Genomic DNA, 112,077 nt, shown 5'->3' on the forward strand with positions numbered 1-112,077 from the left:
AAGATGTCAAGAGGTCATAGGATCGCTCCATCTTGAGTCCAGACCCAGTCATGCCCTTAAGGGTTGCAGAGAAGGGGAATTCTGTCAGTTGTAGATTCCACTGTCCCTGCAGCATTGCTGGGTAAAAAGCAGGAGGAGGGAAGAGGCTGAATTTCACATATTGATTTGTATTAGACACCCAATTATTTGCCTTGGATAGAAATACATGCAATATTTGCAGTAAAATCTTTCCTGGTCCCAAACACCTCGCCTCAAGAAGGGGAACTACAATGCTAGCTTATTTACCTAAGTTTTCAACTTAAAGGGCAGCATATGCCACCATCTCTGTCTATAAACCCTGCCTGGCCAGGAGTTTATTTGAAAAAAGATAAATCACTGGAAGGACAGATTGTGAAGTTGAGGCTCCAATACTTTGGCCACCTCATGAGAAGAGAAGACTCCCTGGAAAAGACCCTGATGTTGAGAAAGATGGAGGGCACAAGGAGAAGGGGACGACAGAGGACGAGATGGTTGGACAGTTTGGACAGTGTTCTTGAAGCTACAAACATGAGCCTGACCAAACTGCGGGAGGCAGTAGAAGACAGGAGTGCCTGGCATGCTCTGGTCCATGGGGTCACGAAGAGTCAGACACGACTAAACAACAACAACAAATGGAATCTGCTTCTTGGTAAGTTCAGCTGTGTGCTTGGTTTACTGCACCATACAGATCCCTGTATGGTTCTGCCAGTATTCAGAAATTTCATTCAATCAAATGTCTCCCTTTAGTGACTGGAACCCTGAGGGGTTATTTCTCTCATGAGACTGTACCGATTGAATCTTATAATCAGGATAAGACCTCAGAACAGGCAGGCAAGAAATCATATCTGATTATAAGAATGTGCTATTTTCTCATGACATTTCTGTCCATACACACACCCCGCTGGTGGCTAGCTGACGGTTGAAATAAAAATAGACCAATACAGGAAAAATGACAGAAGTTCAGATTCTGTTTTTTAACGTTCACAATCAAGACATTTTCAGAAATGGCCTGCCCTTTTGGAGACATGTTCCCCAAAGAGCCTTGTTTTACTCGCCTAAATAGCAATTGCTGCTGATGCAGCAAAAACAAACTGCCTGCCCTGGAACCTAAGAGCACACTTAGGTCCTATAGATTTCACTGGGTTCATATGGCTGCAGGCCTTTACAAACTTACCTGGAAGTAAGCCCTACTGATATAACAGGATATACTTCTGAGTAAACATGCATGGATTTCAGTTTGTGTGCATGTGTGTCCTTTGAAAACATTTACTGGTTATTAAATAAGGTTTCTTTCCCTGGTGATATGGGCAAAAAGTAATGGGATTGAATATCTTTGAACTCTGGTCACAAAGGCAGAATCCACAAAAGAAACTTGGAATAGCAAGTGGAAGGATGGCTTGAGTTCTTTCACATTTTACCGTGACACATTTTATAGGGACTCAGCTGTTTCTGCAATTCCTGAATTATTGGGATCCTGGATCTCTTTTGTAGCGAAAGTGCACCTATTTATTTAGGTTTCTGATGAATGATTCTCAGGTCGAGCTACAGAGAGATTCTCAGAAACACTGGGTAGAAATCTAAGAAATCACGATTCCTTGTATAGCAGCTTCAGTTCAGAAAACAAACACTGGGAAACAGAATGAGGCAGGGAGCGAGAGGGCAAAGAAAACCCAGCAAAAGGCCTCCCCACTCCCATCCTCGCTCTTAAATGTTTGTACCATTTGGAATTGAGATTCATTCAAGATAAAGAGAGCAGAAGCAACTCAAAAGAAAACAGGTTTCCTTTTCAGTTCAAAGCCAGAGAACTCTGCATAAAAGTGGATCAAAGGGCTTTCCTGCTGTTAACATCATACTCATCATGTTGTCCTAGGAGTCGCCTGGTGATGGGGGTGGGGGGGGGGAGAAACAAAGAATGGAATTCTGCACATTCATCATGACACGTCATCTAAGAAGCAAAGGAGGTGTTGACTCTGCAGCGAGATCCTGGCCCTGGCTTGCTGCCTCCATGTTGCTTCCCTCTAAAGCAGCAGCAAGCGTACTTGGGGCAGTTAATTGCTTGATCCTCATCCAGAGAGTAGAATTATGCCATTTGCTGTGTGATGGATGGGGGCTGGGCCAGGCACCAGGTCTTTTTGGGGTGTTGTGGGTGGGGGACTGCTGAAAGTTGCGGAATCCTGGAAAGCAGTCATGCAGCAGTTTTGTAATGCAGGGCAGCTTTGGTTGTATCGATACCGGCCTTCATCATTCTGAGCGTGGCCTCCATGGGATCTGTGTGGTCCTCTCCCTTCTCAGTGCTTTGATCTCCCCAGTGATGCAATGAATGAGTTAAACCAGGTTTAAAATATGCTCTGCCTCCTGTTCTTTCCTCGAGCTGGGGGGAAATGAGAAATGTTAAAAAGGACTGAGAACGATGGGTCAAAGCCTGGAAGATTACACAGCAAAGGGTATTTCAAAGAGGAGTTTTCCTCCACAGAACAGGGTGGCAACATACGGGGAACAGAGGCACGCAAGGACAAAGCCTCTGCATAGGGATCTCTGGCACAATATTGGGGTTCGGTCACTGAACCAGCCTCCCAAGCCCAGTTTTATCTCCAATTGTCCATTGACTCACATTTTGAGGGATAATTATCCCTTTGCACAGAAGGTGATGTAAGTGCAATTTCCAAACCATACACCTGAATTATCAGTTCAAACACACAGTCTACCTTCGCTAGGAATCTTTTGTCCCCTGAGCTTTTGCCCATAGGGTATGATCTAGCATAATGGACCGTCTGTGACACTTCAGCAATCAAGAGCTTCATTGTTCACAGGGCCACATCATCACAGGGATGTGATGATTCCTAAAGGTTGCTTTGTTCATTACATTTCTCCAGTTTTAGAGGAGGATTCATGCTCAAGATACTGAGCATCGCTCTAAGTGGCTAAGGTGGAACTCAGAATGCAATTTCTTCTCTGCCACAGATTTCCCACATGGCTTGGAACTGTATTTCCACAAGACTTCAATCCCTGGCATATCCAGGTAGAACTGGGAGAAAATCCTGTCTGAAAACCTGGAGAGCTGCTGCCAGTCAGTGTAGGCAATGTTGAGCTATTCATTCATTTATTTCTTAAAATTTATGCATCGCTTGATTGTAAAAAACAACAACCCTCAAAGCAGTTTACAAACAGGGGGGGGGGGAAGAAATCAAGAAAAAATTGCAGTCATTCTTTAAAACATACAACAGTTAAAATATACTAAAATAGATTAAAAGTCACTCCAGTATTTCTAAGCATCTGGGAAGGCTTGTCTAAACAAGAATATATTTAGCAGGCACTGAAAAGAATACAGTGAAGGTGCCTGCTTCATATCAATAGGCAGGGGGTTTCAAAGTGTTTTTGCTGCTACTAAACCAGGCATAGGCAAACTCAGCCCTCCAGATGTTTTGGGACTACATCTCCCATTATCCCTAGCTAACAGGACCAGTGGTCAGGGATGAAGGGAACTGCAGTCTCAAAACATCTGGAGGGCGAGTTTGCCTATGCCTGCACTATATGATTAAGTTCTTACAAATGCGGAACGAGTATTATGTGGCACCTGCAATAGTGCCAATTCTGCAAACTGAAGCAGTCAAGCTAGATGGATCAATGCTCTGATTTAGTATAAGGCAGCTTACTCTCTTTAGGGGTACATTATTCCAGGGGGAAGGGCAGATAAAGGTGCCCTTATAAATCCCGAGGAACTTAAGAGCACAAGACCCTTTCTGTTCCTTTTCTAGCTCCACAATATCCTTTTAGAACCAGAAATGTTCACAGTATTTGATTAACATTTTTTTCTAACAATCTCTAGCATGGGAAAAGGATGGGGGGGGGGCTGACAGCTTCTATGCCAAGTAGGCAAAATCTGAAGTCACGATCCCATAAATCATATCAATGCGAAAAAAATATACATTTGCACAATGTATCCTAATACCCAAATTTGAAACTTCTGGCTTTCCTCTTTGATTTGTGCAATTCTTTTGTTCTGACAGAACCCTCAAGTGTGGGCATCATGCTGAATTGCACGTGAGGAAGGGTGCCGTGTGAAGATGGATATTTGGATAAGACGGAGTGCGTGAGAGAGAAAGCTGCTCAGTCCCTTCTTCCTCAGTCTCTAAAGGTTTATAATGATTTAAATTATCACAGCAGTCACAACAAGTGCCAGAGAGTGGCTCTGGACATTGTAAGGTTTATTGAAGTTTATCGCTCTGAAGCATTTAGGCCATGCTGTGCTGCACGCTAGCTAATACTTCAAATGGTGCTCACTGGCTTCATGCCTTGTTGTGAGGATAAAATAAGAGGGGGAGGGCAGGAACCATGTACACCAGCACCTTCAGCCTCTTGCAGGAAAGGTGGGATGTAGTAGTAGTAGTAATTAATAATAATAATAATAATAATAATAATAATAATAATAATAATGGTTAAAATATGTATTTCAAACAGTCTTAAAAAAGGACAGCCAGCCAATAGAGCCCAGGAACCTGGATAATGCTTATAGATCAACTTTGTCACTATAACTAAGGCTACATTCAGAACAAACGGACTTGGAAATTGGGCAAGTGCACACAGCAAGATACAGGGACAGGAACAGCAAGGGACAGGAACATTAAAAGCTTCCCATTCAAGGTGTACATATGAGTGGGATTGTCTATTGTAAAGAAGCACTGTCAGATCTTTTGTCCAGGGAATGTCATAAGAACAAGTGGGAAGGAAGTTTGGCCTACTGGGATCCTACTATTAGCAGGGCAAAAGATTTGATGGACACTACCCTCCCCCTTTCCATTTTGCTAACTACACCAGGGAACTTACAAGATGGACTTTGGGTTGCAATGGCTATACCTAGGTGGCAGCAAAATCAGGCTTCAATAATGATTTAGCACACATAGAGAAGTGTGCTATGAGATCAAGTTGCAACATGGCTGCTTTGCACTTGGGAGACTTACGACTGAAAGGCCCTGAAACTCGCTCATCTTCCACCCCACAATACAATAAGACCAAAAAAGTATCAGGTACCTACCAGAATGCTGGAAGCTTGAGCCTCGATAGCCAGGGTCCTTTTGAAGTTGTATTTCTTTCAGAGAAAAGATGGAGGCAGCTGGAGGAAAAGGGTGGGTGAGGAGACAAGGACAGAGGGGATGAGAATTACCGTACCTCACAATTACAATTTCTGCAGAGAACTGAGACAGAAGCATAGAGACAGGAAGAGGTGCCCCTAGTTGAAGATGAAGGGCAGAGAATATGGACTGTATTGCTCACAGTTCACTTGCCATTCTGATCCTATGCAGATTTACTTAGAAGCAAGGACCACTAAGTTTAATAGGAATTGCTCTCAGGTAAGTGTGTATAGGAGAGCAGCCACCAGCCCCATTTTTATACTACAGAAAACAAGGATTGCAGGAGAGTTATGAAATGTCTGTCTGGTATACCAGTGTGTGTGGGTGGCAGAGAGGGAATAAAGGTCTCAGCATAAGCCTTAGGTTTCCAGTAAAGTCCTTGATGCTGTATGACTCTCTTAGAATTGCTTCTAATCTTTCCAAGTAGTGTTGTCTGTGCAAAGAGACTACTGTACTAAGTTTTACCAAAAATGTCAGTGGTGGTTCATCCCGGCAGCAGTTCATTTTCTGGGAACTATCTCTCTCCTTGCACTCAAACTCCCCATCCCCTTTCTTTTAAGCCAGCAATAAGGAAAACAGGCTGTGCTCCTTGAACTACCGTATTTTTCACTCTATAGGACGCACCCGACCATAGGACACACCTTGTTTTAGAGAACAAGAAAAAAAATTCTCTCCCTCTCTGCACAGCGCCCCTTCAGTGAAGCGGCAGGAGAAACGGAGCCCCTTTCATTTATCCTCCCACTTCGCTGAAGGGGCGCTGCGCAGCTTTCCCTCTCTGCGCAGCGCCCCTCCAGCGAAGCAAAGCCAGGAGAGCGAGAGGGGTCAGTGCGCCCCGATCCCTCTCACTCTCCAGGCTTCAGCAAAAGCAACGCGAAGCTATGGAGCCTGCATTCGCTCCATAAGATGCACACACATTTCCCCTTAATTTTTGGAGGGGGAAAAGTGCATCTTATAGGGCCAAAAATATGGTAGATTTAGTGAGTCACCTGCACAGTCAAAGCAGGGGAGAAGAATATAGCTGCTCCATGCAGCAGTGGTCACACACTTACTCTCAGGAAGGAGGTGCACTTGTTCACCGAGTGCCGTAAAGTAAGGGTGCCGCAGGGCAGATTCTGCAGAAATGCGTCTTTTGGCTTCATACTAGCAAGAGAGAGAGGCAGAAAGGTTTACACATAAATGTCCATATGCATGCAAGTATGGGCAGTTATCTCATGTGCCCAGGTGCTTATTTGAGTGTGTGAGTATGTATGCAGGCATGCCTGATTCCTGAACCCTCCTACATTCCTGTGCAGCTCAGTATGGGTGCTATGTGGCTCAAGGAGGTCAACTGATTCAGCAAAATACTCAACTCTCCTGTGTAGCTGTGCCGTGCATGTTTTCTTTTTGCTGCTCAGGCTGCAGGCAGCCACATTCTATCTTTCTGGATAATATGTGGCATTTCTTGTTATCTGGCAGTTAGACTTTCCTGCCTGTACACAGAGACAGCATAGTGAAGCAAGTGGGAAGCACTGGGTGATCTTGGACAAGTCCATCTCTTTCAGCCTACCCTGCTTTGCAAGGCTGTTCTGATCCTATACAACATTCCTTTAAAGCACAGCCATATGCATGCAGACTCAGAAGCAAGATCTATTGCGTCCGGTGGGGCTTATTCCCAGGTAAGCGTGCAGAAGATTACAATCGTAAGCTCCTTGAAGGATAAATATGATCTTCATTGTAGGGTTTGCATTATCATTGTGTGTAGCTATAATGCACCTGGAAAGAATGACTGAACTTTAATGGTCTCAATGATTATGGAAAGAATAGGTGATGACGCAGGCTTCCCCTTTGAAATATGCACATACAGAAAAGCAAGGCCAGTAATCGAAGTTGAGCAGGGGAGGAGAAAGCTTCCTTGGCTTTCAAGGCCAAACCTGAGTGAAATATTCCCTGCCACTTCATATCCCACTGACCAAGATAAATGCAATTGTACCTGAGGAACTCTACGTTTTGTACTTTAGTTTTGGCTCAGCTAGGATAGGTCAAGCAGCTGCTGCAGAGCAAAACAATGTCTCTCCTAGGAGAGCTTGAACAGGAGCAAGAGAATCTTGGCAGGAGAGGGAGGGCCAAGCCACCAGAACAATCAACAATGCTCTGGACTTAGAATCATAGAATCATAGAGTTGGAAGAGACCACAAGGGCCATCGAGTCCAACCCCCTGCCAAGCATTGATTGACTTCCATTGATTTCGATTACGGAAGCTTGAAAAGATCAAAGTTCAGGTCAAGAACAGAGGAACCATTGTCTCAGTTCCCCATTATGACCAGACATCTTGCATTTCCTTGAGCAAATCCTTTTCTGAGGACTGGCTTACATACTAATTTCCACTTTGGTCATTTCTGTGTCTGTGAAGTGGCAGTAAGTCATACCTAACAGCTAACAGGTATTGACATAGTTTTGATCTGTGAGTGACTGACCCTAGGGTGGCTAGGGCAGGGTGGCCTCAGTAGGCTTCCCCCATAACTAACTTGTGGGTGGACAGCAAAGTTAGATATCTGATGGATCCAGCAATCATAACACTGGGGAGCCTCTGAAACTGATCCAGTGACGCCAGCCAGTTTGGGGTAATTTAAATGGTCTGATAGGTTTGATCAGGGTCTTCTGTTTTTTAACTCGATGAGGTCTGGGCTGCCCAACTATTCCCAGGTCTCTGTGCTATGAATTTTCCTGGCAATGGCTGTAGTATTTCCTTGGCCTTTGCTTACCAATTGGGTTTGTTTCTCACCTGGAGGGGGAGGAGAATTTAGTTCTGTCAGCATTTTAAAGCTAATCAGCCTCATTTTAAGCTAAGGACAATACACGGATCAAAATATGATTAGACATAAGTGTCCATGTACAGGCAAGTACCAGCATTTACATCATGGGCCCAGGTGCTCATTTTGAGTGTGTGAGTATGATTCTGCACCTGCTCAAATCTTGGAGTCTGATTCCCTGCCCAAAAAATGCACCGCAAAATGCACACCAATTTAGGATATAATACATTTAGAAATGTGTACATTGAGAGAAAACACATTGTATTTTGTGATAAAACAAGTAACTGTATATGGATTTTCATTTGGGTTTTAAATGCAAAATGAGACACAATAATAGCATCAAAGAATTATAGAGCTGGAAGGGGCAATGACGGCCATCTAGTCTAAGCCCCTGCAGTGCAGGAATCATTTTGCCCAATGCAGGGCTCAAACCCATGACCATGAGATTAAGAGTCTCATGGTATAAAAGTAGTATAGAATTGGAAGGGACCCAAGGGTCATCTAGTCCAACCTCCTGCAATGCAGGAATCTCAGCTAAAGCATCCATGACAGATGGCTATATAAACAAACAAATAAGTAAATACATTTCACTCACAAATCATCAAAAATATTATTATTTACACTGGCAAAGAGATGCACACTTTGATGTGAAACTTCATTCACTTATCTATGACACTCCAAGCCATTGTCTGTATGAGGTAAGAAAGGGGACATAATCTGTATCTTAAAGCTTTTAAAAAAACCATCCCCATGTAACCTTTTATACCCTTGAAAAGAAGCAGGCACAAAGATGCCGTTGTCAGAAATATCAAGACTCGTAGAAGAAGATGGACTCTTCAAACAATTCCCTCGGTAGAATATTTGCAGCTGTCATTGGGAGGTTCTGCCCTGTGCACCTAGATACTCCCCGTTAAGCCATTAAGTGGGAGAACCACTAAAATTGGTACTTAGCCGTCACCACCATCCTGGACAATAAGCAGCTGCAGCAGCAAAGTATATGTTGGATGAAGCATGGAATCTTTGGTATCTGGCTCAGCAACTGAAGCCACCTACCAGGAGGAGACTCATCAAAAGGTCGATTCCTTCTGTGTCCAGTCTGCAAGAGAAGAAAGGAGCTTGGGAGGCAATTGGCTATTGTCAAGGGCAGTACACTTGGGACACCTGTACAACATATGAAGAAAAGCTGTGGAACGTCTAGAAAATACTAGTCCACAACTGGCAATTTAGGTTCTTTCCTGGGGAAGAGGCAACTCAACAAGTTGGACATGGATGCCGCTTGCAGAATGCTGATGCCACCTAGTGGCAGCCCCAGAAAGACCAAAACAAAGGAGGATGCAGGCAAAGAATTCATGGACCTCCCCACTTCCCTAAAATAAAGGAGATGGGGATGGTGTATACTGAGAAAAAGAAGAACTGTTGATCATATGTTGATCGCAATGCAGATTATTGATATACTATTCCACACAATTAACAGAGATTCTTCAGTCACCCTTGCTTGTTTTGTGTGCATGCTTATCCAGTGAAAAACAAGAACTGGTGCTTTCCTTCCCCTAGTATTTTCCAGCAGCAGAAGCCCATTAAGAAGTCTGCCCTGCCTTTTAAGGCCATTGTCCTACCTTGGTGCATGGTTTATCAATGGCTGGGCTCGATACTGTGTGAAATTATATGCCTTGAATTCCTCATTGGATGTGATGCCCGGCCAAGATTCTTCTGTAGGGGTTCCTGCAGGAAATAGGCTTAGTTGCACATTTACTGTATCCACATGGAACGTTGCACAAGATGGAATCCAATATATGGCATTTAGAATCATGAAAAACTCAACCTTAGCTGAACACAGAGGGAGGGAAATCCATCCACCCACAGTCACAAAGCCCTTTTCACGGCAGAGGAACGCTGAGAAACACACTTGCTGTTAAAAGACTCAGAAACCAAATGGAGTGTTGGGCTGTTAGAACACAGAAGGATGCCTGATGCTGAGTCACCGAACTTATTTAGCCTACTGTTGTGTAATCTGACTGGGCTTCTCTAGCCCTGCTGTCTCAGACCCTTTTAAACTGAAAATGATGGGTAAGAAACTTGAGACTTTGGGCATTTATACCCCACCTTTCCTAGGAGCTAAAGGTGTTTCACATACTTCTCTCCCTCCACATTTTATCACCAGGACAACCTTGTGAGGTGATTTGACCAAGGTCATCCAGTGAGCTTCATGGCTGAGTGGAAATGTGAACCCTAGTCTCCCTGGATGTGCTCTTAAACGAAATCAGAACAAAACAAAATAAAACATTGGATGCATATTTAAATTATGAAAACATCATTGACAGAGATTTGTTTTTGGGGCTGTGCATTCTTTAACCAGCCAAATAACCCTGCTAGTTCACATGTAGCTGTTAAAGGCTACAGGTTTTTTTGTACTCTTCTATTCATTCCACCCTCCTCCCCAGTCCACATCAAGAAATAGAGAATTACAAAGGACTCACCCAATGTCCTGAATATTAAATGCAGCTCTTCTTTCACGGTCGATCCTGGGAACATGGGGCGTCCTGTGACCATTTCATAGTGTATGCAACCCACACCCCTACCACAGACCAAAAAGAGATACAAGAACATGAAGCAATCGGGTCCTTCAGAACATCCTATTCTCTGCCAAGTCTTCCTCTCATTGCTTCAGTCTCTGCAGAAAAAGCAGGAGGACCACCAAGATGTTTTGTAGAAGACAATATGAGAGGCAGGAACTGTTTCTTTCCTCCCATCACCTTTCCCACTAAATTAATCAGTAGAGAAAAGAAGGACTTCAGGAACATGAAGGAACAAGCCACGAGAAACTGTCTGTAACTGGGATGAAGAACCTATAGCTCTCTAAATGACACTGGAGACCAACTCCCACCAGACCCAGCCAGCATGGCCAATGGTCAGGAATGATGAGTGCTGGCATCCAGCCAAACATCTGTAAAGTACCAGGTCCCACATTCCTCCTGAATAGCGTTAAACACTGAAAAGGCTCTGGAAGCAATATGGAGAAGGCAAACCAGGAGAAAAAAGTCACAATGGAGAGAATTATTGTACCCACCCTTTCCCAAACAGAGACCCCTTGGCTCACCACATGTCAATGGGAGTGGAGTATTCTGTGGATCCTAGTAGGACATCAGGAGGCCGATACCACAATGTGACCACTTCATTGGAATATGTTTTTGTTGGGACAGATTTGGCTCTGGCTAGACCTAAGGGTGGAAGGGAAGTCAGTGAGATGTAATCCTGTGGTTTGCGACTACCAGTTTCATCCTAACAGTATGTGTGAGGGACAGTGAGTCCCCAGAAAAGGCGTGGGCTTTAGCAGGTACCACACTATCTACCATGATTCCAACAGTGGCCCTAGAGAGTGGCTGGGAGTATTTTATTAAAGAATCAAGAGAAAAATACAATGGGCTGAGCTCGGAAAAATCAATTTCGTGATTGCTTCGCTGACCAGGCATTGCATAATTGTATAAGAGCAATAATGGAAATTGTTCCTTGGATTTGGAAAGTAAACCCAGCAGCCCAACAGGATTCATGGAGCATCACAAATTGCAATGCTTTGCTAATGTTGGTCATATATTCCACAAGCGCTGTTGAGAGCTGCACAGAGGTGCAAAGCATGAAGGATCAGAATATTTGGAAAACAAGTTGCCAGTAGCACAATCCTAGACAAGTCTAATAAAAAGTGGGTCTCACTGAGGTGACTATGTATAGGATTGCAGCCTAAAGATGCGTGTGTGTGTGTGTGTGTGTGTGTGTGTGTGTGTGTGTGTGGAGTTTCATATGGTTTCTAAGCCATAATGTATAAAGCACCACAGGAACAAATAATTGAAAGTCTGTGTTTGGCAAACATCTTCACTCCGTTTAAAACTTGTTGCATGTAAATTAGAAGTGGGGTGGGGGCAGTAGTGGTAGAAGTCCCCCAATATAATTTCCCCACCATCTGAAAATGTAGGAGCACCTAAGCCAGGGATAGGGAACTTGGTGTCCTCCAGAGGTTGCCGAATCACAGCTCCCTTCCTCCCAAGACCATTGGCCATGCTGGCTAGGGCAGATGGAAGCTGCAGTCCAAAAACATCTGGCAGGCCACAGGTTGGTCCTTCTCCTCCCTGACATAGTACCCTCCTATTCAAAACAGAGCTGAAATTTGTGCTGGCATTTCCCCAGCTTACTTCCTAACTTACCAAAATCTGCAAGTTTCAGTTCCCCTTTCCCATTAATGAGCAGATTCTGTGGTTTGAGATCTCTGTGTAGGATCTTAAGCTGGTGGCAGTAGGACAAACCACGCAGCAGCTGGAACATGAAGATCTTGGAACCACAGTGAAAGAAGAGCGGAGAGAAAGCAGTTAGAGATACTTTAATGGTAGACTCTGCTCTGTGGAGAATTAAGTCATGAGATACCATTCCTGAAAGAGATGGAAAATCCTCTAACTTGGCAGTGGGGGAACCTGCATAATTTGGTCCACCAGACCTCCAGTCTCAGAGCCGGCTCACCCATGAGGCTAGGTAAGGCAGCCACCTCAGGCAGCATCCCTCTTGGGGTGTCCCCCTTGTTCTGCCCCAGCCTCTAGGGGCCAAGAGGGACTAGTGGCAAAGCTCTGTGGAATGCCTCCCCTCCTGCTGAGTGAGTGAGAGGGGAAGTGTTCTGCCACTCAGCTTTGCCACCTGGTTGGGGGGCTTTGCACCAGCTTCTGCTTAAGGGAGGAGGGGATATGGAAAGGACCTGGCAGTGGAGATTCAATATGGAGCATGCACCCCCCCCCATCATGGGGGTGACAGCAGGGTGTTTCACTGGAGGTGCCGAAACACCTTGGGCTGTCCGAGTCTGGTCTGGCCCACAAGGCCATTCTGGGCAAGTCACACACACCTGCCACTCACCTGCCATCAGGTGTGGGACAGGTAAATCTGTGACTACAGAGGAACAAGCAGAAAAACATCCTCAACTGTGTACCCTCAATTGTTCCTTTCCTGCGCCTGACATAGGTCACCATGTGACTAAAGGGTGGGCAACCCTGCCTACTTGCCAATGGGGTCCATGAGGGGTTGGCACTTCAAGGGGATTCCCACCCCTGCTCTGACTTGAGAGCCTACCAATCATTTTGCAGAAGAGGAAGCCCTGCACCCATCCACGCTGTTCACTCACCTTCACATTGTGCATGCTCATCAGATTCCCACAGTTATCCAGGTACTGCTTCAGGTCACTGTCCTGCAAAGACAAGCATGTCCTGAGAGGCCCCAGTTGCCTTGCAGACCAAGGCCCCCGAAGTGACCAAACATGTATTTGGCAACAAAAATATGCAAGTCAAATAGTGTTTCCCAGCAGTTCCGAAGCAGGGTGGACGCTTGCAGTGAACTGTCTCCTCTGGCTCATACACAGATCAAAACTACACAACCTTTCCAGATGTATCTGTTTTATTATATGAATGCATACTTGTAGATTGCTACAGCAAGAGATTCGAAGTCACTATCCTAATCAACATAGCTAGGTCAGATTCAGTCCAAGTATTTTGTCCCTTAACTGGCACATATGTTGTGGAGAATTTCCAGGTTTCCTGAACTCAAACCACATGTTGTTCTGAGAAAACACACACACTTTTCTATTGCTATTTAAGGAAAATCCTCTTCACACCTAGCTAGGGGCAAGCCCCACCAAACCCAATGGGACCTGCATGGTGTTCCACCTGGAATATTGGTAAGCAATTGTGGTCGGAGAACATTTTTTTAAACCAGTGTGTTACATGGAGACCACATTTTCTGCAAGATGCTGCTGTTGGGGGGGGGGGGGAACCTTCAGACTTACCACTGACCCTGAACACAAGAGGCTGCCTTTTACCTTTGGTCAATCTATCTCAGTACTGTCTGCACTGACTGGCAGCAGCTCCCCAGGGTTTCAAGTTAAGGGGATACCTAGCCCTACCTGGAGATGCCAGAGATAGAACCTGTGGTCTTCTGCATGTGAACCAGATGCTCTACCACTGAACTACAGCCCTTCCCTTACTGCCCAAACAACACTTGCGCTGCAGACAAGCCTGGACCAGCCAGCCTCTCCGTAAGACAGAAGGTCCTGACTCACCAGAAACTCAAAGACAAGAGTTAGGGAGCATTTTGTGTGAATGATATCATGGAGGGTCACAATGTTCGCATGCTTGAGGTTCTTCAGCAAGGAAACTGCAAGGCAGAGAGACTTCAGTCACAAGGGTGTGCGGGTGGGATATACGCCATGCACTAAAATCTCAGGCCTGGGGACTGAAGGCAGACTACTAGGCCTCTCTCTGTGGCCCTCAAGACTCCCCCCAGGCCACAACTCCCCACACCAGCCCTGTTTCTCACCCTCAGTGAGTGTGTCTGCCTGCCTGGAATGTGCCCTTGAACTCCGATAATGTTTCTTGCTTGCCTGGATGGAGGGTGGGGGTCTGTGAGTGTGGGCAGAAAGTACCCTATTGTGCAAGGTAAAATTTACATTTGTTACCTCACTCACTCTGGCATCTGGCTTAGGCACCCCCCCCCCCAGCATGTGGCCCCCACTGTCAGTATTTCCATTGCTACTATTGCAGGTTCGCATGATCGGATGTTTCGATTCCTTATCATGTTTGTGTATAAGCAAGGCAAGTGTGTGTGGAAACAGCATTGCCTGATGTTTCTCCGTATGTTTACATTTTGGAAAATGAACCCTGCTCCTCACCTTCCCGTATAGCTGTGCAGGGGGCCCCTTCCTCGTGCTCTAATCGGATCTCCTTCAGGGCAACCAAGTTCTTGGTGAGCTTGCTGCGCCCTTTAAAGACAGTGGCATAGGTGCCCTGAGAGGAAGAAGCCAAGAAAAGTAAGCAGCTCACTAACAAACCCCACAGCAAACCCCACTCATTACTCCCTACATAAAACAGCATTATTCTGGTTCTGTTGAACTAGATTAGATCTCTGTAGCACCCCTGCTTAATTTGGATTAAAAATGACTCCTTTGCAGTCTTCTTCCAAACAACATCTTCTGATGGGCTTCATCTGATTTAAAACTTTGTCTCTTTTGGGTTGACAAACTAGATTTATTTCTTGTCATGCTTCTTTGAGAAGCATTTGCTGGTGAATATGTGCTTAATATTCTGCATCAAATGATCTGAAATTAGTTTTAAAAAAGAAGAAGTTTATTTCAGCACGGAGGAAGCATTCAATTTGGGAAGCACATCCTAGTCCGTACTATAGGACACTGAACAGAACCAAATTGTTTCCTTATGCTGATGATCCCTTGCAAAACTTTTTAAAAATTCTATTCACAACTCAAGGAGCAAGTTTAAATGCAGGCAAGGAACCTGGTATCTCTCCTGATATTATTGGACTCCAACTCCCATCAGCCTCAGCAAGCAAGGTCAAGGTTCAGGGATGAGTCAAGGCCCAGGAACATCTGGAGAGCAACAGGTCCCCTAGCTCCATTTTAAATCTATAAAGCCCTTAACATATCAAGACTGGCTCCCAAAGTGGATGACAACAGTTAAAAATCTATCACAAAGACACAACATGAGAGTAGAATGATGACAGAACTTATTCTTACCTCCCCTAGCTTCTCCAGTTTAACATAGGTTTCCATCTTTCCAAACCCAATGTCTGACTGTCATGAAAAAGGAAGAAGTGTCAATACAAAAGATCACATTCTCTTCCTTAGGAAACTTACTGATGATCACATTCGGCAAAGCAGTTCTTGCCTGCAATACATTTGGTGGAAAGGAAGGGGACAAAAAAATCAAGGCAGGTCCTTGAACACACAGTTAAACACCTTGTATGAGCTACTTTTTGCAAAAGTGAAATCATTGGCCAGTCACTGGGAACAGTCCTCCTCAGTTGTTACTCCTGGACACGCAAGGACAAAAGTGTGGTGAGGGATGGGGGCAGGGAATGCACCATGGCCTTGTCCTCAACATTTCCAGGTGTCTTCCCCTACACTTCCAACCCTTGGTTGATTAGTGCAAATGTCTGAAGGAGGCTTGTATGTTTGTTTGCCTGAACAGGTTTACAAGCCTCCTTGTGACTAGGAATCCTGATAACCCGAACATGAGGAGACACCTAAACACATTCAGGCAAAATATGCTCACAACCTCCCTTCAGCAGAGTGGTTGGAGTGGAGTGGGCACATTGGAGACGTTGCAGGCAGGGTCAGCCTCCATCCCCTCTACACCCTTTTGGCCAGGGCTGAAGAGGGCTGAGTGCCTGAAGAAACCGAAGGATTCTTGCTTCTCTCCCCATAGTGCTGGTACATAATATATTCAGTGAAATCGCTTTCTTCACTTGGGGTGTGTTGCAGCAAGGAAAACTTCCAATTGCTTTTATTACTCACACTTCTCCATCAGTCTGCCAGATTGTTCTGTTCAGAGAGCTGTTTAAGCTGCCTAATTGGGTCTTCCCTTCCCATTATACAAGATTCCCTTGTGTAATGCCTTTCGATCCTGGCTCAGCATTGACCTGGGGTCAGGAGAACCAGGTCAATATCCCCAACCTCTTCCACCAACACCTCATATGGCCCCGAATAAGCAGTCAAATGTTGTTCACATCCCATGTACTCTATTCTTGCTGAATATCAATAGGGCTAATAATGCCTCCTGTTAAACGTTGCATATTTGGCCTGTATTTTACTGTGTGAACATGGCGTTTGAATGTACATACCATTTGTAAACATGATGGAGTAACAGGATTAAACCTTCTGTGGTGATAAGAGGCTTTTCAAAGCAAGTATTAATGCTACTTAGGTCATGTATTGCCTTTTAAGCATGATATTATTCAGCACTAGGTGGTGGTAAAGAGGCAGCCACCTTTGCAGAAAAGGACCCATGGGATTCAATAAATATTTCATTTTCAGCTCAATAGGGAAAACTTGTGAATGGGCTGCATCTGAAGCAATTTAGGATCATGAATTAACCAGCAGTTCTCGCTCAGTATTTCAGGGGTTTTCTTCAAGCTCAGCGCCTAAATACTGGGGGCAGGGAACGTGAACAAGATTCTAGCCATGGGATTTAGATAGATCGATCACACTGCAACTTAAAACACACAGCAGCTGTGAGTGTGGAAAGCAGAGAAAGAAAGCAATTCAGGGGAGCTGCTTTTGCTAAAGAAACAGGGTGGCAAGCACGTTTTTAAAGTGTGTGCTTAAAGCGACACATAGCTTGTCCCTTTTCCTGGAATCAGCTACCAGTATTTCAACACAATGCACTTCTGACATACTTCTCTGGCACTCCTAAACACCTCCAAGTAATGCTTAGGACTGGGTTGCAATGCATTTTAGTTACCTTGGAGATGTTACACGATCCCCACACAAAAAGCGCCCCTCTCCCTGCTTTTCTGCCTCCAGCTCAACAAGCTTCTTGGCCTGATCAGTTTCTGGTTTAAAATGAATCTTACAACTATGATTCCTGCTGGATCTAAAGGGTCAACCACACACAAACTCTGAAAACAGGTTGCAACAGCCATAACCCAGGCAGGACTGGCCAGAGGTGGAGTGAGGTGGAGGGGGGTGGAAATGTTCTCCATATTTTATGCAGGAATACTTCTATTTGCATGTGAAAATGATAAGGCTGCAGACAAAGCAAAGGAGGCTTTAACATGATCCAATGTTTCACAAAAGTAACAGCCCCACATTTGTGAGTTTCAAAGCAGCACACATTGTTAATTTATGAGGTTATTGATATTTATGGGACACTTGCTTCAGCTGCATATATTTTATTCAAGAGACAAACAACACTGCACAGGTAAATGGGAAACCCTGAGATAGAAGGTTTCGTTCTTCTTTCCGCCTTAGAGTTCTGAGTTCCAACCCCACCTCTTCTTGGGGGAAAATAAAGAGCTACTTGCTGGCCTTAGTTGCCCAGATAAACTGGAATAACTGAACAGCACACATTTCCAATGCAGTTTCAGTACTGAAGTAGGTGTTTGCCCTGGTTTAGGCCCATCACACTTGAGCTTTTTCATATGTGCAAGTGCACGTGGGCAAAGTTCTGCTGCGTTGCATGAACTTGCATGTTCTGAACCCCTGTCAAAGAGTGGGAGGGACTCACAAGAGAAGCCCGTCGAGACATCCTGCTAAGAGGCTTTGAAATCTCTGGACTTTCCATCTCTAATTTCTGGAGGAACTCTGGGGGAAGGCGAATATCCATGGGCAGAGAGAGGCGCTTGCTGACGTCCTGTGGAGAAGAGCAGCACAGAATTAGTTCCCAGGGCCTCCAAGCCATCCAAAAGACTTCTGGTGGTCACAGCCCTAATGCTGTATGTCCCACAACAACCCTTTCATCTTCTGATCATTCGGATGCATATAACAGTTGTAGCGCTAGCATTTGAAGGGTGGGAGAAATACAATTAAAGGCAACTACATTGCCCTGTTTATCTGTTTCACTTCTTCAAACCATTATCTAGCCTCAAACTGATACTGAAGATGATGCACGAGAGCAAGGCTTTAATTTTGAGCAAGTGGTTTGTGTGTTCTCTTAAAAATGCATGAATTCAAGCATTTCTGCCATGTGGTGTGACTTAATCTCTAAATACAGTGGTACCTCGGGTTACATACGCTTCAGGTTACATACGCTTCAGGTTACAGACTCCGCTAACCCAGAAATAATACCTCGGGTTAAGAACTTTGCTTCAGGATGAGAACAGAAATCGTGCTCCGGCGGCATGGCGGCAGCAGGAGCTCCCATTAGCTAAAGTGGTGCTTCAGGTTAAGAACAGTTTCAGGTTAAGAACAGACCTCCAGAACGAATTAAGTACTTAACCCGAGGTACCACTGTACTGGGTCTCAACTTTGTCTGGAGCTAATGCTCATGTCCTCTCACAAAGAAGCGATTCCCCCATCTATGGGTGTAGGAGAAATAATTGTTGCTTCTCAGTAGGCAGACCATGGCATTTTGCATATGCTTTAAAGACACACTTTTGTGTACAAATCAAATTCAAATTCTGATGCTGGGGGGGGGGCGGAATTGTAGCTTGCAAATTCAAGAAGTCACTAGCCTCTACTGGCACAGACATGTTCCCCGGGAAAGTAACTCCAAGTTCCCCAAGGTCGCATAATGTACTTTGCCAACGCTGACCACTTTACGGGAACATCCTTGAACAGGCACTCATGCAGCCATTTCAAAGCTATTTCAAAGTTTCGTAAGAAGAATCCCTACACTGAGTAAAGCACACACATCTTGAAGACTAACTGAATACACTAATCTGGGGAAGAACACAATGATGTGGGAAGGGGCCATCAACTTTGTTCCAGTGTTGATGTTGTTGTTGTTGTTGTTAGATATTAGATTTGTATATTGCCTGAATCTTTTGGGAGCTGAAAAGTGGAGTATAAGTATATTAAAATAAATAAAATAAATTTCAATTGCAACACTAGTTCTTTTCTGATATGAACAGACCACTCATTCTCAAAGGCAGATTCTTGGTTTACTCTGATTCTCAAACAGTCAGCATCCTGTTGCATTTAAAAGGGGACCATAAACATCATATCTATTAGACCTAGAGGCAAAATTTCTCCAAAGTTTTCTAAGAATACACCTGATGACATTTCAGAAAGCATTTCAAGAATTCTTTTTCTTTTTCTCAGCCTCCTAGAAAAAGAAGGCAATTTTGCATAATTACACCCCCCCCCCATATTATTATTTTTTTGTGGCAGCTGCCATCTCAGCTCCACAATGTCCTGGAACACTGGTATTGTGGGGGGTGTAGAATGATGGCCAGGCTGCCACTATGACAACAAAAGAGGAAAGAGTCTATGCAACTTGTCATTGCTAATGGTGAGTGCCATGACTGGGAAACTGCTGGAGAATTTCTTTTCCTTCTGGAGAAATTGTGTGAAATAGCACCCCACCCACTCAGTTTCTGTGCCCACAAATAGGGTGGAGAATTTCAAGAGGCCATTTGTACACAGGTCTAATTTCTAACATTCCATACAGATTCCCTGTGGCACTCTGCAACTGCGTATCACCTCCATTGAAAACCGACGCTGGTTGCCATTTCGGTAACGCACAGCGGTTGGGGACGGGCCTTCCAAAGGCGAAGTGGAGCTGGGCTGCGTCTGGATGTCCCTGTTCAGATGACTCAGATGCAGGCGCCCTTGTGCCATATCTGATGAGACAACAGAAGAGCAGATAGCAATTGACCAGATGATTCCACAGACTGTCAACACTTTGGACAGTTTGGAGTCACTGCTGAGAGGAATGAAGGCAAACAAAGTGACCTTTTTGCTCTAATCTTTTTAATCCGTTCTATCCTGAGCACTTAGGACACTTAACTATACATTTGACTTAACACCGTACATTATTTAAGGAATTTACAGCTGGAAAAAACTTACACTGGAAGATGTATTTAACTAGTTAAGCACTACCTTGCATCTGGATACTGCAGCTCACAGAGACTTGGTCATTTGCAGGACCTTCTCACACTTTTATTAGTTCCCAAATGGCACCCGTAAGAAAGGACTACCCCAAACTTGCCAGAAGTCTCCACCTGCTGCTTCCGTTTCGATGAGCACACACATGAAGCTACAACCAATTGCCATTTCCTATCATATGTTGTTTCAGCAAACAGACACCCATATTCTATACTCATCAGAGGTGACTGCACACGTGGTCTCCCAAAGCAAAAAATAATGCCCATAAAAGAAACCATAGGAGTGAAGTGGCCCTGAGACATAACCGAAAGAGGGACTCAAAAGGCTTTGAGTGGCAGAGAAGCCTGAAATATTTTATTAAAAATTCCCCATGTTTGTAGCTTGTTAACGCAGCTCTTACCAATTTTATTTTATAATTTTTTGTGTATGGCATACTAGTAAATTAAGCTGCTATTCCGAAAGCACAGATCTGTTTCTGGTCGCTGCGCTACATGGAGTTCCCCCTACCCAACCCAAGACTAGAAGAGGCCAGGATAGAATCCCCACAGCCCAGCATTCTGTTTCATGCTGGAATGTTGGCAACTATTATGAAGTAAACATCACGCCTCACGTTTTGAGTGCTAAGTGCCAAAGTGTTCAATTCTCCCAATTTTTTTACTGATTAGTGCATCTTAGGCAATACACACACCCCCTTTCATTTTTCTGCATGACCTAGAAATGCCATAATCATTCAGGGGTACACTTTGAAGGAGTGGCACAACAATGTCCCAGTTTCAGAACCGCTCCATCCCCCATAAGTGATGTGTGTGTGTTCTATCCAGGTGCTAACCTAAGGACCCAGGCTCATTGAAAGTATCCTAAAATTTCCACTAATCCTCCCATGTAGAGCACACTAGCCAGTAGCAATGATGGTGTGAAGGCCCAAATGTATTTTAATGTGCCGCACCAAACAGGAAGGATTGTCACAAGCCTTCTCCCCAGAAGATGATGGTCACAATCTGCTGTGCATGAGGGAACTGGTCTAGATAATGCTTGTGTTTTTTCCAGGTTTCATCCCCCCCCAGCTGTTGAGAATGACATTTGTCATATCAAAGGTCCCTAACTCTAGTTGGCAGCCACGGCAAAATATGGCAGCTGTGGTGAAAAGATCCCTTTGGGGAGTATGCAGTGTGGTGTAGTGGTTGGAGTGTTGGACTAGGACCCACCCATGCACTAGTCACCATCTCTCAGCCTAACATACATACATCAGTGAAGGCGGTGAATGTCCTGTGTGAGTGTCTGGAGGCGGTTGGAGGATGGACGGTGGCTAATGGATTGAGGCTGAATCCTGACAAGACAGAAGTACTGTTTTGGGGGCACAGGGGGCGAGTGGGTGTGGTGGACACCCTATTCCCGAATGGTGTAACTGTGCCCCTGAAGGACCAGGTGCGCAGCCTGGGAGTCATTTTGGACTCACAGCTGTCCATGGAGGCGCAGGTCAATTCTGTGTCCAGGGCAGCTGTCTACCAGCTCCACCTGGTATGCTGGCTGAGACCCTACCTGCCTGTGGACTCTCTTGCCAAAGTGGTGCATGCTTTGGTTATCTCCTACTTGGACTATTGCAATGCGCTCTACATGGGGCTGCCTTTGAAGATGACTCGGAAAATACAACTAATCCAGAATGCAGCAGCTAGACTGGTGACTGGGAGTGGCCGAGACCATATAACACCAGTCATGAAAGACCTACATTGGCTCCCAGTCCATTTCCAAGCACCATTCAAAGTGTTGGTGCTGACCTTTAATTCCCTAAACAGCTATGGCCCAATATACCTGAAGGAGCGTCTCCATCCCCATTGTTTAGCCCAGACTCTGAGGTCCAGCATCAAGAGCCTTCTGGTGGTTTCCTCATTGCAAGAAGTGAGATTCTCGGTTGTGGTGCCCACCCTGTGGAATGCCCTCCCATCAGATGTCAAGGAAATAGACAACTATCTGACTTTTAGAAGACACCTGAAGGCAGCCCTGTTTCAGGAATTTTTTAATGTCTGATGTTTCACAATTTTTTATATATGCTGTAAGCCACCCAGAGTGCCTGGGGAAACCCAGCCAAATGGATGGGGTATAATCATCATCATCATCATCATCATCATCATCATCATCTTAGTGAGGACAAAATAGGGAGTGGGAGAACCACATACACCACTTCAGCCTCTTGGCATAAAGGCATAAAGGTGGGGAAAATTATATATATATATATGCCTACTCTTAAGCTTTCAACTGGTTCTGCTGCTTTGAGAAACGACCCTTTAAGACTACAATCCTGTAACCTGTAAGCCCCATTTAACTCAATAGGACTTATTTCTGAGTAGGCATGCATAGGATGCCTTTAAATGACCTCTTCTGTTGAGAGCACAGCTCTAAGTGTTATTGAGTCACAAATGGAGAATGAAATATGAACAAAGAAGGTTCAGAAGTCCTCTGTGGAAAGCTACTTCTCTCTGGCTTGTGGTTCTATGCTCCGCACTTAAGCTTGATAGGGCTTGTGATGAATGACGGGTTGCTTGGGGGCTCCGGAGCTCAAAGGCCCAGGACAGCGGTTCACAAGTTCAGTGCAGGTCACCCAGGAACCCATGAAATAAAACCCTGTGAATTTGCAGAGGCATTATTTCTAGGATAGGCATGCAAATAAATGAACTGTTTGCTAATTATCATATTTCTGGACAGAGATGTAGCATTTAATGAGAACTCAGCCCTGCTTCCTGCCCATTTCCTTTGCCCTTCCATATGGCAGAAACTGGGCTCTTTTGACAAAGGATACAAAAGATGGATGCAGAAGCACCATGCATGAAACACAATCAAACAAGACTGAATTTGGCAGTGTGAACTGATTACATAAGCCCTTTGCAGAGGTAGGCAACGTTGTCCATGCTGAAAAAATGGTCATGGGAAAAATGGAAAAAGAAATTACCTACATAATTTTAACCTAAGTCAGATTTGAAGCACAGTTAGGAGCCAGCATGTCAGAAAGATGCAAATCATCCTCTTGTTTCTGATCTGGCAAGTGACACTGCTAAATGGCTCCTTCCAATTTCTGCTCTTTAGTTCTCCCTCGCTGTAAGCTGCATATGGAGCTGCATGTGGACTTTTGCATATGCATCCTGCTATATTCCATCCTCACTAGTGGGCATAAGAAAGCTTAGCCTTTTCCCTGACAGCTGAAGTTCTGTTGAGCAGGAAAGTACCTAATCATGCACCTAAGCCATCTCTTAAGACTTCTTTAGCTGTGATTCCTGCATGGCAGGGGATCAGAATAGATGATCCTTGTGGTCCTTTCCAACTCTACACTTCTATGATAAAGCACACCATTTTAGCTTTTTAAAAATATTTTTTAAATCATTTTATAAAATTCATGTTAAAACCCTTCTTGTTTAAAAGCTACTGTACAAATAATGCTTTTATATATAGATGAAAAAACATTCTAGTGCAAATTTAAATCCTGACCATTATTATAAAAGCAAACAAACAAATATGCTGCAGAAATGCTGCCAACAGGGAAAAAGGTGTGTTGAAGTGGCATGGTGATACGATTCAATTGCCTGAAACATGACTGCACACATCAAAGCCATGCTTCTCAAAAAGAGACAGAAGAGAAGCAGGAACCTGTTGAGATTGTGCTGCTTCTTCTGAAAAAACAACAACAAATTTTGTAAACTCTCAAAAGAAGCAGGAGAGGCAGGAGAGTATTTATTTATTTAAGGGATTTCTTACTCACTTTTCACCACAAGGTCCTGAGGCATGTTACAAGCATTATAATTATACCATATTAAAAGCCAATGAAACACTTGAAAACAAACCCAGGAGTGCACATCAGGCAATTATGGTGGTTTCATAAAAGACTTAACCATAAAGGGCTAGGATAAAGCGGTGTGTCTACAGCAAAGGATGGAAACTATATAATGAAGTTACTTAATAGACATATACTTTGGTGGTAGGGGTAGACTGTGAATTTGCTAGCTTCTGGGGCATATGCCAAGGCTGCTTTGAGAAACATTACAGTCAATACTAACTGCTGTTTCACTACCAAGCATTTCAAAGTATGACGTTACCATGAAAATTAATTTAGGCCTCCCGTGTGCTCACTGCTCTGAAAAATGTGCGCTTGCAAAAGGCTGCCCTGGTCATTTTGCCACAAAGCAGTGGGGAGTAGGGCAATGAGAACACTTCTCACCATTCCTGCAATGATAACATAATCAGAAGGACAGATGAAATGGATAGGGATGGGATCACTGCCAGGAACAGAAAAGCAGAATTGATCACTAGTCCAAACTGGAAATCTCTTATGTACCCAAACCCCCTTCCAGCTGCATCTGCTCTGTGTGCTTTATTCATCACAGGAAATGCAGTCTATGAGCATGAAAAGGCCAAATATCAGCAGGTGGACTTCTAAGCAAACTAAAATACAATGTTGAGCTGCCCAAGGCATGTTCCCTCGCACTCTTCCCCACTTACTGCTGGGTTACAGCTGACAGTCTCACCAGCTGAGAACTACCCTACATGGCAAACATTGATTTCACTGCGTTCATTTCAGCCTACTTGGACAGTTGTACGATTTGCTCACTAACCAATGAACTTGTACATGCTGCATGGATCAAAACAGCTGCCTGTATTGAACAATTGCAGGGATGAAAAACTGCAGATGGAACTTCTTCAAAGCGTCAATATTTCCTGGCCATCATTGATAAGTGAACCCTTGCCCGAATAATGGTTCGGTGTGGCCCAAAATGCTTCCCCAAAATGGTCTCCCATATGGACCTTATAGATTTGCAAATGGGGAGAAAATTTGGGAGAGCCATTTCATTTCTGCCCTAGTGCAAATCTATTATAGGGATGTTTAATGACATACAGGCATTCTGATGAATAAAGAAATAAACTCAGAATTAACACATCAAATAGGAGGAAAGGCTTGCAAAACATGAGGTGTGTGTCATGCCAACTTCACACAATATTTTGTAGAAGACTACCCTGTAAAACTACTTCGCTAAAAATATGAGTGCATTACAATACACAGTGGAACAAGATCTGACTCCAGATTGCACAGTAGAGCTTGTACCAAGCTGGGGGTTGGACTGCATGATCTTCAACATCTCTTCCAACTCTATTATTCCAAACTATAGAGTTGGAAGGTACCATGAGGGTCATCTAGTCCAACCCCCTACAATGCAGGAATATTTTGCCCAACATGGGGCTCGAACCCACAACCCTGAGATTAAGAGTCTCATGCTTTGCCAAGCTCCCAATAAGTCCACGCGTGGAAGATTCACTAGCTAGTACGCTGGCAGCTATTGATCAAAATGGCAAATCCAATTTAAATGATTATTAGGCAGGAGAAAATGTAATGAAAAGAAGAAGCAAATATAATAACACCACAATAATAAAAAAGCTGTCATACAGCCATGTTTTGAATGCTGTGCAGAATTCAGGTTGTCCCATGGAGTAGGTGAAAAAGAGAAAGGGGCTAGAGTATTTTCCCTATGAAGAAAAGCCAATGATCCCACTCAGTCAGCAGGGAAGTGAAAGACAGTGCCAAGCAGGAAGAGTTCCATAGCAGGAATCCTACTGGGCTGCAGCCCTGTAACTGCCTTGGCCAAGGTATTTACTAGAGATGTAGGCAGACTCTGGGTGAACACTGCAGAGACCTGTTTGATTCTGTTCCACTTTTTTTTATGAGGATTACAGCAGGATTCGACAGTCAGAGCATAATGAGGGTGCATACAATATCAAAGCAAATTAAAAGAGAAACTGCAGACACTGCCGCTGCCTTTGACAAGTCTCGATCCTTTTATAAATATATTTAAACATTGCCTCTGCCAAAAACAAGCTTTGATCTCCTGGGGAAAGAGGCCAGAATCTCTCTTTGCTCTACTTGAATTGCAAACTTTTAATTACTTTGCTAAGCGTTAACATTTCTGCTCAGTCCTAAGGGCCAATCTCCACAAAAATCTGTTTTATATGGACTATTATTTCCGTTAATCTTTTATTTCTTACACCCCAATCAGACACCCAATGAAAAACCAGACATCCCCCTCAATCTGTTTCTGTCTATAGCATTTGCTAGTCTGTCTGTATGCACAAAATTTATTGCATTTACCTTTACAGCTCTTCTGTGGAGTGGGAGGAAGAGAAAGAGAAAACAATTACTGTATCCATTGTATAGGCTGAGAGCCTAGATAATCTTCCTGACTTGCTCCACATTCGCTCTGAGATTTTGTAGAGAAGAGGAATAGAATGAACTGTAATCCAGTGCTAGTCCAATTGCAACTCTGCTGTTGTTCTTAGAAGGACCTCAGTGGTCTCCAATAGCTGTGAATCTGAGGTAGGGAAATGCAATCCCTAGTTTTTCCAAATGGGACTGGCACAACAGGAGGTCAGTATAGGTGGAGGAGCATAAGGTGCCTCTTGGGCTGCTGGGGACTTTGAAAAATATCACCCCCAGCTTTGTACCTTCAGACTATGCCAAGCCCAAAGGTGGCACTGCCTGGAACTCCTTGTGCCCAGTTAGGTAATTGTTTGCTTTTCTGATCGTCGACCTAGGTTTTCCTGTGCGAGATTTATTGTTCCCTCTGCCCAGGTGAGGGGTGTGTGTGTGAAAGAGAGAGGGGGCGGGGGAGAGGGAGAGGGAGAGAGGGAGAGGGGGGGGGAGTCAAGGGCCATTGTCCTTGGTCCTTGACAGCAGGGAACTCATATGATTGAAACTATTAGGTTGTTTTATGGATTTCTATGCTGCCCTTCAATAAGTTTCCAAAACAGCTGACAAAGGCTCAAAATTACAATAAAAGCTTTTTTAAAAAGAAAATAAAATAAAAATCAAAGTAACAGAAATATGGTGCTGGTACCTGGAAGTGAAATCATTTGGCACTAAGCTTCTTGCATAGAGTCCAAAGCTACTACCTTGTAATGCTGTATATAGTCCAAATTTAGCCAAACCCCACTCTTCTCTTGTTGTTGGCAAATACAATAAGCCCGCAACTTAGGCACATTTAACTTGTACACATTCAGCTTTACGTGTGTGGAAAAATATATATGAAAAGTGATAGGATTCTGTGGGAAATGATGTTGGCAATCCCACTTGCCATTGAACTCAATGGGTTTTGACTATATACAATTTTGGCTTTAGGTGTGATGCCCAGAACACAACATTACAGGCTTACTGTAGACTAAACCATAAACTTGAGCAGGATGTTTTAGCCAGGAAACAGGAGACAATCCATGTTCTTAAATAATAGGCACTGCATTTTAATACAAAATTTTAAAAATCAATATATTAATAGTGCAATCATATCTACTCAAATGTAAGCCCCACTAAGTTAAATGGACTTACTCTCAGGTAACTGTGCATAGATATGCAGCTTAAGAAATCTGTAAAACATGCAAGATTAGCCCCTCAACAGTTAGATTCCACTAGAATCAAACAAGAACAATTCAAAAGCATATATTCTATTCACTGAGGAGTGTGACTGGTTTTATAGTATTTAATTGACCAGTTCTGAACAAAACTAGAGTTTGTCTTCTCTCTATTGTGCAAATATAGCTCATAAATTTTAACAATGTCAAAAGTAGCTAATGACACACCAGTTTTTAAACTGGAAATTACAGGCTGGTTAGCTTAATGTCTGTTCTGCTTAAATGGGTGGCATCGTTAAAGATCAAATAGGCAAGCATATAGAAGAAGCAGAGCCAGAATGAAGAGTTTGGATTTGATATCCCGTTTTATCACTACCCTAAGGAGTCTCAAAGCAGCTAACAATCTCCTTTCCCTTCCTCCCCCACAACAAACACTCTGTGAGGTGAGTGGGGCTGAGAGACTTCAGAGAAGTGTGACTGGCCCAAGGTCACCCAGCAGCTGCATGTGGAGGAGCGGGGAATCGAACCCGGTTCACCAGATTACGAGTCCACCACTCTTAACCACTACACCACACTGGCTCTCAATGACTTCTGCAAGGCAAGTCCTGTCTCTTATATCTGTATGAGTTAAACAGAAGTGGTCTGGTAGCCATAGCATACTTAGACTTTCAAAAAGCTTTCAACTAGGCACCTTACCAAAGACTCTTGAGTAAGCTTAGTAGTCATGGAATAAGAGGAGAGATCCAGACGTGGATCAGGAACTGGAGAAATAGCAGAAAGCAGAGAGTAGGAATAAATGGACAGTTCTCTGATGGAGATAGATAGAAAGTGGAGTCCCTCAAGGGTTGAGACCAGTGCTGAAGTAAGATTCAGTTACCAGTCTAGGGAGATTTTGGGCACAGAATGGGGAATGCACCACCTTGTCCTTTGCCCCAGGCAATAAAATGGCTTGGGCCACCTCATGAAGAACAGGATGCTAGACAAAATGGGCCACTGGCTTTATCCAGAAGTCTCTTCTTATGTTCTTGGCTGCTGGTCAGTTTCTGGTCACAATTCAAAGTGCTGGTTATGACTTGTTAGGACACACGCAGACCAGGGCAGCTGAAGAACTACTGTTTTCCACATAAGTCCACCCTGGCTTTAAGATCTTCTGGAGCCCATCTGAGGCCCATCTGGAAGGGTTAAGAGAGGTCCTTTTCAGTATCCCCCCCCCCCCGGGAATCCCCTCCCCAGGAAAGCTGGTCTTGCCCCTTCATTGATTAACCTTCTGCTGTCAGGCAAAGACCTTTTTTAAGAGGAGGCTTTTGGCCTATAATATGAGTACTCAGCCTTATGGGGATTTTAACTGGGCATAACCATCTGCCACTCTGTTTTTATTGTACTTGGAATGATTTTATCTGCTTTTTTTTAATACATATTATTTTGTCTTGTATATCTTTCTATCTTTGTAGGGTGCCTTACACACTAATGTGGAAACAAATAAACAAATAAAACAAAACAAAACCCAGTCTAATAAATAAACACATCAAGATCCAATCCATAACTGTCTGTAAACAACTGCTCTGATAACACAACTGAAGATCAAAGTTTTCCATTCCTTTTCCTTTCTTCGCATATTGTGCTATTGTTTCCTTTGGTTTATGTTTCTCATTCTTTCCTATAAAAATTGGAGAGAAAGCTCCTGCTATTTCTTTATGTGGTTATCTTCCAGCTGTGTGGGCAGCACTTGAAACAATAAGCTAATCTGAGATAATAAAACCATATTTACAGAAGAAAACCATATTGAAAATGGCAGATGCAACTGTAGCTATTGTCCTGTTAGGGATTTGACATCAAAACACATTCCTTCTATTTGTACATAGTTCTTCTTTTCTACCATTCAAATGTGTCTCAAAGTACCTTACTTTGCCTGTTGTTTAAATGATAGGCTAGCCCTGTTTTTACCAGCCTGGTGCCCTCCAGATGTTTTGGACTACAACTCCCATCAGCTCCAACCAGGGCAATGTTGGCTCTCATCAGCTGCAGGCAGCATGGAAGTTGTAGTCCAAGTGATCTGGAGGACACCAGATGTCTCTTCTGCAGATTAATTCCAATTGTTTGCGTTTCACTGTCTTTATTTTTAACTAGCTAATTTTCCATTTTCAGCTACCTCTAGCTCCATTAATTTCACAGACCGCATCAGTTAAGGTCACCACAATGCCATCTATGTATAGACTTAGTTTGTATTCATTGTTTTTCACTTTTATACCCTGAATCATCCGGAGCTCTCTTACTGCTAATGGTTCCAGGCACAAGACAAATAAGAGGGCCTATAAATTGTTGTTTTATTGTACTGTCATTTTGAAAACCCATTTGCATACAGAGGGAAAAGTCTGGGTCCCTGTTAATGCTATGGGTGAGACAGAGGATCTTCCTCATTACTAATTGCCTTATGAGGAAGTTAGAAAACCCGTGCTTCCTCTCTTAGTAAATGACAGTAAAATCTCTATAATTTACCTGCTAGAAGGTAGAGTAATTTTTTTTTACTCTGGCAGTGGCTTTCCTTCCAGTTGCAAAAATCTGAATAAACTCATGCAAAGCAATGGAATGGAAAACTCACTTCCTCTGCTTGATGGTTCTAAATTATTTTGCCTCTCAACATTCTGTTTTGTACAACTTATGTTTCTAGAAGATGTAAAGGTAAAGGGACCCCAGACCATTAAGTCCAGTCACGGACGACTCTGGTGTTGCGGCACTCATCTTGCTTTCCTGGCCGAGGGAGCTGGCGTTTGTCCGCAGAGTTTTTCCAGGTCATGTGGCCAGCATGACTAAGCCGCTTCTGCCGAACCAGAGCAGTGCACAGAAATGCCGTTTACCTTCCTGCCGGAAGGTATTTATCTACTTGCACTTTTTGATGTGCTTTCAAACTGCTAGGTTGGCAGGAGCAGGGACCGAGCAACGGGAGCTCACCCCCTTCGCAGGGATTCGAACCGCCGACCTTCCGATTGGCAAGCCCTAGGCTCTGCTACCTGTATAGTGGATTAATGCCAATATTATTTTTGTGTGGACAGTGCCATTTTGCCTATATAAGGATCCACACCCACCTCTGTACCTCAGAAACAGAGAGATTTATTTATTTATTCATGTAAACTAAATGAAATGGAACCATAATCACCACCAAGCATGCACTACTCCCAATTTTATGGACACCTATTGTCTCTGGGAACTTCAGCAGCCTGCAATGGGCTTTGGCACCTGCTCCCCATCACCTCCCATTCAGTGCTGCTCACCCCTGTTATTTTTTTACCTTCATTCTTTCTGTTGTTGAGCTGGTTAAACTGCTCAGTGAACTCTGCCAGTGACTCCTCAATCGTTTCTGTCCGGGGAACCGAAAGGGAAAAACGCCGCTTGAAAGTTTTCATCTTGTTCATTGTACCTTCTGTAGCAAGGTGACAACAGGATCTGGATTGGGAAGGAAGGGAAAACAGTCCATTGAGCAACTCAGCCAGATTAGAGAGCAGTGTACCTGGGCACAGCAATCCAAACCAAGAGGAGGAAATCCAAACCCCATTGAAATGACAGATATTTCCAAAAAAAATCCAGTGTTCCATTCAGGAGCAGTTCATCCAACTTTGGGTTAGAGCTTATTTGTCATCTAATGAGATGGATCTATATTTAGCAGGCCTGGAACGGACTTTTAGGGTCCAATGTAACACAACAGCAGCAGTTCCATGTGCTTAAATGCAGAGTTTTGATTATACAGAAAAGTGTATGTGCTTTCAATTTCTGGTATTGGACCCTGGCTGGTAGTGCCAGCTCCAGATTTAAGTGGGCATCGGTGGGGCTTGGGAAATATGCTCTCAGAGCACCCACCTCCACACCACTGCTCATTGACTTTGATTTATGTCTGCTCAAAAGGAGAGGGCAGAGCAAGGATAAACTATTGAACCTTCTTCTGGTTCTTCCTATGGCTTGCAGGCTGGTAGATGACAGGTAAACAGGGAGCAGCAGCAATAAGGAGGATGAGGAGCATGGCCAGAGTTGGTTAGCAATAGACCTCATGATAAGTAAGGTTTGGGCCTTGGCATGTGCCTGATAATGATAGCCCAATACTGACCCTGCACAGGTCAATTCTGTCCAGGGCATCCGTCTACCAGCTCTATCTGATATGCCGGCTAAGACCCTACCTGCCCGCAGACTGTCTCGCCAGAGTGGTGCATGCTCTGGTTATCTCCCGATAGGGATACTGTCATACCTTGGATCCCGAATGCCCTGGAACTTGGAACTATCTGACTTTTAGAAGACATCTGAAGGCAGCCCAGGGAAGTTTTGAATGTTTGATGTTTCGTTGTATTTTTAATATTCTGTTGGGAGCCGCCCAGAGTGGCTAGGGAAACCCAGCCAGATGGGTGGGATATAAATAATAAATTATTATAATATTATTTTATTATTACTGATGACTGGAAGAAAAGTATCTGGAGAGAGGAGCTACATTCAGACATTTTGCCCAAGGTTACCTAAATCCCATATGGCAAAGCAAAAACTGAACAATCATAGGTTATTCATTCCCAAAGCTCAGAACAATATTCCCACCTTTTTCCTACGATGGGCCATTGACCCATAGGACAAGTCAATCTGGGCCATAGCCAATGGTGGGCAGAGTCAGCACAGATGGTGGGTGGAGCCACAGTCAAAAGTGGGTGGGGTTTGCAGCATTGCAAGATTGTATAGTTCTCTCCATCCTTCTAATTACCCTATCAGTGTGAGCCAAGGGAAATTGGGTAAAGAATTGCAGTTTCCCCATCCCAGGGGTGGAGGGTAAATTCTCGAATTCTTTAAAGCCCTAAATGGCTTGGGATCAGGTTACTTAAAAACGAATGTGTCCTACATGTACTTCAGAGCCTTGCTCCAGGTGGTCCCACTGAATGAGACCAGGGCAGGAGGAGGACCTTTTTGGTTGTGGCACCTGAGTAGTGGTACACCTCTCCAGGGAGGCTTACATGAGACCATCTGTGTGGTCTTCTCATTCACTCAAAAAACTTGCAGTCTGGGCCTCTCAGTTCTTAAACCTGTGTTTTAACTTTTTGGGTTGTGGAAACTTTTGTTTTTGTTTTATTTATGCAAGGCTTTGGTTTTATGTCTCATTTTGCATTTAAATGAAAACAAGTCTTGTTTATTGGAAGCTGCCTAGATGGGTAGCATACAAATGCCATGAAAACAACTACTGTACTACATAATGATTTAGAATCGCACAAAATGCCACCACACGAAGTGGCTGCTTCCTAATCTGAAAGAAGCAATTGCAAATGCAATTTGGATACATCTATGTCCCCAACATCAGCCCCCAAATACACACTTCAAGCACACTGAGGTTGACCACCCATAATGAAACTCAGTTGTCACTTTGCCTCTAGTTTATGGCTGCTTCAGGAAGCCTCAGATTCAAGATCACTTGGGGCCAATTTTGTGGTTTTGTGAAAGCATCCTTGAAAGCGAGAGAGACATTATCTTCAAATTATAAACACAATCTATTAAAAGCAAGAATGAGCTCATCACTCAGCTTCCTCTCAGGCTGCCTGCATTCAAGTCAGGCCACCTTTCCTTGGCCTTTACCTGAGAAATGATTCATTCTAAAAACATTAGCAGATGGTTGCTGCCTGCAGCTGCCTCAAACCAGCTTTGCTTTCCCCTTGGGGTTCCCCACCCCACAACAAAACTAATAAGCACGATAGATTATCAGCTGTTTGGAGCAGCTAGATGGTAAGACTAGGATTCTTCTCAGAGAATCATCTCAGTTTAAGACTTAGATTTCAATGTAAAATATGTGTCATTGGTTGGGCTGTACATCTGGGGCCCAGGGAATAAGAGTGCCTTAGCTGGGGCAGACTCAGGTCTCCTTTATTTCAGCTCACATACAGTTAGGAATTTGCAGCCTCTCAGAGGAGAGAGATTGTCAAAACACAGCAACAGAAATTGTACATCTTGTGCTCCCATTAATTAACTTTGCTTCCGCAGGGACATCTCAATTGTTAATTAGCACATATGCACCCAGGGCACGAAGGCCAGTCTGGCTGCAGTTTCTATCATTGCTGCTCTTCCAGACATGTTCTTGCTATGCTAACCTGGTGCCCTCCAAATGTTTTGGACTTCAGCTCCCATCAGCCCCAGCCAATCTGGCTGATGGGAGATGTAGTTTATTTTCTATGAAAGTGTGGCTTGTAAGTATTTAAATAAATAAAATAAAATAAAATAAATAAGTGTGTGAGAGAGAAAGTGACCCTGGACTTAATGCTGAGCAGTGCCCAGGGCAAGAAATACCGTATTTTTCGCACCATAGGGCGCACCGGACGATAGGGCGCACCTAGTTTTGGGAGGCGGAAAACAAGAAAAAAATATTCTGAACCCCAGAAGCCAGAACAGCAAGAGGGATCTGGCTTCTGGGATACCATGTGGCTGTTCTGGCTTCTGGGGTAACCGCACCAAGCCTCTTCAGGGCAGCGGGATAAAGGCTCCCCCTGCCCAAAGAGGCTGCGCAGGGCTAAAGCAGAAGCCAGGACAGACGCGTCACTGAAGGGGCACTGCGCCTTCTCTCTCTCTGCCCAGCGTCCCTCCTTCACAGGTGAGGTGCTGCGCAGAGAGGGAGAAGGGGCATCGCCCTTCAGCGAACCTGGATAAGGAACAGAAGGAGACCCTTTTGTTCCTCCTCCGGCTTCGCTGGACAAGCACGTTGCTCAAAGGGCGCTGCGCCTTCTCTCTCTCTCTGCGCATCGCCTCTCCTTCACAGGAGAGGTGCTGTGCAGAGAGGGAGAAGGGCCAGCGCCCTTCAGCGAACCTGGAGAAGGAACAGAAGGAGACCCTTCTGTTCTTCCTCCGGCTTCGCTGGACAGGCGTGTTGTTGAAGGGGCGCTGCGCCTTCTCTCTCTCTCTGCACAGCGCCTCTCCGCAGGCTGCCGCTTCAAGCCTCGCACGCCTGGCGGGACCTCCCGCCGGGCGCGCAAGGCTTGCGGACACTCGCTGGGGCTGCAGGCTGCTGCCCGCAAGCCTTGTGAGCCCGCGGGAACTCCTGCCGGGCTTGCAAGGCTTGCGGATAGCTTCCTGAAGCCTGGAGAGTGAGAGGGGTCGGTGCGCACCGATGCCTCTCGCTCTCCAGGCTTCAGCGAAAGCCTGCATTCACACCATAGGACGCACACACATTTCCCCTTCATTTTTGGAGGGGAAAAAGTGCGTCCTATGGAGCGAAAAATACGGTAAGTGTTGGCAAAGCAAGGGCTTTGTGAATACAGGGCTATCAAATAAGGTATACAGTATATGTAAAAGGAAAATTTCCAGTTTCCATCCATATGCATTCAATTTCAAATGACGAAACTTCTAAAAAATAAAATATACAAATGAGTTAAAGGGAAAGCCAAGTAGGTCAAAGATGGATAAGATGGGGGATACTGGGCTTGCCAGTAGTACATGTGAAAAGGACCTGGGGATCTTAGTAGACCACAAGCTTCACATGAATCAACAGTATGCTGCAGCAGCAAAACAAAACAAAACAAAACAAAACAAAACAAAACAAAACAAAACGCTAATGCTAGTCTAGGCTGTATCAACAGAAGTCCAGATCAAGGGAAGTAATAGTCCCACTCTATTCTGCTTTCAGACCACACCTGGAATACTGTGTCCAGTTCTGGGAACTACGATTTAAGATGGATATTGACAAGCTGGAACATGTACAGAATAGGGTAACCAAGATGATGGGTCTGGAAACCAAGCCTTATGAGGAACGGTTGAAGAATCTGGGTGTGCTTAGCCTGTAAATGAGGAGACTGAGAGGAGATATGATAGCTATCTTCAAATATCTCAAGTGCTGTCACATGGAAGATGGAGCAAGCTTGTTTTCTCCTGCTCTGGAGCATAGGACCCATACCAATGGCTTCAAGTTAAAAGAAAGGAGATTACGATAACATGGGGAAGAACTTTCTGCCAGTAAGAGTTTACTGACAGTGGAATGGACTCCCTTGGAAGGACTCTCCTTCCTTCCTTGGAGGTTTTTAAGCAGAGGTTGGATGGCCATCTGTCATAGGTGCTTTAGTTGGGAATCCTCAATTACAGGGTGTTGGACTAGATCAGTGTTTCCCAACCTTGTGCCTCCAGCTGTTTTTGAACTACAACTCCCATCATCCCTGACTAGCAAGACCAGTGGCAAGGGATGATGGGAATTGTAGTCCAAAAACAGCTGGAGGCACAAGGTTGGGAAACACTGGACTAGATGACCCTCGAAATCCCTTCCAACTCCACGATTCTATGTCTCTAAATGTCTTCAGGGTATCTGGAGGTTATTTAAAGCTGTAGCAATAGAAGCTGAGCTAGAATACACACCATACTTTAGAAAAGATAGCTGAGCAGCTTGCCAGCAAGAGCAGAACCAAGGAAGCTATAAAAAACAAGAAGGCTTCCTTAAAGATGTGGAAGTGTCACTCAAATAGGAACAAATCCTGGCAAAACAAATGCAATTTAACAATAGAGCAAGAAAATAACAAGAAGAACAATATGTGAGGAACCCATCGCTAAGATTACAGGGGCAAAACAGCAAACATTTCTATAAATACACCCAAAGCAGGAAGCCAGCCATGGATTTACCCAATGAAGCCGGTTGGCAGTACATTCAGGACATGCAAAAGGAAGCACTTCTTCACACAGATCATAACAGATTTATGGAATTCGCTGCTGTGAAATGTGGCAAAGGCACTAGCTTAGCTAGCTTTGGAAAGAATTCAAACAAATTCATGGAGAATGTCTATTCGCATATACTAGATACTAAGGTTTCGCAGCAACCGGCTACAGTTCAATGTCAGTTGCTGAAGGGGGAATTTATTTACCATATTTCTAACCAGCTTTTCGCTGCAATGTCCCAGGAAACCAGTGTATACAATTATAAACGCTATGGTTCAAGAGAGCTATTGTCTCCCCACCCTACTTAAAGGCTTTCTAGCCACTTTGGGAAACGGAATCCTGGACTTTGGGCATAATGTGTGAAACTTGCATAAGATTACTCTGATAGGCTTTCCAAGCAAAATAAAGAAATAGAACACTGTGGTGTGCTAAGGATCAGCCCTCCTTGGGTGAAGCAATAACTGATCTTCTTTCCTTCTTTAGCATTTATTAGAGGCTCCTTCTACTTTTGCTTCATACTGCATTGTTAGATTTTAAATTTCAAAGTGCCTGCACACAGATTTGGAGCATGTGGTTCGTTAACAGTTCCTGCTTGTTTCCAAGACAGTATTAATGCTAAAACCATTTTAGCCCCAAGGGCTAGCCCTATCAATCCAACTGCTAAAACACACACACCTGTGGTATGCATGCAACGCTGTTTATTTCCAATGTGATTACCTTCCCTCACTTTGCTGGTTCTTGCAGCTGCTCAGCACTGTAGATGCAACTAGACAGAACCTACCCTTAGGGAGCTGTTGACAGAACTGTATGAAGATTCACTTCATTTGGCTTTTTCTTAAAAGTACATTTCACTTGTTTCCTTCTCTGTCTCCTGGATAAATTAGATCCAATTTTATTCCTGCGGTGATCTCTTTGCTTCAGTTTCATCCTTATACTGCCGCCATTTCCAGATTAATTATTCTTTAATACTCCCTTCTTGCAACCTGTGATGGAAATGGTTCTGTCATAGCCCTTGTAGCATGTGAAAACAACAATTTTTTTTAAAAAAAGCAATAACGATAATACCAGAATAAAGAACTACACCTAGACTAAAACATAAAAGTTGAGAATAGACATAATCCAGGACCAGTGCTGCTTACATGCTTGAGGGGAGGTTTGGGGGTGGAGGAAGAAACATGACTCGAGTCCTTTAGGCTGGGGAGATGAGCTTGAAAGTGTGTGGGCAATGGGTGCTCATATGCTGCAAGACCAAGTTCAAGGTTTTTGTACTGACATGCAAAGTCTGTAACAACTTGGGTCTAGGACACCTAAGGGACTATCAGATTCCTTACATCCCTGCCTGAACCCTGAGGTTTGTTGGGGAATCACTGTTCGTGGTCCTCCATGGCTTGGACATAGGGTTCATATCTTCCAGCAGCCATGTGCTCAGTACTGTGGGCCCAATTCTGTCAAACTCGCTCCACAGCTGAAACCAATAAAATCTATCTTCATTGCATCTTTTAAACCTTACTTTATAGTGCACCGAGACCATTGTGTTACAAGGTATATAAATTGTTGTTGTAAATAAAATAAATAATAAAGGAAAGAGAAGAAGCCAGAGGTTTCTGGGGCCCCCAAGGTCCTGCACAGCCCTCCTTCCCATTGGAAATGGTACTCCCGCTTTCACCCTCTGAACGTGTGGGTGGGCTGGATCATCACAGACTGGGTGTGTCAATGGTAGCCAGTGGAAGGCCCCAGAACAGGACATTCCAGAGACAGGGTGAGGATGAGCCAGAGCCATTGGATCCCAAGCCAGTTTCACTGCTCTCATATTATGGTGTGGACCAATCCCTGTAGCAGCTCCAGGCTGGCACAGAGATCTTACTGCCCCCTGCCACATTCCGGTCCTCCTTGTGAATGGGGCCCCACCTCTCTGTAAAGTCATTGCTGTTGGGAAGAGGAGGTTTGGACTGCAGCCTAAACTAGCAGAAAAATCAATGCTCTCCAGTGGCAGATTTAGCAAATAGCTAGCTAGCTAAACATGCACATATATTGAGGCATAGCAGTCAGGCAGATTGGAGCTGGCCCTTCAGTTCTTGTCCTAAGGCTATTTGAAGGACTCTCCCAATGCTAGCCACGTGCCACTATCAACATCCCAGTCTTAGAATAGCCCAGCCAATTCCCAAATCCATTTTCAACCATAATCCACAAGCCCTTTGCTACCTTTAGTCTTTGCTTTGATATCTAGCATGTCCTTCTGCCATAGATATGATTTACTACCCTCTCTGCTGTTCTCTGCCTTTCTCCCAAGGTAAACTTGCACACAGTTCAGTAAATCCTCAGCAGTTTTTGCACTGAGCTAAAGTCCGCACAGCACTTTCCCAGGCTATGCAGATGTGCACACATGCACACAAAACATGGCTCCTTCAACCCCAGCTTACCACTTTTATTTTTCTTATTTCAATATCTTCCTTCCTCATATCATGCATATTCAATTCAGTCATTCTACCTTGCAATTTTGCCTTGTAACTCACCAGCTTTTGCAGTCTTAAGCAACCATGTAGATCCCAAAAAGCCTTGTTAGCCGCTGTGTGGTTTATGGAAGCGCTGGGAGGAGTTTGTGGTGGGAAAATACCATTTCCAATCCATAAATGCTTTTATTCTAATGACTTGACAGCCCTCTGATGAACCAGAACAGCCTGTCTCTGAGCTGCAGTGGAGGCTGAGCCCTATACCAAACACACTTTCCCTCTGCCAACTAGGACAACATAGTTAATATAGCAGGCACTGTTTAAAAGAGGTTGAAACAAAACCTTGCAAAAGATGGGGGGGGGAATGCATTTACGGATGACTCCTCATCAGTGGACAGTTGCTTTCCTCAGTCTTAACATGCACACAGACAACAGATTCCCATTAAACACAGAACTTTCTTCCAAAGACTATTCCCATCCTGCAAGACAGGATGAGCTTTGAAATACTAGCCAGAACTTCCAGTGAACCAAGCAGAGAGGACAGTTCTTATTACTCAAGTATGCTGTGCAAGGCAGAACTAAGGGCTGGGCCAAGGTGCAATTTGTTCCCTGGCCAGTCCCACGATGGGATACATGCACAAATGATGATGGCATTCCAGTCTGATGTGGTCAAATGCAGTATCCAGAGCTAATGCATTGCCTCACCATGGCAAAAGAACACATGGGTTTATATACATGTATCCCAAAAGCTTAAAAGATTATCTATCAATGACACAAACATACAGCCTAATTTACTGATGTTCTGGGGACATTACATGGCCAGCCCTTTACTTTCTGTGCACTGAGTTCAGAACATTTGCTTTGGGCTTCACAGTTTACACTGTGCAACCCTTGCTCAGTCAGGATGAGACCAGAGTGGGACAGTTGCCTTTGCTGCGCCTGTGAATGTGAGTGCCATGTCCAAGGGGCAAGTTTAGGATCAGATATTAGGGTTGCTTAGAAAATACTTTTTTCCTCCCCCCTTCACCTGCCTCTGTCAAGACAATCATGTCACAAAATGAGGATAAGGTGAGGAGGAACAGAAGATTTGAAGGAAGGATATAACAGAAAACACAATGGCATTTCAAAAACGTGATATCTATACTGTGCTATTACTTTTTAGCACACCTCCATCTCCACACATGGGCAAATTATTAGAAGGGAATGACAAAGGTCCTAGTAATTCAAGCTGCTAAATTATAGAACTGGGAACTAAGAGGCTGCTTGGAAAATTACGTTCTAAAATGTATCATTCTTGTAGCTGCTGATTGGAGAAAGCATCCCTCACATACCAGCAAGGAAGCAGAATGAAAGGAAAGGGTTCTTTTGCAATCTGAATGGAGCATCACAAATAGCATCAAGCCACTGTGGCAACCAGTTGCTGGCTTGCTTACGTAGTTAGAAATTGTATGCATATAATGCACCTGGAGGACCAAAATGAGCTTCTTGACACCACTGCTATCATGGATGCTATTAAGTGAAAGCAAATTTCTACTTGTTTTTTTTTATGGTGTTCTTGTTAAGCCATCTGAAATGTAATGAATAGTGCTAGCTTTTAACAATCCCAGGTTTAAATAAATGTAAACTGTGTTAAAGGTGGAAGAGATTTTCCTCTTTGGTTTCTTTTAAAGCCAGAAGCCCAGGATCGGCTCCTACAATGCACACACCCCTAAACTCACAAAGGAAATTTTGCCTTTCACAACTACTAACAGGCAATAGGTCCTTTCTTCAAGTAATTGATGCCTCATTGCCAGTTAAACTACTTATTATGCAACTTTAACAGAATAAAGCACTTTTTCATACAACTGCCACAAGGTGCAGTGGTTACTAATCCAGATGGCTTAAAAAATGGGTTGGACAAATTCATGGAGCAAAGGTCATTCAATTGCCATTAGCCGCATAGCTAAATGGAACCTCTAGTTTCAGAGGCATCTGAAACAGGCTGTGTACACACCTCTGTTTACTCTGCATCCAGTGTGCTCCCACTGCTGAATTGGAAAGTTTCGTGCACATGAAGCTAGCTAAAATCCATATCTAACTTGCCATTTCTTAGAAAATGCAGAGTTTGAGCAGGGCTGGCCCAACACATTTTGGCACCTGAGGCGAACCACAAAATGGCACCTCATTCCACCAGGGAAGAATAGGTAAGTGAAGATCTACCTCAGGAAGAAGGGGAGAAATAAAGATCTACCTTGGAAACAAGGGTGGGAGGAGACCAGCAGAACCTGCTGTTTGCCTAAAGGCCACTCTTAGAGAGGGCATAGCAGGGGCTGCCAAGAAGGTGGCAGATCAGGTCTCCAAGGAGAGTGCTGCAACCATTCATCTTGCCTGATGGTTCTGGTCTTGATGCATTCCCACCCACTGTTCCCTGTCCAACAGGTTTAATCCAAACTGAGAAAAAGAATGACCTAGTTTAGTTTTAAGCTGGTAATATATATTGTAGCCTCAGATGGCGGGGCATGCATAAGTCAAGCCACATGGAAGGGTATTGCCTTCATACCTGGGCTGTGGGCTTCCCAAAGGCATCTGGTTACTATGAGCATGCTCATACGTTTTGGATGAATCCTGAATACCAAACTGGGCTGCTTCTGAGGCATTAATTTGCAAACTTGATTGCTTTCATTGTGAAGTAGGATTGTTCATATTTCACAAATAACGGACTGAAGCTGTCTATGATAGGAATGGAGTTTTAACTATTATTACTGATCCACACCAGTTTCCTCCTGTTCAGTCTTACAATACCCAGGATCATCAATTTTTTTAGAGACAGAAATTTAATCCTGTATTCATCTGGTCCTGAAATGTCAATATCCCCAATCAGTATCAGCCATAACAGTCTTGCACACAGCTCTGCTTGCTTTGCAGGCAACACCTGCACTTCAGCACTCCTCGACACACAGACACCTAACATTTCAGTGTGGCATTATGTGTCAAGTGCCAAGGTTGGATGTGAACACACAGTAGGATAACTCTATTATTATGCATAACAACATGTTTAGAAAGATGATGCTCTAGCATTAGCAAACACCCACAATTACCTTGCTTTAAATGCTCGTGAATGACGGTAGACTGACAAGAGGCTTGGCAAGCAGGCTTTTTTCTCTGCATCAAGAAGGAAACACAGCTGTACCAAATTCCTCAGCATTATCCTAACAGGCAGTGTGAAATTCACCCTGCAAAAGCTGCCCTGAGGTGATTTCCACCCCACCCAGCCTGTCCCCAGGCCTCCTCCCTGAGCACATGACTGAGAAATTAAGGAGGGCAGATCCTTTACTCTGGCCCTGGGGCTTAGTGTGTGCGTTTCCCACAGGATTCGAGTTATTTTCTCTTTCCCCCCCTACACAGAGGCAGGACCTTGCTCTGCACTAGTTCTGCTTCACTGCCCATCATTACCCATTCCACTACCCGACTCAACCAGTGGGAGACTGGAGCTGAGCCAAGTTAGCACTCAGGTCAAGTTCTGCACGGCTGTGCAGAGCACAAAGTTGTTTGATCTAGCACAGGCAGCCAGCTCAAGCTGACACACATGGAAGGAATGCCTCTCAGAAGCCATGACATATGAATTAGCGTCACACAGCCAGCCAGTAAAAATAATATAGTCCTTCACCTGGCAAGTGACCCTGCAAACGAGGGCATGCAGTCACTGCAAAAGCAAGATGGTTCAAGGAATATCATAAAAGTCCACAACTGCCAAAATATGTAGTTCAGAGCCAGTTCACAGAACCAAAAGTTGCCATCCCAACTAAAAGTTTTGTTGCTTTTGGTCAATATTTATTATGCATGTAAACAATTCAGATTATGGCTCAACCCAGGTGAGGTTCAGAACAACAGAAAAGGTGGTGAAATCTACACAGTGACTACCATTTATGCACTGACATGTCTGCGCCAAATGCCGAGAACTAGCATCAGAGTACTTGGACTGGGACCTGGGGGAGCAAAGTCTAGACTCCCCATCTCAGCCACAAAGCTCACCAGGTGCCTTGGGACAGTTGCCCTCTCCCAGCCTACCCTACCTCACAGGGTTACAAGAGGCAGAGGTGCCAGCTTGAGAGGGCAATTGTGGGGGGCAACATCAGGAGTAGTTGAGGGTGGAGATGAACCCAGCAGCAGCAGTGCAGCTTCAATGACCAGCAGCTCCTTCTGCTGCTGCTGATGCCGCCGCCACCAGCAAGGGTCTGCTTTTACCCTCCTTCCCCTACATGGCAGGAGCAGCAGGAGGAGTCTGCCACTGAAGCCATGCTGTGCTCAGCTCTGTGCTCAGCTCTGCACTTGGTCTCCTCTACCCACTGATTTCTTTGGACATTGAGGTCTGCCCCCCCAAATACTGGGGGTGCTCAAAAGGGCTTGGTCCCCAGGAGGTGGTGTCCCTATTGTGAGGATGAAATGGGGAGAGTCATGCACCACCTTGAGCTCCTTGGAGGGACAATGGGACAGGAATAGAATAAATAAATAAATTGATGACTTCCTGACTTACCATTAGGTAAAGGTAAAGGGGTAAAGGTATGGTAAAGGTAAAGGGATTTATCTACTTGCACTCTGATGTTCTTTTGAACTGCTAGGTTGGCAGGAGCAGGGACCGAGCGGGGATTTGAACCGCCAACCTTCTGATCAGCAAGCCCTAGGCTCTGTGGTTTAGACCACAGCGCCACCCGCGACTTACCATTACAGTACAGCAATTCCACCACTGGTACTAGTAGGTCACTGCAATCCTCGGAATGACCTGCACTTTGGGGTTTGGCCACCTCAGCTTCTCATCTGAATCCATACCCAGAGGCTTATTATTTATTACATATATACCTCACTTTCCTTCCATGGAAGGAAGGGTTCCCAAGCGCCTTCCCATTCAGGCACTGCCCAGTCCTGCTGCATCATGTGCCATGAAACCATTCAAGGAGAAGGTGGCATCTCTGCATGGGAATAGGAAACCCTATCCCAGACCCTAGAGCACCTCTGCCACTCAGAATAGATAATGCAGAGCTTCGTGGACCTGTGGTCCATATCAGTAGAAGGCGGGTTCTTACGTCCCTGTGACTGGCATAGCAAGTGGAGGGGGAAAACAAGGAGCGCTAAGGGGTGGAGTCAGGACTGGTCAAATAGTGGTGAAGGTGCAATGAAAGACAAGGGAGGTTCAGAGAAGATTCATTTAGATTTGCATGCTTGGCATTTTGAGTCTCACACTGGCAGCTTAGCAGACACAGTGTGACAGCAATTGCGATTTCCACACCTCTACATGCTATATATTTTATCCTATGTCGTCTCTCAGTAGAGAAAAGGTTGTATTGTATTGCATTCCTAATGCACAATTTTGACCATTTCACGTGAAGCTAAAGGCTCTTGGCAGGAATCAGCATCAATATATGTAGCATTTGAGGAATTATTTTTTACATCCAGGCAGATACACAGCATATTATGCCTACAATAGAAAGGTCTGTCTTCAGGAATTCATAGCGATTACCTACCTGTTCATAATGGGCTCCTGCAATCTGGGCAGACAAAAGTCTGCCTAGATTGCATAGACGTCAGAATGGTTTGGACCAGGGCTTTTTTTCAGCTGGAACTCAGTTCTGGCACCTCTCAGGTAGGTGCCACTGCCATTATAAGAGAACAAGAGAGGCGTTTGTGGTGAGTTCCGGCACCTCTTTTTCTAGAAAAATAGCACTGGCTTGGACCAGCATCTCTACAGAATAGCCACTTTGGAAACTTCCAAATCAGAGTTTATTATGCAATCAGTCCTGCTCATGCATGGAAGGCTTTTGCAGTGTCCACATGATGTCATCTTCAAAATGCAAGTCCATGCTTTTTTATTTTTACACATTTAATCTGGATTTCCCCTTACCACAGAAAACTCAGCAAGAAAAAATAACCTATAAATAAAAATCCATCTGTAGTTACTACTGGTGTCAAAGCTTGTCAGTGCTTTTTTGGGGGGGGGGGTCACATGTGTGGTTTTGTGTCATTGGGTGGCCTCTAATGCTACACTCACTTGAGCACACCTCAGTCATTTTGTTTGCAATGAGACTGGCTACTGCCACTAACTGCTAGATACTGAATGCACATTCAGTTTCAACATGGTGAGGAAGAGCTGTTGTTCTCTCAAGCTCTCAACAGAGATTACCTTATGAACTGCACTTCATAAATCTGGCTTTAAGTGTGTGTGTGTGTGTGTGTGTGTGTGTGAGAGAGAGAGAGAGAGAGAGAGAGAGAGAGAGAGAGAGAGAGACTATGTGTGTTATTACAAAGGTCTTGCATAACTTCTTTCTCACTCTTGTGCAAGCCTTAGGCAGGTAAATGTCACTCTAGTTGCGCAACACCTCAGCATTAAAAATTAAAAGCAACACAATTGGAAATATACATTGCCCACCCCCTAAAAGCACAAGCCTCCATCTTGCATTGTGAAATATGATAACTAAAGCTGACAACTTTAGTTTGCTCTGGCACACTTCCTGGGATTTTTTTTTAAGTTGTGCACGTACAGGTAAAGAAATACCTCTGCCAAGAACAAAAGAAGGGAGTAGAGGGTGGAGGAGAAGTGACTACAGGGAGTGACAAACTCTCACAAAACACCTCTGGGCACACCATTACTGGTGCGGATGGCAAGCAGCACAATAGCCATGACTGAAAAAGTGGGAATGTGCAGAAGCCAACATGCCAGTAATGCACATAGGAAAACTGGAGCTGAATGACTCCTACCCAAAGCACTCTTTGTTTCAGTTGCAATGTAAACACCTGCAGAAGGGCTGTGTCTGAGCTGCTTTTCTTGAAACATTTTGCTTTCATACATAGTTTAGAGTACTTTCCAGTCTAAATCTTGCAACACTTCTTAAAACTAGTATACTTTGTTGTTGTTTAGTCGTTTAGTCGTGTCCGACTCTTCATGGCCCCGTGGACCAGAGCACGCCAGGCACTCCTGTCTTCCAGTGCCTCCCGCAGTTTGGTCCAACTCATGCTGGTAGCTTCGAGAACACTATCCAACCATCTCATCCTCTGTCGTCCCCTTCTCCTTGTGCCCTCAATCTTTCCCAACATCAGGGTCTTTTCCAGGGAGTCTTCTCTTCTCATGAGGTGGCCAAAGTACTGGAGTCAGCTTCACGATCTGTCCGTCCAGGAAGCACTCAGGGCTGATTTCCTTCAGAATGGATAGGTTTGATCTTCTTGCAGTCCATGGGACTCTCAAGAGTCTCCTCCAGCACCATAATTCAAAGCATCAATTCTTCGGCAATCAGCCTTCTTTATGGTCCAGCTCTCACTTCCATACATCACTACTGGGAAAACCATAGCTTTAACTATATGGACCTTTGTCGGCAAGGTGATGTCTCTGCTTTTTAAGATGCTGTCTAGGTTTGTCATTGCTTTTCTCCCAAGAAGCAGGCATCTTTTAATTTCGTGACTGCTGTCACCATCTGCAGTGAAAAAAACTAGTATACTATGGTCCTCCACATGCTACTGAACAACTCTCAGCATCTGTATTCCATAGCCTTAGCTAGAAGAGTCAATCAGGATTTGGACTCCAACAACATCTGGAGGTCACCAGGTTCCTCACTCCTATTGCTTACCATACATTGTTACTGATATGCTGCTACAGTGCACACTTCAAGTTAAAGTGGAGTTAAGTGATTAAAACAAGATTTGGCTAAAAAACAAGACCCTTTGCTCTGCCTCTTTTGTGCCCACAGGTACTAGGGATCAATGGTTTCTAACAAAGGTAGCACAGAAATTGCAGACTGTGAAAGATTTCTTTTCATATGTCTTGTTTGTTACGTACTACTAAATATAACTCTGCTCAGAGAGGAAGTGAGGTGGGGGTATAAATAGTTGCTGAGAAATCACAGGATATTGTTAGGTGCTGTTGCTGTGTGCATGGCTATTCCGCATTCATTATCTTTATGACTCCCTGAACTCAAGAACTTGAGCTGCTTCTCTTAACTAGACGGGGACATTTCTGCCACTTTCAGGGGGAACTCCAATTAAAGTGTCCACAGGTTGAGATGGATGGGGCTGTTGCTGCTCATTTGCTTCCTGCAAGAACAAGTGTTCACCCTGTTTCAGTCTGTTCTTCTAACCAATAGTTGTAATAAATCAGAAAGCCTTCCAACTTTTTGCTAGGGGTGCTGCCTGGTTGCTAAAAAGCCTGCCCAACATTTGTCAGGGTCAGGTTTCACCTCACATACTTGTCCCAATGGATTTGTCTGCTTCAGGTCTTTCAGCTCCAAGATGCTCAAGCTCACAGAGCTTGTACCTGTGGTTCAGCAAAAGTTCTCCATCAGCTGGAATTCCAAAGAGGCTTGAGTTGACACGCCCTCTTCAATTTGCTACCTTATACACAAGGGGCATTTCACTGATATGGGGTGTTGGCTACATATAGAGATGAATTTACCACTTTCTGTTGTTCAGCACCATTAAAAAACCCCCAGAATGAAGACAGGAACCATTGCCCTCAGTCTGATTTGGCGTCATGGTGATGCCTCATCATAGCTGGTGAGATATGGTTATGTGATAACTGAACACAAATCTGAGCAAGTGCCACCTTGTGAAATGGTGGCCAGCTGCAACGGGAAGCATGAGTTATGTGACCCCTGAGCGAGCACAATTCAAAGTGTTAGTGCTGACCTTTAAAGCCCTAAACTGCCTCGACCCTGTATACCTGAAGGTACATCTCCACCGCCAGCCACCTAGATCCAGCTCTGAGGGCCTTCTGGTGGTTCCCTCACTGTGATAAGTGAAGTTACAGGGAACGAGGCCTTCTTGGTAATGGCACCTGTCCTGTGGAACGCCCTCCCATCAGATGTCAGATAAACAGCTATATGACTTTTGGAAGACATCTGAAGGTAGCCCTGAATAGGGAAGTTTTTAAGTTTGATGTTTTATGATTTTTTATATTTTGTTGGAAGCTGCCCAGAGTGGATTGGCAAACCAGTCAGATGGGCAGCACATAAATATAATAATAATAATAATAATAATAATAATAATAATAATAATAATATAATTGCCACTTTCACAACAGAAACAGGTGCTGGTGAAAAAGATGACCAGAGAATGAGGTTGTGGAGCCTTTTCTCACTCCATAAGCTGAAGAAATTCACCAGAGAATTTCCGTCTCAGACTTAATTTGCAACAGGCAGCAGAAAAACCATGCTTCTTTGGAGGTCGATCAACTGAAGAACAGCCAGAGATTTTTTTTACCCCGGGTGAGGGGGACCTAGTCTAAGAACCTCTGGGCTTCCTGAGAGAGCAATGCATAATGAACGCTACAAGAGCTTGACTGAAGACCCCTTAATGTTTATGGAAAGATCTGCACTGACATGAATGAGCTCAAGGGTCAGGCTCTATGTCCATTTCTGAATATGCTCATGGGATGAAACTTATGGGGGAAATGCTATAGACACATGTTCTGTTTCTGCCATGTAACCTAATCCAATGTGATGCCCACAGGGCCCAATGGGAGGAAGTGTGCGCACTGGGATGCTCAAGGTTTTTGTTTGGCCCACATTTTTTCAGCAAGCCAAACTGATTCATGCTTCCTAGACTATTATGTGGACTGAATCTTTTGGGTTTTGCAATTCTACAGATTTTGCAATCCAGTTTACAGCTCAAAAAAACACCAGAATGCTTATTTTAGGGTAAAATGCATACTTTGAGGAAAACAGCTGTTAAAAATAATGCAAATTCTAATGGAACGAACACAGGAAAAAGTGGCATAGACTGGAAATAGACCTGTCAAGCCACAGGATTGCAACCTTAGCATTTTTTCCATGTGCTCAATCAGCACTGTCACTGGTTATGACAGCATTTCCCTTCTACCTACTTGTTTTCTCTCAGCCTGCATGCGACTGGGGGCAGATGGTTTCATTATAGCTGCATAGAACAGGTTACCTACTAATGAGCCACAAAAAGTCTTGTCTCCCTCTGGATGGATTTCATACAGTCAACTGCCAAAAGTGCACTTTCTAACTACAGCCCAAACTAGCATTCAACGTATGCTTTCCCAAACTGTTAAACTTTGCTTCTGCAATTACATGGGAAGAATAGTGCAACTTTATTTTATGTCATATCTTTGGGTTTGTAGCCAACTAAGCCCTACTCACAGTAGACCCATTGAAATCAATGGGTGCCCCTTCATGGATCACTGCCTTGCCGTGGCGAAGGGGCTTGAAGAACTCAGAGAAGCTATGAACTATGCCGAGCAGGGCACCCAAGATGAACAGGTCATAGTGGAGAGTTTTGACCAAACGTGATCCACCTGGAGGAGGAACCGGCAAGCCACTCCAGTATCCCTGCCAAGAAAACTCCATGGACAAAGACAACAGGCATATAAAAGTTATGACGCTGGAAGATGAGCCCCTCAGGTCGGAAGGCGTCCAACATGCTACTGGGGAAGAGCGGAGGGCAAGTACAAGTAGATCCAGAGCTGATGAAGCGGCTGGGCCAAAGCCGAAAGGACGCTCAGTTGCGGATATGCCTGGAAGCGAAAGGAAAGTCCAATGCTGTAAAGAAAAATATTGCATAGGAACCTGGAATGTAAGAACCATGAACCTGGGTAAGTTGGAGGTGGTCAAAAATGAGATGGCAAGAATAAATATTGACATCCTGGGCATCAGTGAACTAAAATGGACGGGAATGGGTGAATTCAGTTCGGATGACCATCATATCTACTACTGTGGGCAAGAAACCCGTAAAAGAAATGGAGTGGCCCTCATAGTCAACAAAAGAGTGGCGAAAGCTGTACTGGGATGCAATCTCAAAAATGATAGAATGATCTCAATACGAATCCAAGGCAGACCTTTTAACATCACAGTAATCCAAGTTTATGCACCAACTACTTGTGCTGAAGAAACTGAAATTGACCAATTCTATGAAGACTTACAAGACCTTATAGAAGTGACACCAAAGAAGGATGTTCTTCTCATTATAGGGGATTGGAATGCTAAAGTAGGGAGTCAAGAGATAAAAGGAACAACTGGCAAGTTTGGCCTTGGAGATCAAAACGAAGCAGGGCAAAGGCTAATAGAATTCTGTCAAGAGAACAAGCTGGTCATCACAAACACGCTTTTCCAACAACACAAGAGACGACTCTACACATGGACATCACCAGATGGACAGCATCGAAATCAGATTGATTATATTCTCTGCAGCCAAAGATGGAGAAGCTCTATACAGTCAGCAAAAACAAGACCTGGAGCTGACTGTGGCTCAGATCATCAGCTTCTTATAGCAAAATTCAAGCTTAAACTGAAGAAAGTAGGAAAAACCACTGGGCCGGTAAGATACAATCTAAGTCAAATCCCTTATGAATACACAGTGGAAGTGAGGAACAGGTTTAAGGATTTAGATTTGGTGGACAGAATGCCTGAAGAACTATGGATGGAGGCTCGTAACATTATACAAGAGGCAGCAACGAAAACCATCCCAATGAAAAGGAAATGCAAGAAAGCAAAGTGGGTGTCCAATGAGGCCTTACAAATAGCAGGGGAGAGAAGGCAAGCAAAATGCGAGGGAGATGGTGAAAGATACAGGAAATTGAACGCAGATTTCCAAAGAATAGCAAGGAGAGACAAGAAGACCTTCTTAAACGAGCAATGCAAAGAAATAGAGGAAAGCAATAGAATGGGAAGAACCAGAGATCTGTTCAAGAAAATTGGAGATATGAAAGGAACATTTCGTACAAAGATTTCCATAATAAAGGACAAAAGTGGAAAGGACCTAACAGAAGCAGAAGACATCAAGAAGAGGTGGCAAGAATACACAGAGGAATTATACCAGAAAGAAATGGATGCCTTGTATACCACAGGTAGTGTGGTTGCTGACCTTGAGCCAGACATCCTGGAGAGTGAAGTCAAATGGGCCTTAGAAAGCACTGCAAATAACAAGGCCAGTGGAAGTGATGGTATTCCAGCTGAACTATTTAAAATTTTAAAAGATGATGCTGTTAAGGTGCTACACTCAATATGCCAGCAAGTTTGGAAAACTCAGCAGTGGCCAGAAGATTGGAGAAGATCAGTCTACATCCCAATCCCAAAGAAGGGCAATGCCAAAGAATGCTCCAACTACCGCACAATTGCACTCATTTCACACGCTAGCAAGGTTATGCTTAAAATTCTACAAGGAAGGCTCAAGCAGTATGTGGACCGAGAACTCCCAGAAGTGCAAGCTGGATTTAGAAGAGGCAGAGGAACCAGAGACCAAATTGCAAACATGCGCTGGATTATGGAGAAAGCTAGAGAGTTCCAGAAAGACATCTACTTCTGCTTCATTGACTATGCAAAAGCCTTTGACTGTGTCGACCACGGCAAACTATGGCAAGTTCTTAAAGAAATGGGAGTGCCAGATCACCTCATCTGTCTCCTGAGAAATCTCTATGTGGGACAAGAAGCTACAGTTAGAACTGGATATGGAACAACTGATTGGTTCAAAATTGGGAAAGGAGTACGACAAGGCTGTATTTTGTCTCCCTGCTTATTTAACTTATATGCAGAATTCATCATGCGAAAGGCTGGGCTGGATGAATCCCTAGCCGGAATTAAGATTGCCGGAAGAAATATCAACAACCTCAGATATGCAGATGACACAACCTTGATGGCAGAAAGTGAGGAGGAATTAAAAAACCTTTTAATGAGGGTGAAAGAGGAGAGCGCAAAATATGGTCTGAAGCTCAACATCAAAAAAACGAAGATCATGGCCACTGGTCCCATCACCTCCTGGCAAATAGAAGGGGAAGAAATGGAGGTAGTGAGAGATTTTACTTTCTTGGGCTCCATGATCACTGCAGATGGTGACAGCAGTCACGAAATTAAAAGACGCCTGCTTCTTGGGAGAAGGGCAATGACAGGCCTAGACAGCATCTTGAGAAGTAGAGACATCACCTTGCCAACAAAGGTTCGTATAGTTAAAGCTATGGTTTTCCCAGTAGTGATGTATGGAAGTGAGAGCTGGGCCATAAAGAAGGCTGATCGCCGAAGAATTGATGCTTTTGAATTATGGTGCTGGAGGAGACTCTTGAGAGTCCCATGGACTGCAAGAAGATCAAACCTCTCCATACTGAAGGAAATCAACCCTGAGTGCTCACTGGAAGGACAGATTGTGAAGCTGAGGCTCCAGTACTTTGGCCACCTCATGAGAAGAGAAGACTCCCTGGAGAAGACCCTGATGTTGGGAAAGATGGAGGGCACAAGGAGAAGGGGACGGCAGAGGACGAGATGGTTGGATAGTGTTTTCGAGGTTACCAGCATGAGTTTGACCAAACCGCGGGAGGCAGTGGAGGACAGAGGTGCCTGGCGTTCTCTGGTCCATGGGGTCACGAAGAGTCGGACACGACTAAACGACTAAACAACAACAACAACAACAAGTTATTTCCACTTATTTTAATTGATTTACTCCAAGTATTACTCAGTTGCATACAATGTTTTGCGCTCCGAAACGCCAAAACAAAATAAGGGATAAGGTTTGCCCAGTATTGAGTCCTGGATCAAAATGTTTCCTGCCAGTTTAGCTCTGACAATGCGTCTCAATTCTGAATGCTCCCAAGCCCCACTCTGCCCAAATCTTAAGATCCTATTTGGAGGACCTGCTCCAACTGGTAGCCACCACAGAGAGGGCCTTTTCAGTGCACCACACTGTGAATTTCCCAGTGCTAGGTGAAGACCTTTCTGTTACCAGAAACCCTTTAAAAAAACAAGCCACCACCTGGAAAGACTGGGTTCCTATTTTAAATTATTTTATTTTAGCTTGGGTTTTCAGTGAGTTCCACTTTGCTGTATTGATGTAGTTTTGCCCTTTATTCGATAAAACTGGTTTTTATGCATTTATAGCAAGACAGCCAGAGAACTTTATGTTATGGTGTGGCACACAAACACTGTAAGTACAGTGGTACCTCGGATCTTAATTCATTCTGGAGGTCCGTTCTTAACCTGAAACTGTACTTAACCTGAAGCACCACTTTAGCTAATGGAGCCTCCTGCTGCTGCCGCGCCGCCAGAGCACAATTTCTGTTCTCATCCTGAAGCAAAGTTCTTAACCCGAGGTACTATTTCTGGGTTAGTGGAGTCTGTAACCTGAAGCGTATGTAACCTGAAGCGTATGTAACCCAAGGTACCACTGTAAAATAAAACAATGCAATATTCAGGATTGCCCTGTACTGCCAAAAATACTTTTTTGGGGGGTGGGACAATTTGTTTTACACTCACAGCCACTACTGGGGTAGAAGCTCATTAAGGCAAACAATTCTTTATGTTTCAGTGGGCAGCTTGTGATGTGCATGGTGCTCTCCTTCACCCCACTCCCAACTTCGTATTTGCTCCCTGAGCACTACCCTGCCTTTTGTTGTTGTTGTTGTTGTTGATAGCTCCCAATACTAAATGAAGTGAGCATGACATTGGAGTGCATATTGGTTTATCTGGATGATCAAGCACTAATGCTTCAACGTACAGGGATGAGATGGCTGGATGTGCTGAATCAGAGTGCACAAACACCTGCAAACTACTCAGGGACAATACTGGTCCCTATGCTGATCATAATGACTAGCAGAGGCCAGCAATGGCTGGTGCAGAAGAAGGGGGAACAGTGACCACAGCATCAAACTTAGGGTACACATATTTCAAAAAGTAAAAACCAGGATACCCCCAAGTTGTTGAGCCTTTTGTTACAAAAACGTCAAAAACCTGTGATTATTCGATTGACTTGCCAGGACAAAGTGCCGTCTTTAGGAACCCACCCCCCATGTCAATTCCACCTTTGAAATCCCGGTAACGTCCAGGAAAATCCAGACGTATGGCAGCCCTAACCAAATTCTACTCGGTTCCAGAAGGAAGTGCAGTTGCTGGGAGAAGCAGCGAGAGAAGGGAGCAAGTTTTGCTCCAGGGACATAGCCTTTTACTTGAGTGCGGGTGTGGAGTGGAGGAAGAATAGCCACACTGCTTCACAAACAACAGAAAGATTGTGTGCTGTAGCTGAAGGAAGGGGAAGCAAAGCCTCTGAAGGAAGCCACATGAGAAAGGCTGCTGCAGCTGAAAACAGTGTGTCAGCTCAGACATTATAACATGGACACATGCAGCTGAATGAACACTCCCCTTGTGCTGTGAAGAATAGGTTTGGGAAGCAGAGAATCGAAAAGACTGTGTTGGCGGCCATAAGGCTTCTGAGCATAAGGAAGTGGCTCAGAGGGAAATTAACCAGGGAAAAGTTTTGTGGTTTGCTCCTGACAAAGGCAACATCCTAGACAAGATTTGAAACAAAGTGTGCATGTGTGTGTGTGCCAAACCATCCTTTTGCTTCATGCTCCTTTCTTTTTTTAACACCCCCTGCCTTTTTCATTCCTCCAGCTTTCTCATTTTCTCTTGAGCATCCTGGGGAGTCTGGAGACAAATAACAGGGAATTAACTGAAACTATTAGGCACCCATGAGGTATGTGTGCAAACAACTGGCCTTTAAACTCCCTACATTCTCTAATAACTGCTGCATCACATGTTCGCATGAGTACCAATTGTGCAAGAATCACCGGCTGTGCAGGGAACAAAATATTGCTGGAGGGAAAATGTAATCAGCCTTGTCCTAAGGAATCCCATGCCACCAAATGATTGACTTGAATTGTGGCAAAGAGAATGCAGTCAACAGACACACACAAGGCAGCAGGCACAAAGGAATCTAATGATGATTCTCTCTCCACTGAACACACCATTTCTCCCAGCTCAGGAAATGCTGAAAGGACAATTTTTGTCAAGCACAAACACCCTGCTGGTGGGTAAAGGAGGACTGCAGCAGGATAGAATCTCAAGGTTATTTTGCAATCCACAGCCCATTTGGTGCTTAATTTGACAAATGTTTAAGGCTGCCCAAATGTTCATTAAGGACAACAGTTGTAAGAAGTGAGTCAGTGATATTAGACTGAACTGAAGCTGTCCTTTATTTCCACTTCCTTGCAACCACAGTCATTGTGAGGAAACACGGTTCTGTCAACACTGCAGGTAGAGTACAAAATTGTTTTAGGAAATTTTCCAGCAAAAAAATGTTTGGAAAGCCCTAGTTCCTCTTCAGTGGTTTAGAACCAACTCATATCCTTTGCACAGCTAATCCTGTAATCCCCACTTCTGCCCACACACCCAGGACCTGCTCCCCCACAACCATTCCACTCCCTGTTTCTTCCAGCCACAACATTCAGTCTTGCAGTGGTGTAGGGAAGTGAAAGTCAGCTGCAATTCATGCCTTCATCCCACACTAAAACTGTGTGCAAATGGTCTCTTATGCCCTGCCATAAATTGTGGGCAGAGAAATTGGGGGTGCTATTTTCACCTAATTTCTACAAGGCAGCAGATAATTTCTCCAGTCATTTCTCAGAAGCAGAGTTCACAATTAGCAGACCATTAGATCCAGTCGCTGACTTTGGGGTTGCGGTGCTCACATCGCTTTATTGGCCGAGGGAGCCGGCGTACGGCTTCCGGTTCATGTGGCCAGAGCAGCGCACAGAAACACTGTTTACCTTCCTGCCAGAGCGATACCTATTTATCTACTTGCACTTCGTGCTTTCGAACTGCTAGGTTGGCAGGAGCAGGGAGCGAGGAATGAGAGCTCACCCCGTCATGGGGATTCGAACCACCGACCTTCTGATCAGCAAGCCCTAGGCTCTGTGGTTTAACCCACAGCATCACCCGCATCCCTATTTCAGAAAGTAGTTTCTTATAAAAAGCTGTGAGAAGATGGCTTTCTGAGAACCCCTCCAACCAAGGAAGCACAACTGGCTTTGGAAAAGTATCAAATAAATCAGCTCCCTTGATGTTGAAGCACATACCTGAGCATGGTGTTTGCCACTATTTGAGGCAAAAACATGGAGATGAACCTATCTTTGTTTTCTCCACCTGAGCAGAAAACAATCCTTCCCAATGTCTTGCTATTTACTTGAAAGGGCAAGGGTTACATCACTTGTTAGCTGTAAGAAGCCTTTCTCTGTACTACTCTAGGTGACTGCTGAGCCCATTACTCAGTGCCTGAGAGCAGAGAGGACGGAGCAATCTCCCTGCCTTACCTGCTCATCTCTCTCCACAGGACTCTGCCACTCAGTCAGGGTCTTGACATTTTACTGACAAAAAAGAAACAAAGCTTCCCTGCCAGGTGGTCACATTCTTGTCTGCAAGAAGTCAATTGGCATCCCGCTCGTCAATATGTCTCCTACAGCAAACTGCTAAAGCCTGAGATCAAAAACAATGTGAGTTCCATGCAGTGCTCCCCCCCAAAAAAAATGCTCAAAAAGTACTCTCATTTTGACTCAAGAAAATCACCATTTCATAGCTCAAATTGAGAAAAATAAATACAGTAAATGGGCAAAAGTACAAAGATTCACTAAATGTTTAGGGTGTATGCATCCCCCCAGAAAAAAGCACTGGTTACATGAAAGAAAAACTTTTGCAGTAGCTTTCTGCTAGGCTGACCAAAATGGCAGAATTTGTCTTCTGCCCTATTTCAGAATGGTTAGAAATGGGACTATTTCCACCCTATCTATATCAAGGGTAGGGAACCTGCTGCCCCAGATGTTGTTGGATCAAAACAACTCCCATTAGCACCCAGCCACAGCTACATGGAATGAATGTACTTGCAGCATCCCATTTGCCTGGTCATGCATTTCAGTACATATGTAGAAGGGTGGGTTGCCTTCTGGATGCATCTGAGATCTCCCAGTGCTAACCCCCCCCCCCCCCACTTTCATGTAAGTGGAAGTGACATACTTCACCACAAGTCAAGCAGCACAGAGAAGAACCCAAATGTTATGAAGCATACAGTATGCATGCAAGCCTGGCACTTATTTTAGGAACTTTTGACCTTGAACATGCTCCAGAATTTGGCACTTCAAGGGGTAATGTAGTCAAGGGCAACAAAGATAAATCTCAAGTCATTTGATCATATCAAAAGGGCATTTGCGTATTCATTAGTTATTAACTTTGCTTACTTTGCTGCCTCCATCACATCCACAAACAGCCAGCCAGCAGAGTTTTTCCATGTGGTGAAGGGAACGCTGACGCCTGTCCACAGGAACAGAGTGCTGGGACTCTAAGACATCTGCTGTGACAAGTTTGCCAGAGACTTTGAGTGTGGTCACTCTTAAAGAAGTGTTACCCTCCCCGGAGTAACAACTATTGAAAAGTCACTAATACTCATTTTTTAGGTAAGGCACTTAGGAGGGTGGTGGCAGTCTAGCTGCAGGCACTTTTTGGAGAAACTCTTGTGCAATAAACCTACTTTTGCCAAATACCAGACTTTTCGCAACAAGTAAAGTGAGACGAAAATGCACTGGAAAGTGTGGGACAACAGTTGTTTTGATTCAACACTATACCTCCCCACAAGTGAATGTTCATTAAGTATCGCCAATGTCATCTAACCTGCCTGCAAACAAATCAGAATAAATGCTCAGAATGAAGGTCACCTAGAGTCACCTTCTTTTACTGTCTCTCAAGACCAAAACAAAGCTTTCCTGATCAGGCACAGGCTACTGCAGCAAAAGATGGATATCAGGGGTACTTCATAACACAGACTTCTGAGCCTTTGCCCCATGCAGTGCATACAAACAACAGTCAGCACAAGACAACCAAGAAGGCAGGGAAAGTACCGTATTTTTCGCTCCATAAGACGCACCAGACCACAAGACACACCTAGTTTTTGGAGGAGGAAAACAAGAAAAAAAATATTCTGAATCTCAGAAGCCAGAACAGCAAGAGGGATCGCTGTGCAGTGAAAGCAGCAATCCCTCTTGCTGTTCTGGCTTCTGGGATAGCTGTGCAGGCTGCATTTGCTCCATAAGACGCACACACATTTCCCCTTACTTTTTAGGATGGAAAAAGTGATTCCTATAGAGCAAAAAATACGGTAAGTGGTATATATTGGAAATTTCAGAATCACACAAGTAAAGGAGGGTGGGAAGAAAGAAGGATCATGAAAGGATCCATGAAAGGTAAAACTTTGAGTCTCATGTTGACTGTCACATCTACCCCCAAAATAAACAAGAATCTAGCAACACCTTAAAGACTAAGAAATATGTTGCAGCATAATCTTCCACGAGCAACAGCCCACTTCTGTGGGATGTATAACAAAGGCAAGAAGTATGAACCAGCGCCTACTGAAGCATGAGAAGCTCACACACCTTTCGCCTGCCTTAGAGATCCCCTGGCCTTCATTCCTCACTTGTAATCAGATTCATCACTTGTGTCAACTTCTCTCCACCTGGGAATCTAAGCCTATTCTCTTCGGCTCAAGAGATTTACCAGCAACAAGTCAGTCTGCAGGTGTTTTATGGGCGTTCCTTCCTTGTGCAGTAAATTGCCCAGCAGGAAGACTCTAGGCTTTTTGCTGTTTTAAGAAGGGAGTGATCAAGGTTGGTGTCTTTGCAAGTGTTGAGTCTGGGATGGTGTATAGGCATGCCCAAGGCCCTTGAAGATGAGAGTCATTAATCTGCAATGAGGATGTGCATATAAGAAGCAAAGGAAGGAGCTTCACCTGGGTTTCATTGAAGACCTAGAAACGCCCAGTAATGGAAGCAGCACTATATAGCAGAGCAGAGGGGGCTGCTTTCATTTTGGTATATTCACCTCTGCATAAAAAGAGAGAAACCGACAGATAGTGCAGGGTGGATGCTATCTCAGTCTAAGGCCTTTCATTCCAACCGTGACAAGAGCGGAGCAGTTCAGACAGAAGACACTAAAATGACAGTCACTTTTTTTTTTAACCTCATTAAATGAATCTACACCAGGAATCAATTCTTTTACTGGACGTGATAAAATGCATCTTGTGTTTCCCTTGGCCGGATAACGTGCTACTATGTGCCAGCTTGTCAAGTCACACCCCAGTGCCCATGGCTTGTTGAATACCCATATTGTCTGCTTTCCTAGAGGGGTTCTTGTTGAACTGTAAAGAAGTTGGTTGTGTCAGCATTTTGCATGGTACACTCCTGCTTTTCAAAGGATCACACGCCTTCAGCCAGTGTCAATCAGTGTTATCACCACAGAGGCTCACAGAACTACAGCAGCATCCATCAAGAGAGGATCGAGGGATGATTTTTATAAAGTCGCAGCACCACTCCTCCGCTACACATGGAGATGTGATTCGAAATTTCCATCCTTCAGTCTTTCCATATCATAGGGTTTTATTTTATTTGTTTACTTTCAGGCTCAAGCAGGGAGACTAAATAATGTTTTAAAAATGAAATGTCATTTATGGACTATGGGGATGAGACAGCTTGGAGCAAGGTTGGAGGCAGTGTTTCTCAAACATTTTCAGCTCTTGACCCCCCATTCTAAACTTGTTCTGCTTACCCTGAGCACAAAACCAACCATCCATCTGGAAGGGCAAGCGCGCAGTGATGCTATGCACAGCTACTCACATGCAAGCCTAATGTACTGCAAGTGTGCATATGGACCAGGTCAACAAATTATGAAGGGCTGAAGACAGAAATAAGATCAAGACAGCCCAGAGAGTGCTCATTATATGCTCTCTGAACTCATCTTCAAACCTGAACTTTCAGGCATGTCAGTGAATCAGTCATTGGTTGGAGCCACTCACTCAGTCTCCCAAGCATACCCCACCTGGGTCCACTGCTTGCAACCACTGCTACATCCTCCTCCAATGGGGAAAGTTAAAGAAGTATTCAAAAGACTATGGATTATGTTAACTGAACACATTATGTTAACTGAATATGTTAACCGAACACTGAGGTGCATCTTCACAAACCACAAATCGTATGCCTGTGCAAAGCCTTAAAATGACTTCTCCAACATCAAACAAGGTGATCTCGGCAGGGCATTTATTGACCCAATCTTGCCTAAATCTATACACATCCTCAAACCAAATCACTTGGATATTCTTCCCGGGTAATGAGTCAACAATGAGAAGCACAGACATGGTACTGACACTACAATAAAAAGTTCCCATACAGACACTGTGGGTTGGTGTAGGCTGGCTACTTCTTTCTTTCCCTTTCCTATTTTTAATTAGTGCTTTCATTATCTCTACATCCTTGCCACGCTCCAGTCCACACAGAGCTCCCAGGATCCCCAGAGTCTTGAAAAGCCTATGGCTGTTCCACTTCAGACATGCAAGATTTCAGCTTGCCATCAATCCAACCTCAGAAGGAAATAGCGGAGAGACGACCACAAGTTAAGAATGCTGCCCTTTAGTGAGAAGAGGTCCTGCTACTTGTGACAGCTAAGACTAGCCATCTTACTTTTACTCTGCGCTGCCCTTAATTATTTCTTCTTAGTGTCATGTGGCAGCAAGTGATTAAAGCAGAGGGGGTGGGATCCAAGGTATCAGGCTTCTATTCCTGGCTTGGAAAGAAAGCGAGACAGAGCAATTAAGAGAAGCAGGTCTATTGGGCTCAGTTCACAGCTCAAAGGAAAGAGCAAGTGTTTGGCTAGGAGGAGGGAAAAGTGAATGAATGAGTGATTCTCAGAGATGGGCTTACTTTGCAAAGCAAAAATTGAATCTAAACTCTAGTTCTACGCTCTGCATACATTGCCCAAGTTTGTATACAAATGCCAGATTATTTTACAGGCCTTTGCACATGTCTGCTTCAGCTAGCAATGTTAAACAAGTGCCAGTGGCTGGAGGAAAGGAGCTACTTTTGCAGTCAGAAGGACTAGAAACATGGGTTTTTTTAAAATAAAAAAACACCTAATTTTTTAAAACTAACAAATCAGGGCTGCACCCTTAGAAGTGGGAATTTCAGCATCCGGCAAAACTATTAAAGGTGCGGGATCCTGTTCTCTTTTCCATCTGGCCACCGTAATCATAACATGTTATTGTTATCTTTTATTTATTTAATGAAGCTGAAGCCACTAGCCATTAGAAAACAACACAGAATGAAATACATTACACAGTTAAAATAATTATTAAAACTTGGCATTCTGTCAAATGAAAATTTACTGTGCTGAAGAATTTAACTTGGCGTCCCCACAAAGCTATAAACTGCCACTCTGAAGAAAAACCAGCCACCTTTTCAGAAATGTAAGGAGACCTGTCCCCACACCCCTCATAAGAAGTTATCAAGTACCCATAATCATAACATAGATCTTCTCAGCACCAAAAATTCAAGCTTTCAAGGTGCAATTACACGCATGTGGATAACACACAGACCTACCTGTACATATGATCCGGAATGATGCAAAGGATAATTCTGGATGTTACATAATACAGGTAGAATAGGAAATAGAATGGGCTGGTGCTCCCTGTTCTCCCTGTGTGTTCACACAGTTCTAATTTGGCATCTTTTCTTGCAGTCAGATGTGACAAGCCACCTCCCAGAGGTTACCATTCAAGCAATGCACACATTCACAAAGTTTGTCTGTTTCCCTTTTAAGCAGAGATTGAATGGCAATCTGTCGTGGATGTTTAAGTTGAGATTTCTGCATTGTAGAGGGTTAGACTTGACGACCCTCAGCTCTACGATTCCATGAACAAATTTGTGAGATGAACCTGAACTGGTCTATTCTTGCTGCACCTTTTCAAGGTTGCTTATTCTTCTACTGGCACCCTATGCTTCAGGATCATCTCTTGGTCTATCTTGGATTACTCATAGTTTTGGAGCTCAGTCCATAGCAAGCAGAAAACATGATGGAGAAAATATTGCAATTGTTTTTAAAAGGCAGAATTATGAAGCTTATTCTGACACAAATCAGTCCCTCAACTCCTTCAGTTTCAAAAATGCCATTAAGAAAAGATTGTTTCTGGAGGCAGCAAACAGAAAGCATGCTTTATTTTTTAAAGAGGGGAAATCAATAGCAGTTCTTTTGTAGAAATATAATGCATAGCATTGTTATTTTGTTTTCATTACCCACACCAGAAACTGAAATAGCTACATAGAACAACTAAGGGGCTGTTGTGACTATCTAGGCATTAGTACCCTATCTTATAGAGCAGCTTCGGGTTCTGAGCCTGATGCTGGTGACCAGGGGCACACTGGACCAGATCCCACAGCAACAAGGTCCATAGAACCAGGGCAGACACCCTCAAAGGCACCCTTCCCATTCCAACACCATAGGGAGTGCATCAAATGGGAAATCATGGAGCAAAGGAGAAATGTGGGAAGGGGGTAGAGCCTAACAGCTGGGCTGGAGGCAGGTACCCAGTAGGCCTCAGTTCACCACCAGCCCCCGCAGAGGCAAATTGCTAATTCTCCTTGCTGCCATGCGCAAAGAGCTTCTCCTTGGGACCAGAACAGGGCAGCCACTAAAATGAATGTTAGGCTGGTCAGATGAAAAATGATAGGGCCCCAGCACCTTTAATAATTGTGCAGGGCGGTGAATTTTAGCATGAACCATCTGTTACGTAAGGAAGCGTCCCAATGGTCCAGCCTTTATTTCTCTATCAGATGACCTGGCATTTTGCCCAATGCTCCCACAAACCTGGGTGGGTGGGAGAGGAGTCCAACTTTGCCTTCCCCAGTAGTATGGGGTTAGCAGCCTCTTCTGCTTTTGCAGAAGAAAGCCAGATCTCCGGTTAAAGGCCAAAGGGTTCAATATTCCCTGGACTTTCCGCCTAGTAGTAAGAACTCAGCAGCAGGAGCTGTAATAAAAGACGGCCGTTACCCCATTTTCTTATCCTGGCTTAATGAACCAGTTTTGCAATAGGGGCAATAAATAATAGATTACTCTCAGAGGCTGGTGTAGCAGCAGTGCTGCTGCTGCAGAGCACTAGCTGCCTGAGCCTCACTACCGTGGGGCTCCAAATCTATGCTGCTTATAGCTGCTACAGAGCCACATCATACAAAGCCAGGAAACCAAACAGTTTGCCCCCCCCCCGTCAAAGGCTAAACCAAAAGCAACTGTGCATGCATCCCAGTTGTGGATTATGCCCCCTCCCTTCAAGAGGTTCACCTGGGGCCTTTGTTACAGTCTTTGCAATGCTAGGTGCAGACCTTTGTACTCTTCCAGGACCTTTAAATTTGAATGATACGTTTTATCGCATTCTGATATGGCTTTCTCTTCTAAATTCTAAATGGCTTTCTCTTTGCTATTTTCATATTCAATTTTAACATTTCTTTTAGGCTGGTCTTTTTAATGCTGTTTTGATAATGTTTTATGGGAGTCTTTGTGATGTCATCCCTATTCTATAATACCACAGCATTTCGGCATTTGTTGAAATAAGCTGAATACTGCTTAATACCACAGTTTCAAAGTGGCATACGATAGACATACAGCCCAAAAATCAGGTCCCCTCCAGACTATTGTTTTTGAGGAGGGGTGTTCTGCAATATGTCATTGACACAACAATAGTGCATTAGAGGTGGAATTATAGAACATCCATACACCATTTCACTTTTGGTTGTTTTGTGATGCTTCACTAATGCTACCCCATTATGGCCATCTAGGTGGGCACTCTTTCAGTATAGTACAACAAAAGTGGGTTGACCCCCAGAGTCACAGGATTTCAGCAGGAAGCTATGGCACATGCACAACTAGAAACGAAGCAGTATGTCCAACCCAAAACTTTTGAAGGTCCAAACAATATTAAAAGCAGGATTGTGTATAACCACCCCAATGCCACCATTATCACAAAGGATCACGAAAGAACAGTTAAAAGGAGGCCTTTTAAATTTAACCATAAGATAAGCTTCCTTAACATCTCTACTGAAATTTTAAAAATTACAAAGACTTCACAGGAAGCTCAAAAGAGGGGTGGTGTAAAGAAGGGTGCTCTTGTGTTCTTACCTTTTCTGCCACACCAAGGATCACTGCTGGAGTGCCCTTTCCCTCTGGTTACTTATTGCCAAAGGCTCTCCTCTACGTATGCTGCATGCTGTTTTACCGCACAATAGCCAGACCTGCACTGCATTCTGTTAAAAAGACAAAAAAACCAAACAGCCTGTCATAGCCAGCTCTTATTCATTTATTTCAGTTCTTTAAAAATGTTTTCTTTTTTCAAAAGTGCATAAACTGCTTTGGGGGCCTCTATGACTGTGGGCGGGTGTATTTAATTGGGTTGTGCTGATAAAGTGCCATAATAAGGCAGGCTAGTCTGGAAAAGGGTTGTGAGAAAGCTATTTCAGGGTGAAGGAAGGATTGGCAGGATTGCAAGCAGGAGTCCAGGGCAAGGAATCTAAGCATAGGACCATCCAACTTCTGCTTTAAAACCTCCAGTGAAGGAGAGTCCACAACCTCCTGAGGGAGTGCGTTCCACTGTTGAACATTATGTTTTGGATTTCAGACAAGTTCAAAGCCTTCCTCCCAAGAGATACATTTCAGGTCTAGTCAGTGATGTGGGGCAGAAAACTTTCAGTTGAAAATCTTCTGTTTCAGAAGTCTGTTGGTAACAATGAATGTACGCTAATTGCAAATGCAATATTAGGCAAGCTTAGCAGCTTCAAGATGTTTGGCTTTTTAAAATAAATACGAGTAATATAAGCATGCTAAATTGGATCACTGAAGGATCACTGCCCACCCTTTGGGGTCAGTAGACGCATATGGAATTTTGAGGAAAGTGCTCTGGGCGCCAGTCACAAAAGAAAATAGCTGCCACCTCTAAAAGAGTGTTGGGGGGGGGATAGAGGACTACAAAATGGTATAGGCATGTCCCCCCCCATCAATGGGGGGAAAGGCACCTCCATCAGCACTTGCTCACAGAAAAAAGCTCATTGCACCTCTTCCCTGTTTAGAATGGATGAAAGGGAGGGTGCCCAATTCTGGCATCTAGTGACACAATGGGAAGATTCGAGGGGGTGTGTGTTTGATGTAGAAATGGCTGAGCCATTACAAACAGGAACTGAGCAGGAAGATTGAATACGGTAGTCTCTTGAGTATTGTGGATTTCTAAGGGCATATTTCCTGAGACCTTTCAAGGGTGACTTATATACCGGTAGGTGTACTGGCTCCCACTGGAAACCCCTGCTCTAGGGGTTGCTATGATGAAACCTGAAAGTCCACATCATTGCAGAAGGTCTCATGTCTGTAAGGACTTTTTCACAAGTGGATTAAGAGACAACATAGCCCTAGGCTATAGAATAACAGGTGGCTGCCAAAACTGGTCTCCTGAGGGCACCTCCTGCCTCACCAGTCCCAGGTGCCTTTGTAGGACTTCCCAGTTAGTCCGCTGGGCGTGTGAGTGTGGTCAGAAAGGGAAGCAACCTTGACTTACCCCTTTCCATTTTCTCCAAAAAATGTTAAGTGTGTGTGTGTGTGTGCGTGTGTGTGGTGTGTGTGTGTGTGTGTGTGTGTGTGTGTGTGTGTGTATATATATATATATATATATATATATATATATATATATATATATATATGCAGGTTTTGGTGTCCTCGGGTGTCTTCCCGTGTAAAAGTTGGGGTGTCTAGGCGACGTTTCGACGAGGTCTCACTCGTCATCTTCAGGCTGGTGCTTTCGGCTTCTTGTTACTGGAACAGAGCAGGATCTCAGTGTTTGAGTTCCTATAAATACTGTTGAGGGGGTGTGGTGTATAGCCTCCAATGTTCTGGGCAGAGAGGAAGTTCCCAGGCTAGTGTGCCTTTTCTTCTTTTGTTCCTTAATTACTTGAGGGATATCCTGAGTGATTTCTTGAGTGATATCCTGAGTACCACTTAGGTGGGTCATTAGGTGTGGATTAGTTGCTAAAGTCTTTGTGTCTTGACCTCTTGAACTTTGTGAAGAGTTTTTCTGAGAAGATGGCTGTACTGCACTTAGTTGTGCTCTGGCTTGGCTTCGTGTATAGGGGCGAGCTGTGGTTTTGTGGCTTGTGTCAGCCAGATCTGTGTAGGGATTGCAGGGGGGTGCAGCATCCGGAGGTGCCTCCATGGTTTGGCTACTGGATGGTGTCTGTAATTTATCTGTGGAGAGGGTCTGGGTTTGGGTCTGGTGTGGTTGATTGGTGATGGCGTTCTGTGTGCCTCTGGATCTGGTGTCAGTTTTTGTGGGGAGGGCTAATTTCCAGATGTCTGGCAAGCGGGATGTGTCGTCACGCTTGTTCATGTTGTGAGGGTGTTTCTCTATCTCGATGGCTTCCATGATTATTCTCTTGTGGTGATGTTCCATGTTAAAGAGCAATTTGGAATCTGCAAAATTAATTTCGTGTCCTGTTTCTTTCATGTGTTGGAAAAGAGAGGAAGTTTTTTCTTCTTTTTTGACGGCATTCTTGTGTTCTGCGATACGTGCATTTATTCGTCTGTTTGTTTGTCCAATGTACGTGGCTGGGCAGACTTTGCAGGGTATTTCATAGACCCCTTGGTTTTCCAGGGTCTATGAAATACCCTGCAAAGTCTGCCCAGCCACGTACATTGGACAAACAAACAGACGAATAAATGCACGTATCGCAGAACACAAGAATGCCGTCAAAAAAGAAGAAAAAACTTCCTCTCTTTTCCAACACATGAAAGAAACAGGACACGAAATTAATTTTGCAGATTCCAAATTGCTCTTTAACATGGAACATCACCACAAGAGAATAATCATGGAAGCCATCGAGATAGAGAAACACCCTCACAACATGAACAAGCGTGACGACACATCCCGCTTGCCAGACATCTGGAAATTAGCCCTCCCCACAAAAACTGACACCAGATCCAGAGGCACACAGAACGCCATCACCAATCAACCACACCAGACCCAAACCCAGACCCTCTCCACAGATAAATTACAGACACCATCCAGTAGCCAAACCATGGAGGCACCTCCGGATGCTGCACCCCCCTGCAATCCCTACACAGATCTGGCTGACACAAGCCACAAAACCACAGCTCGCCCCTATACACGAAGCCAAGCCAGAGCACAACTAAGTGCAGTACAGCCATCTTCTCAGAAAAACTCTTCACAAAGTTCAAGAGGTCAAGACACAAAGACTTTAGCAACTAATCCACACCTAATGACCCACCTAAGTGGTACTCAGGATATCACTCAAGAAATCACTCAGGATATCCCTCAAGTAATTAAGGAACAAAAGAAGAAAAGGCACACTAGCCTGGGAACTTCCTCTCTGCCCAGAACATTGGAGGCTATACACCACACCCCCTCAACAGTATTTATAGGAACTCAAACACTGAGATCCTGCTCTGTTCCAGTAACAAGAAGCCGAAAGCACCAGCCTGAAGATGACGAGTGAGACCTCGTCGAAACGTCGCCTAGACACCCCAACTTTTACACGGGAAGACACCCGAGGACACCAAAACCTGCATTCCTGTACCCGTGAAAATCTACGAAAGCATATATATATATATATATATATGTAGAGAGAGAGAACACCAATCATGGTCCTAAATTAATAGGGAGGATCCCATCTCTTGTGTTAGACTGGAACAAACAGAAAATTTAAGGCATAAGCCAAAATGTGGCAACTATGTAATATTCTGAAGATTAACATACAATTTACATAATTTGAATATCTGCTGACATGGGTAAACTATGTAACTGCAGACTTTGGAGAATGACAGACTTCAACTACTAATTTGATTAAATTACTATGGCACATACTGCCTCTTAAATTAGGTTATCACTTTGCATTTGAATCAAAAGGAAATATATTCTGAACAAAATTTCAGCAGAATAAAATTAGAATGTTCAGTCCTTAAATTTCCCATTGTTTCGCTGTGTCCCTTTCATTCATGCATTTCACTATGAACTCATGGATATAATTTCCAAAAAAGGTAGGAGACCTGTAATTGAAGACATAGTTATTGTCATTTCTGTTAAGCATACTAAGGATTATGTGTAGAAGTTATAGAATAGGAGACATTCTCCTCCACCTCTGAGCAATTTACAATCTAAATAACTTGCTTATGTTCTCTTCCCAATTCTGAAAAAGTCATACAAAGAAATACAATGGGACTTGATTATTCAGATATTCTGTACTTTCAGATCTGGAAGTTCTGGTTTCCTTATTCTGCCAAGCAATATAAAATGACCGGTAGCAACCCAGTGGGAACTGCATTTAGAATTCAGATTCTATTTTATTTAGCAACAAAAACAAAAAAAAAACCAGTCTGATTCACAATTGACTCTACATGCCACTCAATGTCAATAAATGACTTATCATTTAAGCCTTGCTCAATCATACTCTGAACTCTGAGGGGTAGGATTGTGTCCTGTTGTTGTTTAGTCGTGTCTGACTCTTCATGACCCCATGGACCAGAGCACGCCAGGCACTCCTGTCTTCCACTGCCTCTCGCAGTTTGGTCAAACTCATGCTGGTAGCTTCAAGAACACTGTCCCACCATCTCGTCCTCTGTCGTCCACTTCTCCTTGTGCCCTCAATCTTTCCCAACATCAGGGTCTTTTCCAGAGAGTCTTCTCTTCTCATGAGGTGGCCAAAGTCTTGGAGCCTCAGCTTCACGATCTGTCCTTCCAGTGAGCACTCAGGGCTGATTTCCTTCAGAATGGATAGGTTTGATCTTCTTGCAGTCCATGGGACTCTCAAGAGTCTCCTCCAGCACCATAATTCAAAAGCATCAATTCTTCGGCAATCAGCCTTCTTTATGGTCCAGCTCTGACTTCCATACATCACTACTGGGAAAACCATAGCTTTTACTATACAGACCTTTGTTGGCAAGGTGATGTCTCTGCTTTTAAAGATGCTGTCTAGGTTTTCTCCCAATAATCAGGCGTCTTTTAATTTCGTGACTGCTGTCCCCTAACCTGATACAATTTCAGCACAATGTCTGAAAGAGCCTATATGCTTACCAAGTGTGCTTATGTAGGCTCTGTCTGCACGATAAGGACTCTGCCTATTTCAAGGGTCCCAGGTTACTCACAGGCATTCAGGTCCTTTCAGAACATGCATCATGAACATGCATCAATAACGGGATGAGCAGGCACTATCCCCAACCCCCTTCTCTGTACAAGTTCAGAGAGACAATGTCTAACAGTGTTTCCCTATAGCTGACATGTGAACTACTTCCATTGAGAAGCAGTTTATATGTAGCATTTGTTCTGCGGTGGTTATCTTGCATATGCAAATTAGAGGTCCAGGGAGGCCTGGGCCACCTCCAGCTGTTGAAGCCTCTAGCCATACTAAAAATAAAAATAACAACAATGCACAAAAACAAAATAAGGCACGCATACAGAAAAAGAGTTGCTTGTTTATATAATCAGCTGAGCCGAGAAGACACATTCATCACAGTCCAATCTTGTGTCATCAGAACAGATATAGTTTTATTAATATTTCCACACATTTCTAACTCTTCAATATGACAGAATCAATATCAGTTAACAAAACAAAATTAATTCCCTCCCACACCAAATTTGGAGCTCTAAGCTGATAATGTGTGTCGCTTTTTGATGAAATCTCTTTCCATCACTCTATTTCAAATAGTTACCTCATCAGTCTTACCCAGTAGCAGCACAGGATTTAGGGTGGTGCAGGTGGCTCTCCTGCACAGGATGCTAAGCCAAGATGTATAACAACAACAACATCATCATATATTTATACAGGTACCTACTGAGAAGATCCATTCAAAAAGCAACAGTACAAAAAGGTATTACTGTGAAAATAATAAATATTTAGGGGCATGTGCCCAATTTTGTCCTTAGTCAGGGCGCCATATTACCAAAGTTTGCGCCTGCCAGTAGCTCCTGCAACACACAGCCCACATTGTTCCAGGCAGTGGGATGCCTGGAGCATCATTTGCAATTGTCTCTGGGGAAGTTTCCATTCTTTGTTGAAAGCATGCAGTGTGGGTGGGTTTGCTCTACTTCAGCTGGGAGAATAATTGCTACAGGCTTACCGAGGGGTAGAAGGAGGTGGTGAGAAGTTATTAGAAATTAGGAGAGTTGTGCCTATTACTTTCCAGAACAAATTGGTAGGCAGCAAGGGAAATAAAAACCACAGAAAGCGAGTGAGACAGGCACCATGTTCCAACATCTCACGCACGCCTGATTGATTTGAGGCCGCACATTTGGTAAGAGCTCAGATGAAGTACCTATTTTCAAGCAAGGCTGAAAAGATCACTGCAGCAGAACAAACAGTTTCCTCAAATGAACTCCCTGAATGTTCTCATTTGCCCTCAATGGGTGGACATTCCTCAGGTTTGGTGGAGCTTGGCAAGACCCACCCTACTCTGTATTGGAGGCGAAGTATTACACGCTGCTAAAACTCTACATTCCTATAAATTCTTTTACGTGAGTCTCTGTGGTTTGATGTCTTACCAGCCCACTCTGCACTTAGCTGAACTCTTTATTTCATGCAGCACCATTAGCGATTTGAAGTGAGCTACATTTGACCTTTATACTAGGGGCCCAATCCAAAGACAGTAACAGAGCAACACAATGCATATTTAGTCAGAAGTACGTCCCACTGAATTCAAATAAAATGTGCAAAGGATAGAAGCCATACCATGCTTAAGTCCCTTTACTATAAACAGGATATAATCAACACAAGTCCTATGGTGCTCAAGGGGGCTTGACCAGCATTTCCTGGTTCAGGTGTGGAGCTTGCACAAATGGCTTGCTCCTTTGCAGGTGGGATCCAGTCACATACTGACAAGTTCAGTTTGGGCAATTAATGTGGATGTGTGGTCCATGTGCACCAATCCTGCTTCCAAACCCTGAACTTCCACCCAGCCTTCTTGCAGTAAGGGAAGTGATGAGAAAATGCACTGGGTAAAAATATATTGATATGATCCTGCAAAGCCTCTCTCTGCAAACTTTGTGCAAGCAAATCAGGATGAATAAACAGGTCGCCAGGAAGTGACCAGACAGCAATTGACATCAAATTGTCCCTGTATACAGCTGATTTGAAATTTCTGAGGAAAGTGAAGAAAAATAAATGCTTGCTTTCCAGAGTCAGTATAATTACCTTCTAGCCCTCTATATTCATTTGCAAGAACAGTACAAATCATGTAGTTCATTATAAAATGGAAGCAGCAGCCTTTTGACATTTAGCTATGCTAGGGACTCCACTGGTATCTGGAAGCAAGTTGGCAGCACAGATGCATAACTGTGAAGACAGATGTACTTGTGAACAGGGGTGGGTGGGTGGCTTTCGTTGCAGAATGAGCTTTGCTTTTATACACCTTCCCTCTTGCAAAGACAGTTGCTTTTGTACCTGCTCAGTCCTCCCTGCCCTTTCTTCCCAAACTTCAAGGAGGTAATACATTTTTGTATATGTTCATATTCAAGTATCTGTTTAAAATCTTTGTTCAAACAAAAAACAATTCAAAAATTTCTCAAAGGGGTGTGTGTGTGTGTTTGCTTTGCGAGTGACATGAGGGCTAGCCAATCACTACTGTGCAAATTTGGAAATTAGAAACAATAACTTAAGTTGCACCTGAGCCTAAACAGCGATACATATGCATTCACAGTGGGCCAAGGGAGAAAGCTACACATGTCCCTGTTTATCCTATGACTAGACTAGTCTAATTTATGTGTTGCCTTTTCACAAAATAAATTATGTTCAAAGCAGATCACAACAAAAACATGGTTTTGAAACGTGGTTTCAAAAACAATATTTCAATAAGAATATAGCTAACAGTTCAAGACATGAAAGTATTTCAGCAGCAAATTTTAGAAGAAAAGAAAAAAACACAGCATCAATGCAGTAAGTATCCATGTAGGCACATTTCAAGGCAAACACCAGAAGTGTAGGAAGCATTTTGGGTACCAGAAACAGTTGGTATCTTTCTGGGACTGAACTCAACTCTGCACATATAAGACGCAACTAATCTATATGCTGCCATGGCAACTTTGAGGCTAGTTTTAACATCTAACTAGCAAACACACACAAACACATTCTAAAACAGGGGGGTTACTATATCACAGCTGAGTTCCAGGCACCTGTCTCTTGGTCACACACCACATGAGGAAGGTCTCATTGTATTCTCCTCACATCATCATTTTCATCAATTTGATTTATTAACCACCCTTCACCATAAGGTCCCATTATTCAGTGGTATGTCTGTAGGGGAGGGCCCTTCATTTTGCAGCATATCATGCAAGGTGCTGGTACTACATCTTAAACAAGTGAACAATCCACTTCTCCAGTCCCAGGCTCTATTACTACTACTTCTGGAACAGGCCCAAGCCATTTTGCTACCTGAGGCAGGGCAAACAAGTCTCTCCCCATCTCCAGGGAAGCTGCATATCTCCCGGGAAGCTGGTCATATTATTTTGGCAGCCAAGGCAGAAAATCTGCATGTGGTTTTCTCTGGCAGTAAAAGTGAGGTTACAGGGAACCAGGCAGAGGGCCTTCTTGGTAGTGGCACCCACCCTGTGGAACGCCCTCCCATCAGATGTCAAGGAAATAAACAACTATCTGACTTTTAGAAGGCATCTGAAGGCAGCCCTGTTTAGGGAAGTTTTTAATGTCTGGTGTTTTATTGTGTTTTTAATTCTGTTGGGAGCCACCCAGAGTGGCTTGGAAAACCCAGCCAGAACGGCAGGGTATAAATTATTATTATTATTATTATTATTATTATTATTATTATTATTAAAGTACAACAATAAATTAAATAACTTAGCACTTCACTGCCGCATCAGGACACCCCAAACATCAGGACACCCCGCCTCATTTCGGATAACAGTAGGATAACAACCCTAGCTCCTTCATCCAAACAACTTTGCTTTGCAGTATCTAGTCCCTCCCTTACCAAGGCCACCCAGATGAGGCAAGGCAAGCTCAAAGTGATGAGTGAACTAAAGGCTTTTATTCCTCCAGGGCTGGATGACCCCAGAAGATCACTTCCATTCTTTCTCAAGGATAAGGCCTTGAAGGAGCAGAACTCTGACGTGGATCCTAACACTCTACCTCCTTTCTGCCAATTTATAGCCTTACTTGTAGCTTTGCTTCACAGAGAATGGAGTACTTGACTTGGTTTTCCCACAAAAGAAGTAGTGCAGATCCAACTTCTGAACATCCTGATCCAGGTCAGGTTGTCGTAGTCTAATGGGGGCAAGATGCTCCCTTTCTGTTATCATTTTTCTATAACACATGAAACAAATTGCTTCTGCAGGCTCAGTCCCAACGAAAGCTTTAGCTTCCTAATAAAGAGTAGCATACATGGCATTTTTACCAGCTTCCACAAAATACTGCATCCAAAAGTGCCAATAAAGAAAGAAAGGTACAGGATTACACAACAGCCAACAACAAAGCCCTGTGGATTCTGCAATTACGGAGTCACAGTTTTCTGCAGTTTGATAGATTTTGAACCAGCATTCATACTATCCCTGTAAAATCTGACCAGTAGCTACTAAGAATTATCATAGAATCTGGAAATATTCACAAGCTCAGAGAAACCACAGTTTCTGCCCCTGTGGCCTTCACAGTACCTCCCACACAGATACATACATCACTTCTCAGTATGCAATTCTTTGCAAATTCCCTGAGTAGGTCAGCTTTCGATGCTAAACTTACACCATTTAAATTCATTTGAAAAGCACCCTTCATAATTTGAGCAGCAGCTGTAGCTTATTCAGATATCCTTACTGCAGATCCTGTATCTACTACTTATCACCATCATCGCCAGAGCTAGGGAAATAATACTGAATTCATGGAAATCTAACTGCAATAAAAAAATAAAAACTAGCATATGAAACTGGCAACACAAAGGTGTGAATCACATGACCTCCTACTGAATATGCCTATATTCATGTTGCAGAGATAGGTCTGCATTTTGACATTTTGAGTTCTCTTTGTGACTTGGCAATTCTTACACTGCCATACTAAAGAGAAAGAGAGGGGGGTACCCCATCCAAAATCAGGTGAGTGGAGCTGAGTTGATAGTTAGGTCATGCAGTAGGGATCTAACCACATTAGAAGACTCTTGTTGAGTCTAGTGCTATCATGCACTTTTAAAATTCCTTCCATGCAGAGATGGCTGTTGCCTTGATATGTAGCAGGAGAGCACAGAAAAGTTCCCTTTCCTGACACCCTAAAGAACACTAGGGATACAACACAGAATCACTATCATACTTACACATAAGACAGGGAAGAGCAAGTGAATAATGTGCCCAAAGCCACACACAGAAAAAGTGTGTATATGAGTCACCTGCCCATCAGTGAAACCTACTCATATTCTTTGTTGGACCTGATGCTTTTGGGCAGAACAAGAAGGGCAGCAAAACCTTGCTGTGCTTCTTTCTCATAATTGATTGAATCTACCTCATGCGGTGTTCTGTCATCTCCCCAGCCTCCCAAAGTTCACCCTTTTTTCTCCCTCTCATTCTTTTGAAAGTGTTGCTAATTTCTCAAGGACACCAGAATCAGAGTTACTTGCATGCAGAGAAAACTTCAACCTGTGTGGGAGACTGAACGGCTGCCTCAGAACAAGAGATCGGAGAGTTTCAAAGAGGAAGAAGAGTGGGTGAGTGAAGTAGACTAAGCATGGGAACAAGATCTGAATACATTTGAGGTGCGGAAGAATACAAATTTTAATTTACTCTGTTTCTCTTACAGGTTCTCAGCACTGTTCCGTTTGTGGGGAGGGGTGGCTTATGTTTTGTGACGTTTCTGCAAATTTATCCATCAGCTACACAGTTCCTTCCATGGGACGTTGATGTGGCTCAAGTTGACTCTCTGAACTGATGGGAGTGGGGAGGGCACATTCTCAGATCAGCTTAGGTTAAATCACTGTTTTATAATAATGGACTACCCAGTAAGATGTAATAAATGGCTATTTGGAAAAGGGCCTTTTCAGTGGTGGCACCCCCGTTTTGGAATACTCTCCTCCAAAAAGCCTTGCTCGACATCTGCTCAAATACCTTTCTGGCATCAGATGAATATATTTTTGAACGATTTTACTGGGATTAGTTTTATGCTGCATTTACAAAAATGCTATTGTTTGCAGATGATTTTAATATATTAGTTATTTAATTATGCTATACTAATTTTAGCATAAGCCACTCTGATATTTTAAGGGCAAAGTATACATCTAAACAAGAAATATGCAAACCATTGAACAGTTAGAAAAATAATTTGTGTGTGCTGGATACACCATTATAGGGCAGAAACCTGCCCCATTAACTGGCATATGTGTGGTACTCTTCAGGTGTTTTGAACTGCCATGAAGGTGTCATAAGGCTGACGGGAGCACCAGCTATCAACACCTTCCTACTAAGCGCTTACCTATTATGCGAAGGTACAGTGTTTTCACAGAAATCAGGGTAGAGTCTGGGTTATTGGTTGCATCAAATGCCTGAAAGTCACTTTAGAAGCATCCAGCCTCCAGATTATAGAGCAACATTAGCATCTGTGGGTACCTCTAGGGCCCCCTGAGTGTGCATTACTGGGAAGCACATCATTCTACTATGTACTTAGAATCATAGAATTGCAGAGCTGAAAGGAACCCAGCCCAACCCCCTGCGGTGTAGGAATATTCAGGCGGCCTATATGGTGATCGAACCCATGACCTTGGCATTACCAGCACCATACTCTACCTAATTGAGTAGGCACATAAATCACCTACAGATCAGTAATAGGCATTGCCTCAGTGGCAAGAAGTAGAAGTCACTCTCCTCTTGTGTTAAAAAAAGCCTCTGGGAGCAATCATGCAACATGCAATTAGCTATATCCCCACATAGGGTGGCAACAAAGATGCCATTAGCTCATTACCATAACACTACTAATTGTATAAATTAATCATTCATAATAGGAGGCTAGGATGGATTAAGAGCTTAAAACAGAAGGCGGGCTGCTGGGGTGGTTCATTTCCCAATGGCCTGTTCTCAATCTCTAACAGAAAACACTTTGAGGGAATCTCCTTTCCTGCAGGAAGGCAAGGGGAGCTTAACATTTAGAAAGAGCTCTTTCACTGTGTTGCACTGGCTTTCTTTCCACCTCAGCATAATTCCCCGTGCTGGGTCCCAATTTGAGGCGGCGGGGGGGGGGGGGGGAGCAGCCACATTGCTTGCACAGCCCAATGCCTTTAAAGTGTCACAAAGTAACCACAGCTCTTTAGAAACTGTGCAACAACAAAGCCCATGGACAGAAAATTCTCACTGCAGCACAGAAAAGTGCTGCTATTGTTCCTGCCCAGGGGCCCAAGGAGATTTATTGATACGCAGGGAGGGAGGTCCAGATACGAGTCAGGAGAGGAATTAAGGTAGAAATTTGCTGGGCTGGGGTATTTATTTTCATGCTAGGGATAATACTGCTTGCAAATGGGGGTGCTCTTCTTTCTCTAAAGAGAAACTCCTTTTTCATAAGAGCAACAGATTTCTTCTTTCAAAAGCTCAAAAGCATTTCCCCTTCAAAGTGCACACAAAACACACGACTACCTTCAGAGTGCACATGTGTGGGTTTGCCCTCAGAGCTGGAGGGATCTCTTCAAACTCAACTTTCCAGGCTTCCAGCCTTACATTTGCTGGGCCTTTGCTTCCCCCTTGACCGAAAAGCCCAGGATTAAGGCAGCTTCTGCAGTTTTCATCTAAGGCTGGCAAGTTTTTGTCCTGCTGTCATCGCCTCCTTTATGTAAGTACTTGAGGTCTTGATTTTATTTGCATCCAAAGCAGCCTAGAGGAGGTAGGCAACCTAAGGCCCGGGGGCCAGATGCGGCCCAATCGCCTTCTCAATCCGGCCTATGGACGGTCTGTTTTTACATGAGTAGAATGTGTGCTTTTATTTAAAATGCATCTCTTAGTTATTTGTGGGGTATAGGAATTCATCCATGCCCCCCACCTCTTGCACTCCATTCCTAATAACAGCTGTGGTATCCCTTTGGGCTCTGTGCTCAGTGCAACCAAACTGATTGTGCTCCCCTAAATCTGCTACTGGCTGCAGTTCCAAAACATCTGGGGACTCAAGGTTGAAGAACACTGCATTACAGTATTCTGAGTACAGGCAACAACTGTTTTGCATACGTTCAAAGCATGTGCGGTTGTGCATGTGTGCATCACCACAACCCAGAAGTGGCTAGAAAAGGGGGTGAGGCAGAGGTCGTAACGGGGCAGGGCAGGCATACACATGCTCTGCCAGTGTGTGCAGGTGTCAGGAACACAACCCCCACTCAAAACATTCATTGCCTGTGAAAGAGTTTCAGGAGAATGTGCAATCTACTTTTATTATTGTAAAGAACACTGCTGATGACATGAGCCTGATGTTCTAAAATCATTAAATCATCAATGCATTATAGCCACATAAGTATGTGCTACACTGTTGAATTGGTTTAATTATAGATTTAATCATAGAATTGTAGAAAAGGACCCTAAGGGTCATCTAGTCCAACCCCCTGCAATGCAGCTGGGGATTGAACCTGCAAACATGGCATTATCAGCACCATGCTCTAACCAACTGAGCAATCCAGGTGGTGTATGACTGTATATACTCAGAGTATAACCTACTACAATGCAGAAAGGGAAATCAGGCCTTTTGGTTGGGTCTGTTTGCCATGCAACTTATTAATGAGGAACAAATGATTCTGCAGTGCATTTTCAGTTCATGCTGGGTGCTGCTCACCATACCAGAATCTGTGTGGGAGCACATATTCCTGGGTTGGGTGTTTGGGTAACATCACTGACTTTGGAGGATATATCAGACTGCCTCCATAGCAACACGGATGCTTCAAGTTCAGACTGAGATTCAAGAATTTACACACCAGCAGAGAAGCAATCCCAAGTATTTAATACACAATTATGCATATTCACCATTTTCATCCGGGTGCAGCATTCATGATTAGGAACAAACTTCTTAGTGGAAAAATAAAACAGGAACTTTATCTTGTTTGATAACTGAGAACTAGAAGGTTTTGTGACAGAGATGGAAGTAGATATATGAGGAAAGGAAAGCAGACTGGGACATGGGAACTCACTCTGACACACAGACATCGTTTTTAGACCTATATGACAGCTTTGTAAATTAAAGCTTCTAAACTGGTATTTGCTATCATGTCTAAAGGTGTCTAATCAGGAAAAAAGATAAATGCACTGAGAAATGTAGAGATGAAACTCAGGGATACAAACTGCCTCCAATCAGACAGGAGCACCAAGCATCCACCTTTGATGCTTTCAGACAAAGCTTGAACAAATAACACTTTTGCCAAGGGAAGTAGTGGTTAGAGTCACACTTTCATGAGTTCAACCATGGTTTGGTGACACTTGATTTCTGGTGCACTGTACTTTCCTTTCCCTTATGGCCTCCCCCCTGCCCCTTCTCAAAATTCACGGATGACCAATTCACGGCTTCACACATAAACACTAGTTTCCACCACAATGCAACATGCAAATAAAGCTAAAATAGCTTTCAACGCTGCTGAATATCATGTGTGAATCTCTGCTGCCATAATTACCCTTCAACAAAATGGACACTAATGAGGCATGAAAAACTGGAAACCAGTACAGAAACATTTCAGTCTCCATGGAGACTCCATCCAGCTTAGAAATCACTAAATTTCACAGTTTGTGTGTGCTTCTCAGGTTGCAATTGGTGCACTATAAAGTAAAAACATGTTTGTTCCTCAGAGTTGCCCCCTCAAAATATTGCCATTTTATTATAAATTACATTACATTAATAATAATACATTAAAGTTATGGATGAAAGAAGAATCTGTTTTACATGGATTTATACATGGAAATCAAGTTCTGCCTGGATTGAATTGCCCCTTGTATGAATCACCCACTTATGAAAGAGCTGCTCACTTATTGCCATACAGGCACACATATATACACTATGTATATTAGAAGTATAATACATGATGAAAAAATCACGCCCTACATGGTTGTATATTTCTGCAGGATAATTTTGTAAGCATTATGTGTTTGTATACAGCTTATATGTATTGTTATATGCAGCTGTTTACTTTAGAGGTATAATAAAAAATCCAGTTCATGTGCAGATCAAAGAGAAAAATGATAATTACGGGGGGAATTGCTAGGGATAAGTTCAACATGGAAATTTTCAGAAAACCGCATCCCTGCAAAAAATCTAAGTATCAATTCTTCTGCAACCATTCTGGCTACATTGTACCCATCCTCCAATGATCAGGATACTTTTCCTGTTATCTTTTGACTTCTTGTTATGTTTGATTGTTTGGACTGAAATTTACAAGGATCTTGTAATGATACGTTGTTTAATTGCCTGTTTTTATTATATTTGTTCTTGGTCTTAGTTGTAGTTTTATTTTTACAAAAAGCACTGCAAGCTGCTTTCAGTTTTCATTAGTGAAAGATGGAGCACAAGTGTTGGGGGCATGGAGAGAGAATAAATGCATAAAGGTTTGCGGCTAGTTTTTTCAACATTACAATGATGGACTTTGGTCATATTGCAGCTGCTTCCTGACACACGTCTTTAATACACAAGCTGGGAAACACAAAAGCTAAACAAATGAGTTTCTTAGGTCCCATTGAATTTTCTATTTGCAGTAATGACCACTGAAACCAATGCTATTTACAAATACACAACTGTACAATTACTGGTGAGCACACACACACCCTTCTCCATAGCTCAAACACACAAAAAGCTATATTCCATTACCAAAACTGCACAATGGCTCTATTGTATGATGATACACAAGATGTTGGGACTTTGTAAAGAAAGAAAAAATATTCTAAAGTAAAATAGGACTAATCCAGCCTAAGTAGTTTGAGAAATCTTTGGAGTTCTATATGTAAACTGTAACATAAATTGAATGTACAAACTGGGTTTGATAAGAGCCGTTACAGCAATTTCTGGCAGAAGTCAATAAACTGTAACATGCATCTTACAGGGGGAAGGGGGCTTTGGGCATGCTCAGCAAATCACAGTTAATAATTCCTTAGTCCTATGCAACAATTATTAATCACTTAACAAGAGATTCAGCCGCGCCCCTGGCTTTGACCAAATATTAGGAATGCTCCACGTTACATAAATTTGTGAAATGTCTGTAATGCTGTATATTTCAAGTGGAAAGAGGTACACACCCTTTTTGTTTACCCTTATCTATGTGTACATACACACACTGTGGAAATTCAGGATCATTCATTGATTCCTTTGGCATGAATACACAGTGTACCCATGGTATGACTCTAACACACTGAGAGGTACACAGGAGATACACACACCTATAAACTGTGTATGCCAGGGATATGCATGAAGTGTGAAGCAGTCTTTTGCCACAGCAATTTCAAAATCACTTCTAGTGTACAGAAATAGCCCACACACACACACACACACACACACACACAAACACACTCAAAAACATCCTAGCACGAACAAGCACACACACCAGATGCTATTTACCTTGATCATAAAAGGATAAGAGAGACTATAATGTTGGGTATAAAACTAACACACCAAGAGAAATCTGCATTAAATATTTTCAGTTGTGAACATATTTCCACTCATGTTAAGAGAGATTGTTAAAATGCACTCCTCGTTCTTTAAATTAGAGTAAACATCTGTTAACTAGTTGTTGTTTTTTCCATAATCTTCAGCATAGTGAAGTGGTTACCTAGTTGTGAACAAACTGTCTGACAATAATCAATAGCAAAAAAAATTAAGCTAGTTCACTATAACAGAATTAAAAAGCAGCAAACGCCACCATCGCTAATAACAAATGCCAAAACCTAGAGTCCTCTTACCAGCTTATATATCCCCTCTCCAAAGCAAAGAGAATAATATTACACTGTTTCTGAAAGATACTCAGGCTAGGGCTTGGGGATATCTCCAAAGGAAGGAAGACAAGCTGTGGATCTGGCACAGAGATGGTTGTTGGAAGCCGAGCACTGAGAGACACAATTCCATCTAAGATCCTATCACACATCTTAGAGAAATTGTTTTACCTCTACTTCTAAGGAAGTAGCCCTAAGGCAGGGGTCAGCAACCTTTTTCAGCTGTGGGCTGGTCCTCAGAAGATGTGGTGGGCCGGACTATATTTTGAAAAAAAGGAAAGAAAAAAACAACAAATTCCTGTGCCCCATAAATAACCCAGAGATGCATTTTAAATAAAAGGACACATTCTACTCATGTAAAAACACGCTGATTCCCGGACTGTCTGCATGCCGGACTGAGAAGGCGATTGGGCCGCATCTGGCCCCCGGGCCTTAGATTGCCTACCCCTGCCCTAAGGAAATGTAATTTCCTCCCAGAGTCATTGCTGTAGGCCTGCCTCTCCTCCCTCTGCTCCAGAATCCTTTCTGCTTCTAGATTTAAGTGGAAAGGGGAGGGGATGTCGAAGCTCGCAGGGATGGAGTTAGGTAGAAGGAGGATTAGCTCAAGGCAAGCTATTTTCTGGGGAATAGCCTGGTTTATTTCTGAGAGATCCAATGCAAGCAGCAGTGGTGGGGAAAGCAGGGAAAGAAGCTCACTGGTACTTCATAGTTAAGAATGCCAGATTTTCCCGCATAAAGAAATCCCTGCAGGTAGAAAGCTAACACACTGGGATAAAGGTCTTGGATTACCTTTTCTCGGACATGCAAGCTTTCCATATATGGGGAAGCAAGTGATGGTTTTGCGTTAAGGAAACATTTTAACATGTCATCTCCCACATGCATTCTGAGTGGCAGCACGATTTGAGGAGGAATGCCCATGTGTTTCCCCAACACTTGAGTAAGCTCCAAGTAATCCTGAGAGAAGGTGACAAAGCATAAGGTAGGATCCTTTGACACCCAGATTACAGAAGCAGCTGGGGTCAGATTAGGTGCGAGAGCAGGCCAGACATACTTTTGCTTAAACTTGGCCCTGTCCACCTGACAAAGTGGTCCACCGACAGTGGGGGAACTGCTGGCCAGATCCAGTTCCCCACTCCCCGAGAAAGGATGGAAATATTAAGCCAATTCCTGTTTTCCCATCCAGGCAGAAAATATTCGGAACTGGGTGACAAAGCATTCAAACCTCCACAACCTGTCATACTGGAGAGAGTTTGGATTAGGCTCTGCCTGGCTATGTTGCTGTTGTTGTTGTTGTTGTTGCTGCTGCTGCTGCTGCTGGAGGAGAAGAAATTCTGGTGAAGAGGAAGGCATCCATCCAAATGGTGGGTGGAAACTACTGCCGATGGTATCCCTGCTGGCAGCAGCCAGTAGACAGACCTGGAACCAGGTGTTATGGGGTTGGCATAGGATCCACTGGATCCTTCTGTTATGATTTGGGCCCCTGGACTGTAGCAGCCTGGGAGTTGGTGTGGCAAAGAGACATTCCCCCCTCCTTGCAACCAGCCTTGCAGCAGGGCTGTGGACGTGGACCCACCACTTCACTGAACCATCCCTCTGCTGGTCAGGGGTTTGGATTGTTCTCTGAATGGCAAATTCCAAAGTTCACCACCACTCCAGGGGCACATTTTGAACCAAACATAACCTCCACCAGTGAGTTTGATTGGGTGTCCTCACACCCCCACCTTCAGTCTTCTGCTGAAATGAGGACCTAACAGAGCACTTGAGCTCCACCTTCTGCCCAGTCCATCAAAAGTCTTGCTCAGTCTCCTTGCAGTTTGTGAATTGAGATTGGCTTCTGCAGACATGTTTTCAAACTTATCTATGCAGCAATACAGGTTTGAAACAAGGATTAAGAGGAGAAAGATGAAATGGAGCAACATAGGATGTTGGACTCTATGCCGGACACAAAGCTCCTTGCTTCTATAATGCAAATGTTGATGTGCTAAAAAGCACATGGTATTGACATCTAGTGGGCAGGGGGAGACAGCAGCTGAAGCACAGGAGAATTAAACTCCCCTCACCCAAATATCCCTTTTTATATTAAAAATAGACCCCGTGCACTGCTTTGTAGATGAATAGAGCAGCCACATGAACAACAAACCTAACTACACCATCACATATCATTTGACCTTATGTCTCATCTGGAGCTATTTCAATTGTACCAGGCAATTCTCTGGCAGCTGACATTGTATGTAATAGCTAGACTGATTTAGGCTAGCCTTTTCTGTGCACCCATCACAATTCCCTCTGTTCCTCTTTTATCTAATCTCTCACCTGTTTCATAAGAACATTTCTCTATTGTGCTTCTCTAGTGGATGCCTTTGATGTGCTGCTGTCTTCAAGAACCACATGCCTTTTCTTACTTCTGCTTTTTTCAGAAAGATTAGATCAAAACCTTACCTAATTCCTTAGTCCTGACTGTACATCTAGATTTACTTCCCTGTCTGTCTGAAATGAATTGAGTGCATCAAGGTGTGCAGATATGAAACAGCCAAGTCCAGGACACAGCATCCTTTGCTTTGCCCCACAAGCCCTCCAATGCCCACTCCCCACATCTGAAAAAGAGACTGTCACAACTTTGGCCCTACTCATCTCTCTGCCTGAGTGTGGTTAGTTCCAGAAATAATCCATACAACACGAATGTCTGTGCAGGGAGGCAGGTGGCAAAGAAGCATATTGACTGCTTCATTGTTTACAGAATGCAGGGATAGTGAAAGAAAGCATCTGCTGCCCTCTGGCCCCTGTAGAAGCCAAGAAGATAAGACAGTTATGAACACTAGTTTCTCCCACTCATTAGTGGAAATCTAGAAAATAAATTTAACTGTATTGCTAAGCAATAATCTCTCTCTCTCTCTCTCTCTCTCTCTCTCTGTGTGTGTGTGTGTGTGTGTGTTAGAGAGTCAGAGAGTCCATGTGTGTGTACACAAAGAGCCATTGCTAGATACTGAAAAGTCTCACAGCACAGGCCCATAACACAAATATGAAGATGGGGGTGGGGAAATGCATGAACTAACTTATATGTAGAATGCAGATTTATGTCTCTTGAGCAAATTAATTTGGGGTGTCTGTAGCTGGGGGTCACAGCGCTTTGTGTCATGCCTAGCAACCCTGTAAGCATTTTTTTAAAAAGGCGATGAGAAAGAAAATCTGGGGCTCAGTGCAAAAGACCTGGAGTTTGGGGGTCCCTAGACTGTGCCCCCAAACAACATGTGCATATGTGTGTGTGTTTGTGGAGAGGTGCAACAAGAAAGAGGCACTCATCCCTGCTGCGTTTTGGAGCAACCAGTGCTGTTTGGGATTGTGCCACCTAATTCTGAAAGTGTGTTCTGCTACTAGGAGTAGCAAAGTAGCAAGGCTCAGCAGGAGGACTGGCATAATCCTTGTGTGGCTTGTGAGGGCAAGACACACCAAATGAGCATTCATGATATGTGGCAAGTCCACCATCTAGAAATCTGGATTGGGTTTCATATTTCTGGCACAAGGTGCACATACCCCCTATCTGAGACTCAAGAGTGCTCAGGCTCATATGGAGGGCTTGAGCAAATTCCTTTCCATTGGCTTTAGCTTTCCAATTCTCAGGGCTCAGGGACTTCTGAAAGTAGCACCCTCAGACAATTCCCAAATATGTGAGTGATGATGCAGCCATTCACTACCAAGCCAAATTTTACTCTTTGCATGCTCAGAATCATTCATAGTACTGGGGTCTCAAAACAGTTAGACATTCCAAAAGTAGATGTCTAATGCAGATAATGAGATATTGCAAGGAACTGGTACAAATGATAAGGCTTCTAGTGCATTTGTTCTTTCCAATATCCAATGTAGATGTTATACTTCAGTAAGAACAGATTCACAATGCCCCCAGAGCAAAGGCTGTAGGGTTGGAGAAAGTGGAGGATGCAACAGACATGACAAGGGGAGCGGGTTGCCACCTTAAAAAGGAATCTTGAATGGTATTTTTAGATGATTACCTACAGTACTGCAAAGCCTAATTGCTTGCTGGATTAAAATCCGGCACTTTCATTGACAGCAGCCACCAGGCAGTTTTCTGTTTCTCATTTCCCTTTGCAAAAAAGGGCACTGCACATTAATAAGGGGATAAGGGACAGATTCAATAGGCAGATTGCACAAACAGATTCCAATTTCCTGGGGTGGGGGGAACCAGAAGAGCACTTCATTTGATTTTCCTTTTACTAGATAGATACTAGATGAAAAATGGGGTCAAGTACATGGTACTGGGTGCCCAACACACTTAATAAAGAATCTATACTGGTCTGATTCACACATCACACAAATCAAGCCATCCTGAGCCAAACCTTAGTACAAATGTGCAAGTGTGTGGTTCCTTGGAGAGGTGATTGCAGTTGTTTTGCTACTTCTCTGGCCCTCCTGTTGTCATGTATTCTAAGCCATGGTTTAACTTAGAATGCTGCTGTTCCAGACAAACTTCGAGCTGTGACCAAGGTTTGCTCTTTCTAGCTCAAGGTTTGTCTGGAGGGGGCAAACTGAGAGCATCTGCTCAGACAACTCAATAAACCATGGCTTAGCTCAGTGGTAGGCAGCCCGTGGACTGGATGTGGCCCAATTGCCTTCTCAATCCAGCCTGCGGACGATCCAGGAATCAGCATGTTTTTACATGAGTAGAATGTGTCCTTTTATTTTAAATGCATCTCTGGGTTATTTGTGGGGCATAGGAATTGGTTCATCCCCCCCCCAAAAAAAAATATAGTCCAGCCCACCACATGATCTGAGGGACAGTGGACCGGCCCACGGCTGAAAAAGGTCGCTGACCCTTGGCTTAGCTCATGGCAGCATATCAGGAAGGCAGCCAAGGATGAAGCAAAGCATCCATTATCTCCTCCCTGGAGACATGCACACTTGCACTAAGTAAGATTTGGCTTAGTGTGATCTAGGCCACATTGTGTTCATTCCTCTGGGCCTTGCTTTTTCGGTCTGACTTCCTGGCTTTACTTCTGACTTCTCCCTATAACTCAATTTTGGCACTGTGAAAGAAAGCCAGGCTAGCAGGAACTACTTTTAAGGGACTCTCAACAGGAGTTTTTTTTTAAAAGTACTGAAGGAGACAAGGGGAAGCTTTCTCCCTACAATTCATACAATACATAACTCAAGCAACTGTTCTTATGAACAATGTTATTACAGTACTGCACCTGGAAGGTATCAAGAATAACTTTGACCATGATGGGTATATTTTGCTCCACTGAGAGCTTTGTGAACTTCAGGAAGTCCTGCCTTTTAGCTGACCAAAGTCTGATGTGTGTAACAAAGCCAGAAGGAAAATGTGCTTTTCCATAGTGTCCTGCATGCTAAAATATCTGTTTCCAGGAAGGCAAAGTGGCATTGAAGATGACAAAAATGAGATTTTTTTTGCATGAAAAAGATAATATTCTTTTATCAAACTGTAAGCACGGGTTTTACACTAAAGCTATGAAGTACACCTCCATAGATTGATTATAAATTAAACTCAATGGCCAGAAGAACAACCAAAGTTTTTCTTTCATCAGGATACATAATGATTTGCCATTTGGAGTTTTTCAAAAGAGAAAGGGACAGGGTCCAAGGTCGCAGGCCACAAGGAAAAAAGAATTTGAAGGACACAACACTGCCCTAAGACTGGCAAGGTCAGCATTCGACTTCTATCTCTATTCTGAAGCTCCACTTGAAACTTCAAGCAAATTCATATGCCTCAGGGCCTTGTTTTTATTCTGTGGGCAGTAATTTTCCTTTGTGGTTTAGAGTGGATGAGCTGCCTTGCATGAGGGACCTTGGAGCTAGCTGCTACAGGGTGCTACCACCAATACTTAAAACCAATCAAATTTGCATTGTGGCAGCTAAAATGTCAGAAACTGAAACAATCCAGATTCTAAAATAAGTTATAGCGGCACAAGTGGTTGCCGTGTTCTAAATTGCTCATAAGAATGTGCAGCCACAGCTCTCTTAATATAAGGAAAGCACTGTAACTGGATGTAGCTCAGTAGCCCCCAGGGTAAGTTTTCAATCTTGCCTGAATAGATGTGCAAGAGCAAGACTGCCAGCTGATATATTATGCACTGTATTCCAATTCTGAATTTATTCAGAAGAACAGGGACTCTCTCTTGGGACCTTTAACCTACACTATTTGCATCTCTACCCAATATATTGATCTGCCCCCGCCCATAACTAGTGATAACTCCCCAATTTGCCCTTCTCTTACTTTGGCTCACACAGATAGATTTAACATTGAAAATGCCTCTTCTACAGTGCAGATTATCAGTAAGGGGCTGCAGGTTCAAATCCACATTCTTAAAGGCATCCCCCAAGAACAGTATCTTATGGAATTAACCACCCTGGGATATAAAAGTCCCTGGACTCTCCTCACTTCAGCTTCTTTATTGCCACATTCAAGGGAAAAATTGCAGACTGAAATAAATTGGCAGAAAGTCCATAATTCCCAGGAAGACCTTTTGTACCCACACCAATAATAATATAATATAGTTGGGGGGACCTTAAAGTTCATTTAGTCCAGTGGTACCCAAACTTTCCCCCTTCTAACGGCAACATGAAAATTGCTAAGCGTCTTGGCAGACCACTTAATGATTTCCCTGCCTGCTGTAGCAATTGTAATGTGCAGTAATAGATGCCGCATGATTTAAATTGAATTTTTATTGCTTCTTTTTTTTCTTATATTGTATTTTGTTGTTTTACAACCTGAATTCAAATTGCATTTTATTGCATTACACCAAATAAAAGAAGCAATAAAAAATCAATTATAAATCAATATGAATATTTAATACAGACACATCGCGGACCACCGGAATGAAGCTCATGGACACAGGTTGGGAAACGCTAATCTAGTCCCACCCCTTGCTAATTCAAGAAACCTACTACTATTACTGCAGCGTATTTTTAAAAACAAATTATTAAAGATTTTCTTGGGTTGCAGAAGTATGTGCATTTTCAGGTCATAGAGTCTTTTCTACAGATCAGTTACATTCAATGGGAGACATCTGATGAGCAGAGACTAGGTGCTCACCCAATAATCTCTAACAAGAGAGATTCCATGTCATGTAGCATTCACAGAAAAACACAGTAGCATCAACAATTTTGTCAGAATAGGAAGCAGGGTAACTCAAGAGTGGCCAACACAGTGCTGTGGTGCCTTTGTCCTGACACTGGCACCACTGGCATTTACTTGGATGGTACAAATGGAGAGTCAGGGTAGAACAGAAGTCTTGGCAAAGCCAAACTGGTGCTGCCAACCATAGGACCAACCTCTCTGTTGGCCTGCCTCACTCCTCGCTGTCCAGGTAAGCAGCCATGATGCTAGTGTCAGAAAGGTGGCTCTGTGGGTAATACACCTAAAAGAACCTGGAATTCTTTGATTGAGTAAACAGGGATGAACACCTCAAGATATCAGTTATGAGGGAACAACCTTTGCTATTTGATTGTGTCAATAAGCCTTGACTAACAACATTCCTCCAGTGTACTAACAAATGCCACCGGTTCTGTTTTTTTAACTTCCTTCCTTCAAGTTAGTCAGGTTCAAAGTGGATTCTTCCCCACAGACACTAAATGTAGCAGCTGCTCCTGCTCATGGAAAATTTCAAAAACGCTGCTGAACTATGAATAGCCGACTAGTCAAAAGTTTAAGGACGTATAAAAGGCATGGGGACCTCGTGCAATATGCACTCCTGCAAGAGGCACAAGCCAAGAGAAGGGTCAGAGCTTCACAGAATGCTTGCAGAAACAGAACACACACCTGCTCTCTCCCTTCCCATTTCAGGACTTGTGATAAATGTACGAAAGGGATGGAATAGAATGAAGACAGTCTTTTAGGCAACCTGTGTAGCATAGCAACAGTAGTGAAAAAGGTGTTGCTTGCAACAGCACAGCTTGGCTCTTTACAGGATACTTTCATATGAAGTGCTCGCTCCAAGATTATATGAAAGTGGAACCATCCCCATCTCTGAATGGCACAGCTTCTTCCTCTAGATCTACTTCCAGCTGAAGGGAATGATGAATACAAATGAGAACAGAACATACTAATGTCCACTGGAGAAAATGCTTGCAGTCTAATATTACTATTAAAAAAACCAAAAACCTTTGTGATGGAAGGAAGGTCACATTTGAACAGATTTCCTGTTCTGCCACCCATGGTTTTTTTCCCACTGTCCCTTTATAAGTCAGCTGCTAAAAATGCCTAGCAGCTCCACCAGCTTTCTTAATACTTATATACTTGTCTTCAACTTTATTAGAGCCCATCATCCTTACAGTAACAATTTCATCACCCCTAAAGCAACATGGTGGGACGCAGGTGGCGCTGTGGGTTAAAGCCTCAGCGCCTAGGACTTGCCGATCGAAAGGTCGGCGGTTCGAATCCCTGCGGCAGGGTGCGCTCCCGCTGCTCGGTCCCAGCGCCTGCCAACCTAGCAGTTCGAAAGCACCTCCGGGTGCAAGTAGATAAATAGGGACCGCTTACCAGCGGGAAGGTAAACGGCGTTTCCGTGTGCGGCTCTGGCTCACCAGAGCAGCGATGTCACGCTGGCCACGTGACCCGGAAGTGTCTCCAGACAGCGCTGGCCCCTGGCCTCTTAAGTGAGATGGGCGCACAACCCCAGAGTCTGTCAAGACTGGCCCGTACGGGCAGGGGTACCTTTACCTTTACCTTTAAAGCAACATGCCAATCAACTCCAACTCACTTGGCTGGAAGAAATTAAAAATTAAAAATCAATGCCAGAAGCCTGAAGTTTCAAGGTACTATTGTCTTCCCCTTCACAATTAATGCCAGTATTGTGCTCATCCATCTGCAAAAGTCACTCTCCCTTTTGTTTTATTAGAGAGAACAGTCAGTTTAAACACCCCTGGCACAAATTCTAGTCTGGCAAGGCAGGTGGCTCCAGTCTTATGCATTAGCTCATCTTGCTTAGGGAATCTCTTAACTCTATGGAAGAAAACCATGTCAAATAAGTATTTTAAAGACAGTTGCTCCATGAACTCAGAAAAACAATGGAGATGCTGGAGGAATTCAAAATGTTGTATTAGCAAAAGATTGTGCTTAATCTTTTAGATTAACTCTTGCTTGGACATTACATCAGGTAGCAGAGAAAAACAGAAATCTCTGAAGAATAGGCTTGAAGAATTTCATACTGGATTTCTAAAGCAGAGTTCCTTTCCTTCTCCCCTCCTCCTCTCCTACAAAAGGCAAAGCTTGTACCTGACAGAAGTCCACCTCAAAGGGTCTGGAGGCCAGGATAATATGGCTTAAAAGATATGGGAGGCTTCCAGGTGAGCATAAGACTCCCCAGGTTACATAATGTCCAACTTCACTATCTGAATGGTATGCAGGCATCAAAGATTTCAGATAAACCAGCATGTGCCTAAAGATAAACACAGGGCATGGCCTGGGTTTTTAAACACACTAGATACGGGGATAAAATTGTGAACGCGCCAATCTGCAAGTGGGACTGCATGCTCCCTACAAAATAACTCCATGCACACAGAAAGCCAGCTATTAAGAGAGAAGCCTGGTCCTTGTATTACCTCAGTAACGGGCTAGTTTTCTGTGTGGAGGAATCTGTCACCAGTCCTCATGGAGGGAGAGCTCACAGTTTCCTTCTGCCATGTCAAAACCTAGACCCAGGGAGGTCAGAGGTGAGGTTAACCTTCAAATCCCAGGCTCTGTTTGGGCTGCTGCCTTCTCCCCAAAACCGAATTAGTTGCCCGAGTCTCCTCCGGGGTCTGAACTTTCTTCCCCAACACACAGCCCCCTGAGAGGCGAGCAGCCGAGAAGGAGCAAGCTGGAGAGCTTAGCTCGAAGGGGGCCCTGGAAGAAAAGGCGCTTGTTCCTGGAGCCTCCTCCTCCTCCTCCTCGCCCCACCTTTGCTCTGTTTACACTGTCGCGCCGCCGAACTGAAAGAGAGAAGCGCGCCACGCAGGACACGAGCCGGCGAGGACTTACCGGCTCCGGCTTCGAGGGGCTCCCCTTCGAAAAGCAGCCCGGTCCCACTTCCACGCGCCTCGCCCTTCTTCCACGCCCCGGCTGGGACTCCCGGGTCTTCCTCACCGGCCGGCCGAGAGCAGAAAGCAGAACTGGCGGCTTCTGGTTTCCAGCGACAACCTGAGGCAGGAGGAGGCGGAGCCACGGCTAAGGAGCGACCAATCCGACTTCGCGCGGCGCTGGCTCCTCCCCCCCGTCGCTCTGTGGCATCGGGCGTGGGGAGCTTTGGGGTGTTGGGGTTTTTTGCTGAGGCTGCAGAGGGGGCGGGGCTGCCTCCCCCCGGCTCTGCGGCAAAGCGGCGCGCAAGGCGGAAATTCAACAGGTGCTGCTTTTCGTGGAACCGTTTGCTCCAGGGGTCAGGCTAGATGATCCTTGGGGGTTTCTCCCAGATCTACAATTCTATGATTCGGTGGCAGGGCATCATCCTTTGCATGCAGAAGACACCAGGTTCAAAACACACACACCCCACCCAATATCCAGGTAGTGCCCAGGGCCGGATTTAGGTTTGATGGAGGTAATGGGGCCCTTTATATGTCCAGCTGTCCTTTGTCAACAACAAATTGTTGCTCTTTTTTGTGTTGAATATATGCTATATGGTAGGGACGCGGGTGGCGCTGTGGTCTAAACCACAGAGCCTAGGGCTTGCCGATCAGAAGGTCGGTGGTTCGAATCCCCGCGACGGGGTGAGCTCCCGTTGCTCGGTCCCTGCTCTTGCCAACCTAGCAGTTCAAAAGCACGTCAAAGTGCAAGTAGATAAATAGGTACCGCTCTGGCGGGAAGGTTAATGGTGTTTCCGTGTGCTGCTCTGGTTCTCCAGAAGCGGCTTCGTCATGCTGGCCACATGACCCAGAAGCTGTCTCCGGAAAAACGCCAGCTCCCTCGGCCAATAAAACGAGATGAGCGCCGCAATCCCAGAGTCGGTCACAACTGGACCTAATGCTCAGGGGTCCCTTTACCTTTTATATGCTATATGGTAATTTATGGACCTGTTGTTGTTGTTTAGTCATTTAGTCGTGTCCGACTCTTCGTGACCCCATGGACCAGAGCATGGCAGGCACCTTTATGGACCTAAGAGATATCTAAACCATTTGCACATAACAAAATATGTATTTTATCAAAGTAACTGTGGAACTGAAATACAATTCAGAAGAAGTATATTAATAGTGAAATTTTGGGGGGAGGCCAAGTGAGTGGGACCCTAAACTATAGCTTGTTTAGCTTATAAGTAAATCCGACATATTTACATTCCTTCACTAGTGCCATAGGAGCCAATTCCTAGGGACCGAGGTCCCTTTACCTGAATAAAATATTTGAGGGGATTACCGTCGACCCCTCCATGTTGATGGGCATTGCCATTAAAATAGGGTGTGTTTGCCACATCTTGTGACTGATTGTGTGGGACTTACCTGCCCCCCCCATTTTATTCAAGTTGGCACCCTTGGGTAGTGCTGGGAAAGGCCACTTGCCTGAAATTCCTGGAGAGGTGCTGCCAGTCAGTGCTGGCAGTATGGAACCAGATGACCAATATACAGCTTTCTATGTTCCTGCAGGGATTTAGCAGATGTCTGGAGAAGAAGGATTATCAATGGCATGACAGATAAGTTAAAACCTTCAGGTTCAGAGCAGAGGTAATTTCCCACTGAAAACCATGCATAGGGGGTGGCCCCCAGTGGTGCAGTTGTTTAAACCTTTTCTAGATGAGCCAGTTATTTGATGGTTATTTTGCATTGTTTTATGGTGTTTCATGCTTTATTACACCTGTATAATAGCTTATTTCATAAAAATTATATACCACTTGATTGTAGAAAACCTTAAAGCCTTTTACAAAAGCAGCTGATTGTGATATGAGGAGGTAGTCTATAAATATTTTTTAAGATATAAAGCCTGTAACTGACTGGGTAAGTACATGAGTTGATGGGTGGGCAAGCTCATTAGCTATTATGTCACTGAGCCAGGATAACACACTCTAGAAAGATCCCAGGAGCTCGTAATTTAGGTACTCATGTTGGTATAAAATGGCATGAGAAGATAGAGACGGGAGTAACGGAAACCCTTGGATTCTGGCTTGGTTGCACACAATATTGCCATTCTGTAGACATAAGGGTAGGCTTTGGGTCATACAGGAGGTCTGAGTGAGGCCTGATCCCCTCTATTCATTTCAGGAAAATAGGGCTGGCACCAGGATTTCCTTACTCATGTTATCTGCCACTGCTGAATTGCACTGGGCAAAGTATTTCTGCCGTTCCAAGGACAGAAACAACAACATGAGGTAGATCTGACAGCCCTGTGATCATTTCCAACAATCCAATTCCCCTTTTCAATAGCAATGAAAACACAAGCCTATTATTTTGTGACTTGGCTTTTGTATTCATTCGCTTCCCCGTTTTTCTGCAGTGGATTTTGTTGTCTGCTTTCTGCTGCAAAATGTTATTTAAAAGCAAAACCAAACCCGGCTTCCTGCAAATAGATATTCACATCAGACAAGTGAAGGTGTGAACACCATCAAAATTGAAATTATTTAATTAATAATCACCACCACCACCACCACCACCTCACACTCATTTTTTATTGCATCCTTGCCATCGCAGGAACTGGAATAATTAATTCCAGGCTAACTTCTAACCTGACAGAAGCATAAGGTGATTTAAGAATCCAAATACAAAGCAGGGGATAGAAAACATGGACTATGTTGTGATTAACATATGGAATGACACCAGGATCTTGTAACAGGTAGATAATGATGCAAATGGTGATTATAAATGGAAAAATTTGCATGTTGGAATACAAGGCAAAGAATGTTATTAAAAGAAAACAAAGTTAGCAGGAGCAGTGCTCCCTCATTCCCCCAAGCAGATAGAATATTTTGCTTTTATATTTGAATAATCAGGTGTCTTGTTCTTATTTAGATTTGAATGCTACTAAAAGACAGAAGAATGTGCATACAAAATGGGGAAGGAGATTCTTCCTCCCCCCCCCCCAACAATACACAAATTATTTGTGAAACTTATTAGTATCCATCAGTAGCTATCATAACCAAGTTGGGCCAGAAATGTGATTACTCCCCCCCCCAATGCATTTTAAAGCATGTAAAACTTGAACAGCATGCTTCCCCCCTGCTGCATTGTTGAAAGAAAACAGTTGCATTTCATATCAGAAGTCCAAGGTATGTTTGTCAATACCAAAGGCTGAGTGAGAGCCCCTGCTCTCCAGTCTCAGTCAAAAGAGAGTTCATTCATCTCTCAGCAAAGAGTGCAGCCCAGTTAAAAGTGTCCAAAATCAAGTATATGTTGGTGGTGGTGATCATCCATGTTCTGCTAACAAAGTTAATAAACATGTATCAAACCCATTCAGAAAAGTCTTTTTGGGGGGGGGGCACTGGCAACACTTTAACATTTGTGTTCACTTTTCAAGCAAAACCACCTGCCGTACCCACTTATATGCATCCCCTGAAAGTTTTTCCAATTACATGGCATCAGTTTGATGGCTTAGCAGCTCTTTATGCTTCAAATCTAAATCAAAGCCTATATATAGATTTAAAAGCACCAGCTGTGGAGAGGGGTAGACCCACTGACCTGTAATGGAGCTGGCTTCCTGAAACACCTGCACCCCCCCCCAAAAAAAGCCTATGCTTGGGTGTGATTACTTATTTGGTTTGGGTGGAAGGAATGCATGTAACATGCCCAGATGATGCACACAACATCATTGCCTTCGGGACTAAAATTGATAGTTCATTCTGTAGCTTGGAACTCCCTGGCATTGCATACCAAACAGGTGCTCTCTATCATCTTTTCAACACCTACTAACATTCCTCTTTCAAACAAGCCTTCTAAAATCCCAGCTGCTACCCGTCTATTAATTGAATTGATTTCGTGAATGTGATGTCAACGTTTTATACTGGTTTTTTATATTTATAATGTTTGTTGAATTGCCTTTCTATATGCAATTGTTTCAACTGTTTTACGTATAAGTATAAAACCAAATTTACTAGAATAATAGCTAGAATAGAGATAGACTTGTAACCATTCAAGCAACAAACATACTAAGGTGCCATATGCAAAACAAAGCCTGGAGATATTGTAAACATGGAGTGGATAAATGTACAACTGTATCTTAACACGTTACATGTACAATAAACATTATACAGACTGGATAAATGAACCGTTCAACAAGTAGCGTAAGTTCAGTCACAGAATGGCAACTCCATGCCGCCATAATGGCAAGGGTAGCACACTGGAGAATATGACAAAGTTTTTCAAAGCTGTTTTTCAAAGATTGAAAAGATTGAGATGTTCTTCAATGGGTCTTGAGTTGGAAACACAAAGCCATATGCATGGATCAGTCACAGGAAGGCAAATCAAAGCCACCACCCTGGTGAGAATAACGCATGTCTGATTTCAGAAGCCACTTAGGAGAAATGTACACCTTGTGAGATAAATATGCAGTTAAAATGTTGACATAGAATTATAGAATTGTAGAGTTGCAAGGGTCATAGAATCATAGAATAGAATCATAGAGTTGGAAGAGACCACAAGGGCCATCGAGTCCAACCCCCTGCCAAGCAGGAAACACCATCAGAGCACTCCTGACATATGGTTGTCAAGCCTTGAGGGTCCTCGAGGGTCATCTAGTCCAACCCCATGCAAATGCAGGAATCTCAACTAAAACATCCATGACAGATGGCCATCCAACCTCTGCTTAAAAATCTCCAAGGAAGGAGAGTCCACAACCTCCCGAGGGAGACCATTCTACTGCTGAATAGCTCTTACTGTCAGAAAGTTCTTCCTTATGTTTAGTTGGAATCTCCTTTCTTTCATGCTCATTGAGATACAGTTCTCTTTACATTATTTTATCACCTATTTTGAGGGTGTTTAAAGTCAAAAGATGGGTTCAAAAATGCCCAAGAAACAGCTACAAAAAATGTGCATCAATGTTCATGCCCGCAATGGTCCTCTACACCCAATTAAAACCAGGGCATAGGCTGGCACAATGCCACAAAACCATTAACTTGTTTAGCTTACTAAACAAAACTGATCCTGTGTGAGATAATTTTATGAGCCATCATTGAGCTCAGACTTAAATCTTGCCACTGTGTCACAGGAACTATTTGTTGGACCATAATGTTAATTATATCATCATCACCAGTGGCAATGAGAGCCTAAGCCTGTAATTTGAATGGAAGGGATGCAAAAAGCTGGTTATCCAGAAAACATCAGCTGTTCAGAGACATCTTGAGCAGTGCTAGAAATGATCACTGCTTCTGAAAAGCAGCAATAAAAGGACCCTACAGATTATTCTTTGTACCTCTGCATCTCATTTTCTGTACTACTGATGTTTGTTATTGTCTGCCAAGATTTTAGTAATATTCTCAATCTTCTTCCTTTGCTCATTCTACTTAGATTGCACATGCTTCTGGCAGAGACCATGTTACTTTTAAGCAGTCCTAAAACACAGTGGGAATTAAATAAATATTATGGAGAAATAATTATCCCACAGCAAGAAGACTTGGGTCATCTGACTTAACTCCTTCTAAACATTGGTGGCCTGCAGCCTAACTTAGTATAAAGTCCTTTCAAATAATTACATCAAATGCAGTTTCTTGGCTTCTGTACTGTGAAATGGGATATAGGAAGTGTTATATAAAAAAGGCCAAACCAGGTGACATTGTGTGAATGAAATTAACATGGTGAGCGGCATGGGGACCATGGGGGACGGGTGGAGAAAGAATTTTATGTCCTACAGAAGTTGCCCTTTTCAAGGCCAGTACAGGATTCCCTTCAAATGCAAATAGCAGCTGTGTGTGTGTGTGTGTGTGTGTGTGTGTGTGTTTCATCAGGATCACAGCAGAAGGGAAAGGGAAAGGGTGGAGCTCCACCTCCCCACTCCTTCAACCATTTACATTTTTTTAAAATGTGCACTTTAATTGCATCCACAGAATTCGCAATGAGCCTCATTTGGCCCCTAACAAGAGCTGGACAAAAAGAGAAAACATCCTTGCCATCTTTGAAAACTGGCTGCACAGCCTCTGAAAATGTCATAGATAAATTTAATGGAAACCAGGTCCCTTTCAGATGGAGTCACTGGGTGGTAATAAATGCACAAGCAGAACAAATTCTGCTTGCATAAGGGGTCTTCCCCCCCCCCCACATGTACCCCCCAATGTTCCCAAATCTGCTCTGGAGAGATGACAGAACCCCCAGAACAGTTTTAGGGTGGGCAGGGAGCAGTTCAACTGCTAAGCAGACTATCAAATATATTGTCAAATCTACCTTGTTGTTGGAATGAGAATCAGTAGCTAGACATAACATAGGGAAGTGGGGCTGTGACAGATTTTGCCAAATGCCTGACCTAAGACTGATGACTTCTCTGGCAGACTCACTGTGCTTTGAGCAGGTGTAGGAAAGGCTGCAATTTAGCAGGTGCAACAATCCTATCACTTCATCTCCATGCTGGGAAATGTTTATGTACCAATTTCCTGCCTTCAAACTATTATGGCACATGTGTGGTAGATTGCTAATAGAATAACTGCTTTATGATTTATCATAAGGCAGATATGGGCACATCTGGAGGTTTTTATTTTGTATTTTGGAAGGGATATGATCAGAATTATGTTATGACCTGCAGCTGAGACAAATGCTATTCATTTGTCATCTCTCTTGCAACTGTGAAAGGTAAATCAGCCTTGATTGTTATTTTATCTGTCCTTATGAATGTTATAGATTTGTTTTAATTGCAGCTTCTGCTGTTTATTTTTTTAGTAGTTTATATATTTATTGCATTTTTTAAAAATTGTATTTCAGCCAGGGAGTTCCTCTACCCTGTAGTGAAACACAGACCCTTCTCTTTCTGTCCCTTTGAATTCGATGATTCAAGATGGCCTTAATAGATTGCAGATCTGGGCCCAAACTAACAAAATAAATTTTAATAGGGACAAATGTGAGGTTCAGCACTTAGGCAGGAAAAACCAGTAGTACGGGTGAAAAGGATCTAGGGGTCTTATAGACCACAAGCTTGACATGAGTCAACAGTGTGATGCAGCAGCAAAAAAAGATGTTGATGCTATTCTAGGCTGCATCAACAGAAGTATAGAGTCCAAATCAAGGGAAGTAATAGTCCCACTCTATTCTTCCTTGGTCAGCCCACATCTGCCTGTGTACAATTCTGGGCACCACAGTTTAAGAAAGATATTGACAAGCTGGAACATGAGCAGAGGAGGGCAACAAAGATTATCTGGAAACCAAGCATTATGAGGAATGGTTGAGAGAGTTGGGTATATTTAGCCTGGTAAAGAGGAGAGTGAGAGAAGATATGACAGCCATCTTCAAATATCTTAAGGGCTGTCGCATGGAAGATGGAGAAAGTAGGAGAGTAGGAGCTGAACAAATGGATTCAAGAAAGGAGATTCTGACTAAACTTCAGGAATAACTTGTTGACATTAAGAGCTGTTCAGCAGTGGAACAGACTGAGGTTTCTAAGCAGAGGTTGGGTGGTCGCATGTCATTGATGCTTTAGTTGAGATTTCTGCATTGCAGGGAGTTGACCCTCGGGGTCCCTTCCAACTTTACAATTCTATGATTGCAAAGCTTGGCACTAAGTGAGAACAAGTTACATTCAACACATACCTCTCAAATCCACACTCTCAGCCCACCTAACAAGAAAGACTGGACCCTGGGGTTAATGGTAAGATTTTGCCTAGCCATGGAATCTGTCTTACTCAGCTACCCCATGCTAAGTTTTCAAAGAGAGAGACTAGGAAGCACAGATTGAAAAGAGTCTCTCTCTCTCTCTCTCTCTCTCTCTCTCTCTCTCTCTCTCTCTCTCTCACACACACACACACACACACACACACACGATCACTATAAACACAGCTGATGTCCAACCCACATTAGAATTATTCTGCAGTATTGTTGCTTCTTGCATGATCATAAGTACATGTTCCAACCTGTACTACTGCTGCTATTTCTGCCTCTTCATTCCAGGATTTTTCAGACTCCTTTATATGATTATGATGATATATATATTTTTTTGGGACATATTGCGTTGTCCTTGTGCTGCGGATTTCAATGTGAGTTTTTTAACTGAAAGGCAAACTGTGCGCTTGCTTTGGATACAAACTAGAAGAAAGAGTCTGCCTCAATTAAATCTGGTATAGAAAGTGTGAATTCTCTGCATGGATTCTCTGGGTTCTCTGCATGGTCTGTCTGCATGGCAGGAGGCTGTTGTGGGCTGCAATTTTATGCAAACTACAGCTATTGCAAGAACTAGAAAATGAGAGAAGCAGGAAAAGTACAGTAAAGAGGAGGGGGAAGCAGTTGCTATTTAGGATCCCTGGGATTTTTTATCACTTGGTGTCCAAACAGCTTACCCCTCAGTTACAGCTCTGATAAGTGATCACACTGATTATCACTTAAAGCTTGTATCTGCAGAGAAATAATATGAATTCCTTACTTTCCATAATCTTATGTTGCCATCCAATCCATGCAGAATACCCGCAGTTTATATCTGCCAACCTAGCAGTTTGAAAGCACGTCAGAGTGCAAGTAGATAAATAGGTACCACTCCGGCGGAAAGGTAAACAGCATTTCCGTGCACTGCTCTGGTTCGCCAGAAGCGGCTTAGTCATGCTGGCCACATGACCCAGAAGCTGTACGCCGGCTCCCTCGGCCAATAAAGCGAGATGAGCGCAGCAACCCCAGAGTTGGCCACGACTGGACCTAATGGTCAGGGGTCCCTTTACCTTATATCTGCTTCAGAAACGTGCTTTTTTAGAGAGAATAAAGGCTTGTATTGAAAGACAACCAATGCCAGCCCTGCCATTAGGCAAAATGAGGCACCTAACTCAGGCGGCATATGCTGGGGTGCGGCAACAGCCCCTGATTGTTTCTCCTAAGGCCCATTGCTCTCTGTGAGTACACCTATGTCTGCTAAACAGCATGCCTTTGACTCCTCAAACTAGCCTGCTGCCTCAGGTGTTGCAGAGGACACTATCCCATCCCCAATACTGAAGGAAGATTCAGCTGCCTGTCAAGGCTGCTTGCCTGCTTGAAATGTGGAGGTGTACCATCTTGTCCACCTCAGGCAGCAAAGTGTATTGAGCTAGCCCTGAAGACAATATCGAAAGAGCTCAGCATGTATTTTTCCACCACAGCCTAGATCAGCCTAAGGTCAACATGGACTGCAGCTCCAAAGTAGCAATGTCAGCAGCTGCCATCAGCTGCATTTCCTGATGTTATGGCCCAGCCCTTGAGTTCCTGTGGATTTACCAAGCCTGTGGTAGATTAGGCAAGTCCAGACATTAGGTGTGAACAAACTCTGGAACTGGAAACATGTTTGTCTGGTGTGTTTCCTTAGAAAACCAAAAGCAGCCTTTAATCCTTAATGCAGACAATAATAATAATAAGCCAACTGTGTATCTCTGTGGCTGGGTCTTAAGAAGAGGACATTTTCATTAGGCTCTGGGGCTTCTTTTCCTAGAGTATGCCTGTGAGGCCCAAATAGCCTTTCAGTCAAAATGTGAAGAAAACAATACTCAATTCATCATTATTGCTTTCCTTCTAATCCGAAGCTCCTTCAGGTGAGAAAAAAGTAGTTTCAGAAGACAAGTCCTGATGAATCCAAGTGTGATGTTCTGGCCTTATGCAAGGGAGAGTGATGATGAAACACTTAGTTCCTTGCTCCCCCCCCCACCCCATCTCTCTCTGCCCTGGTCAGAGCACTCCCCAAATCTGCTTTGCATGGTTGTGGGACCCTTCATAACAGCATGACAGGTGGTGTTGGGGGTGAGGAAAATGGGTGAAAGTGGCCTCCTTCCCTCTTCTATTGAAAGAAGCCTTCCATCAGTACAGTGGTACCTCAGGTTAAGAACTTAATTCGTTCTGGAGGTCTGTTCTTAACCTGAAACTGTTCTTAACCTGAAGCACCACTTTAGCTAATGGGGCCTCCTGCTGCTGCCGCTGCGCTGCCACCGTGCGATTTCAGTACTCATCCTGAAGCAAAGTTCTTAACCCGAGGTAATATTTCTGGGTTAGCGGAGTCTGTAACCTGAAGCGTATGTAACTTGAAGTGTATGTAACCCGAGGTACCATTGTACTGGAAAAAACTCACACAAAGAACTTTGCTTTGATATAGCTCTTCAACAGAAATACCAGAATGTTTCACCACTCAATGTCTAACCAAATCATTGGGCAGAGTGAAGTGTGGAAGGGGAGAATTATCACCATTGGGAAGGACAACATAAGGCATTCTGGGAATGAGGAGGGGCTGAGCCAACCTGGAATTCACTGGATCTTAATCTGGCCCCACAACACTATTGGGCCAGATCCTGACCCACTTCTTGTGCCAGCTCCAGCATGGTGTAGCCTGGAGCAGGCTTTTCCCTTGCCTTCTCCCCCAGCCAGTGTGAGTGTCAGGGCTGCAGATTTGGCAGTGGCTGTGCTACTGTGTCACACCCTGCCTGGTCAGAGTTTGAATTGCTTTATTACTACATTTTTATGCTTAGAGAGAGGTGCGTGTGGGATTTTCAGCCTCTGGTGCCAAAATGACTTGGCCATTCTTGGGTACTATGGACCTTGATCGCGGGAAGAGAGCTGGCCTGGCCCTGCTATCCTCCTGTTAGTCATATCAATGTCCATGATTTGTCTTTCCCCCTTTATTCATGGCATTTGCTTCTGCTGTGATCCACTCCCTGCACCCAGAATAAGGTACAAGTGGCCTTCTCCAGGGTCAGTATTCTAGTTACCGTACTAAGCATGCAAGCACACAGCAGTGAAATAAACACAAGCAGCTCTATAGCCCTGAGGATTTAGCACTACGCTATGGAGAAATAATGAACCCTTTATTTCACAGCAGCACTGTGTATCCTAGACACATTATTCTCTGCATGTCTAATCTAGTCTGCAGGTAGCAAAGGCACCTCCTGTTCCCTGTTCAAGGGCAATCAGTCTTTTCCCCATCTGTAGCTTCTGCTCCAGCAGAACGGCCTTGCTGTCCCCCAGCTGCGATGATTCCTGGAGGAGTCCCAGCGAGGTGGGCTACAGATGCTCAAGGACATGTTTTTTCTCTGCTCCACCAAACGTGCTTGTTCACAAACATGCTTAGCTGCGAGAGGAGCAACCACGAGGGATCCCGAAAAGCGACCGCCCGCTTTCCACGGCGCACTGCAGTTCCCATTGCATCTACACTCTGAAGCAGCACAGGGCCCAGCTCAGGAAATAAAGCCCATCCATTCTCTTCTCAGCCAAGCTTCATTATGCAAAGATGCACGCTTGAGCGTAATTATACCGCTCCCCGATTTTAGGAGTGGGAAATATTAGCTTCATCCTTCCCATATCCCTGCACCATTTTGGGAGCCCATAGTTACTTGCAAATGCTGTTAAATGTTTTAGGTTCTTTGAGCAGAGCTACTGCCTGCCAGGAGTTTGCTCTGTTGAAAATAACTGGCAGGGGGAATGGATGTGCATGACATTAGCCACTTAGGTCACCAGTGATTTCAAATAAAATGAGCATGTATTTACAAAATGCATAGATTTGTTTGGATGTTTCACTATCCAAATAACTTCAGAGTTTATGGAGGTTCCTTTGAATGAGGCTACCTTCATAATGAAGGGGGTGGAGGTGGGGGCTCAGATTATTCCCCTCACCATTTCTCCAAATGGCCCCTTTGCGATAGTTGTTCCCCTTCCCTACATATGTAAAATAAAAGGAAGCAGGAGTTAAGTTACACCTGCTTTTATGTAGGATGTAGTTCGACCCTAAGCTGCAAATCTTTGGTCATCCAAAGAGGCTGTTTTGCTTTGAGGTTGCAAGGCTTCTGAGTGATTTCTGTAACTTTCTGTTGTTGCTAACACACACACACACACACACACACACACACACACACACACAGCTTGTAGCTGTATTCTGATCTTGCCTAGTGTTTTGAGGCACTATGGCTGCTTGCCAAGTTGTATTGCTTCCTCTCAGGTCTGTGGAAGCACATTTTTAAGCTGGAGTAAGATTACAGAAATGAAGGCAAAATTCATAGTTATTGTTCTATTTACTTTTGCCTCTGGTCCTCCTGCCACCAGTGTGCTTCTCTTGGAAGGTTGTCCAGAAGGAAATATGGCCCCTAGGCTGAAAAAGGTTTCCTGCCCCTGGCCTAAAGGTTTGCTTCCCTTTTAATACAGTAAGACAACAAATCCTTAGATATTGCCATTTAGGGACACAATCATTAATATGGTCGTACCTTGGATCTCAAACACGTTGGCTCCCGAATGATCGAAACCCAGAAGTGGGTGTTCCAGTTTTTCAAACATTCTTTTGGAACCTGAATGTCCGATGGGGCTTCCATGGCTTCCAGTTGGCTGCAGGATCTTCCTGCAGCCAATCAGAAGCAGTGTTTGGTTTCTAAACATTTTGGAAGTCGAACAGACTTCCAATATGGATTCCATTTGACTTCCAAGGTATGACTGTAGATGGTTGTGACATTCAGGACAGTTCCTGGACTTCCAAATGTTGTGAGTCTGCTGAGGACTGCTGAGATAGGTAACTAGTGTGTTACCTATCTTCTGTTGTGGCTTTTATACATATATATATGTAGGTATATATGTAGGTACATATATGTAGGTATGTTATGTAGGTATGATAGAACATATATGTAGGTACTTATTAAGTTATGCATTGGCTGTAAAATAAATGATGCATATTTCGTGCACCTACACACCCTTCTATATCAGAGCGCTCTCCACCTCATTCTAGATATTCAGTGAGAAGCCTAGGTATTGCTTCAATAATCCAAAGTATTAGACTGACGGTGACCTTGGACCACAGGATAAAAACGTAAGCTCAAAATGCCTTAAACGAAATAATTTCGATGGGAAAGGGCAACTGAGAGGAATTCATGCTATATTTTCCAGCAAATCTTCCCTCTCAGGTTAATTTTAACAGTGGTTTCCCAGATTTAGTACCAGAGCCCGTGTTCAACACCCTGATACAGTTCCAGGAATAAGAAAAAGAGTGCCTCTGAGTACATTAAGAGTGCTTTTTTCTTTATTGTTGCACCCCACACATCTGGCAGAAAAGTGAGGGTACTGGCCATTGGAAAGTATGGCTTCCAGGCAGGTTTGAGCTGGAGCATCTTATTTTAGAAACTAATAACAGCAAGATCTCCTAGTCTTACATATAGTCCCAAGCTAAGTCTGCCACCAGCAGTGATTCATTCTCTTCCAGCTGCAAACACTTCTTATTTTATTACACATATAATTCCATGTGATTAAGTGTTCTGAGGGAAAGTGGAGTCTTCCGCACTTCACCCCGGCTCTTTATAAATCATGCTCTTGCAGAAAAGGAGACTTTGCTCCACCTCTTACAAAGGAAACAAAAACAGTGTTTCAGAGATTGTTACCATTTGCCTTTGCTTATATAAAGTTTGGCTATCCTTGTTTCTCAAAGAAGCAAAGATCACATGAGGAAAAACGTGAGCAACAGAAGGTCTTCCCTCTTCCTGTGTGCCCCCACGCTCCTCCCAACAGAGCAGATTTAGATTTAAGGGAGAGGAGAGGGAGAGGAAGTTCCCCTGTTCAGCCAGAAGTCCTTGCACTAATGGAACTACAGTGGTACATCGGGTTAAGTACTTAATTTGTTCCGGAGGTCCATTCTTAACCTGAAACTGTTCTTAACCTGAAGCATCACTTTAGCTAATGGGGCCTCTGCGGCTGCTGCGCCACCGGAGCACGATTTCTGTTTTTATCCTGAATCAAAGTTCTTAACCTGAAGCACTATTTCTGGGTTAGTGGAGTCTGTAACCTGAAGCGTATGTAAGCCGAGGTACCACTGTACTTTGTTGGACAGCGCCCATCAGGTTTTTTGGGGGTGGGTGGAGATTGTATCATGAAGGCAGCCTTTGCCAAGCTGGTGCTTTCCAGAGGTTTGGGACTAAAACTCCCATCAGCCCCTGATGGAGGGCACCGGCTTGGCAAAGGCTGCATGAACCAATGGTTTTTTAAAGTATAGGGCCTATTTGTCACTAAAAAAGGAAAAGGAAAGTGCATCAGCTGTTACACCCCAGCAGTTCTCCTCCGAGCTAATGTATCAATGTCCTGCACACGCAGTATTTTTCTCTTTTCCCAAAGCAATTCTTGGTTATTTATAGGGAAATTGGTTAACTTTTAAATTCTTAATCACAGAAGAATTAATTACACAGGAGCAGAAATCGAAGGAATTACCTCCCATTTGTCATTAGTAACAGCCATTAGAGCATGTAATCAACAATTCTGTTATTCCATGAACTATGTATGGCACCGTGAGCTCCTGAGATAAAAAGCTGGCATATAAATTCTGTGCACGTGTTTTAAAGACAAGGGGAGCTGCACTGTACAAAAATACTTGAAGTTAATCTGAAGTTTATAAAGTCCAGAGGTGGCTTTTTTGGCCCTTGCCTTTTTCTCTGGCAGGTATGCAGAGACCTGTGCAACTTTTCTTTAGGGAGAAAAAAACCCCAGGAAGAACAAAAGAGTGCAGGAGCAAATGTTACCAACCTTAGCTGTCCTATTTCATAAGAGGCAAAAACAAGGGAAGAATACCCTAGCTTAATGGAAGAGGATCTGACTCACAAGCGGACAATCCCTTGTTCAACCCTTGTTCAATCTCCAGGTAGGGCTGGGAGAAACTCCTGCCAAAATCATGGAGCTGCCAGTCAGTGTAGACAATACTAGATGGCCAAATGGTTTGACTTAGTATGAAGGAGCTTCCTATGTTCCTAGAAGCTTCTGCTTTTTGAAAAGGGAGAGCAATTTCCATCTGGGTTTCTTGAAGAACGGTTTTTAATACTGAGGTGATGCTCAACAGCAATAGTTACCTGACTTCGTCTTGCCCAAGAGTGAGAAAGAGGTGTTGTGCAAAACCTTGTTGTTGTTTTTATGATAAAAAGAATGTATTGCATTAGTCTCCAAAGCAATCTCTCACATGTGGCACAGGGAGATCTTGGGACAAGAAGGACACTGACAAACTGCAACGTGTCCAGAGGAGGGCAACCAAAATGGTCAAAGGCCTGGAAACGATGCCGTATGAGGAACGGCTAAGGGAGCTGGGCATGTTTAGCCTGGAGAAGAGGAGGTTAAGGGGTGATATGATAGCCATGTTCAAATATATAAAAGGATGTCACATAGAGGAGGGAGAAAGGTTGTTTTCTGCTGCTTCTTTCCAGAGAAGTGGACACGGAGCAATGGGTCCAAACTACAAGAAAGAAGATTCCACCTAAACATTAGGAAGAACTTCCTGACAGTAAGAGCTGTTCGACAGTGGAATTTGCTGCCAAGGAGTGTGGTGGAGTCTCCTTCTTTGGAGGTCTTTAAGCAGAGGCTTGACAACCATATGTCAGGAGTGCTCTGATGGTGTTTCCTGCTTGGCAGGGGGTTGGACTCGATGGCCCTTGTGGTCTCTTCCAACTCTATGATTCTATGATTCTTCCTAACTGGGTTCTTAACATTCAAACATGACTTCAGCACACAATAGGTAAAGGTAAAGGGACCCCTGACCATTAGGTCCAGTTGTGACCGACTCTGGGGTTGCGGCGCTCATCTCGCTTTATTGGCCGAGGGAGCCGGTGTACAGCTTCCAGGTCATGTGGCAGTGCACGGAAACGCCGTTTATGGGAAGGTACCTATTTATCTACTTGCACTTTGACATGGTTTCAAACTGCTAGGTTGGCAGGAGCTGGGACCGAGCAACGGGAGCTCACCCCATCACGGGGATTCGAACCGCCGACCTTCCGATTGGCAAGTCCTAGGCTCTGTGGTTTAACCCACAGCGCCACCTATGTCCCTTTTCAGCACACGACAGTCGGTGCAAATAGGCACACTTGTATTACTTGAGCATCCAGGAGCAAAATGGTATGGTTTTGCCCAGGCAATGAGCAAACAGCCTTGGGGTCTGTCCATTGACATAGCACAGCAGCCAGCCACCCAAATGCACCAAACAGGTTTTCACACTAACAGAGACTGCAAATGCATAACAGGTTATTTTTTTTTACTCACTGGATTTTTACATTTCCAAATTTGCATGAACTGTAAACAGCAGCAGCAACAACAACAACAACACAGGTTGGAATTTTGATGAGGAAGATGTTTGCAGACTCTGAAAAAGCCTTGTGTGGGTAAGCAGCCCTGATTCCACACTGAACTCCCACCTGGAAACACCTTACAGTGCTCTGTATTTTATGGCTGCTGTGTTTTTTTGTAGGTATGTCTATTGTGATAGTAAGAATTAATTTAAAAAGATGTTCATGGAGCTAATCTGAGAAGCCTGTGTATCAGACAGGACTCCTTTTCCCCTTTAATAAGGGAGAATTCCTATGAAGGCAGAGGCAACGCCACACCTGTATGGGGAAACCATCTCCTCCAGAATCCTTTGAAGCGAACAATAGGTTCGTTCTTATAAGGATTAAACTCTGCTGTTGCTCCAGGAATGGGAAATTACATATTAGAATCTCATGTATGTAATTAGACAGTGCCATTGTGATAATGGGCTCAGATACAGGAAGGCTCAGGTTGCATTTGAAGAAGTGGTGAAAGCCCCTTCAACACTGGTTCAGGAATAATGCCGGGTGGGAAAGTTTATACAGGGAACAAATTTATTCGGGAAACAAGCATTTCCATATGGATGGGACACAATTCACCATCCTTTAATGTTCAGTATTTGTTTGTTTTCTGATGTTTGTGCTGCAGAAGTATGGATGGGTAGATTCCAAGCTTGAGGACAAAGAAATAGTGGGTGATATTAAGTGCTAGTCGTGAGTAGACCCACTTGCAATTAATAGACAAATAACTTAAGTTTATTTTAATTAATTAATTAACACAATTTAAATACCTCTTGATTGTGATGAGAACTCAGAGCAGCTTAGAAAAATAACGATTAAAACATTAAAATTACCTATAAAAGACAACTGTTCCTCATAAGGTTTCCAGATCCTTGATCATCTTGGTCACCCTCCTCTGCACATGTTCCAGCTTGTCAATATTCTTCTTAAATTATATTGCCAAGAACTGGAAACAGTATTCCAGGTGTGGTCTGACCAAGGCAGAATAGAGCAAGGTGGAATCTACACAGATATAAGAAACACTGTGAAAATGCTTTTTAGAAAAACGTTTTGAAAAACACATTGAATTTTGCGTGGCACAGTGTCGCCATCTAGTGTCACACTTATATATTGCACTTTACAGCACATTTAAAATGTTTTGTTTGCAGCTCCCGAGACTATCTGAGTCCCAAGACTACTACTTCCCTTGATCCAGACACTATACTTCTAAGCAGTATAGAGGATGAATCAATAACACTGGCTGTATGTCAGGAACGTCAATCAACTCTGCAGCAAATAAAAAATCTAACCAGCCACCCTTATATGTATTTCATCTAGGGTGTACACCAGAGCTTTCCAAACTATGTGTCGCAACGCATTAATACGTTGGCTGTAGTGTGTAGGTGTGTCACTCAAACACTCCCCGTTCTCCTCCTGGGGTTGGAAAGGGGTTGGTTTAACCTCCAGTTTGCTAGTAAAACTGAATTATTGTGTCATAAAATGATGCATGCCTAAAAAATGTGTCACCCCTCCAGATGTTGTTGGACTCCAACTGCCATCAATGTGGCCAAAGGTAAAAAATGATGGGCGTTATAGGCCAGAGGGCACCAGCTTGAGGAAGGAGGCCAGGGAAAAAGGTGCGTCACCTTTCAAAGCTCTGAAAACTCACTCTCAAAAGAGTTCTCAACTCTTTCCTAACCATTAGTTCCCTGTCAGGCAACATCTCCCAGCCATCATTCCTGGGTCATTAAGCAGAAATCTGCGAGACACAATGAATGGCTGGCCAGCAGCCATAACAATATTTTCATTTGCTCTGAAGAAGTGTTGCTCAACTGCACAAAACCAGCTAGGTAAGGTTACTTATTTTCTCCTTATAATGACTGCTTGCCTAGAGCTCGTCTCTCACCTTCAACCTACCTGGACAGTGCATTGTAGACTGTGATGCTATGCATATTAAGCCCCACTATGCTCAATGGACTCTAATTCAATGTACATTTACCTGCCAACTCATAGATAAGTATGCCTAGGACTGAGCTGTTAATTGCCCTCTTCACATAATCCAATTCACATGATTTATTGGAAAATGCCTTGAAGGGCTCTTAGCTGAGTATCGGAACAGGCAACAGGACACTTCATGTATGGAAATGCTGCCACCGTGTGGCATTTTAGGTTCACTACCAAAGATTCATAAGGAGAAGGGGACGGCAGAGGAGGAGATGGTTGAACAGTGTTCTTGAAGCTACTAAAATGAGTTTGACCAAACTGCAGGAGGCAGTGGAAGACAGGAGTGCCTGGCATGCTGTAGTCCATGGGGTCACGAAGAGTCGGACATGACTAAACGACAACAACCAAAGATTCAGAAGGCCACACATGCTCCAAAGGAGGTTTTGAATTGTCCACAGAATTTAGCACATTTCTGAAGTGAAGGGTTTGGTTTCTAAAATGTATAATATGTTGACTGACACACATCAGTATTCTAAATATCTGGGTAGGTTTGTCTGCACACAAATGTTTTTTAACAGGTGCCAAAAAGAGTACAGTGAAAGCACCTGCCTGATATCAAGAGGCAGAGAGTTCCAAAGTTTAAGTTCTGCCACTCTAAACTAATCTTACAAATGTAGAACAGGGATTGTGGTGGCACCTGTAACTGTACCAGTTCCTCAGATTGAAACTGTAAGGCGATCTTGTAGATAAGCTGTTCCCAACTTGTCGAGGAGCTAGAGCTAATTGTTGAAGTGTAGCTCCCATCATCTCTGGGCACTGGCTATGCTGGTTGAAGGGATTAGGAGCCCAAGACCTGAAGGGCTCCCACCTGATGCCTTCTTACTTACCATCAGTCCAGAGGATGGCATTGGCTCTCACTGTGCTGGTCCCGAGGGTTATCCATGCGGCGAGATCCAAGTCCAGTCCAAGGTCAAGGGTGCAGTATGGAGGCTGTCCGTCAAAGCTGAAGCAGGGTCCAAGGCAGGGAGTCGGGTGAGGTCAGGAACTCTGGCAGGAGAGCAGGACAGGGTACAGGCAGGAACAGGCTACCAACAATGTTGTTCCCACAACCTGGGACTGGGGCTGGCTGGCTTTTATCTGCCCCGAGGCATAGGATGGCCCCGGTCCACAGGTGACTCGCCTCTCCTGGTCTGGAGGTGAGCACTCCTCCTGCAGGAACTTAGTTCCCTCCGCCTTTCTGCCCTGAGCCTCTGCAGCTTAGGAGAGGCTGGAGGGTTACCGGACCCAGAGGCAACCTCAGCTTCCTCTGACGGGGCTGAGAGTGGAGCACCTGCAGGCAATGGGTCCTCAATCACCTCAGGAGCCAGAGCAGACTCAGCTGGTGCCTGCACCTGAGGATCCAGCACAGGTGAGGACCCTTCAGGCTCAAGCCCCAGCCCCGGCTCAGCTGATTCTGGAGGCGGGGACTCCTGTGCAGGCTGGGATTCCTCAGGTTCAGCCTCCGAGTCCGAAACCCAGGCCATCACACTCACCTTCCTCCTCCTCAGTGACGGTGTTGCTCTTGTAAAGCACAGCAGGGTGGAGGATGGGACAAAACTTGTTGGTTTTGCCTGTCTTTGGCTCTGGCTCCCCCTACTGTTGGCTTCCCTGCCTTCCACCCAACAAGAACTGATGTACATCAGCCACTGCTATTAGAAAGACCTTCATCGTTGACGCTACTATTTTAGGTTGCTGTTCCCCATTGGCAGTTAGTCTCAAGAATCTGCTGTGAAATAAATTCCTAACAGGCATCTAGGCAATTAGGTGGCATGGCAAGTAACGGCAGAGGACCTGCTGCTAAACCTGCATTTTGGAGCAAGTCCCAGAGGAGGTGATATTTTGAGTCCAGAAAATGAGATGCTAAACAAACAGCACATACATCCTTGGCACGTATTTCTCATGCATATTGATAAAGAAATCATAGAAAGCCTCACCAGGGACTGCAGTAAAAAATGAATTTTGAAAAGTCCTATTATTTATGGGCGCAGAAGAGTTCAGTCTTCTGATAATGCTGAAACTGAACTCTCTAGCTGCAGGTCTTGCCCTTTTATCTCCGCTTTTGCTAATCTACATTCCAAGTAGAGCGTGCTAGCTGATGAAAAACTGCTGTCATCCAAAAAACTGTTGCCATCCTGCTTGCTGGCAGTAGTTGGCATGGTGTGTTAGATCCCAAAACTAAGATACTTTCAAGAATGTATAACTTGCTGTTAAAATGGAATACGCAGGATGAAACGGTTAAATCTGCTATGATCAAATGGGCGCAAGATGTTGGACATAACATTATGTTTGCTGACTGGGAACAGTTGTGGACCACCGGTATGAAATTTACGGCATGCAATGCCTTAAGAGAGAATATTATGAAAATGATATACAGGTGGTACATGACCCCAGTCAAGCTTGCAAAAATATATCATCTGCCTGATAATAAATGTTGGAAATGTAAAGAAAATGAAGGTACATTCTTTCACCTTTGGTGGACGTGCCCAAAGATTAAGGCTTTCTGGGAAATGATCTATAATGAAATACAAAAGGTATTTAAATATACCTTTCTGAAGAAACCAGAGGCCTTTCTCCTGGGCATAGTCGGCCAATTGGTGTCAAAGAAGGATAGAACTTTCTTTATGTATGCAACAACAGCAGCAAGAATACTCATCGCAAAGTATTGGAAGACACAAGAATTACCCACCCTGGAAGAGTGGCAGATGTAGGTGATGGACTACATGGAATTGGCGGAAATGACTGGCAGAATCCGAGACCTGGGAGAAGAGCTGGTGGAAGAAGATTGGAAGAAATTTAAAGACTATCTGCAGAAATATTGTAAAATTAACGAATGTTAAAATGATGTTGGATTGAAAATAAGTGGCATTAGCAACAAAGTTAATAAGAATATGCAAAAATGGATTGATAATATATGAAAATATATAATAATATGTTAAGATTTAGAGTTAAGATAAATGAAAGAGGGTAAGGATTTGCTGATTTGATTATGTAAATGGGAATACAAAAAGGGGAGGTGTGAGGAGGTCAACGAAACAAGCAAATGAGTTTAAAGATATTTAAAAATGGATTTCTTTTTAATTTTTCTTTTTATCTTGTAATCTTTAATTTTTGTATTTTTCTTTTTCTTATTTTTTCTTTCTTATATTCTTTTTGTTTATTTTTTTCTGTAAACTTTTGTTCTTTGTAAAACCTCAATAAATATTATTTTAAAAAAAAAGTAGTTGGCATGGTGGGGGGGCTGGCTGTGCTTATCTGAATTCCCAACAGCTGAGTCACTGCTGCTTCCTGGGAGGGAAAGTGGGAGGTGCAGCAGGAGCAAATCCACTGGCAGGAGTGCTGGATTGACTCCACTGGTACTAACTCCCTTCCCACTTTGCTCCACCCCCTTCCTCCTGGTAAGCAGCACCAATGCAGCCACCAGGAGGACAATTAAGCATTGCTGCGGCTCCACACAACCTGCTACCAACCCTGTTTAGAAAACCTGCAATAGCTCTTCCCCATCAGAAAGCTCTTCCTAATGTTTAGTTAGAATCTCATTTCTTGCATTTTGAATCCGTTGGTTGCTTCCATTCATGGATGCTTCTCCTGAGAATTTGTCCAAAGGCTGGTTAATATTGCTGGCATCTGTCTGTCCCGGGCGACCATGGAGGAGTGCACCTTTGGGGGTGAAGTCAAACCATTGGAGAATTACAGCGCCTGCTGTAGCTGTAGAGACCAATATGGGAGAGACATGTTTTGTTGCAGCTGGGGCAGATG

General features: G+C 43.8%; 1 protein-coding gene across 5 annotated transcripts; it reads right to left on the reverse strand.

The window, feature by feature from the left end:
• Positions 1 to 968: 968 nt before the first annotated feature.
• CDK18 (cyclin dependent kinase 18) lies at positions 969 to 90,390 on the reverse strand. Of its 5 annotated transcripts, none has more exons than XM_081916413.1 (17): positions 90,252 to 90,390; positions 63,481 to 63,605; positions 30,964 to 31,118; positions 19,938 to 20,035; positions 17,980 to 18,105; positions 15,489 to 15,545; positions 14,631 to 14,745; positions 14,022 to 14,116; positions 13,092 to 13,154; positions 12,133 to 12,256; positions 11,034 to 11,154; positions 10,414 to 10,511; positions 9,553 to 9,658; positions 8,990 to 9,032; positions 6,197 to 6,287; positions 5,051 to 5,128; positions 969 to 2,389 (listed from the first exon to the last, which is right to left on the reverse strand). In XM_081916413.1, exons 3-17 carry the CDS (start codon positions 31,085 to 31,087, stop codon positions 2,355 to 2,357), a joined length of 1,374 nt encoding a protein of 457 aa, XP_081772539.1. In that variant the 5' UTR covers positions 31,088 to 31,118; positions 63,481 to 63,605; positions 90,252 to 90,390; the 3' UTR covers positions 969 to 2,354. The 5 variants fall into 5 exon arrangements, with proteins under 5 accessions (XP_081772539.1, XP_081772538.1, XP_081772541.1 ...); XM_081916412.1 differs by having other exon boundaries at positions 19,896 to 20,035; XM_081916415.1 differs by lacking the exons at positions 30,964 to 31,118; positions 63,481 to 63,605; positions 90,252 to 90,390 and adding an exon at positions 26,425 to 26,740 and having other exon boundaries at positions 19,896 to 20,035.
• Positions 90,391 to 112,077: the final 21,687 nt, after the last annotated feature.

This window comes from Podarcis melisellensis (assembly GCF_964234715.1).
Source record: "Podarcis melisellensis genome assembly, chromosome: 6".
Taxonomy (NCBI): Eukaryota; Metazoa; Chordata; class Lepidosauria; order Squamata; family Lacertidae; genus Podarcis; species Podarcis melisellensis.

What these genes read in the sequence shown, in the direction of transcription:
- CDK18 (XM_081916412.1), bottom strand. Translation starts at nt 31,087, where the DNA reads ATGAACAAGATGAAAACTTTCAAGCGGCGTTTTTCCCTTTCGGTTCCC. An exon ending in ACTGAAACTTGCAGATTTTG is followed by an intron (nt 11,155 to 12,132) that starts GTAAGTTAGGAA and finishes TTCCACCCTTAG; the next exon opens with GTCTAGCCAGAGCCAAATCT. An exon ending in TTGATAAACCATGCACCAAG is followed by an intron (nt 9,033 to 9,552) that starts GTAGGACAATGG and finishes CTTCTCTTGCAG; the next exon opens with ACTGGACACAGAAGGAATCG.